A 144,179-nucleotide genomic window follows, 5' to 3' on the forward strand; every position below is an offset into this window, starting at 1 on the left:
TGTTAAAGGCAATTTCCACGAAAAATAAGGCTATTTTGTTACATTCCTCCGTACGAATCAGCTTGAGTCGTAAGAATATGATGAAAATAGGATTACCAGACGTCCACTTCTTCCCATACATGTCCTACATTTTAACCTTATGTCCGGCATCCCAGTGGCGTGCCCCAAGGGGGGTTGCTGGGGGTTATAAGCCCCCCTTTCGGTCCAGCATTTCTAAAAAAAAAGAACGTCAATGGCAGTAAAATATGGCAAAATGAGGACTGATTACATAAAATGTACATATAACCCCTCCCTTTCAAAAATCCTGGGCACGCCACTGTAGCATTCTATTTCTTTATACTATGAAAGAAGCTGCTGAAATCCCCTCAAAATTGAAAATTTTTCAAGCAGCACACTTTTTCTCGTCTCTTTTTTATCCTCTTTTTTTTATAGAGATACTACTGCAGAGAACCTCATGATGAAGCCTGAGTCCGAATAGTATTTGATGCATCTATCTCCAGTTATAGAACAAAAAAACATATCGCTCAAAATGGCCACATTAACGAAATATAAGTTACAAAATTTACAATATAAAATTTAACATTTAATTTACAAAAATCGGAAGGAACAGTTTTCTTTATATAAATTTGAATTTTATATCATGCATAAAGATAGACAATGGTTAGAAATTACAGTCGGGATCCGAACCACTTGTGCCTCCACCGGGTATCGAACCCGGGACCCCTTGATTACAAGGCGACGACGTTATATAAAACGTTGGAAAATACACTTTGCCCGATTGCTAAAGGGTAGGTATATTATACACTTCATTACATCTTCTGGCAAGAAAATGAAGCAATACATTGGAAGTGTATTTTAAATATGGAAATAAATCTTATTGTCCTCCCCCCTTCTATTCCGAAACTTGCGAAAAAATAGTATCTTCATTTAAAATTTTGTAAAATCGCCGCAGGTGAAATGTTACGTTGAATCGGAAATCACCACTACTATCGCGGATTCTACGTTCAAACGAACTCCCGAAACATAGTCTCCCAGAAGGCTTTACCTGCCATCTAGCGGTAGCATTGCGAACTTCCGTGCCATTAGAAGCCAGAAAGGAGAGAGGACAATCTCATGTTGCAGAATGTGGTTAGGTACGTACACCCAACGGAAAAAGTAATAGTAGACGAATTGTCCTTAAGACCATAACCATATTCAATCAGTCTACGTTCCAGAATGCGATTATCCATGAATTGAAATAAAAAAGTCCATAACTAAATTATATTTCTGCTTCGCATCAACAGAATTGTTATAGCTACATGTACTTATTGATTGCTTTGTGTTTTAAAAGTCCACTTTATGCACAGTAAGGCTAATCGGGACGGGACCTACAGTTTAAAGTGGGATCCGAACCACGAGGTGCTTCTACCTAGGCCGAAATATAAAAGTAAATTATTAAATATTTAAAAATACATTATTATTAAATACATACAAAGGAATTCGGGTATTTATAAAGTAGCAAACTACGTTCTTTACTATCTGGTTAAAGATGCCAATAAATTACAAAATAGTTGAAATGGTATTATTATGAATAAGTTTTTGTTTAGTTTTTGCATTCCATTCATATAAATCAATTATATTTCATAGTTATATTTGTCTTACATTCATGTTTTACTTTAATTGTGCGTATATTGTTATTGATATAGATTTGTTAATGATCGAGAGAGAGAGAGAGAGAGAGAGAGAGAAAGAGAGAGAGAGAAAGCATGCAACACTCACAACCACATTACTGTGTGTTTTCGATATTATCCTTAGTATTAGTAAAGTAAATTTGAAGTCAAAACTAATTGATTATCTTTTGTAGTTATAACAGAAACTCTCCCCCCGGATATTTTTGGTGGGGGATTATTGAGAACAAGGTTTGTTGGTGGGGGAAATCCCCCCTATCCCCCCAAGATTTCGCACCCTGAAATCCCAGTTAATTGTTTATTTTCTCGTGAAGATGAAGTAAAACGTGTTTCTTTATCTTTGGAGAAGATGCGACGGGGTTTCAAATATGTCTGAAACTTTTGTTTGCATGAATTTGCGTACAAGCTTTAGTGTTACGTAACGTCTGTTTATATCTCATATCTCTGATGAGTTGTTCCACCAACGTTACCATCTCAGTATTGTTTAGATATTTTCCTCACAATGGAGCATGCTGTACATTGATTATTCTCCAGTGCACAAGCTATTTTGGACTGAAGAACACTGATAAAGCATAGTGATTCATAATTATATTAATTTATGAAGTAAGCTGGACAGAAAATGTAAGTAAGAATAAGAAGATGGCGTAAATTAGAAAATACAACACAATAGAATCAATGACAAATGACTTCCCCACTCAGTTAAGCTTGAACGATATTTTTCTCGATACTTCTTTTGTCCACGTTTAACCAAAGAACCAGTTCATAGAAAATTGTCCAACTTTACTTCAGCACTGAGAGAGGACTTTCTCACCTTTCATTGTCTTAAAATTTTATATCTTCAGTAATCTTCCCGAAAAACTACTACTTTCACTCTTGAAATTTCGATTCTTTCCCTATTTTTCTGGACAGAGCAACACTGCTACCAGGCCAGCTAGTTAGCTGCCAGGGGAACTCATTCTTGTCTACTTTACTTGATCCATTTAACTCATTCTTAACAAATATATATGCATATATAAATATGTACACACTCACACACAATGTATATATTGTATGTGTGCGTGTGTGTGCCGACCTCATTGGCGGAGTGATTAGCACAACTTGCTACGACGCCAGGTGTCACAGGTTTCAATTCTAGCCTTGGTATGGTTGTTTTTTGTGAGTGTCCCTTCTTCATCAATACCTTCACATCATCACTCATTCTCATCGCCGCCATTAGCCACAAGTGTCAGAAAAGCGACGCTAAATAACATAAAGCAAATCAAAATAAAATCTGTGTGTGCGTACGTGTGTATGCATGTATATATACAGGGTGTCTGACAAGTCCCGCATCATAGGCTAAATCATAGAACTTGTTCAATATGACCACCTCCAAGTTCTACACATGTTTGGAGGCGAAACTTCATGGCATATTAGTGATGATTTCACGACACTTTCCCTCGATCCGCGTTCGTAGATGTTGCAAGTCACGAATCTTTACTTCGTATACCTGTTGCTTAAGATAACCCCACAAAGCAAAGACAAGTCAGGCGACCTGGGAGACCACTCTCTGGGTCCCCTGCGTTCTACCCACCGATCGGGCAAGTTGTCGTCACAAAATGTAAGATTTTGTGATTTCGCCTATGATACTGTATTTGTCGGACACCTTGTATGAATATATATATATATATATATATATATATATATATATATATATATATATATATATATATATATATATATATATATATGTGTGTGTGTGGGGGGGGGTGTGCATTGATTGATTTGGTGTTTGAAGTCCACTTTATGCACAGTAAGGCTAATCGGGACTGGACCTACTGCTTAAAGTGGGATCCGAACCACGTATGCCTCCACCGGGTATCGAACCCGGGACACCTGCATTACAAGGCGACGACGTTATCACTGCTCCACCGGGGAGGCCATGTATGTATGTATGTATGTATGTTTGTGTGTGTGTGTGTGTGTGTGTGTGTGTGTGTGTGTGTGTGTGTATTGTTTGTTTAAGATTTGGGTTAAGTCCGCTTTTATGCACAAATAGACTAATTGTGACTGGACCTACAGCTTAAAGTGGTATCCGAACCACTATGTGCCTCCACTGAGTATCGAACTTGGGACTCCTTCATTGCAAGGCTACGACGTTACCATTACACTATATGGGAGGCTCAAATGTGTGTGTGTATACATTATTTCCTTCTTAGCAATGGCAGAGACCTTTCTCACGAGTCATGCCCTTCGGTACAGATCTTTCTAACGATCGATGTTGTATCTAAACTATAGTTATTCGCTCGGGAGGCAAGAAATGGCCATTCTCAGACATTCAGCTCCTCTGTGTCCTCCGTTTCTTGCAGCTCCGTGAAGGCGTTTAGCGCAAAGCATCTTTCCGCTAAGTCATCCTTAAACGGGAGGTCCGTAGTTTCTTCATTTTCTTTTTCTTTATGTACACTGTAAGATTGTTAGGTAATGTCGTCTGGATAAAGAAAAATCGCAAAGCTTGTGACTTGTTAATATTGTATAAGGTAGGTTTGTTCTCACGCCTTGTCTTTTGTTCGGCGAGAGCATTTGGACGCAAGAAGCGACTTTTCCATCCTCATTATCTTTGGACACAGTTTTTCCCTTCATTTTGCCCCCGAAGTAAATCGGCGTGAAAGGATCGAAAACTCGAGGAGCGTAACGCGACCATTTTGTGCGGAATGTCTGTTTTTCATGGCATCCTGGAAGCTGGGTTGGGGATTCTGGCGAAAAGAATGGGTGGAATTTCCAATCTAACTTCTTCATTCTCTTTCAAAAGGCGTTTGATTCGAAAAGATTAAAAATGCCAATTATCCACTTCGAAGAATACATAACGATACCCTTTGCATCACAGAAATTTGCCGTGAAATGAATCTAGGCACTTCACGCTCTATTTGGGAGTTTTGGTTAGAATGATAACTTTTTCTTTTCACTATCTCAAAACTAAAGGAATGTATTATGTATGTACTATACTGAACACACAGTAGATAAAATACAAATTTTAATTCATATGTTAAAAAATAACTAATAAGAAGGTAAAAGAAACTAACGAAGGACTAAAATTAAACGGTGTGACTCAGCTGTTAGCATATGCAGATGATGTAGACTTACTGGGGGATGATGTACACTACCGACAAAAAGTTTAAGACCACCAGGAAAAAGTGTCAAAAATCAGTAGAAATGAATCCATTTCGTAATTAATGTACAAGAAACACATGTAAGAATCTGCTTGGCAATGTAGAAACATAGGTACATCCACTATACATACTAATGTCACCTCATATTTTGCTTTTATCAATATGTCCGCCATGGGCCTTAATGACAGCAGCGCAAACACGTGGCATGCACTCCAATAGTTTGTCTAGATAGGATGGTTGAATGTTGCGCCAGGCATCGTTGATGAATTCCCATAGCTGTTGAGTGTTGCTGGGTACCTTCTTCCTGATGTCCCTATCAATTTGGTCCCAGAGCAGTTCAATTGGTGAAAGATCAGCAGATTGTGGTGGCCACGTCATAAGAACTAATACCCCTTGTGTAGCCTTGCGTCCCAAATACCGCGTGCACAATTTGGATGTATGTTTGGGATCATTATCTTGTTGAAAAATAAACCCATTACCAACGAGACGACGACCAGAGGGGATGGCATGATGCACCAATATCTGATGATACTTTTATTTTACCAATGGTCCCTGAATTTTATGAAGGTCCCCCATCTGGTTTCCGGCAAAACATCCCCACACCATTACACTTCCAGCCCCATGTTTCACTGTGGGAACAAGACACTGTTCTTTCATTCTCACCGACCTTTCGACGCACAAAAGTTCGCCTATTGCTGCCAAATAATTCATATTTGGATTCGTCGGTCCAGAGTACCAGTTTCCAGTTATCCACAGTCCAACCTTGGTGCATTTTAGCCCAGGCCAATCAGTTCGTGTTGTTCACAAGTCGTAACAGTGGCTTTCTAGCAGCTACTCTGCCATGCAGCCCTTCTTCACGGAACCTATTATTCACCGTTGACACAGACACAGGCGTCACTCTGCTGTTATTCAGGGAAGCAGCGATGACTGGTGCTGTTAGGTGTCTGTTCCATTTGCTAGTTAGTGTAATATATCTATCCTCAGCTGCAGACGCTACACGAGCTCTTCCACTACGTGCACGGTCTGCATGACTGTTAGTTTTACGGTATCTGTCCAATCCACAATGAACACCAGTCTTGGAAATATTCAGTTTTCTTGCTTTTTTGCGTTCCAAAAAACCTTCATTTTTCAATGCACATATCACAGTACGCTTTTCAACCGAAATTGCCTGTTCCCCACGATGACGGGCCACTTCACACAGCTCCACTTACCTTGCACACTTCACACACAATAATGGGCTCGCAATGTCGCCTGCATGAACAGCAACTGACCGTGAGCCACTGATAAGGATGCACATGAGGCTGGCTACCGTACTGACTGGTTTGTCTATGGGTCTCACGCACACAGCTGCAATGTTGCCAGTTTCAGCAACGTTTTTGTCACTTTCCATTTTGCTAACCACATGCTACACCTTCGGAAAAAATATTGGTTTCGCGTCTTGCGATGATCAAACTAGACTACATTGCATTTTCCATATGCATCATCGTCACGTCTTTCTTGGACAGGAACCGTTGGTTCCATACAACACTCCATACTTATTTTTTGGCCGTTTTTCATGGTGGTCTTAAACTTTTTGTCGGTAGTGTAAATACAATTAAGAATAATGCTAAAATATTTTTCAAAGCCGCTAAAGATATATCTTTGGATGTTAGAAAAGAGAAAACGAAATATATGCTTACAGGTCGAAACCAAATGTTAGGTAATAATCAAAATCTAATTATTTATAACAACTCGTTTGAACTTGTTTCCAAATTCAAGTACTTAGGAGTAATACTAACAAATCAAAATGATATTAAAGAGGAAATAAAAAGTAGGCTTAATTCAGGAAATGCATGCTACTTTTCTCTTCATAAACGTTTGTCGTCTCGTTTAATATCTAAGAAACTAAAAGTTAAAATATACTCAACAGTAATTTTGCCTGTAATATTATAAGGATGCGAAACTTGGTCCCTTACATTGAAAGAGGAACTTAAATTGAGAGTATTGGAAAATAAGATCCTTAGGAAAATATTTGGGCCCAAAAGGGGTGAACAGACAGGTGAGTGGAGAAGGTTACATAATTTAGAAGTACATAATTTGTATTCATGTCCAGATATCATTAGAATGATTAAATCAAGAAGACTTAGGTGGGCAGGCCATGTGGCACGAATGGGAGAGGAAAGAAGAGTTTACAGGACTCTTGTTGGGAGATCTGATGGTAAGGGACCAGTAGGTAGACCAAGACGAAGATGGAGGGATAATGTTGAGATGGACCTAAAGGAAATCGGTAGGGATGGAAAAGAGTATATAGATCTTGCTCAGGATAGGGACAGATGGAAGGCCTGTGTTGCTGCAGCCATGAACCTTCGGGTTTAAGAAGGCTAGAGAGCTAGTTTGTTAAGTTAAAAAATATCAGTAAAGCCTTATACGCATAAGCTCATCATATCCGTCAGATATGGTCCTGTTTAGATGATAGCTATCAGTGACGTGTCCAGGATATTCGAAAAGGAGAGGGGCGGCCTCCGTGGCTGAGTGGTTAGCGCACAAGTGCTCCCAGATTCGAATACCGGTCTGTAAATGGGTGTTTGTGAATGAGTGTCCCTTCATCAATTTCAACATATCATCACTCATACTCATCTTCGCGATTAGCCAAAAGTGACAGAAATCCGAAGTAAAATAAATCAATCACTCTTCTTCCCTTTTTCGTGCTTCACTTTGAGTGTCCACGGTTGAGTGATGTTCCAGCGACCAGGGATCAAAATATGCTAGGGGTGAACAGACTAAATTCGAAATAACATTGTCTAAAAATTTTCGTAGAAATTTTCGGTTCTGTAGGGCCAAATAACATATTTTGCATCTTAAAAGGTACCGGAACGCCGTTCCCTTGCGTTCTGGCTACAGACAACCAACATAATAAAATAAATAATACCTACCAATAAATACGTCTAAAAAGCACTGAATGCAATATTTCGAATCTTCTGAAATTCTGCCCGCTGGAAATATAAAATAAGTCATAGAAATACCTGGAAAATAGGCACACTCTCTAACTAAATTTAAAATTGTATTTTGAACTTGTATTTTATTGTTTTACGTCAATTTTCTGTCTCTGTAGATGAATTTCGATGATAAGTATGAATTCTAATTGGATGAAATTGATGAAAGGACTAACACAAACACAAGGTGACACCTATGCCCAGGCCGGAACTCGAACCCGTACCTTCAAGGGTTACGGTATCTAGTCCATCACTCAATGTTTGAACAGTCTAGGACTTGTAATAGATGATTGTGAAGTATTTAAACAATATAAATTTGGAATAATCGACGGCGGTAAGAATTCTCGGCACCAACCGAAGACTGCTAGCAGGGGCGATTCCTCCCTGTAGGAAGTGAGGAACTTCCTCCCTGTAGGAAGTGAGGAACTTCCTACAGTTCATTTAAATTGCTTACAGTTCTCTACTACTTAGGAGTTTAATAATAGTGCACGTTATAATATTATGAGCTCAATGACTAGGTTAGCTACTGTCAAGAGTTGACTGCTGTCTATCACTCCAGCCGCAACCCATGGACAGTGGACACACACGCTTTGCTGCCCCGCCTGAGGAACCTCGCTGGTATCACTACAAACAGATGGGTGGGGAGTGGAAAAGGGCAGAGGGAAGGTTGCGGTTTTAAAGCATCCAGCGAGGAAGCATCGAGGGTTTCCTCAATCAGTGATGTCAATCCCAGCAAAACTGTACTAAACCTAGCACAGTTTGATCTTTGTTGGCACCTAGCACCTTACTTTTGGCATAATGTTAAAATATAGCAAAATCTGCAAACGTGAGTCTCTGGGAGAGGGAAATATAATTCAAAGGAATATGTTTGCAGGAAATAAAATAAAAAATAGGTCTAAATCTTATTTTTACTTCACCAGCAGAAATGTTTCAAATTAAAGGGAGTATGTCTACACAGCGACAAGCTTTTCACAACCATACCATGATCCATCCTCTATCTTTTCTTTACATTGCCAGATTTTGTTCGTGAGGAAATTTTATGGCAGGAAATCGGTAGAAGGTTGGGGGTAAACAGAGACTTTTCTAAAACAGTTTCAAGTTCAATGCTGAACCCATTTCGTTTGTTGAGCCACCGTATCATCCATCACTGATCCTCATCTTCGCGATTAACCAAAAAGAAGCAGAAATGCGAAGTAAAATAAACCAAATCAATCAGTTAATCAATAAACAGTCCTATAGATGATTATACTAACCGTAGGTCCAGACGCCAGAGCCTCGTTGGCCTTCAAGAAGCAGTTACGTGGAATTGAGGTTGACTTTTGGTTAGTTGGAAGAAGGGCGTAAGGTAGAAATCATAGTTTGGAGATAATTATCGAAAACTATCTGCACCCTAGCTCTGTTCCTGGAATATGACAATATTCGTGTATATTTCTCTACAATATACATGCATATTCCATGCATTATCTCCACACTGTGATTTCTATGTTTCGCCCTTCTTCCAGCTAACAATTCAATTAATGACATGGAGGCACATAGTGGTTCGGATTCCACTTTAAACTGTGGGTCCAGTCCCAATTAGCCTTACTGTGCATAAAGTGGACTTAAAACGCTAAATCAACCAACCAACCAATTAATGACAGGCCCAGAGTGAGAACCTCGACGCCAGTGATAATTTTAGCTTTCCACCACAATACAGAAATTGTTCCAAATTTATCGCGAAACACCTGTCTGTTGCGTTTCCCCTCCCTTTAGTAGATTTTTCACCATAAATCGGCAAAAAAGAGGGCGGAATGGAAGAAACAATGGTTTCTTGGTCTATGTTCCCATCGGGGGTGGAGGCAAATCTCGTCAGGGAATGAAAAACAATGTCTTGTTCAACCGCAGGAAATTCTAACCGCGCACTTGCACAGGAAATTGACGGAGGGATCTGTCAAATGTAAAAGTGGCATCTTTTTAATGGTGCCTATCGTACACTTCAACCTAATGTTCGTCGCCTCTTTTTTCCAGACTTTAAATCTTGATGAATGATGATTTGGAATACTGCGTTCGAAAATGTCTTTAAAATAGTCGTACTAAACCAACATATTAAATCGTAAGGCAACTGTCACATAAAGAAATCAATTTAATTTTATTTAATACATAATTTCAAAACCCAACATAATATTGTATGTTTAAAACTCAATTACAAATATTATTCAATCTAGCTAGGGTAGCATAAGACTCGCAACAAAACCCTTACATCTACCTCAGATTGTTTTAAAAAAATAATATATTTCTTTGGAGTGAATTACTCATGTGTAAAATTTAAAAAGCTGGCACGGGTCCATATCAATCCATGAGTGATCCCATGTGATGTCTGGTGAATTATGACGCCAGAGGGCGCAAATGTTGACCAGTCCGCCGTCTCCCAGGAAAACAAGAAAAAATATAGATGAATACACGATCTTTTAATCCAAATATGCATTTTTATAAGGGATTCAGTGGTACATTAAATATACCGGTCCTCAGACAATATTCCCGCCCTCCTCTACCTTACCACTTTAGGTGCCGTCAATGAATATAACTATGTTATGTCATGCTAATTCCTGGACAATCAATCACGATCATCTTCTGTACTTTATCAGCATCCAAAGTTGATATAAGCCACGGACCCTCAATACAGACTAATTGATTTGGTTTATTTTCCGTCGCTTTTCTACCACTTTTGACTAATCGCGATGATAGTGATCAGATGATAAGGATGAAGGGATAATTGGAAACACAAACCGCACAGAGTAACGTTTACCGGCATGCACTTTTCAGGGTGTACTGCGTGAAGAAAAGTTGAGTGTCTTTCCAGAAGATCATCTCTTACACCCCAGTACAATGTACATAATATAACAGGTGTTTTTTTTCCCCTCTGGCAACCACAATATTTTGAGTAGTTCTTATGATGAACACAATACCAAACCAACTTGAAAAGTACTGGAACCCCTTTCTTCCCAGAAAAAAGAGCACCGATAATAGCCAAACCTTCTTTTTTGTGTGTATGTACGTAGTACACTCACCTCACTTAGTACTCCGGCAGTTTGTTTCCGTATACAGCATATTTGCAGAAGATATATTAAACAAGTGTATCAATAATATACGCTGTATAAAACACACCTTATTACTAACTTCATTGTCCCTACAATATTTTAATAGGCTTACAATTGCGAATATCTATAGACAACAACCCAAAGCAAACCACATGAAGACTCACATGAATGTTCTGGAAGGAATTCTAAGCAAGTGGATTTTTTTCTTTTTTAGAATTTGTATCATAGCGGTTTCCGAAAGAAGAGGGAATTTCGATTGATTGATTTTTTTTATTTTACTTCGTTTTTTGGCTAATTTGCAAACATGGGGATGAGTGATGACATGATGAAATTGAAGAACGGACACTCACAAATATCCATGCCCAGGCCGGGATTCGAACCCAGGACGGGTGCCGGCAGGAAATTTCCAAAACGACTTCCAAACTCTTCAAAAAAAGTCCACAAAAATGTATTAATTAAGTGCCGTATGCGCATGATATTTACGCTATGCCGTCTCCAAAAAAATAATGTTAAAGTAGATTTTATTTGTATTGAGCAGACATTGTCTCTTGCACTTTCGTCTTTTTTTTCTTGCAACGCTTTCAAAATTATAATCTCTGCAAAAACAAACGCCGTATACTCTGTCCCGGAATCTCTGGAGCAATGCCGCGCATAGCGGCAGAGAAGAGGAGGAATCGAGCGGGCAGAGCGAAGCTGTACACGCTGCTGCGAAGGCTTTCCGCTCCTCCACGCAGTCCCATTCCCTCTCACGTGTTTATTGGTGAAGCCGTCTCGCGTCATAACTTGCCCAGATCCTTGTTTTCGTTCGCTTGCTCCAGAGATAACTAGGACAGAGTATTGACGTTGCGAGACGTGAAACAACATTTCTTATATTAATAACTATTCTTCTCGGATACATTTATGTGTAAAACAGATGATCATTTCTACTAACCATCTCGAAAAGTGTGATGTCATGAAAAGAAAAGTAAGTTATTAACACAAATTATGAAAATAACAGTAAAGTCGTTCGGAATTATTATGTACTGTTCTTTATAACACACCAACTCAAAACAATAAAACACTCGAATTGTGAAAATATATTAATATATTAAATGCACGTCCAGTGTTCCCCACTGTTTTTAAATGGCAGAATTTTTGCCTGTCTGAAGTGAAAAGTCAATCTCCGTGGAGGAGTAGTTAGCACAGCTCACTACGGCGACAGGGGTCCCGGGTTCGAATCCTTACCTAAGCACGGGAGTTCTTTGCGAATGTCTCTCTTCATCAACTTCATCATATCATCCTCAATTTCGGGTTCGGTACCCGGTGGAGGCACATAATGGTTCGGATCCCACTTTAAACTGCAGTTCAGTCATTCAAACTGTTTCTTCCATGTCCACTGTGCTTGAAGTGAGGGGACATGCAGCAAAATGGTGGGCTGTTGCCGTTCCTATTAGACCATAAACATACATAATATTCCTTATCCAATGTAATCTTTCTTGATTCCTAATCAGCTGCTAAAGAGACTGCGCCTAACACCTGACTCCCTCTGGCGACGTCACTGGACCCTCGCCAATACTTTCTCTGGCTTTGATCTTGATACTCTGTTGCTCCGTTAGTTGCTAACACAGCGAACTACAATGAGCCCATAGGGAGTTTGGAGGGCTAATGTCTATATAGTTCTCGGGGCTTATCCCCTAGCCACTACCAAACTACGCTCAGGATGAGATGGACGATTATGTTATATTGAATAAATTTGGTAGTTGAACATTATACTTTATTTCGTCTTTGCAGTGTTTGGTTTATTTTAGTATATTTCTTAATCATATATTAGTAATCCTCCAAGTATGTTCGAAAAGTGGAGCTAGGCCATGTGAATCAGTAGGATTCTTTAAAGATAATCGTACATTGATTGTAAAATTATTAGTAATGAGGAATATGTTTATACAAATATCATAGCCAATTATTATTTTATTTTTGTTGTTGTAATCGAACTAGAGAAAAACAATTTTTAGTCAAGATCCATATCTATCTCTGTCTTGGCTAAAGGGGAATATAGGTGAAGCCATAAGGAAGTGGCAACAGTGGGAGGGAGTGTAACCGAAATATCTGTGGTGAGTAATATGTGTGTATTGGTTCCGATAGACAAGGATAGAAAATATTTGTAATGTTATGAAGTGGGAGAGTTCGTTAATTTATCTGTGATATAAAGTAAAATGCTTACATCAGTAAGGATTTAGAATCGAAATGAACAATTGAAGACCTACTTGTATTATTTTAAGACTTGAAACGAAAATACAGTGTTAGGCCACTCCCTAAAGAAACAGGTAATTTCTAACTTCTAGAAACAGTAATGACGCTATTTTTTGTGTCTATGTATAGAAACAAAGCCTAGATTGTTGCTAGGAGCCTTTAGTTGCAGTTTTATTTGGGGTATGTATTTGTACATATGCATGTTTAATTTTTGCACGCAACCATAGAAACTGAAAAATACCTTAACGAAAACTGGGAGTCTCCCCTACTGTGGGAAAAAAGTTTTCTGTGGTTATAAAATATACTATTAAATGGGGTGAATCTTTGAATTTCGTACACCTAAATCTATTACTTTCCCATCACCCAAAGATATGTACAATATGAGTTTTGAAGTGGATGCTAATGCAATGTACATCGGGATTGTCCCAATGAGCCACTGTGTATGTAAGTTTTGTACAGCACATTCCACCTGCCAGAAAATACATAGGAACCATTGATCGACTGTGCCTCCTGTAGAATTCGTAGTTCTTTTTTTAGACGACAGATTTCGATGTCCACAAATAACAGAGATATTTGATCCGAAACTCTCGCCCGCGTAAGTAATGGTTCTGATTGTTTAATGATTTTTCAAAGTCAATAAGACACTGAAATTTGTGTTAACAGACATAATTAGAAATCAAACCATGTAAAAAATACCTGTGCACCGGGATAAATTCAAAATTAAACAATCGGAACTTGGACCTGGAACCACGTAAAAAATGTGTGTGTTGCATGATGAAATCTCAATTAAACAAAAGGTACTTTGGTCAAAATTTCAATTCTAGAGTACTATTACTAATTTTGGCCCAAGTTCCTACTGTTCAACTTTTGAATTTATCATGGTGCACAGGCATTGTTTACATGGTTTGATTTCTAATTATGTCGGTTAATACAAACTTAGGTAAAAATTTACTATAGTTCAAACACCTATAATTTCTTCGTTTTGTCAATTTTTGACATTCGTATTTACCTATCTGCTTCGCGGAACATTCCTTAACATGTATTGACTTTTTTTTTTATCAAAGTAATTGCAATTTTTCACATTACGAGTACTTCTTTCCTGTAGCCTTTTTGCTTGCCTCAGATACAATATGGCGCATACACCTTACTGCATAATCACGCATCGTGCTTGTCTTTTGTCGATTTTCATTTGTTATGCAGTCTTTCAACCTTCGGAACCCAAGAAATACCCAATACCCATGAACAAAGCTCATCTGATGTAATTTTTTTAAAAAAAACTATTTCGCATTTTTTACGAAGGAAATTGTAATGTTTCGTGGCGCTATCCATGAATGGTTTTTGGGCCTATCCATCCCGGAATCTGTGGGAAATTTAAAGTAAAAAACTATTTTTGTTTGAAATTTTTGAGTTCAAATTTCCCACAGATTCCAGGCTCCGCCCCTGGGGTAATTGACCTACCGCCCCCAACTGCTACCGTGGCCCCGCCTCCACTCTGGCTGACCTGCTTTCTCTATAGAGTCCCTGTTAAAGGCATGTTAGAAATTGGCTGGAGTCACCTGCCCCCAAATGAACCCCAAACTTTTAAATTTGAAGAAATCTGTTTCCAGGATACGGAAAACTTGCCTGAATTTCACCACGCATCCACGACATGTCATATTAGGCATATACCCACAGCCCATTCCTTCTAACAAGTAGCTTACATTCACTGCCACATTTTCGACATTCCTTTCCTTTCTTCACGATCCCGTGTTCAATTAAATTAAAAAATCCACTGGATCTTCCACACCCAGTACGAATTTCACCACGCATCCACGACACGTCATATTTCTAACGTTCATTGCAAACACAGACAGTTCGAAACACTGAACAAAACACAATCACGACACATGATGATGTACGAAGGTGTATGCGCCAAAGGCTATTGTCCGTCGGAGCATGAATTTCCACTATGACACATTCCCACATCACACAAAACACCTTCCCGATGTTAGACAATGCTACAGGTACTTATTACGTAAAGTAGTTTCTTCTGTAAAAATGAAGAAATCTGTTTGAACTATAGTAAATTAGTACCCAAACTTCAGCATCTTGTAGATTACTTACTGCACATTTTCTGGAGAAAGATTTTTTCCTCCTGTATACTCTCCTATAAGATTATTGTTTGTGAGAAGCCATTTATTTACTGTTGTCTTGGATATGGACTGCTACCATATCCATGGTGTGCGAAAGGGGTATTTCATCGCTAAATGCTTTTATTGTTAGGTGGGTCAGATTTAGGGGTCTTATCATTAATAACCAAAATATTTGATCCGAAACTCTCACCTGCATAGGTGAAAAAATTCCGGAAATGGTTCTGATTGTTTAATGATTTTTTCAAAGTCAATAAGACGCTGAAGTTTGTGTTAACAGACGTAATTAGAAATCAAACCATGTAAAAATATCCCTAAATTCTTTGATTGTTAGGTTAGGTAGGTCAGGTTTAGAGCTCTAAGTACTAAAATAACACTCCTAAGTACTTTCAACACCTGATCACATAATATGTGGTCTCAAACCCAAAATCCCCTTCGTGTCTGAGTTGACCAGTAACCAAGATCGCCTGCTCGCACAAACTACATTTCAAATCACAATTTCTCTGGTAACTAATATTTACTGAAGAATTTAACTGTGCTCATTTGTTTCTGCAATCTTTAAACTTACTGCCACAATCACATTCAATGTTCTAAAGCGCTTCCCAATAATCCTATAAAACATGCGGAAAACCATTAAACATTCGGAACAGTTACCCAAACTGATACTCCTAATCTAACAACAATGTCAAATTAGTATCTGAATGTCAAATCGCTAATAGCATTAAACTGAACACTCCTATCCTAACAAGAACATGATTAACTATCACAATTGAATCTAAAGCTCCAAACATAACAGAAATATATACAGTTGAACCTGATATGTCAAGGTGAAGAGAAAATAATACGTATAACTGAGAATTACTTACAAATCAGGTTTAGAATTAGTTACCATGTCTTATCATTATTCCGAAATGCTGTAATTGTATCTATTTTGAGGAACAAGATAAATATAGGTACAGGGTATAGCCCAAGTTCCTTTTGGTTTATTGAAATTTCATCATGCTACATTCTCATGGTTCAATTTCAATTTACGTCTGTTAAAACATACTGCGGAGTTTACTGCATGTTTTCTAGACACTGGTTTTTCACTTCCATATAATTCTATACTTGGCAACCCCCATTTGCTTACTATCATCGTGGTTATGATCTGCTCCTGTCTTCTTCTTCTTCACGTGTGTCGGGTACAAAGGGGATTTTGGTATCAGTTCACGAATTCTAGCCATTTGGTTTTCCCTTATTGCACAACACTATGGCAACTTTCCGTTCAGACGTCAGACGAGGATTGCCTTCGTGGTTAGGTTTGGTTTCCTTAGCATTTCCTTCATAATCCTATTTGCAAAGTTACCATTCACTTTATATGTTCAGTTGTAGTACCTCAGATGTCGCTACTGCTGTTCTCAAACACGAAACCGCTTTGAGCCTCCTGCAAACACTCAAGATGAGGAAAACAGCTACCGGTTGTAGTCTGTGTTATGCATCAAGTTTGCGAAACGGGTATTTTTCCACAAGGTAATTCCAGCATCTCATTTCACCTATACTTTAGACTTTATTGAAATGAAAACTGTGATAATTACTTTCAGTAATGTTCCAAATGACATTCACATCCATTCCCAGTATTTTGCGATATTTACTGACGTTTTTTATAAACAAAAAATAACTTGCCAATTGAAAGAAAACATGCTTGTGTAAGGTATTTTTTTTCACCATTAATAGCTACTTTTTTTTGGAAATTAAACATTGCTCATTACGTTAAGGAAGGTTCAAATTTTGTGTAACAACCACTGCCAACATTCTACGATAATTTATTTCTCCAAGGAAATTTTGAAAAAAGTCATAAAACAATCTGAACTGTTACCCAGGTTATTTCTGTCTTAAAGCAGTAAATTAATGAATCTAAAAGTTTGATTCTTAAATACAGGTAAAAAGGTCTTTTTCAAAATCTGCATATCTTCCCTCTTAATGACAGCTGCATTTTGTTGGTTTACCACCCAATTTTAACCCAAACCATCAGTCTGACAGACCTCCTGAAAATTTCACCGGGCTCAGGCAACACTGTTGCGCTCTGCACCCTGTAACTTCCAGTACCTTTCCCCCATAATGTTTACCTCTGAACAAGCCAAACCGTATCGACCAGGACTCAAACCTGGATCTCTGGCATTCCGTGCCATTGCTCTACCACTGATTTGCCTGATTTTTCGCTTCCGCTGTTTTACCTGCGTTGACTTTTTCCTCCCAGCTTAGAGATGTTACTTCATTAAATTAGGCACACACAGGAGATGTACTACGTAGAACTGTTAGCAAAAAATGCAGGCTCGACCAGGAATCAGCGGAAGCGACATTTTGTACACAGAAGTAAAGAATGGTTTTCTATGCTAATTACCTGTTCAACCTTGCATGTCACACCCCATTCCCATTTAAATTTTGAGGTTGTCTGTCTTAGTTTCCACTCCAAACTGAAAGCCCATGTATGTGATATGCATGGACTACTGTAAACTTTATACTAAAAGTAGGAGGTCCCCATCACACACTGTTTACTTTCACAATAAACTTATTTTTATGCATTACCCAGTAGCCACCAGACATCACAAATGCATTATTATGTAAACTGTGCGATTAGAATGTATTAACTAAGAAGTTTCGTGACAAACAAAGAGAGGAAAATAATTGGCAGTAATTCAACTTAACTGGTCAGACATAATACAAGAATATGGAAATCCTTTCAAATTGATGTCTATTAGGTGACCAAATAATCTGCATACATGTATAAATTGTATGGGTAATTAATATTTCTGCTCCAATGAAGTAGCTTCTATTGGACATGGCCAAAAAGTATTATCAGCCAGAGTAGACAATACAAAAAAATATTCAGGCCCATCCTCTTTTTCTCAGGAGCAGCAGAGATGGTGTCAAAAAAAGTCAGGGAATTTAGTCTTCATTGACTTTTTTTTTTTATTATTTATTTATTTAAAGATATCGTTATGGAACTCTGCAGGGGAACAGGAAATCTCATTCGTAAGTTTTGGCCTCAACTTTTAGGCCACTTTTATGCACAACACAACCACAGCACCAGAAACCAGTGATGGCAGGGGGACAGAGAGAGAGAGAAATTTCTCTTGCCCGGGCTTCTCGGTGGGAATTTTAAATTCGAACACTCTTTGGAGGAAAATTGTTATACTAACTCGGGCATTATGGCAGCAATCTACTTCGGATAACTTTTGTTTTGCAGCTAAAACATCATAGCATGCACCCGTGTACAATTTGGAATGCCGAACCGAGGAAAGGGGTTTGGGGGCATGACCACCAAATTTCAATTTAAAAAAAAACATAAAAATCTGGAGTTTGTCTATATTGTTTCTGCTATTTAGGGGAGAAGTCGCAAACCTTAGGTGCAAACCTCTTCAAAGAATGGACGTTTCCAAAGAGATTGAAACATGTTTCATGTTTCTGGGTGCCATAAAAGTTGAATAATGAGCCAAAATGTGAAACTCTGTTCGGAAATGTGGCATGGATATGTTGCGGAGAAGCGGGAGGTTGGTCATCAATATGAATTTACCAGGCTTTCTCCAGACCTGTGTCAGAGTTTCCACCCAGACATAAGTGTATGAAGGTCCAAAAAGCACATTCATTTCATAATCAGCACCATGATACCATATTGCATCATCGGGCAAGTAGGAACTTACTCTGATTATACCATATGGTATCATCGGGGGAGTAAAGGTTAAGCCTCTACATGGAAAATGCATTGACTTATAATTTTTTCTTGTCCGTATGGGAGTAATAAGGTGACTTGTCAACAGATGGAGGGGATAAGAGTTGGTGGCACAGTCTAATAGTTGTCGGACGTTGTAGTAAGGCATTTTGTTGGGGCCAGACCCTGTGGCCGAGTGGTTAGAACATCACGCTGCGGCGCCAAGGGTCCCGGGTTCGAATCCCGGTCGGGCTTGGTTGTTTGTGAATGTCCATTCATCAATTTCATCACTCATCCCCATCTTCGCAAATTTGCCAAGAGGCACAAAACGTGAAGTAAAATAAACTAAACCAAATCAAAATCAAATTTTGTTGGGCAAACTGAAGGAGCATGGAAGCAAATAGGTTCGTTGATAGGTACGATTTTTGTCTAATGTCACCACCCGACAAAATATCTCACTGCAACATGCGACAGAAATTGCATGGACTGCAACATCCAACAAAAATCGCATGCATAAACAACAAGGGCTTTAGACAGCAAATATGCTGCTGGAATTTTATTACTCTTCTGGCTCACTTCACCTTATTTAATGTAGCAGTGCTTACGAAGGTTTTCTTTCATCATCCTGACGTATTACTGGTTTCGCACAAGTTAACATACGTTTACAATGACATTGCACTATTCTTAGATATCAAGAAGAATACAACCAAATGGTATATATATTGAATACTATCACGAAAAAGTGAAACATAAATCTGCATTGGTGAACGTTATAAAAATTGGCAAGTGCATGCTCCCAACCTCAAATTTACTGCAACACTAGTATTGCCTCTCTCTGTCCTGTTTGTTTAAACTCATGAGAGATGGTCATTAATCTCTCACTGAGTAAGGTTAATATCCAATATTATGAAATAAAATACTAATAATAAATACGTAAATATTTTAATATCATATTGACTCGAATCATTCAATCATAAAAGCAAATAACTTTATTCAAGAATCGACTTTTCTCTGTCAGCTCTGCTAAATTTTCACTTTCCATCTACTGATTTACATGAGGGGTGGCCAGAAAGTAATTTCCAATTAATAGGGGCATTGATTTTTCGCAAACACCAAAACCGTGAAAAATTGTAATTGCTTAGGAATATGCAATGATGTCTCGATATATTTTTCGTCCCGTTCGAAATATCGAAATAATGCGGATTGTTGGTGTTTTTAGGGATTTTTTTTAAAGAAATGTCCTAAAACATCGAAAAATTCCATGAAATTCAACATTCTTGTCTTTTCTAGGCCATGTTTGTGTACATAGAACATGCAAGTTTTCCAACATTTTACTCAAGAATAAACTATAATTCCGACAGCCACATTAAATCATGTATTTCCCACGATTTTTTTAACTTCTATCAAAACCATTTGCATCACAGAGCAAAGTGGCAGGGTTCTAATAGGATATCGAGTGCATATCTACCGTCACATGAGAGCCACATCTTCGTATTTGTTGCACGAGATATGTTTTTAATTACCAAGCTAAGTGCGCACCATCAGCATTTGTCGAGCGAGTAATAATGGAGCTCAGTCGTTAGGGTGTCTGACTACTATGCGAGAGACTCTGGGTCGATTCCCTGCAGGGGAGAACCGGGATGTTTTCCATCTATTCAAACTGCTCTGGCACCCACCCACCATCATATGAAGCTAGTACCGTGAGAAAACTTTGAGGGGTAAAGGTAGCCAGGACCATGGTGCTGATCTCATCACCCCTACCTTCAGCGTGATCAAGAAAGTGTGGGGCCCTAACTCCACACCCCTACTATACACCTTCATGGAAAAGTGCAGGGGAGCACTTTACTTTTACTTCCTCAAAAATCTGTTCCAACATATGAAACTGTCAAGAAAATACGTAGACCATGTGACCTACAATTTAAAATAATAGTTTAAAAGCACAATGGAGTATTAAGTTTTGGTATATTTGGCAGATAAATGTTCTAAAACAAAAATGTGAATTTTGGGAAATGTAACACAAGTAAAAAAACAACATAATGCCAATTTTTGGTGCCATAATATATTGGTATCTGTCACGTGAGATTGATTGATTTTAATTTTTTGGGTGCGTCGCCACTTATGGTCATTATGCACCCTTCAGTATATATGGGGAAATTTTATTATCTAAAATCCTTACCTAAAGATTAAAAAAGGGGTATGGAAAATAACTTTCACGATATCAAACTCTAACGAAGAGGCATAAGCCGTGTGACTTACAATTTGAAACAGTAGTTTAAAAACACCATGAAGGTATAATTTCAGATATTTGCCAGAAAATTTGCTAAAATGAAAATGTGAATTTTGGGAAAAATATCACCATATAGTAAAAAATAAGAAAATACACCAATCGATTAGGCATAAATAAAACAAGAAATTGTAATTTATTTAATTAGTAACAGTGGGTCCTAACCTAATTTTCGGCATAATCACCACCGTTGTTCTGGCATTTGTCGTAGCATGGCACTAAATTTTGTATGCCCATGTTATATGTGTCTGACAGCAAAAACTGGAACTATCTCTACCGCAGTGTAGCTGTCAAATCCTCGCCCTGCCAGAAACCTCTTCAGTTAAACAAAGAGATGAATGTCAGTACATTCAAGGCCAGGGCTGTACAGGGAGTGGTCCAAGAACTCTTACCTGAAGTGATGAAGCTGTATGGAGTTGTGCACATTTGATTGGCCTTCCGTGAATTGTCTGCACCATCGTCTGACCATACTATCACTCACGACGTCTGGTCTGCACACCTCACATGATTGCTGGTGGCTCTGCAATGTAGGCTACATCGCAGTCGGTATTAGAGCTGCAATCTTTAACCTAGAACTGTCTAAAAAGGGCTGCATTGCAACTGTACCAGATTACAGCTACATGCCACTTCTTCCTGCCTGCATGTGTGTGTGTCGCTCTCCGACCACTAGTGCTGTGTATAGGCACCATTGGAGCTTTTTTCAGGATGCCCCTCATCTATGAACTTTCAGAAGCTTTTATTAGTGTACAAGCTATACAAGCAATTCCATAAATTCCTTGCGTTTAATTTCTAATACCTACGTACCCTTTTCCTCAGCATTAATTGTATAACTGCATGTTGTCAGTTTCACAGTACTTCACTTGGATATATTGTACTGAAGCAGAAATTCCATTGAAAATGTAAGCAAATATGACACTTTATTTTGTTTGATTCAATTGTTTCACGTATATGCAAGAGTTAAGTTGTTTGCTCTACAGAGAAGAGAGAAGTAGCTTTATGCATTGAAAAATGAGTCCGCACTCATGGTTCTTGCAAGCAGAGGGTTCCAAACCTTAGTGGAAATATCAGTATATAATACCAAGAATCTATAAGGAGACTGATAAATTACAAATTGTATTTCTTAATCATTCACTCTTCACTCTTATCTAATTTAGTCGTAACTTTAAAAATAATCAAGTATTTTATTTTAAACTTACTGAGTATGACAAAATTCCGTAATCCTTTCCTAGCTTGTGAATTGTAATAATTTTCCAAATTCACTATTTTGCAGTTTGAATTCAAATCATAGAGAATAGAGAAATTAAGTCAATTTCATAGAAGATAATATTGGTACTTAACAAAACCATACGTGGATCTGTGTGAGTTTAATATTTCTATTTGCAAAAACATCGATTTAGTTTAGTTTGTAATTGTCAGGGAGAAATATAAATTTTGTCCTGGAAAACCTGGAAAAGTCAGGGAAATTCATTTCTGCTTGTTTGTAGCCACCCTGGGCTTAGGGGGCTTGAGCCCCCTCCGAATTTTTTCGGTTTACACTAGATAAAATGAGATCTTTTGTTTCTTGTGGTGTCAAATAAAATAATGTGACATTAATTTAAGGAGAGAAATAATTATCGAGGCAAGACTGAGAATATTCTGTAACCCTGTTATTGGTAACAGCTCATATCCAAGGTGGGAATCAGAGGGCTCAAGCCCCCCTTGAGAAAATTTTCAGTTTACGCTAGATAAAATTAGGTTTCTGGCTTCTTGAATAATATGATGATAATTTGGGAGAGATAATTATCTAGGCAAGACAGAGAATGTTCTATAAGCCAGTTTTGTTAATAGCACGTATCCAAGGTAGGCATCAGGTGGCTGGAGGCTACCCCCCCCCCCCCCTTTAACCCCAAGGAAATTTTTCAGTTTACACTGATAAAATAAGGTTTTTGACTTCTTGAATAATGTGACGATAATTTAAGGAGAGAAATAATTATCGAGACAAGACAGAGAATGTTCTATAACCCTATTATTGTTAATGGCACGTATCCAAGGTGGGGATCAGGGGTTCGAGCCCTCCCCCCTCCTTTTAGGAAATTGGTTTGTTTACACTAGATAAAATTATGTAGGTTTTTGGCTTCTTGAATAATGCGATAATAATTTGAGATATATATAGTTATCGACGCGAGACGGAGGATGTTCTATAACCCTGTTATTGTTAATAGTGCATATCCAAGGTGGGCATCAGGTGTCTTGACAACCCTCCCCCAGTAAATTTTTCAGTTTACAGGAGATAAAATTAGGTTTTTGTCTTCTTCAATAATGTGACGATAATTTAAGGAGATAAATAATTATCGAGGCAAGACGGAGAATGTTCTATAACCCTGTTGTTGATAATATTCTTATGGTTTCGGTGTTGTCGTAGCGAACTTGAACACTATGTAGAGACTTGTCAGAATTTGGAAGCTGCACAACAAAGGTAGTGCCATTGGTAGGGCGATTCGGATTCATTGCAATTTTTTAATCTCTGGAAAGCGGGACAGGGAACGTTCTTGAAAAAGAGAAGGAGTCGAACTACTGGCAATATTTACGAATCGTTTTATCTGCGGAATGTTCTAGAATATAATGAGGATATTAATACGTGGCTTCAATTTCCCGGTTGATCTGTACAACAGAATAGGTGGAGACTTCAGAGGTAAGTGTGACAATTCATACAGTGGTACTATTATAGTATGGGGGTGACACCTATAAATCATATATTTCTCACTTTTTTACATTGCTAATGTACTATTTTGGAATGCGGAACATTTCCTAAGGTGAAATAATGCATTTCTAACTAAGCTAATGTCTGTTTCTTACATTTACGAGTACTTACTGTTACTTGTTATTTCGATTCTGTAACACATTTTGGTGGCGATAGCGTACTGGTGCAGTGCGCGTTGTGAGAGTGTTTTGTCGATTTATGCAGTGTTTCAACCTCGTTAACTGGAAAATACCTACTTTCGTGCCCGGATTTGAAAGTATTCTAATACCTCGCAAACCATTGACGTTAGCCCCAAAAACCATTGACGTTAGCCCCACAAACCATTCACGTTAGCCCCACAAACCATTCACGTTAGCCCCAAAAACCATTTTCCGTAAGGTTTGGTTACGTTAAGTTAGGTTAGGCAAGCATAAATTAAAAATACTCAAAACGTCATGTTCTAGTGAAAACACGCAGAGTTTGAAACACTGACTATGGGGTTACGTCATCTTAACACACGGAACATTGTGCTCTCATGCAGAAAGCAAATGGCGGCAGCAGAAACAGCCTGTCGGACAGAGATTTTCGCAGAAAACAACATGTATTCGCATTAAAATGGATCAAAACTACATTCACGAACTTCCATAATGCTACGGAAAATGATTTCCGTAAGTACTTTCTCCTGTAAATTTGAAGAAATCCATCAACCCTATACTATAATGTTACCCATACAGTCGATTAGTGATCAGTCAGTGTCCATTGGTTGCTTTATAAGATTTGGTGATTCGAAAATGAAATGGACTGAATACCGTAAAGTAACGAAGTCTCCTACTAGTTCCAGTTGGTCCCAAAGCTAAAGACATTGATGACAGCAGAACGTCGAGTAGTACTACGAGTAGTTCGGGTCGAAAGATGAAGAGATCGAAGGTCTCGCTCTTACTAAGTGAATATTTCAGCAGTATTGGGCTGGGCATTGGAGCGATTTTTTAAAAAAGAAATAAGCTGCACAGATCAACTGAAAATCAAAGTTTTGAGAGATGATTTGGTTGTGCCAGGACCAAATTTTGTGTATGCAGTCCGATAATTTCATGGCATTCAAAAATACTTTTGTTTAAGGCTTCTGGGTTCGACACACACTCAACAGACAATTTTGAACACTTGCGAGTGCTTAGGCCTGATTATGAACAATTTGGTGGGTTTCGGCTTTTATATGAGCTGCAAACATGGGAGGACAAGACACATTAGTGGTGTTCAGGCTCACATGAGAGAGATATATTCGAGAACTGTCTGCGTTCAGTCCCCAGCACACAGTTTGAATCTCGCATTGTCGAGTGGATTGTGCATTCCGTGCATGCGTAACACCTTCGTAAAAACACTTCTGGTACATAGATGTTTTGAGATGATGAGAAGAAATGGACAAACACACATGCTGAGATGGTTCCGGCACACAATGTTAATGCATTGAAACAGAGGAGTTGAGTGGTAGAAAATGTCCCGATTTCACATTCTGATTAAAATGAAAGCCTTAAACAGTGGTGGCGAATTAGGAGATAGTTGCTCCCCATTCTTTTGCCTCCACACTATCACACTATGGCCTCTTAATTTTGAAACCCAATTGCCACCACTGGCCTTAAACATACAATTGTGATACCCCTTAAAAAAATGGTTGTTCAGTCCCCCCCCCCACCCCAAAAGGAATTCCTGGATACGTGCCTGGCGTGTCCCATAGCCCGAGCCCAAAGCTTGACACCTTAGACCGCACAGTCACGGTGTAGGACATATGTTGTGATTACATATCTTTAATTTGTGTTTTACTGACATCCAGCTTGTTAATCTTTGCTCTTATTCAGAATATATCAATTCTCACCATTACACAAAGTCATTATCAGCATTTTTCACATTAGTTGACATTTTTTATGTAAAATTCCTCACAATATTTTTTATAAACACAATATTATTACTTGCCTCAAAATTCAAAAGGTTTGTGACATACAAGGTTGAACAGGTAATTAGCATAGAAAACCATTTTTTATATCTGTAAAAAACTGTTTTCCTTAATTTACTAAAAAAAATTACTTGAACCATTCTGATAAATTTATAAAAAGAAACATAATTCAATGGCATTTTGTTGCTTGCATATATATGTGTGTGTGTGATGTTTTGTTAAAATTCTGTGTCGCAGATTGTAACAACAAAAATACATGTGTGAATCTTTCTGTAATTATTGAAAATTTTAACTTATTTTGTATTTAATCATCAGATTTCAGTGTTTCACGTAGCATAACCTTTATGATGGGAAGCAACAAATAACAAGAGATATTTAGGCTCAAAATGTGTGACCAGCATTTGTCCAATTCCTTGTTTCTGGATCAGTTCCCCTTTTTTTTATTAAAAATATTACTTCATTTCATACTATGGGGAATGAGAGATGCGGTAATAGATAATTAAGGTACTCATGTTTTCCGCGAAGCTGTTTTACATTATTTTCTATTAATTTCGGTAGTCACCATCCTCAGAATTCGTTGTGTTGTTGTTCGGTGCGTTTATCACCGCTAGGTGTGCTGCTGTCGCCTGTATGTCTGCTGTTCACCGGTGTTAATTGCTGCAGTAACGGAACCACTACCTATGTTCAGTTCATGGTTGTAGTACATGATGGTGTGTGTTTCTTTAATTTTTGTGTCTATGAGAGTGTGTGCTTTGTATTTGACATGTACTTTCTTAGTTTTATGGTTGTCAGATATAACGGCTGATAGAGCACGTTTTTGTGCATTATGGATCACGTTTTTAATTTTATAGTTGTTCACATGCAATTTCCACTGGATAAACTTAGGAAAAACATTGCACTGTTTGCAGGCTTTTAGGAATTTTATGTCCAACTGACGTGCAAGTAATTTACATTCGTTCCGTTCATACTCCCGTAATTCCTTTACATACAAAGGTTCTGAATTCATACTAAGGGAATGAGAGACGCGGTAATAGATAACTAAGGTACATTTCCCACCACTGGACTTGCCAAGCATATCAAATTCCACAACAATAAAATTCAGAAAGTACATATCAAATACAAAGCACACTCCCTCATAGACACAAAAATTAAAGAAACACACACCATCATGCACTGCAACCATGAACTGAACATAGATAGTGGTCAGGCACACCACGCCTGGCTTCCGTTACTGCAGCAATTAACACTGGTGAACAGCAGACGACATATACACAAACATATAGGCGACAGCAGCACACGTAGCGGTGTTTAACCTAATACTCCTAACCTAACAAAAACATTAAAAAATACTATCCATTTCAAACCTAACACTCATAACAAAATTAATCCATTTCATGTGAAAACCATCATCAAGAAATATATGAGGGTTGTCCAAATGAAACAGACTTTTGTTGTAGCTTAACTACATACACTTGCCTCACTCAGTAGTGCTGCAGTGTGCTTCTTTATACAACATTTTTGTCCAATGTCAGTGGAAGCACTTCGACCCAGCCACAAAACGGACGAGTATGGAATGGAGACATTCCAACTCACCATGCCCAAAAAAGGCTCATTCCTCCATCAGAGCTGGAAAAGTGATGCTCACGTTTTTCCTTCGACGAGAAGTGCCCATTGCTTTTGGATTGGCTGGACGCAGGTGGGACTGTCAACTCAACTACATACTGCACTACCCTAAACAAACTGAAATCAGCCCTCAAGAGTAAGCGACCTGGCATGTTGTCAAATGGGGTTCTTCTGTTGCATGACAATGCACACCCTCATGTTGCACAGATGTGCTGTGATCTGCTGCGGCGTTTCTGCTGGGAAGTCCTGGACTATCCTCCCTACAAACCCAATCTCTCACCCTGCAACTACCACATCTTCGGGCCACTAAAAAAACGTCTGAAGGGCCCCCGGTTTGCCAACGATGCTGAAGTCCGCGACACCGTTGAAGATTGGTTCCGCAGACAACCATGGACGTTCTTCGCTCAGGGTATCCATACCCTTGTGATGCACTGAGACACTTGCTCGAACAGACAAGGTGACTATGTGTAGAGGATATGTCACCCATGGATCACTTTTTCTTCCTGTATGTTCATATATTCCAATCATTACAGAAAAAGTTACCAAGAGTCTCACTTTCATTTGGGCAACCCTTATACATGCATACCTTGAAAATGTGCATTTCCTGCCACATAGTTACAGGGGTGAAAATTATATTTGTCAAGGTGTTAGTGTCTGTGTGTCGGCGTTAGTCAAGTTCATCATATCTAGGAGCACTTCCATCAGTTTTTTATCAATGTATATTTGTATGGATACACATACAGCCAAAAAAAAAAATGTGGGAATTCTAACAGAATTAAACTTAACACTCCTATCATAACAGAAGCATCCATTACTTCATAATAACACATCTCCGTGATCGAAAAACAACAGGAGACATTCATTGAAAGTAAAGTACAGTGTTCCCCTGTGCTTAGCACCATGCCATGAAGGCGTATAGGAGATGTGGAGTTAGGACTCCACACTTTCTTGATCATGGCCGAAGGTGGGGGTGGTGTGATCAACACAACACCCCTGGCTGCTTTTACCCCCAAGAGTTTCCTCCAAATACCCACCTTATACGATGCTGGGTGTGCACCGAATTTTTTTTTTACTTTCTCGTAGGTGTACAGAAGGTGACTACTACCTTTATTGCTCTGAATGCAGATCGTGTACAGTTTATTCATAATCTTCAAATTTATAATGTTCATACTGTTACATAAATGTAGAATGCTCTACTATTGAAATAATAATAAAATGCTTTATTTTATTTTCAGATCATGATGGGAAAGCTGTTAGTAAGCATAGTGTTGTTGCTCATAGCACTTGTTCAGTGCCAGTTTCGAGATAGTAGCAGAGAGTTGGAGTGGAAATGCCCTCAGTACTGGGTCCAGTTTCGAAGCTCTTGCTACCGCTTCATAAAGAGCCCTTTGCGTGCTAGGAATGACGCAAGGAGAAATTGTGATGTAAGTTACAAATAATTACTATACAGGGTGTCTTCTAAATTATTCAACTACTTTGGTTAAATAATTAGTTGAATTTTAAAACAAAAGTTGTAGATAATTGTATAATCCTCTGGACACTGTTATGTGACATTCATGTATTTATAAACTCAACAAACAACTGGCATGAGAGGTAGTTGTTACCTATTACACCAACTAAGACCAGCACTGTAGTAATGCTGTTCTACAAAGAGCCATGTCATCTGCTGCATGACCAGTATGGTCATTGGAAGTAGTACTGTGTTCATCTTGTTTCTTTTGTGGATTATGGGTCACTCAGAAGATGTGAATTTGGGTAATCCAAAGGACACAGTGTACATGCAGTTCTAAATTTTCCTAGAGTTTTGGGTGGGTTGTGCAGCAATAACATTTCACACTGGTCAGCTTCTTGTATCACTTTTAAACATTAGTGAAGGAAGCATAAGGATGTAGGGTAATTGCAGAGCCATGGCATGCATGTAATCGGTGTTACCACATTATTATACATTATTGTTATACATTTCTGCAGTGGAAGCTGTAAGATACTTGTTTTACACAGTAACAAAAAACTTTTTGCTGTCGCTTTCACAGCCCATGCTAAGTTGACGGGACAAGCCTGCCTGCACGCTTTTCTAAGTGATGACGTCAGGCCAGTCAGAGGACGTTTTCAAATCAGTGACGTAGGAAGTGAATTTCAGCAGTGTTTGAAGGCATGTTTCTCGAGAACCAAAGCAAATATCATCGAGATATTTTGCACATCTCATTTTTGTTTCATTATGTGTAAGATGAATGGATTTAAAACATTCTTCATGTCATAGTGGAAATGCCCATTAGTATTTTTTTCATGGAATTTTGTTATGTTATTTCATTCAAAGATAAATAAATACATATATATATTTTATTTCAGGCGTATGATTCTGATCTTGTGAATGTTGATAGTCAAGAAGAACATGGCTTTTTAGTGTACCAGCTTCTATGGCAAGATCCACAACACAGAAAGTGGTATGTTAGTGCCAAGCAGCAAAGTCCAGGTTACTGGGTGAATGAAGATAACTCACAGTTTATTAATAATGAGGCTGCATTTTTACCAGAACAAGATTCAGGTGTTGGCAAGGAATATCTTGCTTACAGGTAATTTTAATTATACTGTTTTTTTCTCTTGTAAGAAAAAAAAATCTACAGTGTTTGTACATAAATCATGATCTACACTACAGAAGTTGAATATGCACTTGAATTTATCTAAATCATGTAATCTGTAAATGATGAGGAAGATATCTTTTTATTAAGGTTTTCATGAATCATTATCAAACTATGTTTGCAATTATTAGGGCCTGGATAATTATGTAGTAAAAACAGTAAAATATGTAATAAAAATATGTACTGAACCCATTCAAAAAATAAGAAATATGTAACATCAAAAGTCTCTAAATATGGGGGTGATTCAAAAATTAAGGTAACGAGCTCTCATGGATAAACTTTATTCCACAGGCAGATATACTGATACACACTGATATACATTACTTTTCAACATAGTCACCATGTTTGTCCAAACATTTGTTCCAATGGTACACCAAGGCATCAATGCTGGCTGGCATAGAAGAAATATGCGTCAAGTCCCTGAAGCCACTTTATGATGGCTTACTGAACTTCCGTGTCACCTGTGAATCACCTACCACCCAGGTGGTTCTTCAATGGTCCAAAGAGATGGATATCACTGGGTGCCAGATCATCTCCGGTGTCACATGATGCACCCACTTTACATCCCCTGTAACAATACGGTGCAGGAACTGTACCCATTCCTCATGAAACCGCATCAAGTGCACGAGAGACAATCACATCCTAGTGGCTTTATGGCCTTCTGTGAGTTGCCTTGGCACCCAGCATGAACACGTCTTTCAGTAGCACAGATGCTCATAAAATTTTCTTGTGCACACTGCCACTGCGATGTTGAGTTCCTTAGCAATATCACTAAGTTGAATTTGACGATCATCCTGAATCAGGCCTTCAATACAACATAAATTGTCGTGGACATGCTAGGCTGACTGGATCGTTGCTCATCTTGCACATCTGTCCCAGGCCCATAGCTAGAATTGGTCTCTAGAGGGGCCTCATGGTTTATCAGGGGGAGGAGCTTTATAAAATGAGTGACTTTTTAAAATAAAGTTTAACATTAAATAATGGTAAGCTATTTTGTGTGTGTTAAGGGGGTCATTTAGTTAATATAAAACATTAAAGAAATATAATACCCTCTTTTTCAATATCTTCTAAAACACGGTCATCTCTTGAAGTGTTAATTGACTGCTACTGACCTCATTCCTTACTAAACACTCCATACACTTTTGATTACACAAATATTTGTATCCCATATGAAAAATGCACAATATTCAATAATAGTGACTACAGTACATAACCTCTGCCTTAAAAAAGTTGTAGTCTGCAATTCTTCATGTTGTTGAACCTATGGAGCAGTCTCGATATATATCTATGTTTGATGCTAGTTTCTTCTCAAATGCCAGAAAAACAAGATTTGCCAGGCACTTGCTACGCATTGACAGTCTCTGAGGGCTATTGATACGGGTTAACACAGAGAAAGTTGATTCACACAATGCTGTACTGGATACAAAAGTTCTTATGCCAGCAAGTAGACCATAAGTGTCTTCATAGGCCATTCTAGTTTTGTACAGTTTTTGAAATGTATCGGGAATCCAGTTTCTTCAGATATGCATTGGCAACAGTTAGTTCCTCTTTTGACGGAATGGTGATTCCAAAGGCTGATAATTATTCAAAATTGCTAAATTGAAGGGACTCAGCCAATGATATAGCTTCCAATAAGTTATTGTTATTGGTAAAACGTCTATTTATTTCTGTTAGCACAAGATCTAAACATTCATAGAATATTTGTGTGAGAGATGTGTGCTTTTCCTCTCCTAGGACGTCAGGGATAACGAAGTCTTGCAACTGCATATTTCGTTTTCTCTTTCTTGTGGGGTGCTCAACAATCTCATCCTGAATTTCAACCTCTTCTAGCAGTGCATTACTTTCTTGCAGAATGCCTTCATATACATCTTCCTTACATATGCTCTTTAATGTTTCTGTGGCAGCTTCAATTTTCTTTCTACCAGCATCCAAATGAATATTACGTGCTTGAAGCATTTTATCAACTGGGCCTTATATTTCAAGAATCTTTTTCATTAACATTAAGCAAAACCCCCGGTGGAGGCACATGGTGTTTCAGATCCCACTTTAAACTGTAGGTGCAGTCCTGATTAGCCTTACTGTGCATAACGTGGACTTAAAACACCAATTCAATCAATTAAGCAAAACCGAGACTGTAGTTTTGCTCATGACTACAAGCAAGCCAACACTTGCTGCTACGTCATCCTCATCAAAATTTCCATTTCTCACCAACTGCAAAACATGAATTATATCTCTGTAGTTTTCAAATATTGATCTCGTCATTTTTAAATGTCCTGACCAACGTTGTTCTAAAAGTTGCGAAAGACTCCTCCCCTCATATAATTTGGCAACTTTTCTCATTTTTAGAAAATTGTGCAACATGGAATTCTCTTTGAAAAAGTGTTTAATTGGAGAAATTTCATCCACACATTTAACCGATGGTTAAAACAATGAACGTAAGGAATTAAAATATGCCCAAGCTGTTCTTGGATTAAAGTTTGCACACCCCCTTTTTTCCCACTCATAACTGAAGCCCCGTCAAAACACTGGCTGAGCAATTTGGCACTATCCAAACCATATTTCTGAAAAATATTTAGTGTTAGATCTACAAAAGACACTGCATCAAAAGCCGACAGTGTTTCTATGTACAGAATTGATTCCATGACTGTCCCATTCTTTACATAGCAGATTCCTATGGCTACATTTTCTCTGTTGTTTTTATCTCGTGTACCATCTTCATGTAAAGTATGCAACATCTGCGCTATTAATGTCACTACAATGTTTTTCACATACGATGTTGGCCATTATTTTAACAATGTCATTTTGAATTTCAGGGGACAAGTAAGATGCGATTTTAGGCACCTGCTTAAAACAGTCTGCCAGTTTCTCATCTTTTCGAAGCGTGAACTCGAAAAGATTTCGAAACAGGCTTTGTTCCTCATGTTCTTCTAAGTGGTACGTTCCCCTAAGAGGCAATTTGTTTATTGCAAGGAACTGAATAACTTCAGCAATGCTCTTGATATAATATTGATTCTTTTCAAGAACATTCTGATTGACTAGTGTAGAAATAGATTTTCCCACCAATGAACGGTTTTGCTTTTCTGCCCACCTTGACTTTGCTTCTATGTGTGTAAGTGTCGCATCATGTTTCACTAGCCCTGCTTTGGTTTTATCAAGAGCTGCCTTCCAGTTCTTAAAGCCTTTAGATGTAAAGGCCACTTTGCATCCGAAAGGCCGATATTGTCTACAAGCATAGCAGAATGCTGCATCTAGAAATTGTTAATACTCTAACCATTTGAACCTTTTAAACCAGTCACTTTGAAAACATCATCCATCAGCATTTCTGGGGTAATGTTTGAGTTTTAGCTGTTTAATTTCCTCACTTGGTTTGGAAATGTCCTTTACTTTTGTAGGCAAGATATCCTCTTCTTGATTGGAGGCAGCCGTAGATGGGGAAAGAGTAGGTACGGTGGTTGCCGTGGTCAAAGAATCAGATGTTTTTTTACGAATTATAAATTTATCCATGGTGCTGGGGAATCGTTAAAATATCACAGCACTACACACTAAGGACGAAACATGGTTGTATTATTAGTCACTAAAACCACTCGCTATCACCCGAATCAGTTTTACGAAGATATGAAAGATAACAACACCCGCGCAAACGCGAAACCTTTACACGAATGAAGAACTCAACAAAGTGTCTTTGTCAATGTTTTTCCCCAATAGGGCATGGGCAAGCCCTTATATTCCACCCCGACCAGGCAATAAAACTCCCCTTTTCAAAACTTGAGAGCCGATGACCTTTGATGCAGATGGAAAGGATCTGCTAGAAGGGAAAGCCGAAAGAGGGGGAGCGAAGGTGCATAGATCCCCTGTGGAAGAACTTTAGTGAACCTTCTAAATACTTCCCGTTACTTAAACTTCGGTTTATAAACAAGATGAACAAATGTGATAGCTGCTCTTCAAGTTCTGTGAATTTATTCTTCTATCAAGTTATGAGCAAATAATATCCATTCTCTACATTTTCACTTGTCACGGCAAACAAATTATGCAATAGTTTTACCTAGCCTGGCTATGGGCCTGATCTGTCCTGCTATCGAACTTAGTGCACCAAACCCACACATGTTTCCATGACATTACATTAGCACCATACACCTCAACAAGTTGACAATGAATTTCTGTTGGTGAGGTGCCCTTTAGATGCAAAAACCTGATCACACTACGCACTTCCATGCTTGACCATATTCTGTGAGTGCAGCCATCTTCCAACTGATGTTGCAAGGGTCTGATGCAACTTGTGCACCATCTAATGCATAAGTTGCATCTAACGGCTGTGCTCTTCTGCTGTGAGCCTCGTGGGAAATTCGAAGAACAGGAGCTCCTGTTACCTTACTTTTTGAATCACCCTTGTGTGTTCAAAATATTATTGGCGAATGTATCAGAATTTGTGTACCAGCATTTCTATCCTTTTTTTTTTAAAAAAAAAGAAAAAGAAAATTGTTTAAGTCAGACAAACCAACAGAAATAAAATATTTAACATGAAATTTTACATATTCCTGGTGCTTTTCCAATGCACAATCCCCATAACAGTAAGAAAGAATAAATATGTTTATAATTTTCAAATAGCAAGTGATTCTTTCTCAGTTTTTAAATGTTGGAATGAGGTGGCTGAACTTGTTGAGCCCTGCTGAGGGTTCTGGGATCAAGTCCCGGTTTGAGCATGTGTCATCCTTATCATTGCAATTAGCCAAAATTGGCAAAAAATAAATTCAAAATTAGAAAAAAAAGTATGTAATAAATATGATTTCTACATGCACTAATATTTTAGTATGTCATTTCTTAGTTGCTGCGCTGTGAATTTAGTTAGTTAAGTTAGCTATATTTATGTATTATTTTTATGTATTATCTTTGTACATATAGTAGGTTTTGGCTCATATTTGTTATTTTTACATATGTCTGTATTTCAGAACATTTCTCAACATATACTCCATATTCATGCAATAACTACATGTTCCCACGTGACCGAAAGAGTTTGGTGTATTTCTTGCGAAGAACTGACAAAGTCTGAAGCGACGTTAAACAAACTGAAGTTTACAACCTTTTTTGTACTCTCCAATTGCATTAATTACAAGTTTTCTGTCATCCGAACAATATATACATATATTTTCAATTTTACACTCACAACTGTTTTGTATGACACGCATACGGGATTCACGTCTTCAAGACTTTCACAGTAATAGTTACAATGCCGAGACTGTATTTGTGTAGCATCTGATATTATTAAAATTTTTTACAATTTTAAGTTCATATTTATCTCCATATTTTGGTGAAAATAATTAAATATGTATTTACGTATTGGCACATTTTTAATACATAAAAATTCGTTCCCTGCTGATAGTTTACCTACTCAAAAAGTGAGTGTGTTTCAAAGTGCACATTAAATGCCTGAAGTTAATACTTCAATGACTTGTGATAATGTAAGGTTTTAGCAGAGGGATATTTTTTCCATTAAAATTAAAATAAACCACCAAGTGGAAGTGCCAAAATTTGTGCATTTTTATTTAGAATTTAAAAGTTGCTAGCATTATGTTTCTCTGACCATAAGTGAATATTTTGCGTAATTATTGTTTGCTTATTAAAGTATTGTATTATTTTCTAGTTTTTCGGACCAATTAAAGAAGTGGGGATTTGAACGTGTTAGTGGTGATGAACATCTCTTGTACATATGTGAAGTGCCTGTGGATAAATTACAATACTTGGTGATAGACGACCGAACTCATCAATATGGAGTCGATGTGATAGATCCAGAAAAAATACCACGTGGTCCATATTTTATAAAACAACCCACAGATGCTGTGTTTGATATGTCAAAAAGAACAACAACGAATGATGTGTCTTTAAGGTAAGATAACTTTTCAGAAAAAAATCATGAGTTACAATTATGAGTATTATGTTTTAGTACACTTTTTAGGCTTTTTGTTTGAGAAATGTTAAAATGCATGCCATTTTATTGAGGCAAAAAATCATAATACTAGACCACAGTCCTGTTCCATTGCCAAAATTTTCAGGGTCATAAATTTATTAGGGTCAGTGCTCAAAGTGAGGGATGATTGTATCACCCAGCTGGTAAAACAAGCATCCTGCCTGTTGTCTCAGTGCCACCATGTTATGTCATAGGATCATCCCCCCCCCCCAGCTAACCACAAGGTTTGAACAAACAACCCCCCTCCATAGTATTTTCCACTTCAAGCACAGATTATGGTATCACAATTACAACTAAGGTTTACTATCAGTATTGACCTAATGCCAGGGGTATCTCTCCCAGAAAGTTCCTCAATAAAATTCACCACTAATATCTGCAATACTTTTCTTGAGCTTGAACATCTCTCTGGGTATGCGAAATGCAGTTTTCATTAATTTGGAGGGCCTCCCCGATGGCGCAGTGGTTGCGTCGTCGCCTTGTAATTAAGGGGTTCCAGGTTCGATACCTGGTGGAGGCACATAGTGGTTTGGATCCCACTTTAAACTGTAGGTCCAGTCCCAATTAGCATTACTGTGCATAAAGTGGACTTCAAACACAAACTCAAACTCATTAATTAATTTGGCATGAGGAATATATATTAGCCCAGACTATAAAAAACATTGCTGACTATGGAGAGACTGGTGTCTGGACCTACAGTTCATTGTAATTCTCTGTGGGGTTTTGTGTTGTCTTGTCCACATGAGTGCATCTGCAACCTCAGCCTTTAGGGCAGTCTTTGATACCTGGTGGAGACACATAGTGGTTTGATTCCCACTTTAAACTGTAGGTTAAGTTCTGATTAGCCTTTCTGTGCCAACTGACGTTGCGGATAATTGGCATGCGGATAAACAACATTCTACTGTACCTGTATTTTCACCTCTAGCTTTCACATGATGTGGCTTCATCAGCATTAAAAAGAAAACTGAGAACATGTTGGAACATAAAGTGTTAAAATAAAGTAAGGTTAGGTAAGTTAAAATCAAGAAGCTTTTTTCCTATCAAAATGATCACTCCTCCACACCTGCTTTGCAACTACTTTTTCAGTTTCCTCCTGATGGAGCCACCTGATGTGGTGAAAGCTAGAGGTGGAATATACAGGTACATGTCAAAAGTCAATATTATTTAAGTGAGAAAAATACAAAGCTGCTGTTGCAGACCTTTCTTTGAATCTGCATGTTAATCACTAAGAATCTCCATTATTTTTATTGCCACAGTCTCAGTAATGGCACAACTGCCGTATTTACACATGTATAATGCACACTTTTTTCCAAAATTTTTGCCCTCCAAAACTGTGGTGCGTATTATGCACGGAATAATTTGGACAGCCAAAATGAAATCATGCATTTTTTTTCACTATGTCACTGCGTATAACATGTATATATCTACAGATTGTCTTTCTTTAGCAATAATAATTTTAAAAAAATAACTTTTAAAAGCGAAATGGCCGTTTTCCATGAATTTTCACTTAGTATTGGAAAGTTTTGCGACATCGAGAAAAGCAGCACCATTCTGGTGGCATTCAAGCACGTGCCTCCCATCACACGGGAGGCGTATCATGCGGTATTTTTCGTGGGAGAAATAACTTACACAAAAATTGTTTTCGCCTTAGAAACTGTCGTGAACAGAGATTGGGCGAAAAATAGGTTTTTTGCACTCATTTTATTCGCACTCATTTTATTCGCACTCATTCCCTTCACAAGCACTCTACCGCTCGCAAGTGGGTCTGATCACGCTTCAGTGATATTCAATAGCACTTGACCTCTGCCCTCCCCTCTCCCAAGCGCACCAATGTTACCCTGCAGCCGACGGCCGCTACCCAACATGCCAGGCTTGTTTTGCCATTGTGATTTAGTTTCCTCTTGGATACGCGAGAAGAGATCAAATATGCTTGGATGTTATTTTAAATAACTCCCGTTTACCACTTCATACATTTTCATAACTGTGCCGATGTCCTAATATTGTTTTCTTGCTCGTGTGTGCACGCAGGCTGATTACAGGCGAGGGTGGAAGTGGACCGCTCTTCCTTTCCTTTGACTTCTAAAATGGGCAACCAGTTCTGGATGCATTCTTGAAAACGAACAAAAACCATAGGACAAGTAAAAAAGAAGTGCCCCCCCTTCCCAGCTCATTCTCCGCCACTGGTCTGCACGGCAATGTAATAATTGCAGAATTCAGGTCCTATTTTTTTCTTTTTTTAATGATATTGAAATATTGCCCTTATTATTGTCTGTTGCAAGGTAAAACGTAAAGAAAGGGTCATTTCTTTCTTCTTCACACAGCTGATAAAAGTTCCGCCTTTGACATTTGCATTATCTTTGAAATAAGGAGGATTTTCCCTTCGACCACCTGTCAGCCGGTCGCCTTGTTTTTACGCTGCAACTGGTGCCAGTGTTTTGTCTAGCTTGCCGTAACAGCAATGACTCATCCAGTGTGAAGGCAAAAGTCATTGTTTTGAATCTCGCAAAGATGTTTCGATTTGACGATAATGAAATTCAATCTTCAGAAAGAAAAACAAGAGTTAAAACAACTTCATGTTCTGCACCGTCTGATAAACAAAACTGTAAATTTTATTTTGCATCTGACACAAGGATAAACTTCCTGAACACTAACAGCAAGGAAATGCACACAATATAATGGCTGCTTATCTTCAGAACCATTCATGGGGAGGGGGGGGGGGGTGCACAATGTGTAAGCTGAGAATGATTAAAAAAAAAGTGCTCAATGTACAAGCTGACACCCGATTAACGTGAGAGTAAATAATGATCTCCCATTTTGATATCTGAAAATGTGCAGGGTTCATAAAGCTTGTTTTGAGTTAATTTTATGCTTTTGGGCTAATCGGGACTAAATATACAGTTTCACTTTAGTGAAATCCAATTCCAAACCAAAATGATTATCGAGTGCAACACTGTTCAATGTGTCTTAGAATATGCATTGGGTGCAAACAGATCGCAAGTTGTGCGTTTCCTTTTTCAGGCTGGCTTACAATGCAAGTCGAGGAAGAGTATGGACTGTTCCCTGGAATGGGGGAGGGGGTGAATTAGAAGTTGGTCGAAGGAAGGATAACGTGACTTTTTTACAATGTATATTACACAGCTGAACCAGAAGGAAATTTACAGCCCCACTTTTTTTTTTGTGCCTAGAAAGGTAAGATCTTCCGAGAGATCTTATCTTACCAGTTCATCTTGTAACAGACAATGCTCTAGTAGACCCGTATTAAATCCAACATTCATTCTGCCTGATTATCTCCCGATAATCGTTGTTTGGTGCAAATTCCAATAACGACACCTTCGAAATAACTACCTTTTTCCCGGGAACTGTGAAAGGTCGTTGTATCGGGAGTTGACTGTAACAAATATGAAGGTAAAATAATTACGTCAACACTTACCAAATAGAAATAACTACTGTATATTTACTGCACTATTGCAGCTTGACTCATGTAAATAAATAAATAACATTTACACTTAATTTCGTCATTCACTCCCAGTTACTAATACAAGCTGTCTGAAATGTCCTAACTTCCATCCATCTTGTTTGATATTCCCGTTACCTTAAAACTTTTGATCACCATTTCCAGGGAGATGGAGTACCATACCTCACGAACTTATTCACAAACAATCGGCAGCGATGCACATTTCACCCTCCCACTTGGTGCGAGTTCATGCTGCGTTGATGTCATCCATCTATTGTAAGCATCACGCACTGTGACCTTGAATGGGTGGTTGATAACTTTGCTCCCTCCTCTCCTATGAAAGCCTAACATCTGGAAGTTCAAGGTCGCGTGGTGAATGCAGCAGCTTCGAAAGCAAGGAAAAACTAGTTTTTATGATCTACTGATTAATTTTAAATGAAATACGTAAATGTTAGTCCGACACTAAGAAAGCCATTTCTGGGACCTGAATTGTACTGCGCATTATACTAGATATATTTTTTTGTTGCTTTTCCCCATCAAAAACGAGGGTGCGTATTATACACGCTCACGCATTATACGTGTGTAAATACGGTATTTCATTGTCAGATTCAATACCTGTTGGGAGGTACATAGTGCTCCAGATCCTACTTTAAACTGTAGGTCCAGTTCTGATTAGCCTATCTGTGCATAGAATGGATTTAAAAAAAGGTTCAAACTCAATTAGTTGCATCTTAAATGGAGAATGGTTCTAGTTTATTGAAGGATGACTAAAGCATGGCTGGGCTATAGCCCAAATGGTTCTGTTCTGCTGCCTACGGTAGGAGTCCTGCTCCTGCCTTCAATCAAATTAGCACATAGAATTTCTTCTAATACTCAGACTAGCATATGTAATTTAGTCTGCATAAATTTTGCATACTCCTCTTTAACCTTACACAGCTTGCTTGTGTGTTATTGTATGCAACGTATTTGTCATTTGTGAGTGTATTCTCTTGTATGATGTAAATATCCTTTAATTTGAATCCACTCTTTTCAAAATTAGTATGTCAGTACTTCACTAAAATATCTGTAAAATACTATGAAAAGGCTAAAGTTCCCTGCGCACTTTGCACCATGCCATGAGGCATGTATAGGGAGATGTGGAAGTAGGGTCCGACACATTCTATCGGTCTTGGCCATTTTGGAGATGATGTGGTGAGCACCCTGCTCAGGCTGCCTTTATCCCCCAAGGTTGCCCCAGGTACCCATCTAACTGAGGTTGGGTGAACCCCAGAGCTGTTTTATGCAAGGACAATTTCTGACAATTCCAACCTTAGATCACCCACCCTGGGTCTCCCACATGGCAGTCAGATGACCTACTGACTAGACCACCATGGCTCCTGAAAAACACTGTGGGCTAAGTAAATTCAGTTAGTAGATGCACTGCAAAGTTCTATCTTTCACTTTCCAATTCCCAATTAATCTCCCAAAAAATGTGGTTAGAAATTGAAAAATTAACTATTTTTCTGGTATATTGAAGTTTTTGATTTTCGTGTTAGTGTTCAAACCTGAGACCGTGGGTAAGAATTTTCTAACATGGCACTTCCTAATTACCAAAGGATGTTTGTAAACTTGGTCTTCAAGTGAATATAATATTAAGTAGTTTATTTTAAAAGCACATATCATGATGATTTTTATCAATGAAGAGACATAAACATTTGAAGTTGTATCCCAAAAGAATTGTAGAAGCTTAAATTTTAAAAACCAGCAGGTAATTGGCACCTCTTCCACTTCATCAGATATATTACAAGAAAATTGATGATTCTGACAGCTTGTTTAAATATTTACTTTGAAATATGGGAATTGATTTTACCTGTTTTGTGTATTTCAGTTGCTTGGCTGGAGGATACCCAACACCAACATATGAATGGTACAATGAAGATTACGAAAATGACCGCCTAGTGTCCAAAAAAATTGATCCTTTGCTGGATGCCCGCTACACTATTAGTGGAGGTACACTAATTATTCATGATCCCCAAAAGGTGAGAGCATACTAATTAATATGTACTGTAAAAACAATTTTAAAGATTCAGAACCCAGTTTTTTATTGTTAATAACACAGATATTGTTTTTTTATTATAAAGTCTCACCCATTGATTTTTTTTAAAAAATATTTTACTCTACCAAAGTCATACTTCGTTCATGTGAAATGTCTACATGTGTTTTTTCCCAAAAGATCAATACAGAAATTATCAGTGCTTTATTTTTTATCAGTGTAACTGTAGTTTGCAGGTAACAGAGATCCTATAAAACACATACTGTGTGGTGGAAGTAATGATCATGAGGGCCATAATGAATAATGTTGTTTGCTGGAAATTTTAATAGTCTAAATATCCAAAAAAAAAAAAGTTTTTTTTTGCAGATGTTCATAACATATGATTATGTTAAATACACATAACGACATTAAAAGTAAGTCTCGTGGATGAGCATAAGTTTCCATACTTCAGTGGTGCTAACAAGTGTTGGATGATATATCGTCCAGATGATATATCGCGATATTGAAAAAAATATCATCCAGGCAGTATCAACTAGATGATATATTGTATGATATTTAGTGATATATATCATGTCGGCCATATATCATCACTATATTTTTGCAAAATATATTGTGTCTGCAATATGATATTTGGCAATATATATTATGTTGGTATATCATCATGATATTTTAGCAATATATATCGTGTCAGGGATATATCATCACGATATTTGGCGATATATATCATGGAGATGATATATTGCCGATATGATACAGAAAAAATATTGTATCATATTGTCTGTGATGATATTTTCTTGATGATATATCTCGATATCAATTTTCCAATATCGTCCATTTCTAGTGTCAACCTAGAAAGAGTATTTTTTCTCTTTGTGCATTTGTGGTATCAAATTATCTGTTTATTCCTACCAGAAATCATGTATAGAAGTTCTATGGTACATGATTTTCATAAGAAACATACCCAAAAACTGGCAAAAATCTGTGAACAAATTATACATGGCTCATAGATAAATTAGCATGTACCGAGTGAAGATAGCACATGTGAATTGTTTCAGTCAATGAAGTTACCTTGTTATAGAAATTTTATTACCTCCCCTTCCCCCACAAAACCATATCAATACCAGGGATTGACCACTATGGAACTTCTGCTGATACTGATAAGTAGACCTCGGATTTATAAGCTCTAAAAATCCTAAAATAGGTTCGTGAAACCCTAAAATAGGTTCTAAAAATCCTAAAATAGGTCCTAAAAATTTTAAGATGGGCTTGAAAAATCCTGAAGTAGGTTCAAAAAAACTTTAAATAGTTCAAAATTCCTGAAAATGCTGAATGAATGGACATCTATATCCTGAAATATGCACTATCTTGCATAACGTTATGTGTGTTGCCTAACCCTACGGCAATGGCAGAACTTAATACCATTGGAAAAAATCCACTCTTCACCGCATAGCTAGGCAACAATCGTTTTTCATGTTATCCACAGTCAAATTCTGCAATTTTGTCTGTGAGGATCATCTTATATGATGAAAACCCACACAGATCAGAAGTTTGCATTTTGGACTGTACAGGTAACAGTAGCACCAGACATTTTGCTTTGTTTAGAGCTTCGAAAAATCACCATTAACTTTTAGGAAGAGAAATTGACAGAGAGTACGTTTCAAACACATTCGTCATTGAATTTTTTCGTGACCAATCAAATCAAATGCCTCTGTGTGACATAAAAATCCTGTAAAACCTTTAAAAATATATAAAAACCTTTAGGCACTATAAAACTTCATCAGTTGTTGCATTTTCTAACTAAACGCTGACATAACTTATTATTTCTTACATACCTGTAAAGGAAAAAATAGGTTAAAAACCTAAAATCCGACGTCTACTGATAAGTACTGGTATAAAGTTTCCTGATAACTGCCTTATCCCATTGCTGCTGCTTTCTATCTTTCAAGACTGGGACCACTACTGTTACTTTCAAGAACATTGCTAACCAATTGCCCTCACAATGCTGGCTCAACACTGAAATTTTGGAGCTATCACTGGGATAGAACTTGAGGCCACTGCACCAAAGGAGAGAGTCCTAACTATTTGGCTACATAATCCAATATGTGTTTCTATAAATAACCTGTAATTTAGTCCATAATTCATGCCATTTTATGTTTTAATGAATATTGAGATATAATTCAGGTATCCTGGTTTTTGTAATTAAATACAGTTTCCTCTTTTTTTTATGCAAAATATTGCAGTGACATGGTTACATATGAAAATTAAGGAGATGAATGAACCATTCTGGTTCTTCATGCACATTTTGTAATTTTACATAAGATCTATTGAATATCGATTGTCTGTATCAGTATTTTTTTTATCTGCACTACATTGGTATTTGCAAAAATTACACATTGGTCCATCCATATTTTTTTTTCTTACTATGGGAATGAGATACATGGTAATACATAATTAAGGTACTCACGTTTTCCGTGAAGCTGATTTACATTATTTTCTATTAATTTCGGTAGCCACTGCCACCATCCTCGTTGGAATTTGTTGTGTTGTTGCTTGGCACGTTTCTGTTGTTTTTTCCTAAATCGCAGCTAGGTGTGCTGCTGTTGCCTGTATGTCTGCGTATATGTCGTCTGTTGTTCACCGGTGTTAATTGCTGCAGTAACGGAAGCCAGGCGTGGTGTGCCTGACCACTATCTATGTTCAGTTCACTGATGGGCCTGATGGATTTGCCGATGTAATGAGCCTTGCACTCGCATTCAGCATCATAGACACCCGGATTGTTGAAGGGGAAGAGGAAGTACCGTTTATTTTTGTTTAGTTGGTCAGCTATTTTGGAGGTTGGTTTGTGCGCTATTTGGATGTTGTAGGGACGGAGGGCTTTGGTAAGGCGGTTGGATGTGGTAGAATGGTAGGGAAAGGCAAACCACTTGGTTTTGCTATTGGGATCTGGTTGTGATGGTGGAGCAGGTTGTGTTGATGGTGCAGGTTGTCTGACTTGGATTTCAGCTTTGCTGCACCATGTGGAGAGTTGACATTCAGTATATCCATGTTTTAGTGCCAGTTCCGTGATGGTTGCTATCTCGTCCCTCGAGTCTTCTTCTCTGGAACAGTAGGAGATGGCTTTTTGGAAGAACTTTAGCCATATGTTTGAGCTGGTGTGTCCCTTTCAATGAGCTGTAACACGGACTCACAAAAATCAGCGCAGTTCACATAATCACCAGGGTTTAATCCTTGCACAATTTGAATTTTGTATGGGTGTAGGTGCAAGTCATCATGCAAAATTCTTCTCATCGTTCGATTCCAGATTCTAAGAGCAACACTGTGGCGCCGGGCAGATTTTTGAGGGCTTCTTGTCATCTCAATTCGTACAGCCTCCACATTCTCGGGTGTCCTCACACTTCTTGCACTACCACCTCTTCTTTGTGTTGTTTCAAAGTTGTGAATCCAACCAGCAATGACTTGGACAGGAGCACGAGCGGGCACTCGTGGCAGACGAAAATGTCTGTGGAATGTGCGTTGTGCACATACGTAGCTTTCACCATTTACATAAAATGCTTTAACAACGAAACCGCGATGTTCACCAGTCCAATGCTGCATTGTTACTAAACTTCCCAGTGTGTAGAATGTCAAGGTCGTAGTCTACTCACCCTACCACAGCGCATGTGCACCTTAGAAAAAGCATGTTTGACTTCCCCACCCTGTATATTACCTTCTTACATAGGTACATCCTTGTTTCATATTAATCTTTGAATGCTTTGATATAGTCCACCACCCATTTGTCCTCTTCTGTTTACCTCCTCATCTATTCTTCCCTTTCTCGCATTTATGCTTCCTAGATATTTGAAGCTCTCCACTGCCCTCAACTCTTCCATGTCCATCTTTATTCTTGGTTCATTTCTGGCTCTGTTTCTTGTTGTTATTAGCACCTCACTCTTTTCTGCACTGAATTTCATTCCTGCTCTTCTAATTTTCTCATTCCAACTATCAAGCTGTCTCTGTACTTCTTTTTCCCTGTTCCCCCATATTACTAAGTCATCAGCAAACAACAGGCCCTTCATCTCTTCCTCTCCTAATTTCTTCCCCACCTCTTTGTTAATTGCATCCATTGTACTTATGAAGAGCAGTGGGGAAAGAGCACTTCACTGTTTTAGTCCATTACTTATACTGAACCACTCCGTTCTTCCCACTGGTGTCTTCACACAGCTCTGGGTTGGTCTTGTATGTTCTCTGCACTGTACACACTATCTCTTCCTCAACTCCTTTCTCTCTTAGAGCCTTCCAAATCTTTGTTCTGTCCATGCTATCATATGCCTTTTCTATATTTAGGAATTCCATAATCAAATCATTTCCATACTCGTAATGCCTTTCCTGCATTTGCCTTATGGTGAATATCAGGTCTACTTTTGATCTGCCTCTTCTAAATCCATACTGTTCCTCTATCATGTTCTCTCCACAGTTCAATTATTTTTAAATATCTTTTTACAGACATCTGGAGCAACTTTCTTCCACTCCTTGCCAAGACTGAATATGTATTATAGTGAAATTTGTAACATATTGTAGGTTTTCTCCAATTACAGTAATCAACTAAGTTTTGACTTCATTCACATTGAAAAACTTTTGATAGCTATTTTGCAGCTGTAGCATGTGTAACATGATTTCTGTCCAAAGAAGAGTGGCTTTGAGGAGGTGAAAGTGAGCTTGAGGAACCCCCTGCTGCCCTTGGACTTGCAGCAAATGACATCGGCATGTTCCTTCCTTGTGACTGGTTGAAAATTATCCAATTGCGAATCCCATGCATTTATGAAATATGCATTCCAGTACCTACTTTTCGGGATCCCGCACACTCCTAGTTGTGTTTCTTTTTTGATGAATATTGAAATTTGCAAATTCAGTTTTTATTCATATGTTTATTTTCTCCTACAGAGAGATGACAAAGGTTCATACCACTGCAAGGCAAGAAATGAATTTGGTTCAATTATTTCGGAAAGTGTTCAGCTTACTTTTGGCTACATTGCAGAATTCAATTTAAAACGATCACCAGAAAGTGGTAATGAACACTGGGGAAAAGCTGTTTATTGTGATCCACCTCAGCATTTTCCAGGTTTGTAATATTGTAATGATTTAGGATAACACAAAAGGAACACTATTAGCCTTGTTTCCATGTTGAATATGCTGACAAAGGCAAATTTATTTGTAAAATAAGATACTATAAACTTAATGTTTCCATCCTCTAACAGGGTCTTCTTCAGACAAAGATTCAAAATAACTTTTTTGAGAATTTATTTTGAATCATTGTCTGAAGACCCTGTTAGAGGTTGAAAATGTTACATTTGTAGTGTCTTATTTTGCAACAAATTTTGCCTTGGTCAGCATTTTAATGTTTTATTAATGATTTAGGAATTTTACCAGTTAGTTCATAATGAATATTGTCATTTTAAATGGTTGTTGAATGTAAAATTTAAGAAAAATTTAGCAGTTTTAATTAAATTTGGCATTTTTCTATAAAATGTTTCTTGGCAAGTTTCTCTTCTTATACCTCATCATTACTTTGAGAAATACTTCAGGCTTATTATGAAGAAACTTGTTTAAATTTAACAGACCATGATTTGTTTTATTCAACAACATATTAAAGAAACAGAAACATTACTGTAGTATTTTTTCTCAGAATATAGATGTCATTTGGGACAGAACCAGTTAATCTGTATTCTATTGGTATTGACTGATACTGGTATATCAGTGAAATAGTCAAAAACTTTAATGATCTGATACTTCTGTATATAGCCCATAACAGAGTGTTCAGTTCTCTATCATTTAGTTATTATACAATTCTGCTGTTACTTGCATGAAGATATCATTCTAAATAAATTTCTCAATTAGCAGTAGTAGCAGGTAGTAACCATCAGTTATGATATTTCAATTAGGGAGGTGGATAAATCATTCAGATTCTTCACGAAACATTTCAGATGAGTACACTATTGATTACTGACATCTGTGTTTGTTAAAAAAATAACAATCAGCATATACAGGGGAACTGTGATTTTACATTCTAGTATTTTATATTTTCCTAGTAGAGTCAAATGCTATAAAATCTTCGCAGATATTACATTTTCCCACATTTTAAGTTTTTTAACCTTGGCCCGTGAGGCACCTAAAAGTACCACCTGAAATAGCGAAGAAACCAGAAACAGTAGCGATGTGAGGTTTGCGGGAAACAATAATATCAAATGGGGCTCGTAAATCGGAGGTATGGGGTGTGTCGAAAAATATCGACAAATGGGGCATCTGGAGCAAAGTCATATTTTTTTAAATGGAACGATATACAATAACATGCATAATATAAAAGAGCACACGCAGAGAAACACAACGCTGTTGGTCTCATGCATCTACTGCACATAGGAACAAAGATATGGCCATGTGAAAATATGTAAACAAACTAACAAGTGGCCCACTTGACCGTCAGTACCACGGCATGTAAGACTTCTCAGGTGCCTGACAGAACTGCCTTTACGCAGAGCAAGTTTTGATAGCAGGTCCACGAGATCGTGTTAGTTCATAGCAAGCAGTCGTAGTGGTAAGAGCGAAGATTATGGTGTTCACAAACATAGAAAAAGCAGATATGATCCTGATTTATGGGGAATGCCGAAAGAATGCCTCAGAAGCGTACCGTGTGTACGCAGAGAGATATCCGGACAGAGGACAGCCATCTCGACGTCTGTTTGGTAAGTTATTTATTAAATTAAGAGACACCGGAAGTGTAACACCACGAGCACGTGTGCGGAACAAGCCAACTACAGGTGAGGCAGGTGCAACAAATGTTCTCGCCGATATCTTCCTCCATCAGGAACTTCACGGGAATGATTTTGTGGACAGTGTTCGGTTTTGCACATGGATGTTACGACACGACACACCCGATTTGTCACGTATCCTCTTCACTGACGAGGCAACTTTTACCAATCATGGAAATGTCAACCTAAGGAACATGCACTATTGGTCGGTGACAAATCCACATTGGTTTCGCCAAGTGGAACGCCAGCGCCCATGGAGTGTGAACGTGTGGTGTGGTATAGTGGGTGAACATCTCATTGGCCCTTTTTTTATACAAGGGACACTGAATGCTGACCGATACATACAGTTTTTACAACATGAACTGCCTGTACTATTGGAGGACATACCACTTCAGACAAGGAGGGAAATGTGGTACCAACATGACGGGTGCCCAGCTCACAGTGCAAGACGCGCTACAGCATGTGTGGAAAATACATTTCCAAATCGTTGGATTGGACATCGAGGGCCTGTCAAATGGCCGGCTCGTTCCCCAGATTTGATACCGTTAGACTTTTTCCTGTGGGGAAAGCTGAAGGACATTGTCTACGGGGATGTGCCAACAAATCCAGAGGATATGCAACACCGCATTACTGCGGCCTGTAGGGACATTCCCTACAAGATGCTACATTCTGTGCAACGATCTTTGCGTGGGCGCCTCGTTGCCTGTATCGCAGCTGACGGCCACCACTTTGAACACACACTTTGACAGGTTTTCGCTTCTTACGCAGTGGTTCTTCGACATACTGTCATGGTCATTTTCATTATGCTGTAACACTGTCAAATACATGGTGCTGACGATGTCTACTGTATTTTTTCTTCCTTTAACACGTTCTGTCTTCATCTTCTCCAATGGCTTCCGACGTCTCATACTTGTACATGCCGTGGTACTGACGGTCAAGTGGGCCACTTGTTAGTTTGTTTACATATTTTCACATGGCCATATCTTTGTTCCTATGTGCAGTAGATGCATGAGACCAACAGCGTTGTGTTTCTCTGCGTGTGCTCTTTTATATTATGCATGTTATTGTATATCGTTCCATTTAAAAAAATATGACTTTGCTCCAGATGCCCCATTTTTCGACACACCCCATACCTCCGATTTACGAGCCCCATTTGATATTATTGTTTCCCGCAAACCTCACATCGCTACTGTTTCTGGTTTCTTCGCTATTTCAGGTGGTACTTTTAGGTGCCTCACGCGGTATATATATATATATTATTTCGTATTTGTAAAAATTAAAAATACAAAATTATTTTTTACTTACATAAAATGAGTATCTATTTTGTACACTGACAACATTTCGGGAACCACTGTTCCCTTCTTCAGGTCCTATATTTCAGCTATCCATAAATCGCCTTAGCCTCGTCAATTCATACACTCGTCAGGAAAAGGAATTGGTACATTATGGTAAAGGTAAAATATTTTGATCTTGAAATGATGTAACGAGGAGAAGAAATGCAGGGACAAAGTAGGGGAGGGGAGAGTCAACAGGCCTGCAGCCTCTCACATACGATAAGGAAAGCACAGGTAGACCGCATGGGAATAGTGTGAAAGGGAGCATCTTTTCTTTTTTAAAAGTTTTAACTAGCACTGGTTTTTAAGTGGAAGGTTTTATAGTGATTATTTTTAACAAATAGCTGTGAGCATGGGTCAAGCAATGGTTTTATTGTTTTCCAAATATTTTACCTTTACCATAATGTACCAATTCCTTTTCCTGACGAGGCTATGGCAATTTTCGGAAATCTGAAATATAGGACCTGAAGAAGGGAACAGTGGTTCCTGAAATGTTGTCAGTGTACAAAATAGACACTCATTTTACGTAAGTAAATAATAATTTTGTATTTTTAATTTTTAGAAATACGAAAGAATATATCATTAAAATATTAAACAAGAATCTTATAAATACGGAGAAACTAGTACTCACTTTTATCCGCGAAGCTGTTTTTTCTTCTTTTTCGATTAATTTCAGTGGCCACTGCCACCATCCTCGTTGGAACTTGCTGCGCTGTTGCTTGGCGTGCGTCTTTTGTTCGTAGTTCTCTGGCTGCCGTTAGGTGCGCTGTGCGTCTGAAATTAATCGAAAAAGAAGAAAAAACAGCTTCGCGGATAAAAGTGAGTACTAGTTTCTCCGTATTTATATACTACCGCGTCTCTCTTTTCCCAATCATGAAAGAATCTTATTTTTGAGAACTCAAATTTTTTTCACTCAAAATAAAGCTATTAAGTAATTTTTGTGTGTAGTTCCACTCATTAAAGTACTGAATACAGTTGAACCTGAGTTATACGTATGTCAAGGTGAAGAGAAAATAATATGTATAACTGAGAATTACTTACAAATCAGATTCAGATACCATTCCATATATTATTAAAATACTGTAATTGTATATATTTTGAGGAACAAGATATCCATATTTCTGTCATAAAGTAGTAAATTAACGAATCTAAAAGTTAGATTCTTAGTTTTATGTGGATTAGCATCCACTTCCCATGCAAATTTTAGTTTGTGGTCAAGAGTGTAGCATTTCCTCTTTCTGTTTTCCATAGCCGACCAGTAGCAACTGAAAACGTTCACTGAAGGAACCACTGTTCTGTTTTTGTTATGGAACACTGCAAACATCAGCTATCGACATCTTTTCAACATGTGTAGTTTTGTATCACGTACTTACAAAAGAAAATGAGCCTCATGTTCTGAACAACTGCGGTAAAACTTTCTTGCCTCCTTTCCTCGCGTTCTTTCTGACACCGCTGTGCCACACTCATCTTTCTCGCAACTTGATACCAACCGCTGCCATGCCCTCCTATCTTGTTGTGTATTCTGTGTTTGTAACCACAAGAATGTATACTTTTGTAGCGTGGTTACATACAAATCAACTGTATTTTGTGAAAATTAGTATGTATAACCCTGAATTACGTGTAAACGCATTACATACAAATAAGGTTTAATTAACATGTTTTTAAATTATATTTTGTTGGAGCCTACAGTAATTTACATAAAAACAGATAAGCCTTGTTTCCATGTTAATAAAACATTAAAATGCTGACCAAGGCAAACTTTTATATATATACATAAAAACGTAACATTTCCTCCCTCTAACAGGGTCCTCTTCAGACGAAACTTCACAATTAATTGATCTTTTTGATCAATTTATTGTGAAGTGTTTATAGGGTGGAAACATTATGTTTTTATGTATATTTTTATACTATAAAAGTTTGCCTTGTTCAGCATTGTAATGTTTTATTTAAGAAAACAGAATTACACAGAACTGAGTTTACAAAGCAGTGTTAACTGTATATTCATTTTCTGTTCTAAAGGCCTATCAGTTTACTGTGGTTACTATTAGTTAAGACTGAGCTGTTGCCACTTTAAGCTGATGCTAATGGCTGATACGGATTCTTGAATAATAATGGTACGTTCCTGGATTTTACATTTTTGTGCATTATACATTTAATCCTCATTGTCCCAAGATAGCAAAATGTTATAAATGTTTCCTTTGCTGTTACATTTTCCTGCATTTTAAGTTTTTTCACCTTGGTTCCCTGAAAAATATAAAATCGAGGTTACACTGTATAACTAGGTATAACTATTCCATTGGAACTACTGTATCAGTCTGCCAGGTTTTTCCACACATTCAGTGTAAATTGCAAATTTGCCTAATTTCCAGGCTATTTTGACTGTAAAAGGGTTAGGGTTACAGAGTCCGTGAAGCACCTGGACTACAAAAAAATTATAAGCTTGTGGCTCAGTCGGTAATGCATCTGACTACCATGCTCAAGGTCCCGGGTTCGATCCCCGGCCGGTTCAAATCCGGGAACTTTTCTAAGGTTGGAAGCGGCCCCGGCGCCCACCCAGCGTCGAATAACATGGGTACCTGGGGGGAAACCCTGGGGGGTAAAGGCGGTCAGGGGCATGATGCTGATCACATCACCCCCACTCATGACCGGATCAAGAAAGTGTGGGGCATTACCCCACACCCCCTATATGCCTTCATGGCGTGGTGCTATGCACAGGGGAGCACTTTTTTTTACTTCATCAATGATCCAAATTTAAACTTCAAATGCTGATTCACGAGTACTGGCTCAGTTCTAATATTAGTATAAGTTATTCTTATCAGCCGCCCTTGTATTAAAAAATAAATAGTTTCTTACCATTAGCATATTTCAGTCATGAGAATAATATCCCTATGTGCTTTTTTCTTCCAGGAGTAAGTTACTACTGGGCTCGGGATTATTTCCCAAATTTTGTAGAAGAGGATAAGAGGACGTTTGTTTCATTTGATGGATATTTGTACTTCTCTGCACTAGAAAATATTGACCGAGGAAACTACAGTTGCAACGTTCAAAGCAGCGTGTCTGACACTGGCCGAAATGGACCGTTTTTTGCATTAAAAGTCCTACCACACTGTGAGTAATATTTTCATGGATTAATAATTTGTTATAGTCATGTATTTTCATACTAACTATGTATGTATATTATAATTATGCTAAATTTATTATGTTTTGCTTGCCTGGTAATTAGTTTGTGTGTTTTCCAGCAAACTACCAACAGCTGAAGTTTCCAAATAATTTTCCCAAGGCATTTCCAGAGGCTCCAGTAGCTGGTCAGGAAGTAAGATTGGAATGTGTTGCATTTGGCTAGTAAGTATAAGTTCTCTACTCTTTCATTGTAATTTCAAATTATAAGCCACGGTAGCTCACTCGTTAGGGCATCTGACTACCATGCGAGAGATCCCGGTTCGATCCCCAGCAGGGGAGAACTGGGACATTTTCAACCTGTTCAAGCGGCTCCAGCGCCCACCCAGCATCATATAAAGTGGGTACCTGGAGGAAACTCTGGGGGGGGGTAAAGGTGACCAGGGGGGTGGTGCTAATCACATCACCCCCAGCTCGGGCGATATGAAGAAAGTGTGGGGCCCTAACCCCACACCCCCTATATGCCTTCATGGCATGGTGCAGAGCTCAAGGGAGCACTTTACTTTACTTTTTTTCTCACTCTTTCATTGTACAAACATAGGGTCATTCCGTGTGAAATAAACCTCACATATTTCGATTAATTTGAATTTTGGCATACTGGAAGAGTCACCTGAAGTAGGAAAATATGCAAAGTTGTATGTCCATATCTTTTGTAGTTCCAAAATTACAGAGGTGCAAAATGTTCTATTTTGACCATTTTTTCAACATCTTGTTAATTTTAAATTGCAATATTTCGGCAATCCAGGGCACCTATAGAAGTGATTCAGATGGCATTGGATAGATCTTGAAGGGCTCTTTCACATGAGATATTACATGCTTATGTCAGGGTAAAAACCATGCTATGTGGAAAATTCATACACTTTAGATTGAAACTCATCTATTTCCAACAACTTTCCCCTCTTTCCAGTTTTTGCTCTGTGCACTAACAACAGAGTTGGATATGGACCAGACTTTTGAATCACCCTATATTTCTAAGAACAGGGAATGTAAATATCAGCTTCATGTATGTTAATTCAAACAATATTGTATTTCATTTCAGTTATACTTTAACTTTTAAATTATAGTAATTTGTCTTATCATGTTATCATGCATTACCTAACCTACCCTAACCTAACATAACTCCAGATCCCATTGGCATCCCATTTTTAAATTTTGTACACTTATTAAAAAATAGTGTATGCATGACATAATTGTTTGAAAAAATTGCCAAGACCAGTTTTTTTAGAAAATGGCTACCAAAATTTTCTTTTCACCAGCTTCAGTTGTTTTTTATCCCAATATAGACATGCACTATCTCATGTGAAAGAGCCCTTTAAGACCTTTCAAACGCGCTCTTAATCACTTCTATAGGAGCCTTGATTGCCTAATTATTGCAATTTAAAGTTAACAAGATGTTGAAAAAAGTGGTCAAAATTACACTGTTATATCGGAAATACAAAAGATATGGATCTGCAACTTTACATATTTTCTTACCTCAGGTGGCCCTACCTTTCAGTGTACCAAATTTCAAATGAATAAAAAAATGTTAGGTTGAGGACCTTGCTGATTTGACATGGAATGGCCCCAGAGTATTACAGCCAAATAGTGTACTTGCTGTGATGTTCTCTTCTCTTTATTTTGAAGTGTAAGCATACACACTGGAGGCTGAAGGACTTGTATTACATTATTTCATCAACATGCTTTTTTGATACTACTTACAAAGTGTAGTCTATTTGCATTGTGTATTATTAAATATTGGAAAGATTTACTGTCTATCTGACATGATTGATTGATGTAGTTTATTTTACTTTGCGTTTTGTACCTCTTGGCTAATTTGTGAAGATGGGGATGAGTGATGAAATTATGAAATTGATGAATGGACATTCACAAACAACCAAGCCCGAGTGGGATTCGAACGGGACCCTTGGTGTCACAGCGCGATGTGCTAACCACTCGGACACAGGGTCTGGCTCTATCTGACATGAAATTGTGGGATTGTTATGCTAACTGTGGTCATAATTTATGCCAACTCTTCAACAGGTACTATCAGATTATCATAATACAGAAAATTAAAAATATAAAGTTATTTATGGCACACCCCTATATGCCTTCATGGCGTGGTGCTATGCACAGGGGAACACTTTACCTTTTTTTTTTACCTTCTTTTACAAAATTGTCAAGTAACAAGGAGCATTTTTAAAAATACTCTTCATTCAGTTCTTGCAATATTTGAAGACCATATTTGCATTTACCATGTGATCAAGGGACCTCCCCAATAGTGTAGTGGTAATTTGTTCAACTTGTAATCAATAGGTCTGGGTTTGATATGCCAGTGGAAGCACATAGTGGTTAATATCTCACCATAGACAGTAGGCCCAGTACTGATTAGTCTATCTGAGCATAAATTGGTCTTCAAACTCAAAACTCAAACCAAGTGATAACATTTGGAAAGATCTTATTACTTTTTCAGTGTTTTAATTCTTTTGTATGGAAAGTGTCGAATCAATATTCATGATATACAAACATCAAAATTTACACATATGAAATATGTATAGTGCTGAACCAATGCCAATGTATCAGTATCGGCTGATACCAGTGGTATCAGTATCAGAAAGTATCAGTTGGAATTCATCTCCCGATACTAGCTGATACTTTCAGGAATTTTGGTCTCTCATGGGGTACGCAAAAATGGTGCGTGACACTTTCGCCGAGTCTAATTATCCTGGAAATTATGGAAAATTCAAACTTTATTTTTATTTGCACAAATTTGGATGAAAAACTATTTTGTGATTACATAACATCTATTTTAATATTCTGATGTAATTCTAGAATGTTCTAAAGCAAATTTCTTGGTAACGTCTAAATCTAAAGTAGATTTAGGGGATCAAACCTCGGGCTATGTGAGAGCCTGGTGCTAGGGGATATTGGCTGTGAGAGGTGCGCTTGTAAGTAGGGGGTACTACCCCAGGGACTCAATGGTAACACTCAAACAAGCAAAAGGAGCCTTGCCCCTGTGAAATAAGAACAACACTTAACCATTAGATTTTAACACTCCGATTGACAGGTCTGGCAGGGTTGTGAGAAAGATAGAAAAGGATATAGGAACGTTCGTTTACCTGTAGAACTCGATGTGAAGATCATCTCACTGATTCGTAGATAAAACACTCCTGAAATAAACTTTGATAATGAACTACTCCTTTGCTGTAACTCCTTTTGTATCGATCGATAATCCGACTTTTAAGTCTGAGGCAACAACTATTCTTGCCATAACTTTCTTAGTACAACTGCTGGTATAACTCGGAGGCAACAATTGTTTACACAATAAATTTCTGATTACAACTGGAGTTGAGAAATGTTCTCTTGAACTATTTATGTGGAATTCGAACTTTCAGTTGTTAGAACTGTTGGCGAGCCACGTCCTGCCGCCAATGGTGTTTTTAGCATAAGGCTGCACTTGCATTCTCTTTCCTATGATTTCGGGAAGAATTCGTATCAGCTGTTTTTTACATCCGCTGAAGATCGCTGTAATTTGCTTGAAGGAAGCTCTTTCCAGCTTCTTCACCGGACCCTTTTTATGAAGTGATTTGACTGTTGGGTTATGATGCCTGGGGTCCTGGGTTCATGTCACACCTTCGGTGTGATACAGTAAATTGATGCGTATTATTTTATTGGAGAAGAATATTTACACACCAATATTGATAAATATTTTGAACAAATTTTAATTATTGCAATTTTTAAATATCGATATTGGTATTGCTGGGAATGAGTAAGAGTATCGGCATCGGTATTGGCTCAGCACTAGATATGTATGTTACTTTTATCAAATACCAAATATGCAAACTATTCAATTGTATTTCACAGCCCTGTTCCATCTTATAATTGGACCAGAAAAGGATCTAGCCTACCTCGTGGAGCCTATACTACAAGTTATAATAGAGTTCTGATTTTACCACATGTCCAAGTTGAAGATCAAGGAGAATATGTTTGCAGGATACACAACGATAAACATTCAATTGAAAATTCTGTGACACTAAGCATACAGGGTAAGTTTGACTTTTCAACTTTTCATTTTCATTATTCAATATGCCAATAGTAGATCAGTAATGGTCCAGTCAGTAGTTATCTGAGTGCCACATGGGAGATCTGGGTTTTAGGTTGAAGGGATGTTGATTTCAGATGAGAATTTTTCTAGCAATGTCCCTCGGAGGTTGATCCAGCCTCTAAAAATGGGTGCCTGGGTAGTAAAAGCAGCTGGAGCATGGTGCTGATCACCTCAGCTCAGGGAGTAGCTTTGCCTTTACTTATTTAATATGCTGTGTTCAGTGTAATCATATTATGTCAACAAGTGGATTTCGGTCGGATGCATGATACAGGTGTATTTAGAAGAAAAAGGGTAATTTATTCAAGATATCCCTTTGCACTGTAGCCACATAATAAACCAAATGAAATTAAAAAATCCAAAATGTAGCAGTGCCTGCCATTGTGCAAAGTTGTAGTTCAAAATTGGCTCGTAATTTATCATAACAGTTTGATTTAAATATATTGCACGCTGGTAAGAGAAGTAGTGTTGCCAACTATTCCCAAGTAGGCTACTGGTTTTAGCAATGGACTATGTAACTTAGGTATTTAAATTTACATGGCACAAACATACCACTCTTTGAGAAAATATTACTTTTCGTTAGAATTTATCTGGAACAAGCTAAAAGAAAAATAGAAAAACAAATTTCCTGAAAAAAGATATATTTCTAAAACTTTTGTCTGCCCGTTTGATTCCTACCTTGTGCACTGCTAAACCAAAGTAATTACCACCACCAATCCTGCTTTTTTGTTTTGCATAATTCAATTAAATATTTTTGTGATGAATTATTGAGCAATTATCAACACAACTTGGTATGGCAGTAGGACCACAACAATAATATATTTTAGAATTTTTGGTCCTCTTTTAAAAAACAAAAACAATGCTAACTGTTTAAAATAGAGTTGCCCTATGATTGTTTTAATTTTCATTTTTTTTATCTCCAGCTGAACCAAATTTCACAATCCCGATTGGAGACAAGCACATGGATAGCAAAAGTGACCTTACGTGGACTTGTGAAGCTTTTGGAATTCCTGATGTTACTTACCATTGGCTTCGTAATGGAGAGCTGCTGGATCCAGAAAGACTCCATGATGAGGACAAAGACCGCTACTTTATTCAGGACAATGTGCTGACCATTAAGTACTTAAATCCAGAGAGGGATCAGGCCATGTATCAATGCCGTGCTTCAAATCAATTGAAAACCAAATACTCGTCTGGCCAGCTGCGTGTTTTGTGTAAGTTCTAGATTAGCTTTCTTTTGTATTTGTAAATTCATTTCTAAGTTATTCTTGTTTTGAATGTGGGTGGTGGGTTTTGAAATTTTGTTCTAAAGTTTTTGCAACACTGGCATTTGAGACCGGATTTTGAATTATCCTGATGTTAAATTTATTCATATATGCTAATAAAGCAATGAGATTGACCAAACTTTACCATATTCGGACCATATTCTGGTACTGCAATGCATAAGTTCCTTGTGGTTAGTCATAAGTTATTTTTTTTTTGTCAGTTACTTACACAATGAAACACATGAATACAACTTCAGAATTGCTAATTTTATTTAGTATGAATCATTGTGTACAATAATGAAAGCTGCAATGGTCTTGTTGGTAGAGCATCTGACTGCCACATGAGAGACCTGGGTTCAATTCACAGTGTGTGTTTGATCTAAGGTCAGAATTATTCCAGCCTTGTCCCCACATAAAGTGGCTCTGGGGATCACCCAGCCTCAAATTAATGGGAACCGGGGGGCAACCCTTGGGGTTAAAGGTGGCCGGATCATGGTACTGATCACACCACCTTCAAAATGGCCAAGATCGAGAATGTGTGAGGCCCTTTCCCCACATCCCCTGAATGTGTCTTCATGGCATGCATGTAGAACTTTACCTTTTTTACCTATGTAAAAGCTATGATACAATATGAAACCCAATGGTATCACCTGTGATCAATGGCCCGCAGCTTTGATTGCCAGTGGGGCACAATACACAATGGTTGGTTAAACTGTTAGGGCCGTCTCAATTAGGTAAAATTTTAAAAAAATTGTAATGAGAAATCATCTTTTAGACTTTGACCTTCAAATGGACCAGCACATCACAGTGCTGATACACTTTCCTAATCTTTTCTCTAGGTTTCACATAGCCAAGTGTAGGGTTAACCCTTTTGGTGGAAGTGGTTCCAGGTTATAGAACATGGAATGTTTCATATTGACCCCAAGTTTTATTGACAAATCAGTAACGTAAAATGACTAGTTACATTTCTAATATTGTGTTCTCGTCTTGGTTTAGTGTAGGTAATTGAGTAAATTTCTATTTCAGCTAAGAAGCCTTCTTTCAAAAAGCAACCTCTGGAATCTGAAACTTATGCTGCTGTATTAGGGAATGTCACTATTATGTGCAACCCAGAAGCAGCCCCAAGGCCTAAGTTCATTTGGAAGAAGGATGGTAATGTTTTAGGTCAGTATATTATGGTGTATACAAACATTTTATGTAAGCTTGATATAAGCTACAGTGCCTTGAATAACGTAGTGTGGAAAACGACCCAAGAAACTTGTTCCCGAGACAGATGACAATATAGATGGCAGTGCAATCAGTACGGTTGCTAATTTTCTTTTGAAAGTAATGCGGCTTAGTTAGTTTTTGGAATATATTGTGTAGATTTGTTTGTCTTGAAAGTCGGTACATGAATTGATGGAAAGTCACGAAGTGGCATTAATTTGGAAAGAAAATTAAAATAAAATTATAAATAAATAACATGCATAACACAAGAAGAAACATCGCATTGTAATTCCAGACATTAGGTGCTGGATTGTGTACTAGAGTTTATTTTTCTATGTTATTAGAATATAAATAATATTCTGAGAGATATTTCATACTGAGGCAACAAACCACACGTGTCGCTTGGAAGCGAGCAGTCGGTAAGCAATGCAGCCTTTCGAATCATAGGGACATAAGCTCTGGCTGCACCCTTTGGTCAAGGAGATTTTAGACCAAAGTGACATGCGACAAACGATACGGGGATTTCACACCAAGGCAACTTTCATACATGACTCATGTCGATGGCACTAAGGAAGTTTTGCGTGTTTTCCCTTGTCGTTTCATGCAATCATCATCATCATCATCGCTGCGATTAGTTTAAAGCAGAAGAAAAGATACAGTAAATATAAAAAATACAAATGCTTCAATGTGTATATCTTTAAAAGAAATGATGATGATAATAATAATGAACCTAATCGATACACAAAAATTTAGTTACCAAGAGCATTCCACACATATTTTTTCTCCCGTATTATTAATGAAAGTATGACTATAACAGGACGTGGTCGACTATCTAGAATGTTCATTAATATCTTTGCGACCACTGTACCAAAATATCATAGCAATTATCACATTCATAGAAATGCTTCATGTAAAAGAATCAGACATTGCAGCGAAAACTCCATTTACTTCCATTATAAGCAGATGAATGCCATGCAGCTGTACCGACACCAGCGCCTCTAGTGGTATCATATTCGAGTGGAACCTGCCAGAGGCCAGAACCATCCCGTTTTCCACACTATGTGTTTAAGATGCTGTAATATAAGCATAACAAATTTCTCAGATACTTAAAAATCAACTATTTTCTTATGTACTTTGAAAATAGATAATTAACATAGATGTAGTTGAGAAACCCTTCAGTGCATTTTGTATTGTATTGTGTATATGTAAGAATTATATTATCAGCTTCCTTAACCGAGATGTATAATTTTATTGTCAATAAATTACAGTGTATGACTTTTGCATTATAATTCACGAACTTTTCACCAAGATGTTTGTAATGTAGGGACAGGTTGTTTTTCTTGTCTAGCTTTGCAATTATGTTTAGGTTAGGTTTATCATCAGAGCACTGTAGAGGAACATATGTAGGAATTGGTTTGAAAAAGGAATTAGTCATTTTTCACAGTTATGGTGATAAATTTTGATAATGAAAATGTTGACAAGAAGTTATTTGCTCAAGGTTTCTGTGTTACTACATAATACTTAGTGGATATATGCAGAATATAGTCCATGTTGCAAATAGTTTACAGCAGTTTAAAACTACCCAAACAGAATACATGTCCCTACACAAATTTTAATTGTAAATTTAAAACTTATCATGGGATAAGATCTTCGTATCATTTTTTTCTTTAAAATTACTATGTAATTTAAATGTCTTGTTTTTCTTATTAGGAGATGGAGGGAGGCGTCATATATTAACCAATGGAAATCTTATAATTAACCGGGTGTCTAGGGAAGATGAAGGTGTTTATACATGCACAGCCCAGAACTTGCATGGATCAGATGAAAGCAGGGGCAGATTGATTGTTCTTCGTAAGTATATATTGTAATCGATTGTCCTACATGAAATTGTGAATCGTTCGTTGTAACTGTTTAAGATAATTGTGCTACATAACAGAGTTATTGAAATCCATCAAAGTATGGTCGTGGTGGTGGTGGTGGTGGCAGTGGCGGTGGTGGTTGTTGTTGTTGTTGTTGTTGTTTTTACTGTTCAAGGGTGCCCTTGATAAATTCATCAAGTTATGTCCACATTGCTTATGATTAATTGTTGCATAACATGAATTATGCCATAACTTCAAATTAAGAGCCAATCTAAAAAATGAAGTGCATGTTCAGGAGGTCAGTTTCAGTAAGGAACAGCTACTTTCCTTACTGTAACAGAAAAAAGTGAAAATTTGTAGAACAGTGTAATTTACAAGATATTTACAATTTAATTGACTGTATACTTGTTAACCTGCATTTTTGTTATGCTCGCATTGTTCATTCTCATATATCATTAATTTGTTGTGTATTGATGGCACACTATTAACTGTTCCCAAATATTATCATCTGCTTCAAAACAAGTATTATTTCTTAAAAATCCACTTTTGACAGTGTAACAATATGAAATTCAAATACTAATGAAGTTTTTTTTTCTATTCATTGTAGGTGGCCCCACATTTATTTCATCTCCTTCAGGAAAAATTAGAATAGCTGTAGGGGCAGACGTTTACTTGAACTGTGTAGCTGAAGCTGAGGAAATATTAGATATTGCATATATTTGGACTCATAATGGTTTAAGGATTCATGACAGGGATGATAGATATTTTCATGTGGTAGGTATCATCCATGTTATAATATTATTCCACAGTAATATTAATCATTATTTTGAACAACTTTTAATTATTACAGTTACAGAAAATTCTCTGTGAGAATCTGTAAGAATATGAGTATCGGTTTGTGTATTGGGTTCAATGAGGTATTGACTCGACCCTAGATGGAAGTGAATTTGTTGTCATATTTTTTTGCACAGAATTAGCACATTTTTTTATTAATGTGTACACCCATTTAATGCAACATGACTGCTTGTACAACTTGGTGATCTTATGTTCAATTTTTCATTTAAAAGAACACACATCTTGTACCACATGTCATTAATGTGATTGAAAATATTAAGATTACACCAAATTTTCTGTCCAGTTCGACCCTTCTTCAACTATAGGGAAGGAATAAAACTTACTGCTACATTAAGACAGAACCTCATTCCCACATAGTACACCCTGAACTATATTATTGCTGGCAAGCAAGGTTTTGGTACTTGGAACCACAGCCAGTATAATCCTCTGTGGAGCTGTGTTTTGTCCTATATTTGTTCTTATGTGTGCTGAGTGCCTGTTTACAGTCTCAGCTTTTATTTGGGCATGGTTTGGTTCTTGAGTTGATCTCAGTATAATACGTTGAGTTAATTTTCAGAGCATGGGGATGGGATGGGACAGATTAATCAGTACTCTATTGGTATCGGCCGATATAGGCATATTGGTGTATCACTAAAATTCCCGATTATTTTACCAATCTGATGTGTGTATAAATATCCTATGATTTAGTGCAAAATTCTGCCATTTTGTTATATATTTTTATGGATAATCTCCATGCCCTACTATCTTAAAAAGTAAATTTATAAATATGCAACTTCTTTTACATTTCAGACACCTGGAAACACACATTTATTAAGAAGGTCAATGATCCATTCAGCTTCTTCAAGGGCCATTTGGAATTTTATATCAGATCGGTAGAATATCGGTACTTTATCGGTATTGGCCCATCCCTAATATGTTATATTTCCTTGGTAATTGCCTGTCTTCAATTTATTTTCATTAATGGTCTTGTACCCATATTAAGTGATGTGTTCAAATAGTCAATATGCTGATGCACCCATAATATTTTGAGTTTGCAGTGTATAATTTTTTATAGGCAACTTTATCATGTCGATAGTTATGATAATTGGATATTTGTTTTTTTAACTAGGATAGATAAAATTCAAAGTCTATTTTAGAACTTTAATTTGTATTCCAGAAAGCAGAGGGTGGATTTCTCAGGATAGTGAATGCAACTTTTGCTGAAGCTGGAGATTATGAGTGTATTGTTGAGAGTGCAGTTGGCAGAATTACTAGTATTACAACCATTACTGTTGAGGGACCTCCTGGACCCCCAGGTAAATAAAGTTGTATGTTTTAATTTTAAATGTGTGGATGTAAAATAGCATATTTTAGTCAAGAGTTAAGGCTTCTCACATATATAGACATTGGTATTATATCAAAGACAAATGAGATGGTAATGTAGTTCTGAGTAAATCTTTTATCTTCATGTTATCAGTACATTCTGCCTGATGTTTTGGAATGTCTTGAAGCATAGTTGAAAGCTGGCTTATTCTGATGCTCTTTTATTTTCATTGAGTATAATGGTATTTGTAGGGGGGATGGGGGATTCACTCCCCTCTGGGTACTTGTGTCCTTCCTATGCTGGATAAATTTTATTCATGGGGGAAATGGTATATGGCATAAAGTCATTATCTCATACTGTCCCTAGACAGTCAGTAGAATCCCCCCCCCCCACACTGGAAATTTCTTAAATACCACACTGAGTATAAGTAAAGAAAAATATCTAATCTGGATACAATCTAGTTTGATTGATAGTTTACATTCATGACTCTTTGAGATAAAATTTAAATGCATATGAATCTGAACATAGTGATCGGTCAATATGGAATTTTCTTTGATAACAATGTAACATTTACTGAAACTGATAACCAATGCTCTACTAACCCAATAAAAAATTGCAAATGCTGCATCAGAATTACATTAGAATATAATCTGTGAACAAAATGTTGACATTCGCTCGCTGAACACTGACATGACAAGTTGTGCTCGCAAAAGTACATAACGAAGTGTGCTTATCTAGTGCTCTGATTGTGTGCTCTTATGAGTGAATGGACAGGTAACCTTGCTCTGTGAAAACACTTATTTTTTTCCTTTGGTTTTGCTGAGATAGACATTTGTATGTTTCTTTCATTGTGATATATGCATCTTTATTCCTCTCACCTCTCCCCTTTTCCCCCTTATTCTCCAACCATGTCCTTTCCTGTTATTCCACAGTGAAATGTGCGCAGTTTTTCGGTACATAAGTGCAAACTTCCAACGACTTCTGGTGGACTACTTTCCCCAACAACTTCTCTGCTTACAGGAGGTGAAAGGTACTTGTTATGAGACTTACCACTTGCCCTACTACGAACTGTGCGGTCCTTCTTTCCCCAAACCCAATGAGGAGTTGCTATATATGTACATGAAAATATACCTCACTCAGTTATTGACGTCCCACAGTCCCTCAATGTACTCCGACATTGCCACGTTGAAATAGTTACCATAATCATTGCCTATTCACACTCATATCTATGTACTTGCCACCACATCTCCGTTCCAAGAGCATCCTCCTCTCTGATTTTAATGACCTTCTTGCTCTGCTCCCAGGTAACAGCAGATTTTAATGAACATAATCACCTGTGGGGTAACTTTCTGACCGATAGGTTGGGAACCACAAGTGAGAATTTGGTCACTGAGCAAGCCCCTTATTCTTATGAATGATGGATTACCCACACATTACCCTCATAACAGTTTCAACTTGACAGGTATAGGCCTTACTTTGGTCTCCCCAGATATATCCCAAGGCCAGGTGTCTGTTTTGGAAATTCTTTTGCCAGTCATTCGATCTCAATGTGTCTATTAGCATTATTTGGTGAAGGTTAAGTTCTCCATGCCATGAAGGCACGTTTAGGTTATGTGGGGGTAGGGCCCCACACATTCTCAATTTTGATTATTTTGGAGGTGATGTGATCAGCACCATGCACCAGCCACCTTTACTCCCCAGTTAACTATTGATTTGAGGCTGGGTGAGCCCCAGAGCCACTTTATGCAGGGACAACCTGCATGGCAGTCAGATGTCCTACCAACTAGATCACCACGGCTCATTTTATTATGTTTGGCAAAAGTTCAGTTCCCTCTGCCATCCCTGTCTTCCATTCACATCTGATTAACACTTCCTGGAAATCCGATTTTATGGACCTCCTCACTCCCCCATCCATTCATATGCCTCCCCCCTTTCATGACCATGTATATGCAGACTTTACGGATGACTTTCCAGCCATTTCAGTCCAGGAACTTTGAGACATGCTTGACAAAATTAAATCCACGACACCCAGTTACAATGATATTACATATGATATACTAAAACACTTGCCAGTTCAAGGGTTCAGAAGTCTCGCTGCGATACATAATTATATATATCACAGGGAGAAAATACTGTTCGGTTGGACCCAACACATTGCTAATTTTTTCCACCTTCCTAACTGTTTTTTGTCAGTCCTGGCAGTTGGATATTGGCTCTTTGAGACAATATTGTTTCAGCTTGTTTGTTGATATCGCCGAAGTGTATGACTCTGTCCACATTCCAATCTTATGCTTTCTTCTCAATTCAATAGTGGCTAAACTGACATAGAATCTATAACAGGAATGCATCTTGTTTTTCTTGTGTCACAATAATGTCAAGGGCCCGAGAATAGTTCGAAGTGGGGTAGCACAGAGTTCTCCTCTGAGTCCCCTCCATTTTAACATTTATACTAAATACCTACATCAATTACCCAGGGATACTCACAATATCATCTAATATGACAATGATTTTTGTTTTTATCGAACCACATCAGATGCCACTCTAGGAATCTGACTTAACGAAACCTTATTACTAATGTACAGGATCAATTACTGACTCGTGGTTTATAATTTTTTCCCAAGAAATCTAAAATCATAATATTGAACCTTTATACATTTAACTGCTATCCTAAAACACTGACTCATAAACAACAGATTCCAGTGGTCACTTCATGTACATATTTGGGGGTTTCTTTTGATAGAAAATTAAACTGGAAACTTCACATTACCAACCTGCTAGCAAAAGGAAAACAAATAATAAATATTTCAAAAGGTCTTGTCAATACCCCTTCATTATGATTCTGTTCTACGAAAATTGCTTCCGATCTTTATTTGAGTATTTGGCCATGTACAGTGGGGCGACCAGTAATTGGGCAAACAAAATAGATATTTTACAGTGACAGGCACTTCGCATTTGTCTAGGACTAATGAAATCTAGTCCAAATGTTAGTGTCTGCGGCGAAAGTGCAGAACAGGCCCTTTCATTTAGACACCAATATTCTACCATGAAATTTCTCTTTAAAACATGGGAGAGACACACTCACCTTTTCAATAAAGTATTTGTCATGCAACAACAATTGGGCAACACTTTACAATTGGATAGATCATGTACTAGATTTTACTTTCTTTTTTGTTACAATCTTGAATATCACCTGAGTTACACCATTCAAGCTCCCTTGATTTTCACCTTAACAATCCCCACCGAGACACCTCTCAATGTTAGTTATGTTGACTTCAGTCAACACAAATATTATAAAGAAATTTGGCCATACTTTGTCTTTATGCATACCGATGGCTGTAAAGATGATGAGCATGTAGGCTGTGCTTTCTGTGCACCCTGCTGAAATGTCAGACAGTTAATTATCTTTACAGCAGGACACGCCCATATTTTTGGCAGATCTAACAGGCTTTGCTCTATGCCTTTGAAGCGGGATACATGAAAATGCTAATTCTAATGGATGCCTTGAGTGTTTTGTTTACACTCGATGCATACCGCTTGCCCATTTTCTCATCCCTGATTTTACAGGCAACATCACATCTCCCCAAGAATGATCAAGGAGTACACTTCACATACATAAAACTCATAGCAACCTTAATCTATATTAGGACTTAGTGGATCAATATGCAAAAAATGCAAAGGGCACTCCTCCTCATTCTCCTATTTGTTTATCCTATACTGACCTTTTACCCCAAAGTTAAAATCAAACTTAATTCCCAATGGGAAGCTTGGGCAGTCAATCAAGCCGCAAATGCAACCACTTACAAATGGTATCCAGAGAAACTACTCAAACGACCTTGATTTCATTACCTCAAACTCCCTCGCAAAGTGATAACCTTCATACTTTGCCTTTGAATGGGTCACTTCTACATGAACGACCGCCTTGCAAGACTACATCAAACTCCCTTCCCTACCTGTGATTATGGAGTAAATAAACAAATGCCAGATCACCTCTTCTTCCACTGCTCTCTACAAGCATAGACATGCCATTTTTTACAGACTCTGCACAGCCACAATACCGTTTCCTATATCCCTGCCTTCATATCATCCTCTTCCCCATGCACAATGTGGATGTTATATAGTTTTGCCTCCCAGAGTGATATTCAATTTTGAAATTTCTCTTTCTTGGCCACGGTGGCTCAGTCGGTAATGCATCTGACTACCATGCTAAAGGTCCCGGGTTCGATCCCCGGCCGGTTCAAATCCGGGAACTTTTCTAACGGTGGAAGCGGCCCCGGCACCCACCCAGCGTCGAATAACATGGGTACCTGGGGGAAACCCTGGGGGGTAAAGGCGGTCAGGGGCGTGATGCTGATCACATCACCCCCACTTACGACCGGATCAAGAAAGTGTGGGGCGTTACCTTCATGGCATGGTGCTATGCACAGGGGAACACTTTACCTTTTACCTTTTCTATCAATGATGTGATATTTCTACAATCACAAATAATGCTCCAGCTTCGATTTTATTGTGCTTCCTATTTCCCAGTGATCTATACCTTCAGATCTGACCAAGACTGCCATATTACTGGCAGTGAGGGTCACAACGGAAAAGAAAATGAAGCAAATGCTGCGTGCAGAACCCGAATGGTTCACCCACCTCCTTAAGGTTCGGCTGGATCTTTGGCTGACGCCAGTGAAGCTGTTTTTGAAATTTCTTCTCCTTTTGAAAAACTGCTATGATATTCCAAATTCTGATAAATTACATTTGCTTAGAATTCCTTCTAGAGTATTCACATGAATCTTCATGTAGTTTGCTTTCATTGTTGTGTTCAATAGAAATTATCTGTCAAATTACAGACACTCACATCCAGAAAGAACGTAAACATTGTGTAGCATCTACATTTTTGTATTATCAATCTATGACAGCTGGGAATGACCCAAGGGACATCAAGTTTAGTACTCTTCATGCATAAACCTACACTATTTAGTCCATTTGAACTACCCTGCCATTGCATTTTTAATATATTAATTCTTAGCTTCACAAGAACATCATTTTCAAAAACCTCAACATTATCTAAAGGGTTTAAAGAACATATTATCATTATTGATTTAGACCAGAAACTCTTCACTTTAGTGGGGAAAAAACATGTCAGTAGCACGCTGCATCATGCTGCAGTGTTATGTGAAAGAAACTATTTTATGATCACGTAACAAGTATTTTAATATTCTGGTGTAATTTTTTATTATTATAAAGAAAAACTGGTAAATTGATGCTTATAGTTGGAATGGATTGATTGATTTGGTTTATTTAACTTCACTTTTCCGCGGTGGCTCAGTCGGTAACGCGTCTGACTACCATGCTAAAGGTACCGGGTTCGATCCCCGGCCGGTTCAAATCCGGGAACTTTTCTAACGATGGAAGCGGCCCCGGTGCCCACCCAGCGTCGAATAACATGGGTACCTGGGGGAAACCCTGGGGGGTAAAGGTGGTCAGGGGCGTGATGCTGATCACATCACCCCCACTCACGACCGGATCAAGAAAGTGTGGGGCGTTACCCCCACACCCCCTATACGCCTTCATGGCGTGGTGCTAAGCACAGGGGAATACTTTACCTTTTTTTTCTGCCTCTTTTGGCTAATCGCAAAGATGAGGATTAGCGATGATATGATTAAATTGATGAAGAGACACAACTAACACCCATGCCCAGGTTGGAATTTGAACTTGGGACCTCTGGCATCATAGTGCGATGTGCTAACCACTCTGTCACAGAGGCCGATAGTTGGAGTCTCACCAACTAATATTAACCCTCCGTTGGTATACATGTTTCAGAGTAACGCAGTTGATGTAAACGCAGTTGATGTATGTATGAACATGGCACTCACATATGAATTTCATTTTTTTTGGCACTTTTTCAAATATCGTTTTACATTTATCACATTAACTGTAATTTATAAATATATATTGCCTAACATATATCACTTACATGTTAACATTTATCTTATTTATTACATAATAACAAAATTATATTGTTGTATTGCAGTATTACTGCATTAGGTAATCAGTAACTGATTACCTAATGTGAGAGGCAATTTGTCATGGAAAACACAATTTTTATAATTTTATTTGGAATTTACTTTTGATAACTAATTTGCATAACATAAGTAATAAATTCAATAATTTATTATGTGCTGACAAGAGAGATGTACATTCTACTTCATAGTTTCATCCCACCCAATATAGTGAGGTAAAAGAACACGTAAAAATAGACTCATCGTCACAAGGAGTTTGATCCTCATTTTCGCTTTTCAATAACTCCTCAACAACATTATCATCTGCACCCTGAGAATCAAACACCCTGCCCAGGTCATCTCTTTTTGTCATCACTTGATTCACCAAGCAATGCACGGAACTGCTATTGTTCATTTGTAACGAAAATCCAGTTTCAAAGTTCATTTAGCCAGAAATAATGACAGTAATAAGTTGAAAAAAATAATTACCGAAGAATCAAAACAGAAAACAGTGATACAACACGAATTCAGTGCACACAGAAATTTCGCGGTTGGTATACATGTGAGCGTGGCACTCACAAAATATGGACTGTCATGATAATGACATGTCTGTGCAGACAGAGAACAAAGCCACAAAGTATAACTGGCATCATCTAGTCATAGACATTCGAAAATACAGCCGGGCCTGAAAATCTTACAATTATATTCCAGGGTGAGCGCCATGCTCACACGTATACCAACGAAGGGTTAATTATTTTGAACAACTTTTGTTAAGATTTGAATCATCATTATTGGTTCAAAGTGCTGTCAGATCAGTCCTAACAAGTGGTTATGATTCTACTGTAAGTATAATGTTAGCACATCAAGCTACGACACCAGGAGTCCTGGGTTCGAATCCCAGTCTGGGCATGGATATTTGTGAGTGTCCATTCATCAATTTCATTATATCATCACTCATCCCCATCTTTGCAAATTAGCCAAAAGTGGCACAACAGGGAAGTAAAATAAAGCAAATCAATCAATCAATTAAAACATGATTGTTGGAGTTATTTACACAATTTGAAAGCAACAGTTTATTACAGTGCTCTCTGTTTTGCATTTCCAGGTGGTGTACAGGCTGCGGATATTACAAAAACTTCAGCCATAATTCAATGGACTGATGGTGCCACCCATGGGCGACGTATCCGTCATTACACAATTTATGGTCGCACTCAGTGGAACCATACATGGGGCATTCTGGCAGAAAGTAAGTTGTAAAAATTTTTATCTTTCTGTGCTAAAAATATTTGTCTAAAATCTGTAGTGCTACATCATATTGAAGGCCAAGGCATGCTGGTAAGTTTTTACCTTCACTACATTTATTATACCTGTTAAACATGCTTTCTTCAGAATTGTTTTTTTTCCATGATATTATATATGTATATGTGCAAAGTAAATGAGAAGAAATAGGAAACACACCAGACACTGGAAAAATTCAAATTTTCATGGCCACAGGCTGCATTTTCAGTTGTAGATAAAATATGGTGAAAATGCAAGTGAGTGCTTGACCTGTAAATTTGCAAGGTCCAGAGTGAAGATAGAATTGTCTTTGGACCTGGCAACTTTGTGGGTCAAACACTCATTTCCGTTTCTGCTATATTTTATCTATCAACTGAAGGTAATAATGTTTTGGACCACACATTATGGCCATGAAAATTTGAACTTTTCCAGAGTCTGGCGAGTGTTATCTATTTCTAAATCATTTGCTATATGCTTGAGTCACATTGCAACTGTTTGCGACAAAACAGTGAACGTCTGTGGAATTTAGACTCGCAGGAGCATGATGCGACAAAATGCTCTGCGCATGTGTGAATCCTTTCTCCTCAGTGCACCACGTGCATGTGACTTATCACTGTATCATTTTGACATATTATATGTAGATTTGACAGTGCAGTCAAGTTTAAAAATGGAGTTTCATCCATAGAAGCTAATCATTCTTGTCCAAGTGAGGCCTCCGTTGTACAATTATTCCTTGACTGGTTGCCATAATAAGGACAAAATTGATGTGCTATGGAATGAAGTGGCATAATTACATTACCTGAAAGAAAAATAGGTCTATTGGAAATTATCTTGTATTTGGACGGAGAATGTAGTGTGCAAAATGTATTGTAAATTGTACAGGAAATCAATCTTCTGGCCAGTTTGATATTTACTGCTTGAATAACTATGTGTTTGCAGTTCGCAAAATAAACTTTTATCTTTTTTGCCAGGGGTTAATCTATTGGTGGATTCATGTGTAAACAGGAAATATATTTACAAGGAAATCTACTTTCTTTTGAGAGGATATAATATAACATTATATTGAAAAATAATTAGAAATACAGTATGAAACAAAGCTACTTAAATGATTACTCATTTCCTCACCCAAAAAATGTGTTTCCAAACCTTCAGTGGCTTTCATGTTTTCACGTAGGCTATATGTTAGTGATTTTTTTGTTGTGCAACATATTTGGGTTTTGTACAAACAAAATATCAAAATTAAATTATCATATTTACATATAACGTTCCAAAATTGCAGGAGGATAGAAACATCCCTGGTAGTAATGAAAATTAACTTTCATTGCCAGGAATAATTGGCTCCTATGGGGGCATTCCTGATCCCTGTCATGTTACGCCCTTCCCAACTTAATTTTTGTTAGCAATTTGTAATATTATGTTGTCATGGAACACTACCATGCATGGAATTAAAGTAATCAACACCTCTTTTGCCCTCTCGTTCTTGTAAGAAGAACACAACAAGACTCGTCTTGCCTCGTCGTGTCACTTTGTATATCATTGCATTCTGTTGCATCATGTCATGACTCGTCTCTCGTTCTCTCTTTGTGTTGCACCTTGTCATGTCGGATCCGGTGTGTGGCTGGCTTTACAACCACATAGGATGAAATTTCAGAAAGAGCCATCAACAGAAAAGCATTCTTATTCATAAGAGGTAGAAGCAATTCATGGCTACGGGTTGTCTGTTCAAAGGTAAGTCCTGTGGCCAACCATCAGTGTCGGAGGAGACTGTGGCCCAGGTCAGTGAAGCTTTCACATGAAGCTTATGGGAATCAACAAATCGGGCAAGTTGAGAGCTTTAACTGTCTGGAGAATTGTCCAAAAGCATCTATGAATGAAGCCATGTATGTCACTTTCAATTGCTTCATGGAATTGCAGGACCCAGAGTGCTTCCTCCTCTCCAGATGCCACCATGTTGCAATACATACGTGTAACAGTGAAGTGTGTAACCACTGCTGTGCGGGTCTATTTTAATAAACACTTGTGAATGTACACTCACATGTTCCATAAGTTCCCCACAATAAAATGACAAAACCAGGGAGAGTTTTTTTTTTTTAAGAATTACATCAGAATATTAAATTATATGTTATGTAATCATTAAATCCAATTTTTTAAACAAAACTGTGCAAAATAAAGAGAAAGTTCAAATTTTCATAATTTCCAGATAATTAGACACTGTGAAAGCATTGCACAACATTTTTGCAGACCACACAAAAGACCTAAATGCCAGAAAAGTATTGACTGGTGTCAGTAAATAAATTTCAACCAGTACTCGCCGATGGCAATACCGAAATATCGATACAGCAGCATTATGGAAAAAATTGTCGACCTTAATATCTAAAATACAGGGTAAGTCAAAATGATTAACCTGATTTCAGACATTTATTCTGTGAAATATAATAAACAAATGTTATTGTGAGACATGTGCTAAGAAAGGTAAACTGTCAAAGTTTTTTTCAAACAAATCACAAGTGTTCTATGTGAGCACCTCGCGTAACACGGCACACATCAAGCTAATAGTGTATCTCCTGCCAAACCTTGTGTAGCATGTTGCGGTCAATATCAGCAATGGCTGCTGTGATGCAGGCACGCAGGTCATCCAATGTTGTTGGAAGTGGTGGTACATAAACATGATCCTTGACAAAACCCCACATGAAGAAATCACATGGGTCAAGTCGGGGGAACGAGGTGGCCAATGAAGGAGAGGTCGATCCTTCAGAGATGCACGGCCTATCCAACGTTGTTCCAATGTCCCATTGAGATGGTCCCAAACGCTGCCATGGTAATGCGCAGGGGCACCATCCAATTGGAGAATGAAATCTGCGCTATCCTCTGCAAGCTGTGGAAGGAGCCAAAGTTGCAGCATATCAAGGAAAGCAAGTCCTGTCACAGTACGTTCATGGAAGAAAAAGGGCCCATAAATCTTTTCATGGAAAATGGCACAAAAGGCATTCACTTTGGGAAAATTGCGTTCGTGTTCCACAAATTCAAGGGGGTTAGCAGTTCCCCAAATCCTTACGTTGTGTCTATTCACTTTCCCTGAAAGGTGAAAAGTTGCTTCATCACAGTAAATTAACCTCTCAGAGAACCCATCTGTTTCCATTAATTCGAGGAAATCAGCACAGAAGGATGTGCGCAAAGCATAATCAGTGTCTTTTAAGGCTTGAACTAGTTGCAAGTGGTAGGGTTTCATTTGTAAACGTTTCTGCAGAACCAGCCAGATTGTTTTCTGTGGAAGTTGAAGTTCTCTCACTGCCCGGTAGATGCACTTCTGTGGACTCCACACGAAACATGTGCGCACTCGTTCTACTGTCTCTTCCCCAGTCAACAGACAGCCAGACGATTTTCGTTTACAGATGCAGCTCGAATGTCTGAAATGTTCATACCACTTACGAATGTCCTTCCCCATAGGTGGTTCTCTCCGATATTTTGTACGGAAATGCAATTGCATACTAATCACAGACTTGTTCACACGAGGCCTCCCCGATGGCGCAGTGGTAGCATCGTCGACTTGTAATCAAGGGGTCCCAGGTTCGATTCCCGGTTGAGGCACATAGTGGTTTGGATCCCACTTTAAACTGTAGGTCCAGTCCCGATTAGCCTTACTGTGCATAAAGTGGACTTAAAACAACAAATCAATCCAATCCAATTGTTCACATGATAATCAAGCACACAAAAAGATCTCTGTTCTCCAGTCCACGCCATTTTCCTTTTAGCTGCTGACTCCTAGTGGTAGAAAGTGGAAACACTACATGGAAACTAAACTTTGAAAGTTAATCTTTTGAAGCGCATGTCTCACAATAACATATGTTTATTAGATTTCAGAGAATAAATTTCTGTAATCGGGTCCATCATTTTGACTTACCCTGTATATAAGAGTTTAGCCTCATTCATGACTCATCGACACACAGCCTAAAACGTATGGACCTAGAAACCTGAAAGTTTAGGGGTAACTTGTAATGCAAGCTGGAAAATAATCTAACACAGTTATTTTTAGTGGTTTTTATTTTATCTGCGACATTTCGTCTTGGTTTCCCAGAACTTTTTCAAGATTACACCAAGATAAACATACAACACACAACCTCACAGGTGTAGAGTGACTAGCCACTAAAAATAACTGTGTTAAATTATTTTGCATCTACAAAAAGTGGTTATGCGAACCTTTAAGAACAACACAGATATATTGTAACACAAGTGCCCACTAAGAAGTGATGTTAAACTTTTTTCTTAATTTGATACATTTCAAAGTTGGAAACCTGAAAGTTCAAGAATGTATTCACTGTAGTGATATTACCAATATACAATTTTTGTTCATTGTATGTAAGTTCATTTTTATATAATTTGGTAACTGCTTTTGCTATTTTGTAGATATTACTGCCAAAGAAGTGGACAGATACAATGGTCGAAAAGAAACAGCCATCGAAAGTGTTCTCTCTCCATGGTCATCCTATGAATTCCGTGTGTCTGCTGCCAATGAGTTAGGTTATGGACTGCCTTCAGCCCCATCACCTCTACACAGTACCTCACCAGATATTCCATACAAACCACCTGCTAATGTTGGTGGCGGAGGTGGAAAGAAAGGTGATTTAACGATTACATGGGATGTAAGTATAAATGTTATTTTAATGCTTTATAGAAAAGTTATTATTATTATTTTAAGGTTTTGTCAACTTTATATCATGTGTAGAGCCACATATTTATGGTGAATAAAAGATTGGGATTTCGGTACAAAAACTGGGCACATTTCGGGATCAAAAGTGGTATATAAAATGGCATTTCAGTGTTAAAATGTTGAATATAACCCTAAACTTGATTTAAAAACTACACTTATTACACAAAATAAACATTTCCCTTTTAACAGCATATTTGTGTAGTTATCAGAGCATTAAAATGGGTCCCATGTGTATATATATCATCCTTCGCCATTTCCTTCCTTTGGCTGGGTCGGCATAGAAGTCAAACCTCTCGAATTTATCCTGGTCTTCCACAACTCCTCTCTCTCCATGGTGTTCCAATTTTTTCCTCTTCTCCTAACATTCTCCATTATCTGCTCTTTCCACCGACATCTTGGTCTCCCTTTTGGCCTTACTCCCACTCATCTTGCATTGTAAGCTCTCAGTGGTAGTCTTTCTGCATCCATCTTCTTCATGGGTCCGAAGCATCTCATCTGTCCCATGTAATGCCATTTTTTTCTTCTCAAATATTTACTGGAGAATTAATCAATTTTTGGTGAATTGCATAACTGGTAGGATAATTCAGTTGTCCCCCATAAAACGTATAACTAAGATTTCACTGTACTACAATTTTTCACCTCCCTCTCTCTGATGGTTTAGATCGTATCTGAACAACAGACAACAGAGAGTATACATAAACGCTGCCACATCCCCTCTCTCTCGCACCCTGCCACTGGCAACTGGTGTCCCACAGGGATCCGTTCTAGCCTCTCTCCTCTGTACCATTTTTACAGCTGACTTAGCTACCATAATCAAACAAAGTAAAGTTAATTTTGAAGCAGATGACACTCAACTACAATTCCTTTTCCTCCAAAATCACTGGATGCAACCTTAGCTTTGCTCAATGATGATTTATCCAGCATATATACTTGGTTCCTGAAATAGTCTCTCTCTGATAAATCCTAAGGAGATATGCATCAAAGTGAACACATCTATAATCCCTTATTCAACAAGTGTCAGAAATCTAGGCTTCATTTTCGATGAACACCTTAACTGGGACATTCATGTCCAAGAACAAACTAGAAAAAGCTTTTTCTGTGCTAAGATCGCTATACTGTTTCCAAAGAATACCTAAAAACAGATATTAATATGAGACTAATACAATCACTGATATTTCCTATACTAGACTACTGCGACATAATTTATGGTGTGTACCACATAAGAAAATATGATCATATCCTCCCAACCCAACACTAAATGCAAACAAAATGTTGAACATGGCCATAAAGTTTTAGAAGAATATTCTAAAAATTATTTACATCTGTGTTGCTTTATTCATAATCTTTTATGCCGGCCCCCGTGGTGGAGTGGTTAGCACATCGAGCTACGATGCCAGGGGTCCCAGGTTCAAATCCCGGCCTGGGCATGGATGTTTGTGAGTGTCCATTCATCAATTTTATCACATCATCACTCATCCGCATCTTCGCAAATTAGCCAAAAGTGGCACAAAAAGTGAAGTAAAATAAAATAAATCAATCAATTAATCTTAATCTTTTATAAACAGAAACACGTAAAAACCTATTCCAGAATTTAAAATTCAGAAGTGAAATTCATGTTTATAAAACAAGGGAAAAATCAAAACTTGAACTTCCAATGCACACACTAGTGCTTTTTGAATCATCTTTTACATATTCAGCTGCAAGAGCATGGAATGAACTTCCTCCTGCCTGTTAAATGAACAATATCTGCATTCCAGCACTCACAAATAGTAGCTCTTACTTCTGAACCAACTTCCTAAGAACAAGTATTCTCATTTTGTTTCTTTGCTTTACCCTTACATGTTGCCAACCCTTGACTATATTTTGTCCTTTCTCGTGTATTAAAAATATTTATATTTTTATGTCATCTTAATTTGTATTAGTCTTACCTATGTGACACGAAGCACAATCGTGTCTATTAATTTGTATATCCTTTGTGCATTTTTTTCCTTTCCTGTGTGTGTAAGCGAGCCTTTGTTCTCACTTTTGTATTTGCTCTTTTTTGTGTGTGTCTTCTTTTTTCTTTTTTATATTTGTTTGTTTGTTATTTGTATTTAGTATGTTCATTATTTGTATTTAGTATGTAGTTCGTATGTATCCATTGGGGTTAGGTGGCAGAACAGCCGCAGGCTGAACCTCGTCCTCAATAAAGATAAATTGAATACTAAGACACCCATGATGGCTGCACAAAGATGAAAAAGTGCATCTATTAGGAAGATTTCACACCAAAGTGACAAGTGACAGGTAACATGTGGCAAGAAAATTTCACACCAAAGTGACAGGCAACACAGGGAATGAGCCAACCAAGGACAAAGTTTCAGACCATAGTGGCATGACAGGCCCCACAAGCCTGCATTCGATTGGTGAATCCTCAATCAACATGTGTTACCTGTTGCATGTCATTTTGGTGTTAATTTACCTTAGTTTTTCTCTCCTGTCTGTAATTAGCGTGAAGTCAACAGATTGAGGCAGCATGATGTGTATAATGTAGATACGATCCAGTCCAAATGAGCTGCAAGTGACAAGCAACATGTGCAGCATGTCATGCTACACTCATAGGGAAAATGTTCTTTTTATAGTTAGAGAATTCAGTGTAAAGTATACTGTAAGCTTAAGTGCAACACTACTTCAAGTAATAAATAATAATAATAAGTGACATATCCCATGGATGTCAGGCAATATATCACATATATGATTATCATTGTGGCAATCTACTATATTCAAATACTAATTAATACAAAACAATACAAATTGTGTTGTAAAATTTAGTTTCAGTAGTTGCCTACTGAATTTTGTCTTCTAATTTCGGATTTTTTTTTTTTGGAATTAGTTTTGTGTTGCTAGACCAGACATCCTGACTATATTTCTGTATTAATTCTTCATCCATTTTGCAATACATTGTGTCAGTTATTGGAAATTTGCAAAACTTACTCATTTCAAATTGTCTAGGAGTTTGAAAGATGTATGCACAGAAGTGCTGATATCACAAAATTTTGCCTGTGAAGGATTATAATTTTAGGACTGTAGAAAACTTCTTACGGTTGTGTTTCTGTAGGTAGTGTTTCTGTAGGTATGTAGTTTTTCCTTTCTCATTATTCTAACTGATTCTCTTTTTGCTTACCAGACGCTTCCAGCACAAGATCAAAATGGGCCTGGAATACACTACAAAGTTTTTTGGCGGAAACATGATGATATTGAATTCCAATCTGATGTGCTGAAGAACTTCGGAAATACAAATATGCATGTTGTGAGCATATCTCAAGAATATTTCTATACAAAGTATTTTGTGAAAGTTCAGGTAAGGTATATTTATTACACAGGTCTACAAAAAAATATTTTTTTTTTAGTTGTCAAGGATTTTTGAATGAATTTAGGGTATTTTGGTTGTGCTGAATTTAGAATGAATGTTAGTTTTGCCAAGTTGGCTCTAGTTCTTGAAATACTTGATATCTTTAAATTTTAAGTTTATCTCAATAAGAGCTGTAGGTGTCGACATGCAATAGGGCATGTCTTTTATTTTAGAAGATAAGAATATTTCTCTACTCCATCCATATTTATTAAAAGTTTGTTTTATTTTTAAGTTTTATTTCTATTGTTGAGGGGAATGAAACGTGAGCTCTTCACGAACTGGCTGTGTAAATGATCCTGATGCATTCTGCTGCCTCTATGGTGAATATTCTCTGCAGAAACAAAGAAAAACATCACTGACTTTGTAACGGAAACATATCTTGCATATTTTGGAATGTAGCTTGGAGACCAAGATAAGTCTAGGCTCCCCAGAAAGTTTGCAAAACCTAGAGGAAGAAGAAGTCTTAACTTCGAGAGTGTGAGATCTTCAATTGTTAATGGAGTATCCTGATTTGGAATTTGCGTGACATCCTGTGCCTCATTGCAAAGGCATTCCTGTACCAGTGCTTATTTACCACATTGCCTGACCTCCCATTGCACAATGTGAATCTCTACACATCTATTCCAATGTGTCACTCAACAAAACTTGAAGAAGAATATTAAATATCAAAATGGTTTTAAAAAAGATGTATTATCATGAGCACCAGTGGTCTATTTGTGTAGAATCAAAAAGATGGTGAATGTCTGTATGGATGAAGCAGTTTTTTAAAGCCTTGGATAAAGGTGGCAAGTGTTTCATTACAACTACAGATCCTTTCCTGGACTGAGTATTGAGAAACTAAAAACAGAGATCTTTGATGGGCCTCAAATTTGTAAACTCATTAATGATTCAAATCTCTCAAATTTTAAGAATGATATTGAAGCTTCTGCATGGTTCAGTTATGTCTCAGTTATCAAGAACATCTTGGGCAACCACAAAGCCAAAATATACAGGGTTATTATAAATGATGGACCCATTTTCAAAACGTCATAGGTAGGGAAGTACAGATCCAAATTGAAGAAGCTATATACCAATGGAAAGAGGAAGGTTCAAAGTTTCTGGCGGGCAGCGGCCGGCGGGCTGTGGTGGTTGCGGAAGCGGCCGGTAGAGTTCGCGAGAGGACCGTCTCTGTCAGTTGTGAGCGAGATGCCTTGAGTTCGCGAAAAGTGAGTCGCAAATTGCAGTGCAGCGGGCATTCCGCACCAAATTCGGTAGCAAACCACCAACTTAACGATCTGCGTAACCGGATCACTGCTGCCGTGCACTCGGTAACAGCAGATATGCTTACGCGTGTGTGGAACGAGTTTGGCTACCGCGTCGATGTTTGCCGTGCAGCCAATGGTGGCCACATTGAACATTTATAACAGTTACAAACATTGTGGTAACAAACTTTGAACCTTCCTCTTTCCATTGGTATATAGCTTGTTCACTTTGGATTTGTACCTCAATAAATATGATGTTTTGAAAATGGGTCCATCATTTATAATAACCCTGTATGAAGAACCAGTGTAAAACATGCTCACAAACTTCAAAACGTTTGGTATTAATATGAGCATAAATATAAATTTCCTCCAAATCCACTTAGACAGATTTCCAGATAATCTTGGTGATTTTAATGAAAAACAAGGGGATAGGTCCCAACAAGATGTAAAAGAGGTGATGGAGGATATATTTCTAATCAGATGGGACAGACACAAGATGGCAGGTCAGTGGTGGTGATTAGGTGGGGTGTGGAGGACATTTCCCACCCACTTTTTGCCTCTTGCACTCTTAATGCTAAGCCTTGTCTACTAAGGGAAACTAAACCGTCCTTGCACCTGCCCCACCCCCACTTTTGGTACCTAATCACCACTAGTGTGGCAGATTATTGCTGGGATGGATCTTCAACATGATTGTTCCGATACCCTACATGCAAGAAAATCTCAGAAACTACGTTTTTCTCATCATTAAGCATGATTAACAATGAGATTTCATGTCTTTTATGTTTTTGAATGAGAGAGCCATTACTCAAAAACTAGAGCTAATGTAGAATTCTGATGTCATATTCGAAATAATAGCAAAGATAGCCTAAAACAATAAGAAGTGTGTTTACCAGTGTTATCATATGTATTATGTTTATGTACTAACATGCCCAGGTAGTGATGCTTATTTTTTTTAGCTGCACCATAATCAAAGGTTTACTGAATGTGATGCTAATGAAACATCCTGGAATATTGTGACTATATTTATATATTACTTCTTCATCCATTTGACAATGCCGTGTGTCAGTCATAGAAATTTGTGAAACTCACTCGTGTCAAGTTGTCTAGCAGTTTGGAAAATGTATACACAGATATGCTCATAATTACCAGAATTATGAGATTAAAATCTATGAGCACAAAAAGTGAAAACCCACATATAATAAATACCCAAGATATTTCATCTTTCTAATAGCCAATACCACTTTGAACTGATACTAGTAACAATGCTGATACCTGTACCAATTTGCAGAGTGGTTAGCACAGTGCCATATGATCCCAGAGGTCCCGGTTTTGAATCGTGGCCTGGGCATGAGTGTTCGTTGCAAGTGTCCCTTGATCAATTTCCTCATGTCATCACTCATCCTCATCTTCGCAATTAGCCTAATGCGAAGTAAAATAAAACCAATCAATCAACCTGTACTGATTTCCACCAATACTGATAGTTGATCTTTGATACTTCAGAATATCTTTGGCTCAGAATGCAAATTTTCTATACAAATTGTAAACATTAGATATTTTTCTGTTGCCTTGTTACAATGCAGTTATTTCATCTACATCCCATTTCTTTTAACTGCAATAGGTTTTGTCTTTGAAAAATAAACTGCTTATTTAGTCATTTACTGCACAAAACCAGGGCATATAAATTATCTGTTTATATTCATACAAATAATAAAAATAGGTGGAATTTTGCACTAAATTACAGACTCTATATGGGCATACGTATATTGGATCACAATCAGTAATTTTACCAGTAAACTGATAACGATAGAGTTCCAGTTAATCTACCATCCCTAATTAATAATAAAATTTGCTTACTCTGAAATTTATTGCCTCCTTTTTTATTGTTACAGGCAATAAACGATATTGGTTTTGGTCCTGAATCCAAAGAGGTAGAAATATACAGTGCTGAGGACATGCCACAAGTATCACCAGTACAAGTTAAAGCTAGAGGGTACAATTCTACAGCCATCAATGTTTCCTGGATTCCTGTGGACCAGAGTCGTGAAACAATGCGTGGTAAACTTATTGGACATAGAGTAAGTATTTGCTTGTAGTCTGTGTTTTTGTACGTGATGGATTTTCTAGTGTTTGTATAGACACTTATTTAACTGAAGTTTTATTTTCAATCTTATGTTGCATTGTGTGAAGTGAATTCATGTACAGGAAAATCTCGTTAGTTAACCCTAAAAGGATGGGCTATGTTACAGGTGTCACATCAGGTATTTCCCTTAAGGACGGCTTGTGACACCGGTGTCTCAAGCTGCTTTTTCGCATAGTATGTTATTTTTTTTAACATACTGTAACTTGGATAATGATCAGAGATACATGTTTTGAGTTCTGCATGAGTCTAGAGGTATGTAATTAACAATTAGTAAAGTTTAATTTCATTGTTACTTTGGGGGGGGGGTGATATCTGAAAAATTGTGATTTTTTTTTTTTTTTGCAATTTATTTTCATTGGTTTTGAAAACATTGCTTCTTTTTCAATTTTCGTGTTTCAAAACACATTTTTGGCAATAGACATATGACCTTTTGACATTCTTTGTGCCAAAAGCATGGGTGGGGCCGGCAGGAGGGGGAAGGGGGAGGCAGCAGGGAAAGAAAGTCAAAAGTCTCCAGCTGCCAACAAAGGGTTGGAAAACAGCTGACTGCTCTTTGCTGTTTCACAAAACTGCGCTGTAGTATTACAAAGGAAGTATTGTTGAATTATTTGCTGTGTTTCTGTCGATCATGCTATTTTTAGCTTCTTGCATCACGTGTTTACTTAGGTAAGTTGCCATTGAGAGTATGACAAACTAACAAACGAAATGAAATTATTCAAGTTTGAACTTTCGTTCAGTGTGTGTGTTCACCAGCTTGTGGTGTGTGACCAGCGGTGAACTGTGGCATTCAGGCTTTTTTCTCCTCCAACAAAAGTAAAAGGCATATAAGATGGCAAGAATTTGACACTGAGTGAAATTGACAATGAGTTATTAGGTACGGATTCGGAAGGGGGAGATGAAGACATCGCCGACCTGATGACTTTGGGGAGTGATTCCAGTGACGACGAAGGGACTCAGGATGGATCTTCGGGCGACGAAAGTGACTCTCCTCCTGATGACTCGACCTGGCAAAAACCAACTGGACAGCACCAACAGTTTACTCCCCTACCATTTACAGGTAACCATGGTGTGACTGGACATACTGAAGATGCAGAAGGAAGGGATAGCGAAAACCATCCAAATGCAGACACTGGCAACACACCACTCAGAAGATTGCATAGACTTAGAATACCTCCAGATAGATATGGGCAGACAAACGCTTAAAACAACAAAAAAAGAAAACTAGGAGGAGATGATAGACACATGACAGGAAGAAGAAGAAGAATTTGTATATATAGTATGTTATTTATTGTTTGTGCAAGTATAGATAAAAATCACACAAGGCTACAACATCCACAATCGAGCTTCGTCCTAATGAGAACAATAAAGTCGAAAGGGAACAATACAATCAGCACCCCAAGATGTGTGACTTAACAAGTAGAGAAGGTTAAAAACTCGTAGTTAATATTATTTCAGATGGCAGAGATGAGATTGCCAGGATCCAAAATCTTCCGAAAGCTTGAGGGAAGTGCTAACTACGACAAAGTGTGTTTGAATGGATGGAGAAGTTCAAAAACAGTTGGACAAGTGTTGAGCACGAAGGAGCAGCGGAATGGCCATTCACATCCACTACTGACGACAACATTGAGCAAATCCATGCCATGATTCTGACCCATGAGTAACTATCGATGAAGTGACAAGTCATCTGCACATTAGTCCCCTATATTGTGATGCAAGTCTTCGGTAGATTTCTGTCCCTGATCTTCAGACCTCAAGAGAGGGATTACTGATTGCTGTTCTTCTTTGGTATAAATGGTGGGTGGTGCGGCCATTTTTACCCTGTATACACTACAAGAAAAGAAAAATAACTGTGAAGCTCACAAATGCACTAAATCAATGACAAATTCACACTCCATTGACATGCCCATGCAGAAAGCAGTGTGGCCAATCTATAGAAAATTACAGCAAGAGTGCAGATTATTATTGACCAACCCTCATATGTAGAATGATTCAGCCAAGCTTCCATCATTTGACATTTTGAACTTGAGTTATCCTAACATTGGGGAACATTCCTTGAAAATTTTTTTCTGTAGTATTTAATTCTGAATTAAGCAAAATTTTAGCTAATTGCACCCTACTAATAAGTAAAAAAGAGAAGATAGAATGTGGAGATAGCTTGGGTGTTATTTTAAAATTGACTTTGACTTGTTTCTTTGTCCTAAGATCTGCTGACAACTCTGAGGAAGCAGCTCGAAATGTGAAAGGTCCTTAAGGGCTTGCATTCTTTGTAACATGCATGGCAGGTCAAGCTCTTTAATCACTGAATGCACCACCTTGGAAATATTCACCAGTGCCACAAAAGAAATGTGAGATAAAAATTGCAAGAATGTTCCAAGATACTGACATGCAGCACCTGCAAATTTCCCCGATCTGTCTAGCTCTGAACTCGAGTTTCAGCAGTTTCCCTGTGTGTGAACAACTCTTGGCGTGGTAGCCAACAACTTCAGATAAATGCTTTCATACAAAACATGTTCTTCATTCTCTGTAACACTTCATAACAAGGGGAAACTGTTACAGATAATTAAATCCACATAGACCAACTAAAGATCAACCTGTTTAATGTGTTGTCATCCAGGTTCCGGCAAAAGTTTACCTTGGTCTTACCTATATCATAACTCCCGTGTCCTGCTTCATATGTTTTCCCAACTGTGCAGATGTCATAAAATTTGCCAAAAACTTGTTCTGTTGGCCGAGTGACTTATCCCTCTTTTCATCAGCAATTGGGGGGGTATTGATGCAGTGTTTCAGCCCTGATTTTCTTTCTCATGGGCTGATTACGGCCAAGGGTGGAAGTTTATCTCTCCTGTTTCATTTATATTTTCATCATCATTTAAATCCTGCAAAACATCAAATCTATTTGACAGTTTAATTTGGTACCCCTACAACAGCTCATTCTCCTCTACTGGTGTGCAGGACAATGAAATAATTGCAGAATTCAGCTCACAGTTTTTTGTTTGAATGCAGCTGTCTGAATAGGAAGTTTCGCCCGTACGCTTGTTGCATTGTAAAACACAATGCAAGGTTCATTTTTTCTTCTTCACACTGCCAATAAAAGTTCTGTCTTTAACAATTGCGTTATCTTTAAAATGCCAAGGATTTTCTCTTCAGCCATCTGTTGCTCTAACTTCCCTCCAGTCTCATTGTTTTTAGGTTGCAGCTGGTGCCAGTGTTTTTTCTAGCCTCTGCGAATCTGTCGCTTGCCGACAAGAGCAATGACTCATCCAGCAGGAAGGAAAAAGTCATTGTTTTGAATGTCTCAAAGCTGTTTTGATTTGGTGATAATGAAATTCTATCTCCAGAAAGAAAAACAAAAGTTAAAAGGACTTGATATTCTATGCCTTCTGATGAGCAAAACTGCAACAAACAAAAGAAAGAGAAAAAAAAGTTAATCAAGGGAAAACTTTTTACAGAGCGAGGTTGTTTGACCTCCAGAATACTCCTAAATCCAGGAATAAATCATCAATTAACATGAGAGTAAATAACGTTCCCCTCCATTTTGATATCTAAAAATGTGCAGCTTTCATAAATCTTGTTTGGAGTTCTTTTTTTGCTGATGGCCTAATCAGGACTAAATATACAGTTTGAAGTGGAATCAAGACTATTCTACATGCTGCTATTGGCTATTGAAAACTGAATCGAGGGCACCTTGATTGCTGTACATTGTCCATTGACAGCTCAATAAGCGATCTGGCTCAATAAAAGATCCTATCTGCTTCTCAAGACTGCCTACAATATAAACAAGACTGCGACGGAACCACTAGGAGTTCCACTGCATTTCTTTCATATCAGTGTCTCCCTGATGGCACATTGGAGACGTCGTTGCCTTGTCATCAAGGGGTCCCATGTTCGATACCCGGTGGAGGCACATAGTGGTTCGGATCCCACTTTAAACTGGGGACAAGTGTCTCACTTTGAGAAGTTGTTACAAACCGTATTTGTTGTTTTGTTTCTTTTTGTGATTGTGTATGAATTTGTATGCTTGGGTTTCTTCCATGGTTCTGTGTAGCTTATAAGAGCCAATAAGGTTTGAACTTTCAGCCCTCCCCCATGCGACGCAGGAGGAAGTATAAATATGGCCTGTGTCAGAGGACAGGGAGAGTGTGTTTTTGAACTGGATAGCAGAAGGGAGAGCGATCTTCGGGCTCCAGTGGCCTCCCTTGAGAAAAAGCATCCCGAGGCAGTTCTGCCGATGCTCAGCTTTCCACTTGGCAGTTCTGCCGTGGGGCTCACGTTAGAGGAATGTAAATAATGTAACTTTAGAGAATTATTGGAAGAATCCGAGCCTTGTTTTGTTTAATTGTAAATAAATGTATAAAGCCCATTTCTGCGAGTTTCAGCAATCACCCTGCAACATTAATTCAGTAAGTTCTTGCCTGTGATTGATTCTTTGGTTCCGAGCGCTCTGGTGAGGAACGGGATGGGAACCCAGGACTAACGAGCCTATTTAGTTGTTTATTTGGGGTTTTCCTGCCAGAAGCGGCCCGGTAAGGGTGGAGTGTTGCGGAACAGAGAATTATTGGGGTCTCGTCCTTGGATTTTTGTGTGAAAGGACACAGGCAAAGAAAGGAAAACGGTTGCTGAAAAAGGGTCGAAATGTTGACAAGGGCTCAGTTTGCGTTGTCGTCCGTTAATGGGGATACGAGTTCGACGCCAACAATGGGTACAGAAAATAATGCTACAGTAACAAACAGGCCGAGGATTCTTCCAGACGACATTAGAGTACAGTTACCAACTTTTAATGGGGAAACAAAAGGGATGGAAGTTTATAGCTTTTTGGATGAACTGGATGCATACAGGGATCTTTTGGGCATAAATGAAGAGGAATTATTGCTCTATCACCTTCCGTTAGCGTTGAAAGGAGAGGCGAAGGAATTCTTTCATTTTGCAAGGCCGTTTGAAGGATATGTGCAATTCAGGGATTTGTTGCTCAAGAATTTTCATGGGTTGGATCACGAACGAGAATTAGAGCGATTCTTGGATTCTCGCTTTCAGCTAAAAAGCGAGTCATTGGCAGTCTATATTCGCAAGATAGATAGATGGTTCGAGAGGGCAAGATCCACCGCTACAGTCGAAGAGAAGGTTAATTTTATTCGGCGTAAATGTAACCCTGTGTATCGTGAGAGATTAAGATGTCAGAATTTCAACAGCATGAAAGAGCTTCACGCGTATGCTTTGAATCTGCAGGGAGAGATGTTGGAAAACGCTACGTTTCGTCACTATGAGACAGAACAGGAAATCATTAACTTTGCCTTGAGAGGCGCCACACCTCCTCAGTCCGAGGGACTGGTGGCCGTTAGAGGGGCGAGAAGCGCCGCGGGGGAGGATCTATTACATGTTCTCGATCCTGCGAAATATTCGAGGTTAGGGAAGGAACCCCCTGCTGTTTCGAGGGAGACAAAAGCGACTACTGACCACCCAAGAATGTCTGGCAAAGAACGCAAGTGTTACGTTTGTCAATCAACTGCACATCTGGCAAGTTTTCACCGAGCTGCAAAGAAAGATAATGTTTCAGAGTCAAGAGAACGTCATGGACAGGGCGTGACAGTGGGACGCGCCTGTAATGCGACAAAAGTAAAGATGTCAAATAGTAAAATTCAGGAACCTTTCGTTTTTGGAGAAATAAATGGCATTCAGATCCCTATGTATATGGATACCGGGGCTAATATATCCTGCTTGAGTTTGTCTTTATTTCGGAAATTGGAAGGAAAGGGAGCCAAATTACGTCATAGCAAGCTGAATGTACAGTTAGCTGAGGGGAAAACAACAACTGTGGGACATGTCTTTTTTAATGTTACTTTCTATGGTCAACGGGTCCGAGAGAAATTCTTTGTATTGGAGAATTCCCAGAATGACCTGATCGCCGGTAGAAGTTTTATGGCCAGGGCGAAGATTTTAATTTCACCCGCGTTGAACGGTTGGGCTTTTCTGAATGAAAGGGACGATATTAATATTATTCCTTTTGACACAATTGGGAAGAAAGAGAAGAAAACTAGTAACCTCCTGTCTTCCACTGTCATTCATGTAGAAGAGAACCGCGACAAAGAAGTGTTGCAAACCCCCAGAGCCGAAAAAGTCAGGAAAAAGAAAAGGTTATCGGCGAGGAAAGAAAAAGAGGATCATATTCCGATTAGCGATCTGAAGGATGTGAATGAGTTCCAGGAAAAAAGGAAGAGAAAGAAGCCTACTTGCCTGGGGAGAGAGGACTCTGGTTCGAGTCCCGGTACTTCGGCTGCGCGGGAAACGGAACAAGAGAAAGTAACCTTAGTGGACATTAAGGAAGATGTAATGGCACGAGCTAATTCGGATGATGATGGACGGAACAGCGAAGATGAAGAATTGTATTGCTCTGTTTTCTTTAAACGTCTTTTGAGAGACAACCCTGACACCGCTTCTGTTGAACTCATTGGTGATGTAACACCTGAGCCTCGTGGCGAAATCAACAATTTCACTCAATCAGCAATAGAACCTAATGCAAAGAAGTTGGAAGTAAATGAAATAACAACCAGCAATATAAACTTGGAAGATAAGCGATTATGGGCAAGAGAGCAACGGAAGGACCCATATTTGTCTTTGTTAATTGCGTGCCTTAAGGGAGAGGAAGTTCAATTGGATGAGAAATTGAACAGGAAAGTTTTCGATTTTCACCTGAGCACTTCTTATCTGGATGGAGATGGGATTCTCTACAGACACATAGAAGAAGGGAAGGGGATGTTTCCCGTGTTTGGACAGCAGCAAAAGATTTGGACACCGGATTCGTTGAAACCGGAAGTGCTGCGAATATCCCATGACGAAGTTCACACCGCACATCCAGGAGCAGCTAAGACTCTGTTCAAGATTTTGGAACAGTTTACGTGGAAAAATGTCTACTCTGATGTTAGAGATTACTGCAGATCATGCCTCACCTGTTTGAGATAAAATTCAGATTCTTGTAAAAAGATGGGATTCATGAGAAGTCGCAATCAGCCACGCCCAGGAGTGAAATTGTACGGAGATTTGTTTGGACCATTTCCGACCAGTTCTAAGGGGCGTTATCGCTACGTATTTCTCATTGAAGATTCTTTTACGAGACACATATTCATGGAACCCTTGACAACAGTGACAGCTAGGACAATTTCCAATGCATTACTGAAATATTGTTACCTTTACGGTTTTCCATCGATATTTACCAGTGACAACCAAAGTGTGTTTCGTAGCCGTCTTTTTCGTCAAGTACTGAAAACCATCAACTGCAAACCCGTTTACATTACTCCATACCGCCCACAAGCAGATCTCGCTGAAGCAGCAATTATGACAGTAAAGAGAGTGATATCCAAGTTTTGCACGGAGCACAGCAAGTGGTCAGAAAACTTGGATTCGATCGCATTAGCAGTGAACAACCAGGTGAAAAGATGCCCGAAGCGTGACGTACGGTTTCTGGTGGAAACGAAAGGCGCCGGGAAGAACGGTCAGCTGACCCAGAGTCACCCCATGGAGTTTCGGGGGAAACAGCTGGGTAGATCATAACAAACCATTCTTCTCTCCTTTGCCGCATCCCTTAGAAAATAGTTTCTTTAAAGGGACAGTTCTAATTGAAATCTCCATTAGTTAAAAGTTTATTTTTATTCGGAGGCATATTACTCGCGAGTGTTTGCACTTTCTGTAGTAATTAAGCAGAAAAGTGCCGCGATTTCACGTGCTGGACAGTACTCCTACCCTAGGAGTGGATGGGAAGAGGTTCGATCCCAGAACCTCACAAGAAGGAAGCCGCCTGGAAGAGGACGTCCTTGCCATGGATGTCAAACAGCCCACACCTGGAAATGGACTTCACGACGATGAATTAGGATGTCACCGGTTCCAGAGATCACAGGATGCAGTGAGGAACATTCGGAGAGACTTATTCCGGGAAGTGTAAAGTCAGTGAAGTGAAGTGAAGTGGACGGTGTTAGTGTTTTTTTTTCTTTCAGGCAAACCTCACCACGACATTGGACACTCAGACTTACCTGGGGTAAGCCTTTTTTTTTTCGGTGAGGGGAGTATAATACTGTTACAAACAGTATTTGTTGTTTTGTTTCTTTTTGTGATTGTGTATGAATTTGTATGCTTGGGTTTCTTCCATGGTTCTGTGTAGCTTATAAGAGCCAATAAGGTTTGAACTTTCAGCCCTCCCACATGCGACGCGGGAGGAAGTATAAATATGGCCTGTGTCAGAGGACAGGGAGAGTGTGTTTTTGAACTGGATAGCAGAAGGGAGAGCGATCTTCGGGCTCCAGTGGCCTCCCTTGAGAAAAAGCATCCCGAGGCAGTTCTGCCGATGCTCAGCTTTCCACTTGGCAGTTCTGCCGTGGGGCTCACGTTAGAGGAATGTAAATAATGTAACTTTAGAGAATTATTGGAAGAATCCGAGCCTTGTTTTGTTTAATTGTAAATAAATGTATAAAGCCCATTTCTGCGAGTTTCAGCAATCACCCTGCAACATTAATTCAGTAAGTTCTTGCCTGTGATTGATTCTTTGGTTCCGAGCGCTCTGGTGAGGAACGGGATGGGAACCCTATTTAGTTGTTTATTTGGGGTTTTCCTGCCAGAAGCGGCCCGGTAAGGGTGGAGTGTTGCGGAACAAAGTGTGCGGTGGTGGTGTTGTGAGTTCGAAAATGGCCGAGAAGACCTTCATGACAATGAGCAGTCGAGCCGTCCTTACTTCTCGCTTACAACGGAAATCATTGCTTGCGTGGATGCAATGGTGAAAGCAGATCTGCATGTGCATCTGAAGGATATTTCCAAGGAGTTTGGCATTTCTTATGTCAGTGTTTATGATATCATTCACAAATCCTTGGGGTATTGCAAGGTTTCATGTCGGTGTGTTCCTTAGCTTTTGGATGACCTGAGCAAGGGCAAGCGAATGATGGCTGCACTGAAACATGTGAGCATTATGCCGAGGAGGCTGAAAGATTCCTGGATTTCATTGTCACTGGAGATGAAATGTAGGTATTTCATTTCACTCCAGAATCAAAGCAGCAGAGCATGATGTGGAAACATCCACATTCGCCTGTCATGAAGAAATTCCGCAGAATGCCATCAGTCAGGAAGTTGATGCTGACAGTCTTCTGGGATCGCCGAGGACCACTCCTGCTGGATTTCATGCCATAAGGTGCCATCATCAACGCTGACAGCTATTGTGGCACACTCTGACATCTACGAGCTGCCAGCAGGTAAAAGCACCAAGGGATTCACGATGTGCACAATGTGGTTATCCTCCACGATAATGCCAGGCCTCATGTGGCAAACAGGACCATCGATAGACTTCAGTCATTCGAATGGGAGATTCTGGAGCATGAACCGTATAGTCCAGACCTTGCCCCAGTGATTTCCACATGTTCGGTCCACTGGAGAAATTCGTGGCAGGACAGAGGTTCATTTGCAAAGACGAAGAGAAGACTGCTGTCCTGCGGTGGTTCCACGATCAACCGGCCAAATTTCACAACAGCGACATCTCCAAACTAGCAGTGCGATGGGACAAATGCCTGAACTGCTGTGGTGGCTATGTGGAAAAATAATGCAAGGTACATAGAACAATTCCTATATTTTGATTTCCCTGCATGTTTATTATTTCGGCTGAAAAAAATTGGGGCAAAGATTTTCGTTTGCCCTCATAATACTTGGCAGTTAAAAATCAACAACCCATAAGTGTCTGTGACTGTGCATGCATTGAAATTTGACTTTTCTGCTTTCTGCCTTTTACCCCCCTGGTCCCAATAAATGTAAAAATTTCATTTATACATTTTCCTGTTCTTTTAAGACAGTCACCTGGAATAATAATTGAGGTACAACTGAAAGTTGAAATAAGAGGTGGAAGCAGAACACTTTTCAGACAATTTTAATGTCCACGTTTTCTTGATCCAGGAAGCCAGGTAAGAGTGGCAATGGGACTTGAAGTTATGAGCACAAAGAACAGCTGATTAGAAACTCTTTTGCCCTAAAAGAACTGTTGTGCTACTGAGTTTAGTGCTTTTTGTTCCTTATAAACTTCTAAACAGTTTTGTTTACAATCAAAATTGGTTAGCCCAAAAAGTGTTGCTTGTGATAGTTTGTTTGACCAGTATTTTTGCCGTAATTTATTGACGAGTACGGACTCTTTTGTGTTTATCTTTCTGTTCAATTTTGTTGTAAGAATGTTAGGCTACCTCTGTGGCCAGGTAAGTGTAAATAACAATTTTAAAATGAAAATTGTTTGAATTTAATGAATATAATATTCTTTGTTTATAGATTTGTATTTTTAGTTCCAAAATTTTATTTGATAACCAGTAATTTTTCCATTTCACAGTTAAAATATTGGAAGAAAGAAGGACGGGAGGAAGATTCTGTGTATTATTTAAGTCGAAGCAGAAAACCATGGGCTCTAATTGTGGGTCTGCAGCCTGATACTTACTATTTTGTGAAGGCGATGGCATATAATTCGGCTGGAGAAGGTCCTGAGAGTGAAAGATTTCTTGGTGAGTTAAAGCGTAATGTAATTAATGGTACATTATACAGGGTCCTCCATTCAGCCTTGAGCACCTTGACGGCGGCACGCTTAACGACTGACCGGATGCCAACCCCTGTCAAATCCCGTGCGATATATCTGCTACGAAAGCCGCTAGCTTCGAAATTATTTCAAGTTCTCAGAATTATAGTTACAATTACATTCTAAATAAGCACGTTAATTGTCACGGGGGATGTTGGAAATGTCCTCGTGCATCCACTCGTTTTTGGCACTGTTTTAGGAAATTTGTGGGCTGATCCCAGAGATTTGTTTTAAATTTCATGCAATAATAGGCTAACGATTTGCCATAAAATGCCTTTTCTTGTTCCTTGGCCAGATAATGTAGGCGTTTATGTTTAAAAATTGTGTTGTGACATTTCTGAGTGGTATTCATTGATTGATTGATTGAGTTAGTGTTTTAAAGTGTGATCCAAACCACTGTGCCTCCACTCGGTATGGAACCTGGGACCCCTTGATCACAAGGCGACAATGATACCACTATACCATTGAGGAGGAGCGTAGAGGTAATGTGATCACCTTGTGACCAAGGGGTCCCAGGTTCAATACCCGGTGGAGGCACATGGCACAGTGGTTCGGATCCCACTCTAAAAACTGTAGGTCCAGTCCCGATTAGCCTTATTGTGCATAAAGTGGACTTAAAACAACAAATCAATCAATAAAAAACCAATGAGGAGGCACTAAAGTTGTAAAAGAAAGAATGCATTGGCGTCCCGTGAAATTATTTGCGCCTTATTAAATCAGTATTGATTACAGCCTGCAAAAAAATTGGATCCAAAAATTTTCTTGCTCCCGTCATTGTTCTATGTGATGCATTGTAAATTACCAGAACAACTATGTACCTGAGAGAGTGGTATTCATGTTTCACAGGTATAGTGTTCTTTTGTGACTGTTTTAGTCGCAAGTGCTTATTTAGAAGATAATAGCTTTTTCAGTGTCTAATCCATAAAAATAATGAAAAATGTTTAGCACGTTTAGTTTGATTTCATTTATTTTACTTCGCGTTTTGTGCCACTTTTTGCTAATTTGTGAAGATGGACATGAGTGATATGATGAAATTGATGAATGAACACTCACAAACATCCATGCCCAGCCCAGGAATCTCAGAGATGCCAATTTTTACTGTAATGACCTACTATGTTATGATAATTATTGCAAATTCATTCCTGCAACAAATACAGTTACAATCATTAAAGTGTCAATTACAATTATAATCAAAAGAAGCAAGTACCTTGTCACAACAGATGCTGGAAATGTTGTCCTGATGCATCCACACAGTTTTGGCATGTTTTTCGGAAATATCCATTGACACGCAACAGTTCAGCTTCTGAAATTGCTACAGTTTCTCTCCTGATATTCTTCTTCAGTTCTAATGTCTGAAGGCGTGTTGCATTGACTTTATTTTACAATTTTCCCCATAGATAAACACGTTACTGATGCTAACCGATAAGTCAGAGTGACAAAAAAAGAATGGGAGAAGAAGCCACATTAGTTTAGGGATTGAGATGTCACGGGTTCGTGTTACGAGATGAGCACGAAACACTTATGTCCATGTACACTGAATCGGTTGATTTCGCTAAATTTGGCAGGAAACTGGGAAATGGCACAACATGCGATAAAAATGTGAGAGAAACATTGCAGAAATGCGAGATTGTTAAAGAAAGTTAAATTTAAACAAGGCTGCAAATCTGAAACTTAGAAAGTACAACAATGGAACAAAAGCTCTCTCTCATTGATGAAAAACAACAGGTGAAGGAAGACACTTTTTGTGATCAAAATGTGATAAAAGTATTGTAGGCCAGTGAGTTATTTTCAAAGAAAATTAAATTTGGAAAAGGCTAGATATCCCTTTTCATAACGAGTTCAACAATGAACGAAAGGTCCCATTTTTGATGGGAAAGGAGAATTGAAGTCACAGTGTGTGATCAAAACGTGATAAAAATATTGCAGGATAGTGAGTTTTTTCAAAGAAAATTAAATTTAGAAAAGACTAGATATCCTTTTTTCAAAACGAGTTCAACAATGGATGATAGGTCCCATTTCTGCTCGAAAAGGAGAGATAAAGTCACAATTTTTTATCAAAATGTGATAAAAGAATAGTTTCTTTTCAAGTAAAATTAAATTTAGAAAGATAGGCTAGATATTCTTATTCAAAATGATTTCACAATGGAAGTAAGGTTCCATTGTTCCCTGTAAATGTAACCTTGCTTTGTTAGAGAAGAATATTAATCGTGGATCAATTACCCCACCACTAACATTCCCCATAATTCATTTACAAAAATTTAACTGACTCTCGTTCTCAATTTGTTCACAAGGTTTCGCACGGTATTTCTGTGTGGAACAGGCACACCTGGGAATTCTGTTGAAAATCGTCTACGAACAATCCTTCCAGAATTTGTAATCGGATACAAATTATACATAAAAACGTTTCGTTGTATTGATTGATTAAGTTGGTGTTTTACGTCCACTTAAAGGCTAATCGGGACTGGACCTACAGCTTAAAGTGGTATCTGAACCAGTATGGGCCTCCATCGAGGAGGCCCTATGTTTTGTTGTAATGTGTGCGTGTGTGCCATTATTAAAACTATAGCAAAACACAAAATAACACTTGGAACACTATACACTTAATAAACACTGTATAAAACAATAGAAAATCGCAAGAACACTTGTAACACATACCCACTTTCAAAATACGACTGAACTGAGATCGCAAAGTTACTGAAATGGAATAAGGTTAAGAGGTTAAGAAAGAAATCTACAAGTTATGCTCAAAGCCATGTATTTCAGTTGGCACTCTGGTGCCATGAGCTGTTAGGAAACTTAAATTCCCTTTTAGCGTGTCTTGCTACCAAAGCTACGTGAAATTTCCTAAAAACATGCCAAAAATGAGTGGATGCACGAAGACAACATTTCCAACATCCCCCGGGACAATTAACATGCTTACTTTGAATGTAATTGTAACTATAATTCTGAGAACTTGAAATCATTTCGAAGCTAGTAGCTTTCATAGCGGAGATATCGCACACGATTTGATGGGAGTTGGCATCCGGGCGGCCATTAAGCATGCCGCCGTCAAGGCGTTCAAGGCTGAATGAAGGACCCTGTATCTTAACAGTCTCCAAGCATGTAAACAGTGTTTAATATGTCATCGCATTACTTTGTACAACCCTCTTCAGATAAAGTGGTACACACTATAGGATTACTTGGCTTGGTAACAGCACATTAAGTGTTCAACTTTCTATTTTGCCACCGAAGTTCCCAGGGTTGAATCCTGGCTTGCATATGTATGTTTTTTTGTGAGTATTTCTTCATCACTTCTAATCGTCACTCATCCTCATCCTCATGATTATGCCAAAGTGGCAGAAAACTAATGTAAATTGGTGAAAATACAAAGGCAAACTCTGTAGATAGGGATATTAATTTTTACAATTGCAAAAATTTGAATTGTGAAAAACTAATGTCATTTTTAGGATCCTGCAAAGACCAGCATCCCCAATGATAAATTATGCATAAATTTTATTCATGAAATAATATTAAATGCTTTTTTTTTTTTATTTTTTATTTTTTATGTAAAGTTAACAGCTTTTTGGAAAATATTGCCAAATTATATCAGAAACACACAAAACACTGCAATTGAGGCTGCATACAGTGGAACCTTGATTTTATGGTTTTCAAGGTAGTAAGCTGAGAATACTTCAAATGTAGGAAAATGTAACCTTGAGGAAAATTCTATAGCATTTTGCTATGTTGGGAGCATGTAGATTAAATATATAATGCTGGAAATTGTAAAATCGGGGTTCCACTCTACTTGCATCTGTGACAAAGATATGACTGTCAAGTAGAATTTCCTTCACCACCCCTCCAATCTCTATCGTTGTCAGTCACATTGAACTAGCAAGAGCTTCAGCACAATAATAGATCACCTCTGTTTTTTTTTGCAGCACAGCAAAAAGGTAGCAGAATGAATCGGCACATATTTATTTGCATAATCAAATCCTTCCAAACTATCTACATACACAATTCAAGAAGCTTATCAATTTACAGCCATTTTTGTTTAGTCAAAAAATGTTTGCCACTATATACCGCTCATATACTGTTTTACTACGTTTGTCAATTTTTATTTACCATAACTGTTGGTTACTATCGAAAACATTGCCACACATGTTACCCTTATTGGTAGATGTCAGAAGGGAGGTGGTGGAGAATGTGGTCATGTCTGCCTGAACATATGCTTGTCACACAGCATGGATTTAAAGAAAAGAGCAAGTTTGATAGGTTCAGAATATGAAGAAAGAGCAATGAAGTTTATATTCTGTGGTTACCATGTCAACTAGAGTTTGTTTTGTGGATTGGGTGAGGATGTAGTATATGGGTACATGATTTTGTTGTACAACTTAATTTAATCAGTGTTGTCTCATTTGGAGTTGAACCTAGTGACTTTTATTTCAACTATGGGGAATGGGATGACATCAGTATTTTGTCCATGTAAGAAAACTCAACTGAAAAACCAAAGTTATCATGCAAGTTTTGTGACAGTTAAATTCCTTAAATGTATTCATGCTAAAATATGAGTTTCTACGAGATATTATTAATTGGAATATCATAAAATGCATAAAGACAATTCTCTCTTTATATACTAACTTATTTATGTACTGAAATGAAGTATTTACTTATTCATGAACATAATTTTCTAATACCAGTAATCTTTTCTTTTGGTCTGCCACCCGAATTTTTGAGAAGGAATAGATGGGTGTTCTTGAGAGTATGGTGTAAGGTAAAGTTCTCCGTGCATATAGCACCATGTTATGAAGGGACATTTGGGGTATGTGGGGGTAGGGCCCCACACATTCTTGATCTCAGCCACTTTTGGAGGTGATGTGATCAGAACCAGCCTTTATCCCCCAGGTACCCTTTGATTTGAGGCTGGGTGAGCCCCCAGAACTGCTTTATGCAGGGATGAGGCCAGAAAAATTCTGACCTTAGATCAGAAGTGACCACCAAAATTAATAGAACATCATAAACGGTTCCATGGATAAGTGAGTATTTCATTTCAGTATATTAATTTGCTACCAGTCTTTCTTTTCCCTAAACATGAATACTAACATATATTATTATTGTTCGTTTAGAGCGTACATTCAGAAAACCACCTCAGAAGCAGCCCACAAATGTACATGTCAATTTTGTTGATCCAACTACTGTCAGTGTTACCTGGAGATATGTTGCACCAAGTCCAGATGAAGAACCTCTTACTGGTTACAAGGTAAACAAATGTTTCAATATTTTCAGTTTTTTCCATACACAAGATATTATCATATTTACATGTGTATAATGCACACATTGGTTTTTGATGGGGAAAAGCAACAAACAATTATATCTCATATATAATGCACAATATAATTCAAGTTCAAACAATTGCTTTCTTAGTTTTAGGTTGTAAAGCTGTTGCTATGCCAATCAAGAGCAAATGACACCATACCTTTTCAATGAGTCACCTGTTGCTATGTGGACCAAGAGGAGAATATCGTCTTGTGTATACAATGACCCCCTCTCCCTCCACTGTGTTTAGCATCCCTTCTGTATCCCCGTTGTTCATTCTGTAGTAGAAGATAGCGAGATCAAAATTTTGTTATGGATTTGCAGTGCTCAGGAAGTTATTTCTTGCCCAACAAATACTGCTGATACACATCCCATGTTACAGGAGTTGCATGCTCGAATTCTGCCAGAATGATACAGTGCCGCTTTTCTCGGCAGAACGTTCCGTTACTAAGTGAAAAATCATTGGGAAATGGCAATTTCATTTTTATAGTGTTTTAAAGAATTATTATTACTAAAGAAATCCAACCTGGTAATTTATATTTTCACCAGTTTATATATTTGTGTTATACGCAGTGACATAATGAAAACATGCATGTATTTAATGTTGGCTGTCCAAATTATTCAGTACATAATACACACCACAGTTTTGGGGGGCAAAAATTTTGGAAAAATAATGTGCATTAGACATGAGGAAATACGATATTACCATATGTATTAACTCAATAGAGTATAACCTGTGAGCTGCAAAAAGTTTCAAGTGTCAATCGTGCAGTTCGGGATTGAAGCTTAAGAACCCACAAAAGTATGGAACTGAGGAAAACAGCAGTGAAAGTTCATCCATTGCATTGTGGCTTATGTATTATATTACCCTGATGTTCCTGTATGTTTTGCCAATTACCTGGCTAATGGATAGACCTTGTTCACTAATGTGTGAACAACAGGAGACTGTGCAGCAACTACACCTAATGTTATCTCAAGTTTGAATGGCGTGAGAGTTATCAAGTTTTATTCCAGAGCCGTTCAATTATTCACTAACTGTTTCTCTCTACATTGTGCCAACTTCTGTGGTGCAGTGGTTAGCACAGCAAGATGCCAGGGGTCCCTCATTCAAACCCCGATCTAGGCATGCATTTTCTTTTGTGAGTATCTCCTCATCAATTTCAACATATCATTACTCATCTTCATCTTTATGAGTAGCCAAAAGTGTCAGAAAAGCGAATAAAATAAACCAAATCAATCAATCAATCTCTTTAGTTTGAAATTAACTTGCCTTAAAAAGAAATAATATTTGGTTGGACTAAGATAATTCCAAAAATTGATATAAAAATTGTCATTACTCATAATATTTGTTCTTTAAAATTTAATGATTAATTATTGATAATTCATATATTACTTTTAGCTCTACATTGTGTTTTTGTTGATATTTTTTTTATTTTGTAATGGAAGTTATTTTATTTTACACACGCTGTGTCTGCAATATTTTTTTTCTGCTACTTATAGTTAAGCTATTATGCCTTAAAAAGGATGTAAGATGAAATTAATATGGTTCATAGTATCTGGTGAATGTTCTCAACAAATGATATTCTACCGATCTGACATAGAAATTCCATATGGTTCTTGTAGAATCAGAATGGTTCATTGACCTTTTTAATAAATGTATGTTAACCAAGCGACTGCAATGCAAACAAAGCTGTATATTTAGACATTATTTTAAGTAACTAGGGCATTTAGATTACATGTTTATAACCATAAGAATTATAACAGAATATTGCACTAAATTTATAGATATTTATAGATATGTTGGAACTGAATAAACCAATATACAGATTATGCCTGTATTGGCTGATATTAGTAGAGTACAGATTAATCTCTTTCACCCCTAATAAATGTTACATAGATGAGAGCAGAATTCTGCTATTTTATTGTTTTGTGATTATAATGAAATTATTGTTTTTATGAATATAATGAAAAACTTATCATGTACCTTAATTTTATTATATAAATTTCTAATATACAGCTGTAAATTATGTAAACCAGAATCTGAATTAATTTGAAAAGGGAATATTAAAACTATATATGTATGACTAAAGCTGTTTCTTTGAAATAGGTTCGAGTATGGGAAGTTGATCAAGATATGAGCACAGCTAATGATACAATTGTTCTGCTTGGTGGAAAACTGGAAGCTTACATTCGAGGACTTGCTCCTGGGAAAATGTACAATTTGAGAGTATTGGCCTTTTCCAATGGTGGTGATGGACGTATGTCATCTCCAACATGGAAATTCCAGATGGGTATGTATTGTTATTCTAAACACATAATCCATCACCCCAAAAATACCTGACTGAACCATCCTTATTACATACTGTGAGAGTTATAGTACTGTGGATTATTTGTTGTTTTTATTTAGTTATTATTGTATTTATTGTTTACACTGTTTAGTCACAGTCATAATCTGATACTAGTTCCATATACAGTCAACTCTCGATTCTACGACCCCGGGTAGAACGACCCTCTCGAAGTAACGACCCTTTTCCCGGGAACCGTGAAAAATGTAGAAAAAAGTTGAAAAATTTGGGAAAAAAGTTTTAAAAAATTGAAGGAAATCGGCCGAAAAATGCGTTGTTTTTTTTTCACTCATTCCCTTCACGAGCGCTCTACCGCTCACAATTGGGTCTGAACTAAAAATAGACATCACTACACCATTTTGAGTGATATCCAATAGCACTTAACTCCTGCCCTCCCTCCCTCAAGTGCACCAATGTTATTCCGCACCCGACGGTCGCTACCCAAGCCAGGCTTGTTTTGCCACTCTTGCACTTGGATAGGGGAGAAGAGAAGATCGAATGTGCTTCGATGTTATTTTAAATCGACCTTGACTTGTTTCCTTGTCCTAAGAGCTGCCGGAAACTTGGGGGGGGGGGGGGGTGAGCAGACAGAAATGACCGCTGGATTTGCAGTCTTTGCTATGTGTATGGGAGATCTCATCGATAAATACACCAGCTTGAGAGATAAGGTCGCAGGAAGGTTCCAAAAAACAGACGTGTGGCACCTGGAAGTCTGTCCAGCTCTGACCTAGAGTTCAGAAGGTTCCGACAACTTCCAGTAACCACTTTTATTCAAAACGTGTTCTTTTTTTTCCTGTAACATGTCATAAAAAAAAAAGCGAAATTGTTAGAGATAATCAAAACCACATAGGCCAACTAAAGATCGTCAACCCGCTTAATGCGTTGTCATCCAGGTTTCCATGAAAGTTTACTTCGATCTTACGTGCATCATAATCCCACTACATACGTTTTCCTAATTGTGTCGATGTCATAATATCTGCCAAAAAAATGTTTCGTTGGCTGACTGACTTCTCCCTCTTTTCCAGTCAGCAAACGTGGGGGGAGGGGCGATGCCGATTGTTTCAGCCACGATTTTCTTGCTCGTGTGTGCACACGGGTGGATTACAGGCGAGGGTGGAAGAGGATCCACCCCTATTCCTTTCCTTTGACGTCTGAAATGGGACAACCAGTTCTGGATATATTCTTGAAAACGGACAAAAATCATAGAACAAGTAAAAAAAAAAAGTGCCCCCTTTCCCCAGCTCATTCTCCGCCACTGGTGTGCACGGCAATGTTGATAATTGCAGAATTCAGGTCCTATTTTTTTAATGCTGTTGTCTGCATAGGAAATATTGCCCGTATTATTGTCTGTTGCATGGTAAAACGTAAAGCAAGGGTCATTTTTTTTCTTTACACTGCTGTTAAAAGTTCCGTCTTATTTTTCTGTTCTGCCACCTGTTGCTCGAACTTCCAGCCGGTCTCCTTGTTTTTACGCTGCACCTGGCGCCAGTGTTTTGTCTAGCGTCTGCAAAGCTCTTGCTTGCTGATAACAGCAATGACTCATGCAGCCCGGAGGAAAAGGTTATTGTTTTGAATCTCGCAAAGCTGTTTTGATTTGACGATAACGAAATTCGATCTCCTGAAAGGAAAACAAGAGTTAAAATAACTTCATGTTCTGCGCCTTCTGTTCTGATAAGCAAAACTGTAAATTTAATCCGCATCAGCCTTTTCTTCAGAACCATTCAAGAAAAAAAAAGTTAAATGTAGGAATGTTCGCTGAGACCGATTAAAAAGACATTATTCATATTCAAGGGGAAAACTTTTGGAGGAGTGGGTGTTTGACATCAAGAATAGTCCTAAATCAAACATTAAATAGTCGATTAACCTGAGAGTAAATAACGATCTACCATTTTCATACGTGCATGCGCAGTGAAATCCAATTCCAAACCCGAATGATTATCGACTGCAACGCTGTTTAATGAGGTGTCCTAGAATACGCACTGAGTGAAAACAGATCGCAAGTTGCGCGTTTTCTTTTTCACGCTGGATTACAATGCAAGTCAAGGAAGGAGTTTGGACTGCTCCCTTGAAAGGGGGAAGGGGTGAATGAAGTTGGTTGAAGCAAAGAAAACGTGACCTTTTTTTACGATGTATTTTACACTGCGGAACCAGAACGAAATTTACAGCCCCGCCTTTTTTTTTTGTGCGCCTGGAAAGGTTGTGTTGTTTCTCCCGAGAGATCTAAGCTTACCAGTTAATCTTGTAACAGACAATGCTCCAGTAGACCCGTATAAAATCCAACCTTCATTCTGCCAGATATCTTCTGACTTTTGCTGGCGCCAGTCTGACTGGTGTCAAGATTCTTTGAGTTTCGCTCGCAATAAGCGAGAGATTTATTTTCCTTTCCATAGGTCTCACTGCAAATGGGTTTCTCATGAACTAGAATGGTAAGAATTTCCTGGGAGAGCAACAACTGTGCACAATTGAAAGAAAGTAACATTATTTTAAATCCTTTTTTATGAAAACGTTTTCATGTTCCATTTTCCTTTTCACAACACGCGTCATGTGCATAACAGGTTGTATAACTACCAGGATACATGGTGTTACCATCTCCTATGCATCTTTATGTCCGTTTGAGCTCCGTTTAAGCTGAAAATTGGTGCAAATTCCAATAACGACCCCTTCGAAACAACGACCCTTTTCCCAGGAATTGTGAAAGGTCGTTGTATCGAGAGTTGACTGTACTAAACTCTGTGTTCATTCTACAAAAATTGATTAATAGGTAGTCTACCTAGAGAGGTAAATCCAATTCAAATAAAGCATCAATTATGCTGACTCACTGGCATAAAATCTCACCATGAAGGAAGTCTCAGAAAAAAATTACATTAAAACCCCCTCCCCTCTGAAAGTGACAAATTTCATTAAAGAAAACCCACCTAGTCTAGTTTTGTACTGAACAAAATGAGGCATAGTTTGTAACTCTAGCATTCGTAGTTTCCAAGATATAAAATTTTATTGAAAACCTTGTGGAATTTTAAATTCCTTCCGAAAACAAGCACGGTCTTTACATTAGAATTTTGTTTTTTCTACAGAAGTATCAGCAGCAAGTTTGCAATTTTTGCCACGGGAATTTTGAGTCCTCATATTCCAGCATTACACACTTGGGGGCCCACTGAGGTTAACATTTATTTTTAAAAAAAATCATTTTCTTCTTCTATTTGATATTTTTTTTCCTACCATGTACTTATAGCCTAATCTTAACTGAACAAAGTGAGCTAAGATTTGTAACTCTAGCATTTGTAGTTTCTGATTTAAATTAAATTTCCTGCTGAGAACATGCCTGGTGTTGGCACCTACTTATGGAAAATCACCTCCAGCATTTAAGGGTTAAAGAGAAATAAAATCTGCTCTAAAAGTAATTGACCATCAATTTAGAGATGAGTGGCAAAGCTTTTACTAGATTTTCTGCTTTCTCTACCACATTGAAGGCAAAAGAAAATTCTTCAATGAGACAATTGTTTACATCCAACATGAAGAGGCATAGTTAGTGGGGGAGAGGTTTGAGTTGCCGTTTTAAGTCCACTTTATGCACAGTAAGGCTAATCAGGACTGGACCTACAGTTTAAAGTGGAATCCGAACCACTTGTGCCTCCACCAGGTATCGAACCCGGGACCCCGTGATTGCAAGGCAATGACGCTACCACTGCGCCATGGGGGAGGCCCTAGTGGGGGAGAGGGGAGCCCCCATCAAGTATAAATGATTGGAGAGCAAGCACCCTGTAATCAAACTGAGAGCCACTGGATTTTGTCATATGCTAAAGTGAGACTTTTCCTGAGTTTTGAGCATAAAGAATGTTACTTGGGTATTTTTGTTCTCTGCCCTTTCACTCTTGTCGGAAAACATTCCTGCAGGTACAGAAATGCATCACCATCAAACAGGGTTGGCCCGGTTGGGCCCAGCCCAGTTTTCCCCATGCAGGTTTTTTCAGAAAAACCCACCATGAAAAAAACCAGTCAAAAAGCTTTTTTTTTCTTTTTTTTTTCTTTCAGAAAATGTTGTGAAATATTGCTTTAAATACTTGTGAGGTTCTACAATTGTAAAAATATTTTGTAAAACTTGTACTGAAAAGGCTTAGCAGAGCTTATAATACTAAAAATAATGATGCCAGCACAAGTCATAGTGGGTTTTGTCGGGCTATTTTCCTCAAATCGTGCCAGAAATGGACTTTCAATAGAAATATAAAGAATATTTATCCAAGAAACAAAAAAGAAGAAAGTACCAGAAATTTTTACATAAAACATTTGCATTGCGTACTTGAACAAAAGCTTATACTTTTGAAATGTGGTAGCACTTTGACCATCAGTCACTTCCTTATGTGGGGGAAGTCATAGTGGCACATCGTAGTTTCAACTGTGATGATGATCAATCAACTTTTGCATGTTTAAAGCATTACAAGGGAGAATTTAGTACATTTTATTGAAATGCTGTTAATTGTGGCATAATTAAATCTGAACACTATAAATTATTTTTCTCATCATAATGGGTTGCTTGCCTATGGAAGATAAAATGTTATTCATGTCTGGTCAGGAGCTGTATACCCTTGTAAGTTGTGCACCTTCATGATCTACCACAATTTCAGTTTTTCTTTTTCTCCCCTTTTTTTTAAGGGGTAAGGTTACTCAAGTAAATACAGTGTATATGTATACTTTCATATTTTGATCATTTTTGACATTTTCAAATCTTTGAATAGACTACAGTTTTGAGTTTTGTGCATGAAACTTAACACGAAAATTATGTACTTGCACAATAATAAGACAATAAAATTATCAAAATATTATGCATGAGTTAGGGTGGGTGAGCAGAGAGGTATAAGTCATCTATTTAGTGGCCATGATAACCACTGTAAATTTAGAATCATTTAGGTAAAATTATTTCTGCAGGTAGAAAACTTGAGCAAAATTGGGCAATGTGTTTCAAAGATGTTGGATGAAAAACTGATTTTGCACCATGTTTTCCCTCTATGCTATGCTCTAATGTTTTTTCAAAACTTTCGGAGTATAAGGAATTAAACTAGGGATGGGCCGATATGAAATTTTGGCCGATACCGATAAAGTACCGATATAAAGTTTACCGATACCGATAACCTATATTCTACCGATCCGATATAAAATTAGATATGGTACTTGAAGAACATGAAATGTTCCTTGATCTCCTTAACAAATGTGTATTTCGAGGTGACTGCAGTGCAAAAGAAGTTGAATATTTAGACAATTACTTTTTTAGAAAGTAGGGCATCGAGATTGTCCATAAAAATTACAACAAAATGGCAGAATTTTGCACTGAATTATAAGATATTTATCATTAGAGCCCGGAAGTTTGGCAAAATGCTTCTTTTTATCTACTGCATATATTGATAAAATTTTTCCGGATATACGTTTCTTATGTTGTTTCGAATGTTTTAGAAGCCTTTTCATTTTGCCTATTTGGGACCCCACTGCCTATTTTTAATTATAATGCCTTTGCCTTTTTCAATTAAATTGGACCATTTTTTTTAAAAAAAATGTGTATATAAATTATTTTTCTCCCAAAAAACGTTGTTGACATTTATTTTTCTTCCGTTTATTATGTGAATATTTTTCGCCTTATTTAAGTAATATTGAACTCACGCATGTTTCAACATTGCTGAAGGAGAAAAGTGTGAGAAAAAAGTATTTCATGCTGAGTCAGGATATTGCCTTTCGGTTAACATTTCTTGTGCATAATTGACTGCTGAAGTGGACAGGTTGATTTCGAACACAAAGAAAATATTTCTGAAATCTCCCTCTCGAACCCGAAAATTTCAAGAAGTTGCGATTGAGCTTAGTTTACCTCAGTAACCAGTCTTGACGAGATAGGGAACCTGGATATCAGCAGCTATATATTATGCTAACAACCTTCAAAAAATCAGTGAGGTGATCGATGCTCTTCCAGAAAATGAAGCGGCTTCAATTCGTGAAGTGAAAAAACTCCTGTGCTATTCAAGTTTACTTTTGCTCATTATGGTGCATTGCCAGAGACAATTACAATTATAGCATCCATGAAAATCTTCGAGGAATCTATGCAGCAGATGATGGAAGTGCCAGGAGAAAAGGGGTGAGCTGTTGCGGAAAAGTGCTAACGGGTAGTGAGTGCAAATGACGACTTGAAACAATTGAAAACAATTTGTGATATTCTAAAAGGTGAAAATGCTGTTACCAAAATGAGTCCAGCTACATTAGCTTGTTATATGTATGCTCCAATAACTTCTGTCGAAGTAGAAAGATCATTTTCTATTATGAAAAACATTCTCTCTGACAGACGACTATCAGTGAATGTTTAGAACTTAAAAAGCACCTTGTAGTTATGTGCAATCAAGACGGAGAAAATAGAAATGCTCTTCCCAATTTAGATTTTAACATTTTGCCAGAAATTATAGATAAAAGTAAGCGACTTCTAAATGTGCCTTTTTTCGGTTTATTTTGCCTTTTTTGTCATTTTTAGTGGCTATTTACCACATTATAAATGTATTTTTGCCTACCTATTTTAACGAAAATAAATGCCTGAACTTCCAGGCTCTATTTATCATATATCGGATCGGTAAAATAATCGGTAATTTTAGCAATAAACCGATACACCGATATGCCTATATCGGCCGATACCGATAGAGTACCGATTAATCGGTCCCATCCCTAAATTAAACTGAGTGATTTTATAGATTTCATTGGTCAACAGTTTTGCAGTAAAACTTTTAAAATAATATTTCATAGTTTAGGAGAGGAGAGGTGGTAAAATCACAAATGTCATTTGAGAAAAATTGGTCACCATGTTTAAAGATAGTACAGGTTTAACATGTCTTGGGAGAGCACTGGGTTACATTTCCGTAGATTAACAAATACAGGTCTCAGCAATGTTACGGCATCACTTGAGTTTTATAAAAACACTGTAATATAGTGTGTGTTTCAGGGAATGTAGGGGTAAGTCACCAATTGTGAGACCATGATAACTGCAGCATATTTAGAGGAGCTGAAATTAATCAAAACTAGATGCAACTTGAGAATGATTTTTGTTTTGCATTTGCATTTGTTCAAAGCATTGCAAGATTGTAAACTAAAAATGAGTTTTTCATATGCTGAGGTAAATTCCAAATTCTGACACCATCTCTGCCTAAACTACATTTTTGGAGATAAGAAAAGACAGTAGGCTCTTTTGAGAATTTTAGGGCAACACTTAAGCTATAGTCTGACAACAAATGTTTTGAAATACAGTGCATGTTTGGACCAAATCAGTCAGACAAAGAAATATGGCAAACTTGTAATTTGGCATTATTTATGCTTGAAACATCCAGGAAGATAATGGGAAAAAACAACTGTGATAAACTGCAAACAAGCTGTACTGAAGCAGATTTAAAACATTGTGTTGCATTGTATATTTGGATTATCTAATGGTCTATGGCAGCTTGTATGGAAATGAAATACAGTAAAACCTCATTAATCCAGACCCTGATAAGCCAGACTTCACTTAATCAAGACAGGCAAAAGGCAAAAAATAATAATAATAAAAAAGCAGAATGCAAGGTTTTAAATGTAGCTAGAAGCACTGTATTGTCATATTGCTTTACATTTTACTGTACTGTACAGTGTATTTAGGCCTATGTCCTTTAAATACACCATAATAAACGTGTTTTGTTGCTATAAATGGAATTTTAATGCACTTTCTACTGTTATTTTAGGTAATTTCAGTTAATCCGGACTTTCGTTAAACCAGTCAACTTATCCCCCCCCATTAGTCCTTATTAATGAGGTTTTACTGTAAATGAGATAAAAAATGTGTGTGTAGCTGTAGCATATATAATGCATTCCACACACCACTGCATTCACAAACTAATTTGTTTCATAAACTGAAGTTCAGAATGTAATATTCATTAATAGTATTTATTAAAAATGTGCTGCATGTTGAAAAACATATACTATAACATGCCTAAATTTGAGTATCTTTGCAGGGGGAAGAAGTAACAAATCTGATTGATAAAATTGAAAGTCCCACTGTAAAAAAGTTACAGTTATTGTTTTTTTTTCTGGGAAGAATGGTTCTGGCACTATTCAAGTTGATTTGTTATTTAACTGTGTTGCTTGTTAATGTGTTCGTCATAACAACTACTCAAAATTATGTTACGTTCATAAACAATGATGCATCCAAGCAGTGGCGGCGATTGGGTTCCAAATCTGGAGGGGGGGGGGGTCGAGGACAGTTAATTTCCCTTTATACATAAGGTTTGGCATAGTGAGAGGGCAAAATTAGAAAAATAGAAGGGAGGAAGGGATTGATTGATTTGGTGTATTTTTATTATTATTTTCTGCCAGATTTGTTTGATCACAAAAATGAGAATGAGTGATGTGATGAAATTGATGAAAGAATGTAGAAATAATATCCATGCCAGGCTGGGATTTGAACCCGGGACCTCTGGCGTCATAGGCATTTCTCTTGTTAAAATAAGTCCTCACCTATAGTAAGATGCCAGTACGGAGTATTGTTGTTGGCTGCCCCCCCCCCCCAAACACAGCTTATAACATATTTTGTAACCCCCCCAACTTACCGGTAGTCTGATTGTTGGATGCACTAAAGTATGTGCCTCTTCAGGGAATGCAACCCTGAAAACTGATCACATAGCAACAGCATTAAGTATTACACAATCCAGGAAGAGAAGAATCAAACTGTTAGACAAATGCTTTAGAAGAGATCATTTTAACAGAAAGGTTAACCGGCCCTCAGTCAACTATACCCTGTCTCAGTTATCTCTGGAACAAGACCATGCATAGCATCAGAAAAGGGGAGGAAATAGAGTGTGCAGAGTGAAGCAGTACATGCTGTTGCAAAGGCTGGTAACTGCAGTCGCTTACCCCTTCTCCATGCAATCCAGTTCCCTCTCATGTTCATCGGTAGAGCAGTCTCACCTCACTGCTTGTGCAGAGACTAGTTTTCGTTTGCCTGCTCCAGAGATAGTTGGGACAGGGTATAAAGCAATTCAAATTGAATATTACGATATATTACTACCAGGGGGAAAATGTATTTCATTTTTAAAATATACATTTTTAAACATAACCTGAAAAAAACCAGTTTTGCCCGTTGGATTTTTTCGAGCAAAATGCCAACTCTACCATTAAAGAATAAGAACAACACAAATTACTTCCTCATGCCTAGTTTGATTTGGAGAAGCAGTGACAGTACTTTATCTCAGGGAACGACTGGTTCATGTGCAACATATTTCTGGTCAGGTTCCAGTTTTGGCTCCGTGGTCACATTCTACACCCCCGATTTGGTGCACATTTCAAATATTTTGATAAAAAAATTAGTTTCTTATAACAAAGGGTGTAACAAAATAGCATGGAAGGTAATTTTTTAGATCTACACATGCTACTAAACTTACGTTTTTGTAATATTAAAATTCCTTGCGTACGTAACGTCAACATGGTTTTTGAGGGCTTCCATCATGGATTCATGTCACAGGCGCACCTCTACACATTTTCTTTTTCTTCTTATGATCGACTTCTGGATTGGAATAATTTGCAATATGTTATTGTATGATGTATTGGCGGGTTGGAGATTTCAGACATTGGAATTGATTTGTGTGACATACAATTCACAAACAAAGGACTATGGTGCACATTTTTTTTTTGGCAACTGCAGGCCGTAAAGGGTTGTATTTTCTGAATGACTTGTGGGATGGGATAATTTGCAACTTGTTAGGAATGGAAGCGGAGGGTAGTATTCTGTGGAAATGGACAACAAAGACTTAACTTCGACCTGCAATTCAGTGCTTGGCCTTGGGATAAAGAGGCAAGTTACCTTCTGAGGTTTAATTTCTTGGTGAAAATAGTGTTCAACAGGTGGCTCTGGCCAGTTCCTAACATGCCTTCCAAAGGGACTCAATAGAGAAAGGCGAGGCTGCGATAGCGGCAGAAGGCAGTAGCTACCCCTGGGGCAGAGCCCGGAATCGGCGGGAAATTTGGAGCCAGCAATTTTTATGAAAAATTGACTTTTATATATATATCCATCGGTACGGGTGCAACGAAACTAACTTGGGCCTCCCCGATTGAGCAGTGGTAGCGTCATTGCCTTGTAATCAAGGGGTCCCAGGTTCGATACCCGGTGGAGGCACATAGTGGTTCAGATCCCACTTTAAACTGTAGGTCCAGTCCCGATTAGACTTCCTGTGCATAAAGTGGACTTAAAACATCAAATTAACCAACCAACCAAACTAACGTGGCCACAAGTGCAGTTCCACCTCGCCACTTCAAACGGCTACATCTCAACTTCAAACGATTGTACAGTCGTAAATACTTGTTTCCGCGCTCTAAAATTTTGTTCTTCAGAATTTGCAACACACAACCTTCATAAAAAAATAAAAATTCCTTGCGAAATCGAGGGTGTAGGATGTGACCACGGATCCCCAGTTTTGATCTTGCAAGTCATCGTGGTCCAGCGTTTGGATTTTTACCCATCTTTCCCATTTACAAATGAAACCAGGATATTTATTCACTCTAATAAACTTACGGTTCATTTTTCCATGCACAGGGTGGCTACTTTCCGTGATTTCCTTGAATTCCGGGAATTATGCATAAATTATTGGCTCCCGGAACTGCATGAATTCTGCAAGCTTTTATTTTTATCGAGGAAGGAAAAGAAAGCTGTGTAGAATATAAAACGGAATTCTCTCAATCCGTTTATTTGTTAGTGTCCCTTGCAAGACACCGTCTAACAGATGAAAGATTATTGCAAGATGAGATATTTTGATGTTAATTAGGTCAATTTGAGTTTGAATTTTTTATACAATTAACAATTCTTTGTATATTGGCATATTATGTAACTTTTGGTATTTGTGTTTGTAGATGTATTTCGAGCCTGAGTATGTGAAATGGCAAAGGTACACTCTGTACCTTAAATTAATTCTTTTAAATATGTATATATACCATTTATTTAAATTGAATTACAATTTTCGGATACCTTGGAATCACACAGACCCTTTATATTGTTGATATATTCGTGTAGGTGGGTGGTGAGAGACTGTAATACGTAAGGTTGAAATAGAGAAAATATCTGCAAGTAACCTTGAATTTTTGGAAAGTTTACCTTGAAAACTGGGAATTATACTTGAATTTTATCATGGTCCTAGAGTGAGCACCCTGATGCAGTTTTTGATTTGCGAACGATTTTGTCATCTGTTTAGTAGCTTCATTATGCATGTACATAGTGAAATCGATCACAAACAAAAAACTGTGCAGAAAAATAAACTAAGTTTATTTGTATTTGTGTAACTGCCAAACATATATCTTTTGATAGAATGTATACTAGGATATTTAGTAAAGCCAGGCTGAAGGTGAGAAACATGCCACACTCTATGAGCCTCCACAGACACTCCACATATGTTTGTTACACAGAGGCTTCTCCAAGAGTAGTTTTAGGGTATCACAAGTTGAGTGGGTAAAATTGAGGGAAGCTTGTTTCCATTGTGGAGGGAATTTGTTTTAGAACTTCATACTGAACTGCCTTCAAAAATCTCCACTTGGGAATTGGAAGTACATCAATTCAGGTTAGACCACTAACATTAACACCAAAATATGCCAAATTCTAGAAGACTGAATTGTTTCTTCCTATTGTCTACACATTGAGTGGAAAAGAATTTGGAGCATTTGTTCCTACCTCCATACACAAATACAGCAGGAAATAATAAATTATTTTCTGATACCATCATTAGAGGTGTAACCAAAAAGGAGATCACATGGCTCTACCTGCATGCCTGCAGAAATTTCTGCAAACAATCAAAATTTTGTAGAAATGTGGTGAATTTTGATAAATTCTAATTATTTCAAATGTAAATGCACCTCCCGCAAAAAGGAAGAAATTATCTGCAAATTGTTCCCTATCTACCACATCGATTTTGTTGGAGATATATGAAGGCCTGGGGCTAACATTATCATGAACTACTCATAGACAATTTCAGTTATAACATTTAGGTCAGATTATGCCCAGGGCATTGCAGGGGCCTGGTGTAATGTTGATTTGGAGGCCACTAGTCAATGGTACATATAACTTTGCTAATTATGAAGACACTCCCTCCCCATTAGCATTCAACCCTTTGCAATTTACTGATATAAATAATTTCTATTCAAAATCCCTCTTTTTGAAGTCTAACTTCGTATGCACATAATTAAATACCAACTCTTCATTTATCAGTGGTATAACGTTGTTAAACGTGATAGTATTTTCATGTGCCCTTATGTTATTTTATTTTTACATGGAAGTTACGTGTTCATTTCAGGCGACACAGCAGAGCTGAGAAGTCATGCAGAAAGGATTGGGCCACAGTTATTCCTCATGTGTGGTTTATGGATTCTTTTCACATTAGTAAAAGAAATTTGACATGGCAGAAGTACCTTAGTGCTCATCACCTCAAGTGTTCTTACAGTTGGATATGGATTGTTGACATCTTGACTTATTTTACTGGAAGTGTGGTGCAGTTATACCACAAGGAAATGCATGTATGAGCGTTATATTTCGTAGACTGGGTAAGAATGATGGTAACTGTTGTTGGTGAAAATCCCTCCATCTAAATGACTTCCATATAGACAGCTATTTGTTGTACATCATTACAAACTTGTTTTAAAAATATTTGCAAGTGACAGAAGCTATGAACATTATACTAATAACATTTTTTTATTTCAACAGTAATGTGTTCGTACTAGTTTCAGTGTTTCCATCTATCGTAGAAACGAATGGTCGGAAAGCTATTACATTCAAAATCTAAGCAATGTTAAAAGAAATAATTGATATCAGAAGAATGCATGAACTGAATGCATAATATATAAGAATTATTCTTAAGTAAATACAAAAAGTAGTGGTGATAGTACCAGAAGTATTTTCATGATATCAGTATAGATAATTAACTTTACAAACATTGTTGTTTGTTGTTACATCTGCTTAAGAAGATATGTCAGTATAATTCTATGCAATGTATTTGTATATAAAAAATTTCATGAAGTAGGGGTAGTTAGTGTCGATTGTTGGGATAGAAATCTCATTGGAGAATATGGACATACTTACTTCAACATCTTTTTTAATTAAATGGGTAAGTTAGGATTGTTCAGGTGAATACAACGTGGGACCAGTGGCCTTGTTACTAGTTGGTATAATGATCTCGTGTTATGAGAGCTAAGGAAAACGTATCACTGTTTGAGACTATACTGTTGTAATTATTGTATGAGAATGATGCTCCAATTAAGTGTTTATAATGTAAAGAAATAATGTGTGCGGGGAGTATGACTTTCCAAACATTACATATTTCATGTATTTTCCTTAAGCTTATGGCCAGTTTATGTGAATGTGTATTTTACCATGCAAAAATATGTGATGAGAATAAGTTTTTCAATTATTCTTTTTACTGATATAAATAATTTCTATTCAAAATCCCTCATATGCATGATGTGTTCAACTCAGACCAGATGCAAGAGAGTTTACTTTCATTTTTTAAGAAATATGTAGTTTATGTATTAAATTTGATTCATAAAACCTGGAAAATGTAGAAAGAAAGAAAGGAATTGAAGGGTACATTGTTTTCACATCAGATTGTATAGTGCATCCAGACACTGATATCGAAATGATTGGAACTTCATTACACAACTTAATAATTGTTAGTTGATTGGGAAAACAAAATTTTATAAAAGAAACATCTCATAGCATGGATATTATATAGAATTTGTAAGTTTTGGTTAGTGAATCAGAGATAGAGACTGGCTTATGTCTGCAAAGTCTCTTTTTGGGTGCAGAAGGGCATTGGCAGCTTACCTTTAGACATATTTTGCCCTCCCAACAGTCACAAAAGTGAAAACCAGATTGTTGACACTGATGAAATAGGTTTTCTTACAAACATGGATCCCCTATGAATCTTCCACTTGATAATATTCTTTGAATCTCGTATGCACAGAAAAGGCAATCAAGTTCTTTCCTCTTCTCTTTCTTACCTTTATATTTCTATTCCTTCGAAATGTTTCAAATGATTGTACTATGAGCGTACCAAAAGTTATGAGCTCATGAGAAATGTAAAACTTGATAAACAAGATGACACATATCCACTGAAGTAAAATAGTGTTGACAAAACCAGCCTTTTAGTGTTGTAAAATTTTTGTTCATTTATACATGCATACATATGCAGATGGGTCTTAACGGAAGAACCATTTCTTTTATCGTAGTCGTTAACTTTTGTAATCAACTTAGGGAATTCCCATCTTGTAGATAGAATTTTTACATTTTTTAAATACTTTTTCAATGTTATGGTTATTTTCAATTTTTTACAATAGACCAGGAATCGACATAATATGTCCAATTGTTACATTGCTCTATCATTTTTAAGTTGAATGATGTACTGGTTTTGCTTAGTCATTTCAATGGAATATTTCAGGCCCACAAGACAGGAATTCTGCCCAATATATTTCCTTTATTTCTATTTTTGTTTCATATTTATGATGATATGAGTGCCCAGATGTTGTTCTAAATCATGTTTAGGATGCAGAAATGTGGTTTATCAGGAAAGGTGGGGGTGAGGGGAATTAGAAGCACAGTAAATTCATAAATATAAACAGAGAAAAATGGATTTGTAAGCAAGGGAGATATTTTCAAAAGTAGAATTGCCAAAAATCTTTGTGCTAACTTGAATATGATAATATTATTTGATATTTAAGCCACATAACTGACCTGGCATAAAAGAAACTTTAAGAAACAGCATCTCATTTGGCATAAGAAAAACTGATCATAGAAGATACTTATATATATGTTTGAATCTTTTGGTGGAAGGCATCACAGTTCCTAACAGAGCATTGAATTCCATAGTAAACAATGTGAATAATACTTTTATTATTCAATGTAGCTGTGACATTTGTTGTTACTCATAAAGGAACTGGCATTTATTCTTTGAAAAGAAAATGAAGAATATATAATTATTTCTTAGAGATGTTCTCTGCTGGTGAAGCGTGGTACTTCATCAATTCATGCAAATTATCAAAAATGTAATTAAAAATTAAGTGCATACATATATCATTTCACAAATACACGTATATGTGCATGAACCTTTGTGTTACATATGGTTTTTTATTTGTCAGAGGCAAAATATTTGGTTATTTTTGCTGTGTGATTGATCTGAATAAACATGTCAGTTACTGATTACATACAAATATATGTCTGAAGGTTTCTGAGGAAATTTTACTACAAATTTCATCATTTTATCTTGTATGCTTTTGAGCATGTTTCTGGTATTTGAAAGTTTAAATTTCTAACTTTTTTTGTAGTTTTAGTAAATATTTTTGCACTTTAAAATCATAAAGTTATTTAAATGAATTAATAAATTGATATGGTATTGAAATAATTTAACAGTTTTGAAGTAGGTTGTGTGATAATATTGAGCACATAATGAACATTTGTGACAATTAGTACAACATGACTTCCCATGTTTCATACCTAGAAAAGCTATCAAGTTTTAAAGTAAATATAAGTTTTTTTAAAAGATCATGTAAAATAAATCCAAGACCTGTTACATTCCAAGTTCTAGTGAAAGTTGCATGTAACAAGTTTCTGTAAAGAGTTGTAACATGTTGGAAACTGTGTTAAGTTTAGTTTGATCTTTAAGCTAGTTATATTTTTTTCTTAAGATTACAACTAATGGATCAACAGTCAGGATTTAGCCTGAAGGATTATATTTGACTTGCGTTAATGTAGTATATTCTGAAAAAAAATCTTATGCTTTATGACTGTGATAGATCATCCATATGAATATTTTTCAAGAAACTTTAAACTTTATACAATTTGTTTCTCAATAACTTATAGAATATTTAGAATTTTTCAGGTAAAGCATGGTGCATAATTTTCAAGGTGCTCATATGTTGTAGGTGTGTATTTTCATGTGTTCAGTACCAAGTATGTGAAATTCAACACGTCTGTACAGTTCCTTCCAATGTCTTCAGTACACTTTGTACACTGAAGGAAATCTAACATTGCATTAAAATTTATACTTGCACTTATACCAAAGTAGAGACCATTGTGACAAAAGATAACATATTGTGCAATTGATATGAGTACTTCAAGTAAAGAAAATCCAATTTCACACACATTTAATTTGTTTCCATTGCATAATACAGGCAAAATTATAATATAACATAATGGAATTTGAATCCTTGGGTCTGAAAACTACTCCTTATTTTATCAGAAGACTAAACAATTAATTGGAGTGATGAATTTTATTGTTCCTGTGAATATGTGCTCAGACAGTTGTAAATTTAATGTTGTTTCCTTTGCAATCATATGAGAGAGATTCATTTTGATGCAGGGTTTAATTGTAAAGGACATCTTTGTTGAAACAAGGCAGCCAACAGTAAACCTAAAAAGTGAAGGAAATAGGTTCACTCTCCAGACATGAAGATTTGATGATGATGCATCCACGTGAAAAAATATAAAATTTTCTTATCCTATTTCATTCATTATACATATCATTTTACTGTGTGTGTTCAGAACATTCCATTTTTTGAAAACTACAACTGCATCTATATCTTATTCTGCATTTATTATTTTTCTATTTTATTTTTTAACCTTGAAATGCTTAAATTGATGCACCCTTTTTGAGGTCATACAATACAGGACTAATAAAAGGGCAAATCATGTAGTTATTTTTCTTTGCAGAGGAACAATGAGAGAGAATTTCATGCTTCTATATCTTTTTTAATAAGCTCAACTATCTATATTTCATACTTTCATATTCATATTTTGTTTGGTAAGTCCTGTAAAATATCATCATGCATTTGACATTAAAATTTACCATGTAGCATTTCATTTAACATTTTGTGCTTCTCCAGCATATATCTGAACTATTTTTTTATGTATCTGCTATAAGAATTAAGACTTTTTGATAGTTTACATACTTATGGGGTTGTGAGACAGGATTTGAGAATGTTATCTTAAAAACAGTGACTTTACATAAATAATGATAAATATGGCTAATTACAGATGTGCAAGGGCTTCCAGATATCAAATGAGTCTTTCTGACCATAAATTGTATCTTCCATTAAGTTTAAGGAATATGATTATGATGCTTATATCAAGGAAAGTCTGATATTGTTGCATGACTTTCTGCCATTTGGTAGAAATTCTTAGGTAACATTAGTTAAGTATTTATGTCATATCTGAGAGAGAGATTTTTTTCATGTAACAGTGCTCAAAATAGCTGACGTGTTAGAATTCATGTTTTTTTGTTCTCAATATGTTGGTGAGCCATGATTTAACTGACGAGTGATCTCACTACAAAATGCACTAACATCTTCATGTAGCATTTTAGTAGAACACACACACACACAAATGACAGCATCTTCTTTTTTCATTATGTTATTTCTGTCGGCAGTTAGATTTTTATATTCTCAACAGACTTGGATATTTCAGAGATTATTTTTAGGACTGTTTATTAACTTAACATATAATTAATATACTGTGATATATGTTTTTACTAACTTTTATGTGTTATATATGTTTACATATTTTCTGCACCATGCAAAATAGAACTTAATATATTATTGCTGTGTATGATTTGATTCAATTAATTCACCTAACATTGCAAAAGAAGGCAGCAGAACTGCACCAACTGTGGCCTTATCACATTCCGTCCAAATATTATTTAGCATTAGTAGGCCTTGGTGGTGGGTTTAGAATCAGGTTGCCTAAAAGTAGGATTTTTTTTAAAAAAAGCAAACTCAGTTTTCTAACAGTTACTTGTAAAAAGAAATCCAGTGGATTGGTTTGTATTAAATTGGACACATTAAAGCCACAATAAAATGAAAATTGCTTCTATTATGCTAAGAAAAAATTAATTACACTGTCCAAGTATATAGAGCTAATGATCATTTATATTTACAGTTATTATAATTTTTCTGAAGCTGTGTGTTATTACTAAGTTAAGATTGTTATTTTTTTATTGGTAAAATAGATACACTGATCTGATACAAGCAGTGAAAACATTGCGTTGCTGGGTAATGATCCTGTCCTGATGAACATGGAGATTTACTTATAATGTTTGCATGTTGTTCAATGTGTTCAAGCACTGCTAATTAATTATAGTGTATTTTTTTCTTCAATACAGAATAAGCTAAATAGCAAAAGCTGCATGAATATGCTTATAGTTTAAAGAAAACAACAAGGAACTTTTATTGTGTTGCACATAAAATATTTGTATATTTGTGATTAATTGCATTGTGTAGTGCCCTTTATTTTTGTTGACTTAACACATTACATTGTTTAAAACCTATTTAGGTTAAATCTAAAGACTGATTGATCCATTAAATCATAAAGTGAGCCATGTAAGGTATCCATTACATTATCAATTGTATTATTTTTTAAATAGTGTTTCTAACAATAAAGATAATGAAAATGTTCTGTGTTTCTGCTTAAAAACAAGAATATGTGTTCTGTACATTAACATTTGTGCTTTAAGTGTTTGAATTATATCAAAGAACGATGAACATCTGGTTATGTTGCATATGTTTTAATTTGAATTTTCCATTTGAAAATAGCATGCTATATAATTTTTTGCTCTTGTATGAGAGAAAAACATTCATAATGTGACATTCGAATGGCAAATACCTAAGGATACAGAATGATCAATTGAAGTGTAGACTGCCATGTCAGTATTTGCGCTATCCTCAAGCAAGGCGCTCGTGGCCATATGTTGGCACTGTAGACTGTCTGTGAATCAAGCATGCACGTCTCTGTAACTAGTTTAATAAATGATTTCTTTACTTACCATTTTATGAATGAAGGTGCTGAAACTGACTGCCTTCATGGTCCACATATTTTCGACACCTCTTGATGAAGTTACCCATAACTCACTGCAGTTTCCATTGATTAATGTTGGTAATTTCTTTGTGGATGTTACATTTCAGTTCTTCCAGGGTGTGTGGATCTGACTTGTATACAGGATTATTTAATCTATCTCAGAGATGAAAATTGCATGGAACCTTTCCCACTGGGAATGTTTTCATATCGTCTTTGAACCTCAGGTACCGATTGAGTTAAGGGGTACCTTCGACGTAGGCACCCAAAAGTCAACCTCACTTACACGTAGTGCACCCTGGACTAAAGACTAACGAGGCTCTGGCGACTGGCACTATGGCCAGTATAATTTTGTGTGTGTTGTCCTGTTTTTTGTCCTTGTGTGTGCTGAGTGCCCGTTTACAGCCTCAGCTTCTAACAGGAGTCAGAAGATTTTTAGTTATGCAACGTTAGAGTTGTTATTTGTAATGGTAAGGGGCTGGCCCTCGTATAATGTGACGGGAGCAAAATAGCCTAAGTGCTGACGCTCCCAAAATTTTAAATTCAAATTCAAAAACCAATTTAGTTAACACACATGAATCATAAATAAATAATGAATGCAGTAGAAGACATTTGCTGAGCCATAATACACTTTGCAGTTGAATACACTAGAAAAAATGCAATACATAAGCACCCTGTCACTTCACAGTTGCCAGACTAATAAACAGGCCATGCAATACAAAAACGAGGACCCTCATCACTTCACAGTCTCCTGTCTACTTTCAAGACCACCATAAAAAACCGGTTTCTAGCCTCCTCACCAGTTTACATTAGTGGATGTCTCAATAAAGGTGTATCAAAAATGTGTGTGCATGACAGGCAACTTGTTTGAACACCTCCTTTTATACATCTGGTATGTAAATCACTTTTTAAAAATAATTACAGAAACTGTTGTGTGCTTGCTTCAACACACTATGATGCCGACAGACGACGACTGCGAGTGCCTTGCTTGCCAATAGCGCAAACTCCAACGTGGCCGTCTACACTTCAATGGATTGCATTATAGGAACCATGCTTTGTTTGATTAGTTTACCTGCATGGTGTAGAAGGGCTGAAATTTAAGCACAGCAAAATATAACATACTGATTGAAGAGATTGTAGTTGCATGAGGTAAATAGATAAATACTCAAGTTATCAATGCTATCTTGCCTAACCTGAGCATAGTGTAAATATTTCGAGTTCTGCCTCTAGATGTACATGAACTCCCAAAATCGCTATATGTGAGATGCTGAATCATAATAATAAAAATTACTGGAGTATGTGCTGAATAAGTGAACTTCTTGCAATCCCACATGATTGCAGCTGCACCACATATTGACTGTGGTTCTGGATCAGATACCAGCATGGGCGACTGTGTGCGGGTCGTTTTTAACAGTTTTAGGTTTTGATTTTTTACCGTCCTCGGGGATTCTTAACAGGAGTAATACTGGTTTTGAGAAGCTTTTTACCAAGGCTTAGGCATGTTTTTTAAAATATTTATATTTTCCAAATGTACCTTTTAACCTAATCCTTGTTTTTAAATAAGTGACGTGGCATGTAGGATAAACTAGTGCCAAGTGAAGCCTGAAGAAGTGGGCTGTAGGAACCCCAAAACGTTGCTCAAACAACAAAATACTCACCAATACGTAAGTAAACAGATTTTAGATGTTTTTTAAAATAATTTTTTAAGGAAATTTTTTAGAAAGCATTATTCAGTCAGATCTGATGTCAGTTAGGAGCAGTCACTTTATTCAATTTTGTACTTCAGTTATTCTTTACCTTATCCTCTGTAAGGTATGTGTAATGTATAGACGTATTCTTCTAAATCTCATCTTTACATTGATGCATGATTCACATCACAATTTTGGACCTCCCTGAAGGCATGGTAATATTGTCGCCTTCTAATTAAGGGGTCCTGGGTTTGATTCACAGTGGTTCAAATCTCATATTAAGCTGTAGGTCCAGTCCTGATTAGCCTATCTGTTTATAGTAGGCTTAAAATTACAATTCAACACATCACAATTTTGTTTCAGGACTACTGTCACCATTTTAAAAGTTGAGATGGATTTTCCAATGTTGTCGCATGGGGATAATCCACATAATGGGTTCGTTTGGACTCAATCATGCTCAGTGACGTCACACTAATATGGTCAATTAGGAATGATTGTAAGGGCGCGTTCTGAAAATCTCAGATCTTATCACGTTAAATGAGTAATGGCCATCGGCTGTTCCATAAGTCCTCGTGTTAAGTTTGTTATTGCCTTCCAAGTCGATCTTTGTGCAATTCATGAAGTTCATTGTTTCACGGACTGGGAGGCTGGTTTGGGCAGTGAAAATCGTCTGCTACTCACAGACAATGTGCATGCATGATAACTTTCAAACAACTAGTTTGGCAAGTACAATATAATTTGAACAGAGTGTGATATGAAGCAACAAGCACAATGTGTGTCCCTTAACTGTTCTTAAAAGATTATTAAAATGAACACGAAAGTCCGCAACAGTTTATTTCTTCCAGAAGGACGTGTCTTCATCTGGACATCATTAGAAAATTTCTATGAACAAAACACTGAGATTGACACTTTCTTCAGGAGAGCAGCCTTACCCAAATCCAACATCACCAGAACCAAACGAACAGCCCTGAAATCACTCTGTTCAGACTCGGACATCACCATTGTATGTACCAGCAGACAAAGTGAACACGACAGTGTTATTACCCATGCCAGCCAACCTAGAGAAGATCGCAGAACTGGGTGAGCAGGTACAGATAACTATCTAGGGGCTCCACCTCATCAGTGGAGCCTTCTCAAGAAATCCAGTTTTTAATCAATATATTTGCCAGCTGCCCAGATTGTATCACCTGCCAAAAATACACAAAGTGGGGGTCCTCCTGAGACCCATTCTTAGTGCTACAGCCAATCCAACGTACCTCCTTGCCAAATATTTCACATCACTGCTTCAACCTCTAGTCAGACAATGTGAACATCATGTCAAGAACTCAACTAAAGAGACTCAAGGTCTCCCCCTCCCCATCAGTTTTGACGTAGTTTCCCTGTTCACCATTGCGCCAGTAAAAGACACATCGGAACTTCTGGGAAGCACTTTCCACTAGTCATACTTTATCATTTCCACATATATATATTTCTTCTACAACAGTAACATTATGAACAAAGTGACTTGAGTTGCCAAGGGTTCACTACTCTCCCCGGCCATTGTGAATTTCTACATAGAACATTTTGTACATGAAGCCCTGAAAGGTGCCCCGCCATCCTGTTTCTACAGATATGTGGATGACACATTCATCATTTGGCCACATGGGCAACCTAACATAGCTTCCTGGAATTCCTTAACAACCTCCATTCTAAAATCAAATTTACCATGGAGATAGAAGATGACTGCCTCCCATTCTGGGCACCTTAATCCGCCACAAACCGGATGGCATCCTTGGACATAATGTGTATAGAAAACCCCCACACACCAACCTGTGCCTAAGTGTCCATAATCTCCATTATACGGCACAACGTCTCGCCTTTCTGGACACAACAGCCCACAGAACAGTAACCATTTTGGACAAGGAAAATTTACAATCAGAATTCACACGCATATTAGAAACATGCTACAACAGAATGAGACAACTATAATCGAGAACCCCATTGTCCTGGTGGCTTACATCATACCGGAACATCAGTTACAAGATATATTGACCGGATTCTCCCATTTACCTTTTTTATTTATCCTTTATTTGTTATTTCCATTATTTTTTTTACATGATCGTATGATTTAATATCATACCAGAAACAGGACTAATGATTATTCGGAGACCAGAATAATCATTGGTTTACATATGAAAGTGTTCACAAAGTTATTAATAGGGTGCGGATTTATAGGCACTTAAAAGGCACCATAAATTTTAAAATACATTAAAATAGGCATTGAACATGAACTTATTTAAATTTTCTTGTAATTCACAGTTATACTGTATTAGCATTAGAGTTTATTCATAAAAGTGTGCTAACGTCTGTTGCATGCATAATTGTTAACAAGTAATGAAAAAGCAATTTGCACCATTGAAATTTCTCTTAAGAAATTGTGTTACCATTGTACTAATTACGCACAAATGTTTCACAAACAATTGACAATAGTTTCTCATCATATCCTCATTTGCAAAAAAGCTAGGATAACACAAACTGGTTAATTTGAAGCACTTTTGCATTTTAATCAAGTGCTCCCTGGTTTGATACCCACCGGAGGCACATGGCACAGTGGTTTGGATCCTACTTTAAACTGTAGGTCCAGTCTCAATTAGTCTTCTGTGTATAAAGTGGATTTAAAACAACAAATCGAACAGTTTAAACCAATTGCATATTTTTTTTCACGAGTATATGAGCTGTTTATCTCTATGTACATGAAATTTTAGAATAAATAATATTGCTTGAAGTGCTCGAAGTGAGAGGAGATGCGCAGCTCTCTCATTGTCACCATGTTAAACCAAATAGGAGCATTGCTTACATATTCCACTTCAAGCGTTGCTTAATAGTGCAATTCTCTAATGCAACACAAGGCCACCAAACTAAGTTTTTCACATAATTTAGCATTATTGTATTCATGAACTGAGGTAATGTAAAATCAGGGCTTGACACACTGTGCATTGTTCACCATTTATCGTTGTTTCGAATAACACAAGATGTATTTTCAGAGAAGCTGGAAATTATTTTAAAGCCACTTTATGCACAGAAAGGGTAATTGAGACTGGACCTACAGTTTAAAGTGGGATATGAACTACTATGTACCTGCACCAGGAATCAAACGAGTTTCAAATTACATCAGCAGCTCAGGGTTTTGAACAAGGCCATTATGTAAAATTATACATGTACATTTTAGTATGTTTCATGTGGGAAAGACATATATTTGTAAAGTAAATTAACAGTTAAACCTATCTACTTCGTATAAGCTTGACAGAAAATTACTGTTCTGTCAAAGTCAGTAGGGCCAACCTCCGTGGCAGAGTGGTTAGTTCAGCACGGCTACAATGCCAGGTAGTAGATGGGATTGGCTGCTAAAACTGGGAAGGAGGAGGAAAGTTTGCTTTTCTTGGTAGACCATGGTGGTAAAGTGGCAAAAAGTTGGGGGGCAAGTACCCCCCCCCCACATCTTCCAATCGCCGCCACTGATGCCTCTGGTTCGAATCCCGGCCTAGGCATGGGTGTTCTTTGTGAGTGTACCTTCATCAATTTCATCATCACTCATCCTTATCGTTCAATTAGCCTAACGTAGAGAAAAGCGATGCTAAATAACAAAAAAAATTAAAAAATCCCCATCAGTGGTAAAAGAAGCTTCTGTAGCAATCCATTTTTTATTGATACACTTCTGGCTGCCTTGTGCTTTGGCATTTTGAAACACATCTCCACAGCTAACTACCTACTTACTTACTTCCTTTCACACACACACAATAAAGCAAATAAGTACTCATTGACTCCTACAAACTTTCAGGTGGGGTTGGAGTCATTTTGTCCAAGTATGTGTCACCTACCTAATGTTAAGTTTGATTACCCTGATTCAAAGATATTTGGTATTTCCAAAGATCTGACATTCCTTGAGAGACACAAATCTCACGAATACCAGATTTTAGTCAGTTCAACATAAACAAAAGCTTACCTTCTCAATGTAGGGTGAGCCAAGGTTGCAAGTAAGCAAAAATGGCAGAATAGGCATTTTTAGGCATGATTACACAAAATACACACTAACCCTCAAAATAGGCATTTATATCCACAATAAAAATGCATTTTTGGACTAGAAACACCATGAAATTAACTTTAAACATTAAAGCCTATGATTTACTACAAAGGAATAAAGAAGGCAGATAGGCAAAAATTCATACCAGTGTTATTAATTGGGAGTAGTAGGAAGTTTAAAAGACTCTACTTGATAATTTTTATCGTTAAAAGTTCTTGATCACTATGAATTAGTCTAGTAAGAAGTGGGGAGATTAGTAAATTTGAGATTATTAACGGGGGAGGGAGTGTCTTACTTTAATCACATTAGGAGAATTGGGTACTGGGGAACATTAGTACGATAAGGACCACCTGGAGGCCAGAGGAATGAGAAATCCTGGATATGTCAGGAGGGTGTCTTGACATGGTGTTGTGGGGTGGGGGAGTTATGTTTGTGGTAGTGACATTATCCTATGCTCTGGGTCGAATCCTTGCAGTGATAATTTGATGGCTTTTATCAGGGAGCCTGGCTGATCTCATTTCATTGTCATCTATGTCCATCTTCTTTCCTGCCAAATGAAATGAATAATCTTCTGCACATTGCTCACTCTGATGCATCTATGTCTTCCTCAATGGGATCTCACTGGAGGGTTTACTTCTGCTTCTCTCTGTGTTCTTAAGCATTCAGATCATCTCAGTTGTTGAGGGAGGGAGGGGTATAAGGATTTGGGTTCTGAAAGGTAACAGTTCCTCTTTTGACATTGTGTGTGCTAGTTGATTAAGGTGGTGGAAATTGTCGGATCTTATCAACTGATAGGTGTCAAAGGTTTGTAAGGAATTTCTCAATTGATCGATGAGGGGGCTGGTAGAAGAACATTGAAATATTTTGTGTTCTGGAGAGTTGTTGATGTGGTTGCATGATGGACACATCTCGCTTGGTCTCAGGTTGAACCTATGTAAGTGAATCCCGTGTGGTCCATGACCTGTAATGAAATGTATCAGCCCCTTTGTTGGTTGAAAATATGTCATGTCGAGTCTTTCTTGGATGTTTGGTATGAGGTTAACACTCTTCTTCCTTGTGGTGCCAAGATCCATTCCCACTGCCATTCTTGTATAATTGTTCGATTGACTAATATTGTGGGTGCATGTGTCCCTAAGGTTTCCAGTATGTTATCGTCATGTCCTTTCCGAAACCAATATTTGCAGGCCTTCAATTTTATAATTTTGTGTATAGGCCACAGGACCATGACGACAAGAAGTGCTAATGTGGATGTGGTACGAAATGCACCTGAAATTCTTAAAATAGCTTTTCTTTGTGAGGAGCAAGGTTTGTTTACAATTGCTTCCTTGAGTGTACTGTTTGTTAGGAAAGATGCACTGTAGGAACCTATAGTGTTGTATGTGGTTAAAATGTAGGTTTGGATGCGAGAAAACAGGTTATATAGTGGAACCACGAGCAAAACAACCTGCGCAGACCCACGACTCCTGTGCACCGTACCCCCGCGAGTAGGAGAGGGGGAGAGTGGACCATGCTTCCTTATGGCCCGAGGTGAAGGGAAGAAGGGAAAGCTGCGTGGGGACTTCTCGTCCCAAGGTTTTTTGCCTTGTGATCGATCTATAGTTAGTGGCGCCAATTGTTGAGAATTTATTGATGATCACTCCTACCTTTGAAATCACAATTTCAATGTGTCTTCTTAGGAACATATTGTCTGTGAGGGTGATTCCCAAATATTTTATTTAGCTTCTGGTGTGCAAGATATGTTTTTCCCTTTTAATTTGATTTGGGGGTTTCTAATTTTTACTTAATCTTCTCTTTAGTATGATGTCTTAGGTTTTCTCCTGTGAGATAGTGAGTTTTGCAGTTTCACAGCAATTAGAAAAAATATGGAGAGCTGCTGTTGATTTAGATTCTATTAGATTAGAATGAGAATAGTTATAAGTATTTTATTAATTGAGCCCCCCCTCCCCCCCACTCACCAAGCCATCTCAGCGGAGACTCGCCACGGAAAACAGTGTGGTCCTTAGAACCCAAAACAGTCGAACATAGGGCATGGCCCTTACCATTACTGATCCTTTACTGCACAGCCTCTTTGCTTGTAGCAACACAGGAGAGGAACATCCCACTATAACAGTTTTACACCTCTGGGAAGTTAAGTAGAATTCTCACCAAGCACGGGGTGAAGACCATCTACAGACTACCACTCCTGACCAAGGCCCTACACTGCTCAGTGAAAGATGACCTCGAACCCTGTATTCCAGGAGAGTTCCGCATACCCTGTGAATGTGGGACACCATATATAGAACAAACAGAGTGCACCCATCATTCATCTCCATACGATTAGTTTTAATAAAGGCTTATTATTCATGAAAACTGCCCTAAGTTATGTTGTTTCTAGTGGCCTTTTTCATTATTGAGAGACAAGTGGAAAATTATCTAAAATAGTTTTCCCCTCTTATATAATATTTCATAATTCATCCTCTCTCTTGAGATTAAACTAGTGATATAAATATTCAAGTTATAAGAAAACAATACAGGGTAATCCTCCCCCCTCTCTCTCGCTCATTCATTCCATGAATTCTCATTGACATTTCATCATGATGAACTTTGATCCCCCTGGACATATACTCCGAGTTACGCTTATGACTTCTGTGTTGATATGCTAATAAGATAATAACCAAGGCAATATTTGTAATAAAAAATGTGTTTTATATTGTATTCCATACACAAACAAGGTTCATTGAATAACCTATTTATTAACGAAGTGCGTACAGCAACACAGCTTACTGTGGGTGGCCATCTTGTGCACACTGCACTGTTGCCAGCGACTGGTATACATATGTTACATCTCCCTTTTTCTCTTTTACAATACTGACTAAACATACAATATATCATTATAGATTTTATGTGATATAGTCCTTAAATTTTTTCTGGTTCATTTATTCTTCTACCAGATCTTGTTGTAAAAGACTCACTTTGTACATTAATTATTCTATTGTGAACTGAGTTGTGAGATTCAGAATTTCTCTGTGTATCTGCATTTGTTTCAGTGTTGGTACCTTCCAATTCACCATTGAACATATTACTACTAAATGTGGGTGGATTACATGATTTTCTTAAATGTAACTTGTTCCTTCGAAGAAGCTGGTTATTTTCATCCTTGACTACATAGGACCTAGGAGATACATGACTTTCTACTACTTGTCCTGGCACCCATATCTTATCTTTGCAAATCAAACAATTTTCATTTGAATGAAAGTTAGGTCTGTCATGTGTAGACTGATCATAATAAAATTTAGCTTTACTTTGTTTTTGTGCCAGTAATTTTGTAACATTTGATTGTACCTCAGGCTTAAGTAGCTCCTTGCTAATTGGTAAACATGTTCTTACTCTCCTGCTCATTAACAATTGAGCTGGTGTTACATCTAACCCTAAAACAGGAGAATTTCTATATTCCATTATAGCCAACAGAATGTCTGATCCCTTCTCATGACGTCTCCTTAACATACCCTTTGCTATTCCAACTGCCTTCTCCGCCAACCCATTGGAACTGGGATACCTTGGACTACTAGTTACAAAATTTAAATACCAACTCCTTGCAAACTTTTTGCATTCATATGAGTGGAATGGCATGTTAACTGTGGGATTCCGTGTGTTATGAATATAACTTTCAGCTTATCAATTACCTAGACTTCAGTTTTATTTCGGAGTTTCACTACTTCCAACCACTTAGAATAAGAATAATAGTCCATAAGCACTTCATAAGATGTACCTGCAAACTCAAAAATATCTATAACAACTTTCTCAAAAGGTACGTCTGGAATTAAATGTGATATCAACGATTCTTTACTATTTGCTCTTTGAAACTTTTCACATACCTTACATTTTAAAATTAAGTTTTCAATGTCTGATGTCAATCCTGGCCAGTAGACTATTTTTCTGGCTTTCAATTTAGTTTTTTGACTACTCCAAAGTGACCTTCATGCAACAATGACAATATTTTGCTTCTTAAACTCAGCGGAACAATTACCTTATGCCCTAAAAACACCAATCTTTCCAGCAGATGAATTTCACTACTTCAACTCTTCAGGTACATTTTTCTTGTCATCAGGCCATCCATTTACATGATAGTCTATTAATTTACATAACACTGGATCACTTTGTCTGAACTCAACAAATTCTTCCTTTATTGAATCACTTATTTGTAAGTGTTTAGTTACAGTATGTACAACTTCAGGCAAAAATGGATCACTCTGGCTATTCCCCTTTAAATATGACCTTGACAATAAATATGCTATATGGATGTTTTTACCTTGAAGATACATTACATTAGGACTGTATTTTAATAATCATACTTTCATTCTTTGTAATCTGTTAGACATCACCTTGCCACCTGTTTCTGCATTATTGAGACTGTTCATACCCGGGAATTTTTCTAACATTGGAAGCGACCCCAGCACCCACCCAGCGTCGAATAACATGGGTACGTGAGGGAAACCCTGGGGGGTAAAGGCGGTCAGGGGCGTGATGCTGATAACATCACCCCCACTCACGACTGGATCAAGAAAGTGTGGGGCATTACCCCCACACCCCCTATGCACCTTATTTGCATGGTGCTATGCACAGGGGAGCACTTTACCTTTATCTATAATTGGACATTAATTACTTTAAATCAAATTTTGATATCGAATACAAAGACAACGCCATTTTAAGTTATACCCTAAATTTAAACTGTAAGAAAATTGCATTAGTCAGATGAATGCACGAGATAAATTAATCCCACTGCAGGTTCTATTGGTAGATTTTGGATTGGATTCGCAAGGTTTTTGAGTGAGATGGGAATGTTTGATTGATTTATTTTACTTCTAATTTCTGCCACTTTTGGCTAATCGCGAAGTTGAGGATGAGTGATGATATGATGAAATTGATGAATACTCACAAATAACACCCATGCCCAGGCCAGGATTCGAACCTGGGATCTCTGGCGTCGTAGCACGCTAAGATAACGCCTCCGCCACGGAGGCCGGCGAGGTGGGAATGTGTTTTGGATTTTCTTTGTAGATGCGAAAATCTTTAACTGTGACGCACACATGCTTTTGCTTATATTGAAGTTTACCTTTTCACATAAACGAGAAATTGACATGTCACTCTAAAATACACGCATGTATCTGCATTTAATATCACTACATACAAAAAGAAACCTTGGCTGGTTCTTCATATGGTCCACCAAAGATTGAAAAGAAAACAAAACTTTTGAGCATATGTCTTTCCTTGCTCCCTCCGAGATCTGAAGAATTTCGGTTTTAGTATATATAATAATAGTACTTTCAGTGCTTGAAGAGTGTCATTAGGTACAGCTAATTATATAACAAATAAATGCTTTGTCAAATGTTTCACAAAAAAATGAAAGTTAGACTTCTTACGAGTTGATCGGGAACCATCTCAAGTCAGTCTTTTTCTTTTTTTAATACAACGCCCTACAGATGTCTGAGTAAATACCAAATACATGGCTTCTAAAAGACATTGGATGTGGTACACATCTGCCATAAATTGTTTAAAGATATTTTTATGCGTAGCTATGGGAATTTAAAATTAGAATGAACTGAAGTGGAACTCTATAAGTATGATATATTCATAATGTGGTTTCTATATCCAGATGATTATTCCTGGTTGGGGTGGCTCAAGATCCTCCTCACCCCCCCCCCCCTTTTAATCTCAACCTGCATTATAATGAATAGATGTATCTTTGTTCGCAATTTTCACATTTCGAACTCCCGTTTTTCCGTTCCGTTAAATTCAAATAAGCCCAGAACAAAGTCCAGAGCTATTAATGTTTCAGAATTGTTATCTGGTTTTAAAATCTGTTTAAAGAAACATAAATTCTAAGAAAAATAAAGGAAGAAAATAGTTATGCAAATTTTGCATTATATAACAGGACATTCGTGTGTGCTGTTCTAAAATAGAATATTTCCCATGCCTTCACATTATACCTAAGTATCAAGGACTTATTTAGGAGGGGGTCCAAAGACTTACCAAGAAGTAAAAGTAAATAATCAAAATATAATTGTTTAGCATTTGTTATATAATCGATGGTTATTTCCGCTGAACTTATTGGAAGTTAAGGAATTTGGCTCAAACGGCTTTGAAAGGTTCCAAAGATTTATGCACACAACTAATGATAATATCCATAAGATATTAATCAGAAACTTTACTTTTCGTTAATTGGATCTAACTTTTTTTTATTATTCAATAAATATTCAATTAGGGTAGACCAGGGCATTACGGATCAATTTTTCTTTACAACAGTTTTTATTGGCCAAGGAATTATACTAGCAACACAAAACTCTACCTAAAAAATAATTAGTTTCTACTACATGTGCATAGCATTGAAAGAACCAGAAGTTGAAAATACAAGTCAGAAAAAAATATTTTGTGAGACACTGCAATTGATCCGTATTGCCCTGATAGCAGGGGTAAAACTGATCACTAACGGGGCAATATGGATCAGTTTAATTTTATGTATATAACATAAGATTAAAAACACAAAAAACATAAAACAAGTACCGTATACTGTATTACAGTTTTGGGATCTGACATATACCGCACACAAATTGTTTTCTTCCGACAGCATTTACGCAACGCTCATGATACCATTTACGACAGGACTGACATTGAATCCAATTTCCCATCTGTGCACATCTTGGATAATATGAAATGTTACAAAAACTACAAGAATTGCTAGCAATCATGTCTACATTCGACATGAGATTTCTTCGTACGCCCTGACTTTTGAAACGCCCTGCTTTCTGGTTGCCTTTGGAAGTGGTTGCCGTGCTTGTGTTTTGCCTTCATTGTTGAAATGTGTTGTGGAGATGTAATGTGCAATGTTGTTCGGCGCTGTCTTTGTACTCGCGTAGACATCACTTTCTCTGGAGATGGCAATAATTGTCGAACTTGTTCTTGTGTGCCATCGCGGCTTTCCCTACTGCAACTTGCTGTGTTGCTCGATGACCGATCAAACTGATCCTTGGTTGCTGTATCTGAATTGTCCCTATTAGCAATTAAATTTAACTTGTGTGCTGGAATTGCACGCCGGATTAGTGGAAAGATTCCAGTGCCTTTCTGTGCTACTACTAGCGGGGGGCGATTGTTCAAAGGAAATCCTGTTTCATCTTGGTTGTAGATGCATTCAGGACGATTTTGTAGGTTACAGTCTGTCATTATCTGCTGTAATGTCTCGTAGAATTGTTGAACATTAGCATCTGTCATAGCCATACCTCTTGCCTGCAAGAGACCTTGTGGTTTGCGTATGCTGAGTTCTGGGTGGCGTTGCTTAAATCCATGGAACCAGTCTTCACCTGCTAGTCCTTTTTCATTATTAAAGATGCGGTATGTTCTCTTTCTCTGCAAACTTGAAAACGTATCTTCGCACAGCTTTGGGTGTTAGCCCAAATCCTCTTCGAGCTAAATCACACAATCTCGAAGAAAGAGACTGCTCAAACTCATCACTAAACACTTGCTTTACACCAGGACGACCAACGTCATCTGATCCACCAGATGTTCTTCGTTGCAATGAAGTCCTATGGCACACTACAAAGTTCCGCAGCTTGCCAAATAGTCTTTTCTCCGGATGTCACCAAACGCACAGCTTCACACATTCCTACTACAGACCACGAATTTCTGGTGGACATCTTTTGATAATCGCGAACCATCTGGAAATTGAAAGCGTCGTGTTAGAAGAGATACTGTTAAGTAAAAGTACGTAAAATGTACTGAAAGTGGGAGATCCGTTTTGCCCAATCCGTAATGCCCTGATTTGCATATTCTCGACATATGTCCATTTAAATAATAACAAATAGGGTTAGTCGTATCAAATACTGGCACATCGCAAAAACACACCCTACCTTATCACATGTTAAATTATAGAGCACTTAAACCCCTACATTCTACAATGCAACCTTACCAAACGTCGAACAAAACTTACAATGGGTACTTTTCCTGCACCGTCTCCACCAACTTGCTTACAACAATCACTTGTCACAGACGCGCGCCAACTGCCACAGCGAACAAAGACAGGCAGCGAGTAAGCGGACAGATGGCAGCATGATCGGCTATATTTTTGAAGTTCGTGCCTGCAACAGTTTTCTTTGCAGGTCACGTGAACCTTACATTGATCCATAATGCCCTGTGATCCGTAATGCCCTGGTCTACCCTATTTTTCTATTTGACATTAAATTCCTTGCCAGGGCAGTTGTTTTTATGCAAATCTTGGCGATCTTAACTACATGCAAGCTAGATGCTGTTATATCTCTATTATTTTACTATCTTTTACCTATTCACGTAATAACAACAATACAATATTAATTAACTTACATATTTAATTAATATTTTAATGTAATTAAATATAATTATTATCATCATTATTATTATTTATTATTATTATTGCAACACTTGGTTGGACCCCCCGAAATGTATTTCTAGGTGCAGTAGTATGTGTGTTTATAGTATATATGGGAGGCTGAATTTTGTACCTCCCCAAATGAAATACGTTCCTACGCCACTGCCTGCCCCCAAATGCGCCCCAAACTTTTAAATTTGAAGAAATCCGTTTCCAGGATACAGAAAACTTACCTGAATTTTACACAAAACACCTTCCCGATGTTAGACAATACTACAGGAACTTATTACGGTAAGTAGTTTCTTCTGTAGAAATGAAGAAATCTGTCCGAAGGATAGTACACTAGTACTTGATATTCTTTTAAAAATAATCTCCTGATAGAGCATGAGGTTTATTGTATTCTCTCGCTTTTTGCTTTGGGCTTCTTAATTGAAGTAAGTTGCTTGCATGTTGCATTAATATTCTCAACGAGTTTCATTCTCAACGAGTTTCATTTTCCGTGTGATCGAAAATCCCTTTTCATAGGATTGAATTACTGTTAGGTTATTTAAGATTGGTATTCCTAGCATTTAGGTATTGCGAATAGGTTAGGGTAGACGTTTGTTGCATTAGTATTTGTACACTTTCGCTCTTTGCTTACAGGACCTCCCCGATGGCGCAGTGGTAGCGTCATTGCCTTGTAATGAAGGGGTCTCGGGTTCGATACCCGGTGGAGGCGCATAGTGGTTTGGATCCCACTTTAAACTGTAGGTCCAGTCAAGATTAGCCTTACTGTGCACAAAGTGGACTTAAAGCACCAAATCTGGGACCCCTTGATTACAAGGCAGCGACGCTACCACTGCGCCATCGGGGAGGCCCTATATACTAACGACGATAATTCTTTACGAACTTACAGTAAGTTCCAAATGTAGGATGACATTTTATCTATATCGCCTTTTTCCCTTGGTAATTTGAAAAATAAAGGTACTTTATGCAGAACGGTAAAGATTGGATTTTACTTTAATCAATATTATTTACGTATTTTCCAATGTCATATAACATTTGAAACGTTCTTCAGGTGAAAGCAACGTTCTGAACGAATAATTGAGGACTATTTACTCAGAAAACTAAATATTATACTCTTACAATGCACTTTGTTAAATGTTAAATAGTATACTTATATCTGAGTTAACAATAAGCGAACTTAATGAAGTCGTAAGAGGAATAAAAAATAAGAGGACTTATGGTCCAGATGAATGGTCACATGATTTTTTAAAGACCTGTTCACAATTTTTTGAGAAACCATTGCTTCATGCAGTGAATTCCTCAATCAGAACTGGAATCTTTCCTAGAATATTGAAAACTAACAAAGTTGTACCTATTCATAAAAAGGGAAATAAAAATAATATTGTGAACTACAGACCTATTTCACTTACTTCAACATTCTCAAAGATTCTTGAAACAATTATATTTAAAAATATACTCAATTTTTGCAACAAATTCAATGTATTAACTAAATGCCAGCCAGCATGGATTTCTCTCAGGTAAATCTATAAATACAGCTCTTGCTCAAATCATTAATTACATATCTGAATCGTTGGAAAATCATGAAATTGTTAATGCAGTATTCCATAAAATTCTGATGGACAAACTCTATAGCTATGGAATAAGAGGGATTCCACATTTATTAATACAAACATATCTACAGGAAAGAATGCAATATACACAAATACGTTTTAATATACTTGGAACTCTCACTGATTACACCTCTAATACGAGAAGTATTATTAGTGGTGTTCCTCAGGGATCAATTTTAGGACCATTGCTATTATCTTATACATTAATGACATCCCTGAATATCAAGATACGAGAGTAATTACTAATGCAGATGATACAACAGTTTTGATTGATGACAAAGATATTGCCAATCTTGAAATTAATACTTTTGTAAAAATTAACCAAATAATTTATGACCTTTAATCCAAGTAAAAACAACAAAAATGTCCCACAAACTACCTTCATTGATAATATAGAAATAGGAGAATATTCTACCAAAGTATTGGGTGTTATCATAGACAATGATTTAACCCAGATAGCATGTAAGTTAACTGCAAGTTAAATCGACATTTGATTTAACTTGCAGTTAACTTACGTGCTATCTGGGAACATGGGACGAGCAGATTGACAATATATGTCGTAAACTAGCCACAAATCTTTATCTTTTGAAACAGCTAGCACATTATAACGTAACTGAAATCAATAAAACTATCTATTATATACTTATTTACCCTGATATTGAATATGGTATTGTAGCATGGGGGAGAGCTTCTCATATTAAAATCTCCAGAATAGGGCATTGAGAATTATGTTTAAATTAGGTTATAGAACTTCCTGTAAAGAAACTATTAAAGACCAACGAATAATGATTGTTTTCTCTCTATACATATATAAAGTCATCTTATTTGTTTTAAATACTGGTCTAGTGACCAAAAATTACCAAATACATGACCATAACAGTAGAAGCAAAAATGACTACCACCTAAAACAAAACAGACTGCAGTTATCAAAAAACACACCACTGAATTCTGGAATATGGTATTATAATAATCTCCCAAACAATATTAAAATACTCACACCCCAAATTAAACAGACAAAGCTATAAAAGACTATTTGCTAAACAAAGCACTGTATAGTCTAACTGAATTTTTAGAAAATCCAGGTCTAGAAATTAACTAATGATTTCTCTAATTTTATCATATGTAATTACACCATATTTACTCATTATATATATATATATATATATATATATATATATATATATATACTTTATTTTGTACTATACGACGCACGGTTTTACAAGCGATATCGGGCGGAGTTACGGAGAGCGTGTCCTTGGCGACCAGCCAATAGCAGGAGTGCAACGTTGTACAGTTAGAAAACTGCGGCGAGCAAGTTAAGCGCCGTGTTCTGTAATTTTTTTTGCGCGCAAGAAGTTCTTTATAAAACTCACCACTTTAAGGTCCATGATTGCATGGGACACGACATTATGAACCTGACTGTCCAAGTCCCATGCATTTCCGTCGCCTACAGCCGGAGATATCGTTTCTCGAAGAAACAAGGGAAACAGCGTGTCTCTACACACACACACCATGACCCTTCTTTTTCCTTCAGTGTTCCGTCTGCTTTTTTATTTGCCAACTTGTTTTGAACGCCGCTGAGTTGGGTCTTGTTAAGCTATGGGTGTCAAATTTGGCTGAATATGAACAATGGCTCTTCATTGTCATGAGCGTTTACGAATATTGCGAGTCTGAGTCACTTTCAATTCAGCGTTTTCGTAACAAGGGCGGTGTAAGATAATTGTACTCGTACGCCACGAAGAACAGTTGTGAGACGATTCAATATGACCCTTATTGATTGATTAAATGTTGGTTTATTTTACTTCGCTTTTCTGCTACCTTTGGCTAATCGCAAAGATGTGGATGGATGATGATATGATGAAATTGATGAAGGGACACTTACAAACACCTATGCCCGGGCCGGGATTCGAACCCGGGACCCCTGGCGTCGTAGCGCGCTGTGAAGTCCAGCCCTTATGTTTGATAGTTATGCAATAGTGTGTTCCGCGAGTGTTACTTAAAAATTTCGCGCCGGCTCCCATTGTGGAGTGGTTAGCATATCGCGCTACGACGCCAGGGAACCCGGGTTCAAATCCCGGCCTGGACATGGATTTTGCGAATGTCTATCCATCAATTTCATCATATCATCACTCATTCCCATCTTCGCAATTAGCCAAAAGTGACAGAAAAGTCAAATAAAATTAAGTAAATCAAATCAAATTAATAATGTCGCTCTCGGAACCTATTACAAGTAGTACAGGCACCAGGGGTTTATCCAGGATTTTTCCCTTGGGGGGGTGTTGGAAAATTTTGGGGGGTGTAAGTTTGGGCAAGTTAGGTGCATATTTTGGATCGTTTTAAAAATGTTCGCCCTAATTCAATTTGTTCATGGATGTTTCTAGAGATTAACCCCCCTCCCTTCCCTTCATGTAACATTTCAGAAGAAAAAAGATGTCAAATACAGGAAAAGATGGAAAATAGATTAATGTTGGCATTGCAGTTTAACGTTTCGAGTATTGCTTTCATTCCGATAATGTTCAGTACTAGATGTAATCAATCGTTAGACAAAACACAAGGGATGACATTAAAAAAACACAAAATGTTAACATATTATTACCAGGAATCATTTCATGCAATTCTTAAGCTAGTTATAAAGAAATTAGGAACACTTGCGCAATATTTTAACTGTATTTGTATCGTTCTTGCCGTAGGTGTAACTCGGAGTTCAACTTGGGGGTGTCCAATTGAAATATCAGTGAGAATGCATTGCATGGGTGTGAGCGCACTTGCCTGTCTGAAGCAGTAGTAATAAATGCAGATATAATATGACTTAAATAAATTATGACACTGCCAGCGAAGCGAGCAAGAAAATTTTTAGAACTATTTCTTTGCAAAATGGTTATGCATACTATTAGTTAAACATAGCGACAGTATCCCATGATGTTTACTCTTTGCAATCTTGCTTTGCTTGTTCGTTGAAGACTTCAATATGAAAATCCTTGACCGATTTCGTTCAAAAGCAATATCAAGTACATATCAAACGTTCATCCCAACTTCCCACTATATTTAACGTCTTCATGGCCATGCTCTTCGAGTTTCATTACTTTACTTCAGTTTGTGAATCATCGTTTAAACAGCAGAATTTGGAACTCACTCGCTACATAGAACCATAGAATAGTTAGAACTATTAAAATTATGCATGCATATTTTCTAACTGTTAGAACAGGAGGGGGCAGGGGGCATGTGGTGAGGTAAAGAGGACGCCGAACGAGCAAAGCAAGATTGTAAAGAGTAAACATCATGGGATACTGTCGCTATGTTTAATTAATAATATGCATATGAATTATACGCTTACAAAACTTTGGAAAATACGCTTGGATCTTTTGAGAGTTTATCTTTCAAATACTAAATGAGAGACTCTAGGGAATTAGGAGTCACGTACCTCTTTGCCTTAAAAGGAAACGAAATAACATGTACAAATAAACGCATGGCATGTTAACTGCAAAAGGAAGGCAAGGAATTTTCACTTCTAAATTGGGGCAATGCTTTATTTTCAATTATTTGAAAATTGAATAGCTTTTATTTCACTGTCCAACACAAAGAGCACAATGTATCAAACAAATTTTCTCCCTCCACGTTTTCCAGCAGGCAGTGGCAAGCGCCGTCGTGCCATCACTGGTGCGCCTATGGTCAGATATAAATTTAGGACTTAATGTAAATTAAATTTATTTTATGTTTAATTCCTTACACAGTCAGGCCCATAGCCAGGAATTCTTTGTAGGGGGGGGGGGAGGGAAATTTTTAATATATTGTGTCGCATTGGCAGATATAGCAGGGTACACAGAGGCACTTGACATCTCCCCCAAAAGAGATAAGTAACAGAAAAAGGATGATATCTTGAAACTGCAACGGACAAAAAAAACTTCGAGCAACATCAAATGGCATTTTTTCGATAATGACCTTTCCAGATTGCCAAAGAATATAAAGTTTAACATAAATAGGCTAATAAGGACTGTACCTACTTGATATTTACAGGTTGATAATGTTAATAGACGATTAATGGGCCTATCTGCAGAACTGATTAAGGGAGCCCTTTATAAATCATGCTTCATAATGATTCCCTCTAGTTTCCCGTATGCAAGATTTTTCCTCACAAAGGAATCTCACGAGAATCCAATAACACCATTGTGTTGTGTTATGCAAGAAAAATCAAATTAATTAAATAATAATGGTTACATATTATCTACACTTTGATGAATTGTGTAAAAATTTGTAATACATTTTTTTTTTGTACTTGCTAACATGAGTCCCTTAGTCCACGATATTTCCTTCAAAGGGGAGACTCTTGCATCACTACTGATAATGTTTGCCTACTGGTTACGTTAACCATTTTGCAAAATATTGTCTGAATTGTATTATATTATAGTTGAAATACATGTTTTGACACCTGACAAACAAATAGGAATCCCTTGATTGATCAATGACTTCTTGGATTACAGTGTCATCATTAATATTTGATATTAAGTTTCATAGAAAGAAATTGTTTTAATAGGGTGTAAATAATTTTACGGGGTGCCATGGCATTCTCTTTAACATTATTTTTTTTTCATATAGATCGTTTGGCTCCCAGAGCCGACTCCCACCGCCCCATAGCTATAGCTCTGAACTTGGACTATAAGAATAGAAAATATTGCGAGCGAAGCGAGCAAGAAAATTTTACGAAATGTATTTTTATTTGTATAAAATTTGAAATCGAGAGGGGGACAATTGCCCCTTGCAAGTGCCCTTGGCCGTCTCGAAGAAAAAGGCAAGGTACTCGTAAAAACTAATTCCATCATGAGTATAAAATTGTTCTGCTATTCTTAGATTATCCTAGTCTTGTTTTTTTTTTTACTTCAATGTTTGCTTCCCCTAGAATCGACTCCCTGACGAAGGTCGGGAGGGTGGGTGGAGGACAATGCCCCCTGCCGTCCTGTGGTTGCGGCACTGTTTATGAGTGTCTCTTCATCAATTTCACGTCATCATTCATTGTTGCGATTAGCTATAAGTGGCAGAAAAGCAACGCTAAGTAACAAATATCAAATATCCACTCCCTCTCTCTACCACATGAATCACTATTACCAAAAAGGGAAATCCCCCCCCCCCCAATCCTGATACGACATTATACTGAATCCCACACACCTTCATAAATCACAAAATCAATAAGTGTATTTGTTATCTTGCTAGAGTAATTCTAAGGATTAGTGAGAATTCCAAGTGTTCTGTATTTTTCACAGGGGGGCAACAAAGCAGGCTCTCAGGGGGGGGGGGGCAGTTGCCCCCTGGCCCCCTCTAGCTACGGGCCTGCTTACACTTCTTGAATAAAATTAAACATGTCATTATGTCAGGGAACCGACTAGATACAAAGAGATAGACAATTTTTACTAAAGCTATAACTTTGCAAACTGACAATAACTTTAATTTAATAGGGTGACAGTAATTTCACAGGGCACCACGACGTTAACGCTTTTCAATTTTTATGTTTTGCTTGTTCGGCACCCCATTTGTACTTAGCGCCCAGGCAAGCACCCCACGTGGACCCTCCCCCTTTTACAACTCTCTTTCTAATAGTATATAATTTCTTTTGCAAAGGTAAGAACTCTTGGAGCCACAAAAATGGTCATCAACTATAGACGTAAGGCCTCCCCGATGGCGCAGTGGTAGCGTCATCGCCTTGTAATCAAGGGGTCCCGGGTTCGATACCCGGTGGAGGCACATAGTGGTTCGGATCCCACTTTAAACTGTAGGTCCAGTCCCGATTAGCCTTACTGTGCATAAAGTGCACTTAAAACACCATATCAACCAACCAACCAACTATAGACGTGAATGAATCACTTAGGTTCTTCATGAAATACTTGCCATTTTATATCGAATACTCGGTCAGTAAATTTTATATTGGTACTTTATGAATATCGGTTGGAAGAAATTATACCTACATATAGTGTCACTGATTTTCTACTCACCATTTTCCGTTTCTTTCTATCTGGTTTTTCATTTTCTCTATCTTCTTCAGGCAGATTTGCAGTAAAGTTTCAGACATTGTTATGCACTAAACATAACGACAACACACGAACGGAAATGCTACACTGAGACTGACGTAAGGCCAAACGCATTGGACTGTTCTTTTCTCTACCACTCCAAAATCACTCATCTCGCCAAGTTACAGAAAATAGTGTTGCTAACCATAGTAACAGAATTCACTACAAGGAATCAAACCTGTATCTTTGAATTTCTTCCCTTACTTTTATCGTACATTTTTCACATGAAAGAATCGAAAGTAAAATTCAACAAAATGTAAATTTCATTGTCTCAGGGGTTGAATAATTGAATTTACGACTCTGTAAGGTATTTAAGAAATATATAAGGTATTCAAACGCTGAACTGTCAACACTGTGCGCGGAATGTGCTCCCTGGAAGGAGGGCGAGAGGTCAGTTTGACAATTTCCAGATGGCAGTGACGTGCACTGAGGAGTAGCTAGTCTAGCAGAGATAGATCAATCAATCTCACATCTCGAATTATATTCAAATCACAATATTTATTGTCTTGTTAAAGCCACCACAGCTCATATGCAACACCTTCTTTTCCACGCACTTCTCGTCCATCGGTGTTCTCCGCGGGCAAAGCAGGCTGGATACCCTAGCTCGCTCTTCTTCAGCCAGGCCAGTTTCCAGGTAGAAACGGCCGGCCCAAGGAAAAGGAATATTTCTACCTCTACTTCCCTTGCCCCCACGCCCCCCGCTGCAATGGTTGAAAGCCCAGGCTTTCAGGTCCTCCAGTCTATCTCCTATAGGACAGATAGGGGATTGGTTTCTCATAATTTTTTTGTAAATCCTCTAAAGAACACAGGGTAAAATTTTCTGCAGTACTTATGTTCTCCGTATTTACACAACCTTTTACACGTTGTACAATATGTGTGTATGTATAATATGGGATGTAGTTTTATTATTTATAAAATGGGAACGTGTTATGTGCAGACAATAATGTTATGCTTTCTTTCTTTTTTTCTTTTTCAAATATGGAATATATAATGATTAAATTACAAATATGTGCTCAGGCTCTCTCTGACTCTCGTTTTAGTAGTGTTTTATTTAAATATACTAATATATTGGCCTGTAACAGTCATAAATACGGATGTATTTATTTGGGCAAGAGAACGCGTGTTCATATTGTTGTTGGTTTGGTTTATTTTACTTCGCTTTTCTGACACATTTGGTTATCGCGAAAATGAGGATGAGTGATGACATGATGAAATTGATGAAGGGACCTCGAAAAATCCAGGCCGGGATTCGAACCCGTGATGAGCGCGCATTCTTGTCCTATGTGTTGCAGTGAATAATGAAATAATTTGGAATGAAAAATGTATCTCAGAACTCAAAAAGTCAAATGAATATCATTGAAGAAACTACAAAAAAGTGTGTTGTGTTTTGTTACCTGTCACCAAATCAACCAAGCGCGGGGGAGTGGTTATCACAGCGCGCTACGACACCAGGAGTTCCGGGTTCGAACCCCGACCCGGGCATGGGCGTTCCCTGTGCTCGTCCCTTCATCAGTTTCATCGTATCATCTTCACAATTAACCAAATGTGACAAAAAAGCGACGCTAAGTAACAAAAATGAAATCAAATCATTGATTGATTGCTCAAATTGGTTTATTTTACTTCGCTTTTCTGCCACATTTGGTTATCGCAAAAATGAGGATTGAGTGATGATATGATGAAATTGGTGAAGGGACCTCATATGAACAATCCAGGCCAGGATTCGAACCCGTGATGAGTGCGCATTCTTGTCCTATGTGTTGCAGTGAATAATGAAATAATTTGGAATGAAAAATGTATCTCAGAACTCAAAAAGTCAAATGAATATCATTGAAGAAACTACAAAAAAGTGTGTTGTGTTTTGTTACCTGTCACCAAATCAACCAAGCGCGGGGGAGTGGTTATCACAGCGCGCTACGACACCAGGAGTTCCGGGTTCGAACCCCGACCCGGGCATGGGCGTTCCCTGTGCTCGTCCCTTCATCAGTTTCATCGTATCATCTTCACAATTAACCAAATGTGACAAAAAAGCGACGCTAAGTAACAAAAATGAAATCAAATCATTGATTGATTGCTCAAATTGGTTTATTTTACTTCGCTTTTCCGCCACCTTTGGTACAACAAAATAGATGAAGGAACACACACAAAGAACACAAATGGCCAATCCGAGATTCGAACCCAGGATCTCTGGCTTAGAGTCAAATCAAATAGTTTTTTATTTTCGAATGTGGGTGGGGGTTACGTGTACTTTTTTCTAGTACTCATTCATAATTTTGCAATCTTTTCCTGTTATTGACATTCTTCTTTTTTGAAGGAATACTGACCCTAAAGGGAGGAGGGGTGTGACTCACACCAATCCCCCCCCTTGAGCACGCCACTGACTGCTACCCCAAGTGTCGACGTCACCGCACGTCACTGCCAGATGGCAGTCTTCCTTCCAAAGCCTTGTCAAGGAAGCTGGTGTTTCCAGGAAATCGTCATGCTGCACATTCCACCCTCCTTCCTTGTTACTTTGGTTTTAGTTGATCGAGAGGTCCATTGGACTACGCTTCTTCAGCTACAAATGATTCCTTTCTGTTAATGTTGAAGTATTGTCATTCTATTGTTGATATAAACATCCATATTTACACCCCCCTACAGGGGGGGTGTTCCCCTTTTCTGCTTAGGGGTGTTCACCAAAATTTGGGAGGGTGTTGGGGGGGTGTTAGGGGTGTGTGGATAAATCACTGACAGGCACCAAGGGTAAAATATTACGTTCACAAGACAGAAATCTAGAGTATTCTTGCTTCAAGGAATTGGCGTCGGAAGAAGTGCGTGCTGAAACATTGTTTTCTCCGAGTCGAGAACTTACGGCTAAAGCGTGTGCTGTCTGTGTGCATACTGTGTTGCTTATTATAAAACAGGGTAACGTATCTACACAGAAATCGGTGATCTTCTGATCTTCTGGTAAACATGCCAGAAAACAGATACGAGAGCGATGATGATGGCCTTGCAGTTCCTCTATAATAAATACGTACCTTCAAACTTCTTTCAGGTACGAGTTTCTCTTATATGCTGCAGTGATATGATATAATCCTGTAGAATTCTTTACTATATATATATTTCATTCTACTCAAATATCACGTGCATGCATTATATATAAAAAGCTGAATATTAGACACTGC

General features: G+C 37.6%; 1 protein-coding gene across 2 annotated transcripts; it reads left to right on the plus strand.

Moving 5' to 3' along the window:
• The first annotated feature begins 12,943 nt into the window (after nt 1-12,943).
• On the plus strand, nt 12,944-118,836 carry Cont (Contactin). 2 transcript variants are annotated; one of them, XM_083117740.1, is made up of 22 exons: nt 12,944-12,949; nt 28,712-28,900; nt 29,823-30,046; nt 35,751-35,993; nt 41,393-41,543; nt 46,478-46,655; nt 52,581-52,781; nt 52,913-53,015; nt 56,691-56,872; nt 57,852-58,142; nt 59,220-59,357; nt 61,110-61,250; nt 61,866-62,032; nt 63,270-63,408; nt 70,509-70,649; nt 75,086-75,321; nt 78,553-78,726; nt 81,908-82,093; nt 92,495-92,663; nt 97,837-97,970; nt 100,134-100,317; nt 112,686-118,836. In XM_083117740.1, exons 2-22 carry the CDS (start codon nt 28,715-28,717, stop codon nt 112,784-112,786), a joined length of 3,669 nt encoding a protein of 1,222 aa, XP_082973866.1. In that variant the 5' UTR covers nt 12,944-12,949; nt 28,712-28,714; the 3' UTR covers nt 112,787-118,836. The 2 variants fall into 2 exon arrangements, with proteins under 2 accessions (XP_082973866.1, XP_082973865.1); XM_083117739.1 differs by lacking the exon at nt 12,944-12,949 and adding an exon at nt 12,960-13,162.
• Nucleotides 118,837-144,179: the final 25,343 nt, after the last annotated feature.

This window comes from Lepisma saccharinum, chromosome 2 (genome assembly GCF_977018435.1).
Source record: "Lepisma saccharinum chromosome 2, izLepSacc3.1, whole genome shotgun sequence".
In the NCBI taxonomy this organism is placed as follows: domain Eukaryota; kingdom Metazoa; phylum Arthropoda; class Insecta; order Zygentoma; family Lepismatidae; genus Lepisma; species Lepisma saccharinum.

Coding starts and splice junctions, on each gene's coding strand:
- Cont (XM_083117740.1), top strand. CDS start 28,715: ATGATGGGAAAGCTGTTAGTAAGCATAGTGTTGTTGCTCATAGCACTT. Junction 82,094..92,494: donor GTAAACTTATTGGACATAGA/GTAAGTATTTGC, acceptor TCCATTTCACAG/TTAAAATATTGGAAGAAAGA. Junction 97,971..100,133: donor AACCTCTTACTGGTTACAAG/GTAAACAAATGT, acceptor TCTTTGAAATAG/GTTCGAGTATGGGAAGTTGA.